General features: G+C 48.7%; 2 protein-coding genes across 4 annotated transcripts; both read left to right on the forward strand.

Annotated features, from left to right (window-relative positions):
- The first annotated feature begins 13,451 nt into the window (after positions 1 to 13,451).
- LOC126510872 (60S ribosomal protein L38-like) lies at positions 13,452 to 13,649 on the forward strand. The gene has a single exon (XM_050157590.1). The coding sequence runs from the start codon at positions 13,452 to 13,454 to the stop codon at positions 13,647 to 13,649; it is 198 nt and encodes a 65-aa protein (XP_050013547.1).
- Positions 13,650 to 28,782: 15,133 nt separating this feature from the next.
- On the forward strand, positions 28,783 to 119,554 carry Igsf3 (immunoglobulin superfamily member 3). Of its 3 annotated transcripts, none has more exons than XM_050157557.1 (12): positions 28,783 to 28,931; positions 29,532 to 30,207; positions 81,281 to 81,658; positions 83,909 to 84,319; positions 88,491 to 88,880; positions 90,228 to 90,287; positions 92,513 to 92,914; positions 97,159 to 97,563; positions 108,584 to 108,994; positions 111,626 to 112,033; positions 114,419 to 114,892; positions 116,557 to 119,554. In XM_050157557.1, exons 2-12 carry the CDS (start codon positions 30,165 to 30,167, stop codon positions 116,805 to 116,807), a joined length of 3,633 nt encoding a protein of 1,210 aa, XP_050013514.1. In that variant the 5' UTR covers positions 28,783 to 28,931; positions 29,532 to 30,164; the 3' UTR covers positions 116,808 to 119,554. The 3 variants fall into 3 exon arrangements, with proteins under 3 accessions (XP_050013514.1, XP_050013515.1, XP_050013516.1); XM_050157558.1 differs by having other exon boundaries at positions 90,231 to 90,287; XM_050157559.1 differs by lacking the exon at positions 90,228 to 90,287.
- Positions 119,555 to 142,658: the final 23,104 nt, after the last annotated feature.

Consider the following 142,658-nt stretch of genomic DNA (forward strand, 5'->3'; position numbering starts at 1 on the left):
CAGGGACTCTCTTTGAGAAAAACACCTTAAATTACAAAGCAGCAAGTGAAACCAGTGCAGTGTTGGTCTGGGGCACCATGTGGCCCCGCAAGTGGGTGCCCCAGATCTTCTGCATGCCCTTGGCTTGCAAGCTCCCCTTCCTCTGAACAGGGGGGGCATGCAAGACACCCCTCATCATAATAAAATAACGGGACCAGCTAATTTCCTGAGGCTTCTATCTCAGCAGGGAAGGATATAATACTGCAAGCCAGCAGAAGCCAGGAGTGGGGATGCTGTAGTTCTGTTTTACATTACATTAAATGTTACTATTTCTGAAGGGAATATCTGTGGAGCACTGGCGTAACCCATGGCAACCAGCTAATAAATTGTAACTTACACTGCCTCAGCTTATTGTAGGGGTGGAGACACAGCACGTGGGAGGAGGACCTCCAAAAAAAAAAAAAGCAAATGCTAGCAATAACAACAACAAAGGCCACAATTTTCCCCTCTCCTACACACACACATGCACGCACACACACACACATGCACGCACGCACACACACATGCACGCACGCACGCACACGAATACAGGTTGTTAGCATTCTGTAGCTAAATTACTTAAGGTGAAGTGGAACAATTAGCAGACATGGTTTTAGAAATCTTGACCTCTGTGTTGCCCATTACAGAGAAGGTCTTTTTTTAAAACCCAGAAGGTATACTTTAAGTGTTTCTGACTTAGGAGCCAGAGTGCCCCCCTTGGCATCACTTCAGGGCCTCTATTGAGGGTGACAGGGCTAGGTAACCAGCTGCACAAGGCGCTGAGCTGCATGGCTCACCTTTTCCCTCGGTCTGCAAATAGCTCATACCTAATTGCCCCTGTATTTCAAATTCACAGCAGGCTCCAAGGCTTGCTCTTGGCTACACCGAGCCTACTCTTTGGCCTCAACCCCAATAGATTCCTCCCAGCCATTAGCTCCGGTGCCCTGAGTTGTCTTTCACACGTTCAGTCAGCCTATCTGAAACCTAGACATTGGATTTGTGCTTATGGGGAATTCTTCCCGGGGCACCCTGTGGCCTCAGACAGGACACTCGCCTGTTAGGACTGATTAACTGGGGACACCTACTCCTTGTCCAGGTGAACCATACTGTACTTAATGAAATGACTTTCCATCTCTTGGCACTCAGGCTGCTGAAGTGGTGTCATCGGGGATCTTCTTTTGTTATCTTTTGTCCTGCCATTTCTGCTCTGTGTGTGTAAGAGGACAGCCAGGAAAGGACCTCGGCTCCCACAGGGGCTCCCTGTATGTCCCGATGAGACAGCGCAATGTGTAAACAACAAAGAGCCATTTGGAACCGACTTCGACCTGACACATAAGAGCTAAGTGTCAAATAGCAAAAGATCACTTCACTTCGGGGCATTAATGCCCTGGCTGCCATTTGAGAATGATCACTGGGTAGGAGGCTCAGCTGCAGGTACCAGACCCCAGCATGCAAGCTTTAGAAAGGGGGAAGTGGGCTTTTCTACTCCTCAGTGACTCTTCTCTCTCTCTCTCTCTCTCTCTCTGTATGTGTGTGGTATGTATGTGTATGGTATGTATGTGTGTGGTGTGTGTGTGTGTGTGTGTGTGTGCGTATCTGTGTGTGTGGTGTGTGATTCTCTTCTTTATTTACTTCTGGGTTTTTTTTTTGTTTTTTTTTTTTTTTTTTTTTTTTTTTTTTTTTTTTTTTTTTTTTTTTTTTTTTTTTTTTTTTTTTTTGAGACTGTCTCTCTACAGAGCCCTGGCTGTCACAGAACTTGTTTTGTGGACCAGGCTGACCTCAAACTCACGGAGATTTGCTGCTTCTGCTTCTCCGGTGCTGGGATTAAAGGCCTGTGCCACCACGTCTGGCTTTTGAGTCCCTTCTTGATTAGTTCTCTCCCCCCAGATATCCACACCAGGACCTTTTTCACTCAGGTACCTGCAGAAGTCTGGGAAGAGACTTGGGCTACTGTCTTCACCTGTATCCGATCCTCAGGGCCCTGCTGCCAGCTCACCAACCCATAGGTGGTCAGGGTGGGACGGGCAAGTGAGCAAATGAACCACTCTAAAGACAAAGAAGAGAAAATTAGGGGGAAGTCAAAAGCTGCAGTATGTGCGAAAAAGCTCTATAAACTGTAAAATGGTATGAAAACATTGGGAAGTGTTATGATTCTTAATTATTACCTTCACGGTTCTTCATGCTGGGAGGAGCAGCCCCCTGGATGCTGGCGAGCTCTCCACACGTCTTTCCCTTGGGAGTGCTGAAGGGGTAAGGGAAGGGGTTTTCCCTGGAAAGGCGGCTGATGTTTTCCCTGGAAGGGGGCAGACTTTAACGCCCACAGTGTGAGCTATTCTTTACAGAGGCATAAAGGTATAACCGCAGAGGAGAACGCTGAGATCCCTGCCTCAGCCAAGTAATTAAACTTCCCAGGTGTGGTGGGCACGCTACCCTAGGAGGCTGAGGCAGGAGGATTGCGAATTTAAGGCCAGCCTGGGCCACACAGCAAGGTTCTTCTCAAACAAACAGCAGAGAGAAAAACACCACACACCCAGGCGTGGCCGTCACAAGCGTGAGGAGAAATGGCCCCAATAGGTCTCCAGACAGAGGCCATAGAAGAGGCTTGGCCTCTGGATAAACAGGGTGGGTATTTGGGTTTGTTTTCAGGTGTTTTCATTGGTTTGCTGTTGTGTGTGTGTTTGTTTTGGCTGTTGTTTTTCCTGCCTTGTTGCAACTTTTGTTCTGGGTTTTGTGGTGCAGGGAACAGAGCCCAGGCACTGCCCACGCTGAGCGAGCACACGCCTACTATCACTGAGTACACCCCACCTGTGTCATACTCTTGCCTCAAACATTCAATTTAGGTGTAATCCTAAGAAAACAGTGAATGAAACCAAACTGTAGGACTTTCAAGACAGCTGCTGGACTCTTTAAATAATGACTGTTGTTAATGCAGGGAGCGAAAGAGAGACAGTGGCTCTTTTAGATTGGGGGGAAAAAACCAACAACTCTAAACTACAACAGCCAAATTGTCATGAGTGATAAAAATGCTATAAAATACATTTTTAGATAGTTGGACTCTACATCAAAGAATACTACTACATTATTGTTAAATTTATTTTTTTAGAAGTTTTTGTTGTTTATTTTTTGTTGTTGTTGTTTATTTTTTGAGACAGGGTTTCTCTGTGTAGTTGTCCTAGAACTAGCTCTGTAGACCAGGCTGGCCTTGAACTCAGAGATCAACCTATCTCTGCCTCCGAGTGTTTGGCTTACAGGGATGAGCCACCATCTGACTTAGATGTATTTTTATTTTATTTATTTATTTATTTATTTATTTGAGACAGGGTTTCTCAGTGAAATAGCCCTGGTATAGTCTTGGAAATCACTTTGTAGACTAGGCTAGCCTTCAACTCACAAGAGATCTGCTCGCCTCTGCCTCCCAAGTGCTGGGATTAAAGGCGTGCACCACCACCACCCGGTTTGAACCACTGTTCAAATCAGATACATTTTTGCCCACTCTGATTTGCTTGTAAGTCTGTGGCCAAACCACTCCAAAAAGCCACAGATCCTGTCTGATTCTATCAAACTTATTTTTTTATTGCCATATACAGTGATGGGCTTCATAAAGATATCTTCCTATATGTATATTAATTCTCACTTTTACTACCATATGACAATCTTTAGGCTTTGGTGTCAGGTCAGGTGGGAAACCCAGGGCTTATCGTCACATGATTTTTTGAGGCTGCGTTCTTTGGAAAAGATTAAACAGGCTCCTATCCCATATTCCTGGGTGTCTCCTTCCTCTCCCTTCTGATTCCTCCTCCCCTCCCCCCTCATCTTCCATTCTTCTTTCTTCTTTTCTGTCCTCTATGTCTTTCCACCACTGATCTCCAACACTTTGATGACCTTGGTTTCTGCCCTTCAGCTCGGCACATCCTAGAAAAGGATGTTTTGAGTAGAAGCTGGGAGAAGCTGGTCTCATAGGCAAACTATTCACCCACCACAGACAGACCCCTGGAACATGAAAGCAAAGGTCAGAAAGACTAACCTAAATCCTTAGTTTCTCCAGTCCCAGGCCACAGAGGGAACTGGGTTTCAAGGGAGGAGCGGCTCTGGGTTATGAAATGCTTGGTCTGACTGGTAAAATGTAGATCAGGCCTAGTCCAGAATGCTGAGCCATCTGGCAGTTTCTAGACAGCAGGTCCTTGCTGCTTTCAGTCTCCAGGGCCAGAAGTGGACAGCCTATCCCACCAGCCCTTGGCAAGGGGCCCTGTGCCCTGTGGAGAACGAGTCCTGGCCGAGCTTGTGTCTCAGTTGTGTGTGTCTGTGGATACTGCAGGGGCATCTAGTGGATTTGATCCTCTGCTTTCTCTAGTGTTCCCTGTTTCCCCCAAGTCTGGCCTTCTTTATGGGCTGCACAGGCCTTGTGGGAAATTCTACTATGCAAAGCCTTTTGGGGTCCTGGCCACACCACTGGCCATTGCCTAAAATGTAGACCTATGCAGTAGGCAGGGGCACAGACTCACACACCAAGAACTCAGTGGCTGAAGGTATCATCTTCCTTAACACCAAGGCAGTCTTAACATTTTCATTAATTTTACCCACAAAGCCGTGCTCACTTTCTAGCACACACACACACACACACACACACACACACACACACACACACACTTCAAAACAAACTATATAACATGGGAATAGACTTTTGGTTCTGTTTCCCTTATTTTCCCTCCCAAATTTGGAAGAAGCAACAACAACAACAATAGATTTGAGCATGATGGCAAATACCTTTCATCTCAGCTCTCTGGAGGCAAAGGTGTCCAGAACTCAGTGAATTCGAGGCCCGCCTGATCTGCAGTCCAGGACAGCCAGAGCTACAAAGTAAGACCTTGTCACAAAACAAACAAACAACAAAACAACAACAACAACAAAACCCACAAAACAAAAACCCACACACAATAAAATCACAAAAATATGGAGGGTAGGAGCCAGGGGCTCTCTGCCCTGACTTTCTTGTGTTTGAGACGAGGCCTCTCCCTAGCCACTGCGCTCTGGGTTGCTGTGGTGTAGCGCGGGTGGGTTCTTTACGGGGCTGTATTTAAAGGACAATTAAAGGGCAGCTCTTTTTCCTGAAGTTATGTCCTTTAATATTTTGTTTCTCTTTTTGGCACTGCTGAGGTATCAGCGATAGGAGGAGGCTGTTTTGGTGTAACCTCCTGCAGCAGGTCCCGACAGACCAGGCTAAAAATAAAAACGAGTCATTTAAAATGAAGTTCCATGTCACCAACGTGAGACTAAGCTGTTTATCTGACCTTGTCAGGAATCAGGAGACAGAGACGATAGCCAAACTCCCAACCCAGCCAGGTTCAGTCGGCAGGATAATGAAGGCTACTGTGCCCTAATCCCTTCTGGACGATTCCCCCACAAAAGTACCTGAAGTTACAATTCGTTGTTCTTCTATTGTTCTCTCTCTCTCCTTTGCCTCACAAGGCTGAGGCTCTGGAATAGGCAATCTGCTTTTTGTTCTTTGTTTGTGCTTTCTACTGCCTTTTCTGTCTAGGAAACCAAGCTCATCTGCTCAGTTCCCTGGAACACTTACTCTGGGCAGCAGAAGCGCCTGCATCTAAACTCACAAAGTGAAGACTGTAGACTCGTTCCAGTTATGTCTTCTGACAATGTTAAAATGCCCTTTCTTCTCGAAAATCATGACCCTAGCAGATAGTCATTTGAGTTAACGTCCCATTAAATAGCAAAATTGATAACCCTGAGGTGGCCCTGGCCATCCCTCCCCCCAGCTCCGTGGATAACGGCATGGGGTGTGACATCCTGTTCTGAGAAACACTGGCTGACAGAGACTTAGGTCTTCTGACTCATGTTTTTTTTTTTTTTCAAAGATTTATTTATTATGTATACAACATTCTCCCTCGATGTATGCCTGCACGCCAGAGGAGGGCACGAGATTTCTGTACAGATGGTTGTGAGCCACCATGTGGTTGCTGGGAATTGAACTCAGGACCTCTGGAAGAGCAGCCAGTGCTCTTAACCTCTGAGCCATCTCTCCAGCCCCCTGACTCATGCTTTCCTAAGCCTCACGAGCCTCACCACACTCTAGTCCTAGCCCCTTGATTCGTCAGGCTCCAGTGTTTCTTCTTTCAGAGTACACCACTCCTTCCTGGGGCTTCTGTAGTTATTGCTGGGGATGAAACCCAGGGCCTGAACCACATGAGCAAGTGTTGGACTACTAAGCCACATCGTCAGCTCCTGTAGGCATAGTTAAGAAAGTCTGTGAGAGCCCAGAATAAGGACAGCAAATGCTTATTTGGGGGAACCCTCACAATACAAGTAGAGAGTCACAGTTCTCTGTGGGCACTGGCAGAACTCCGACCACAACCCAAGAGAGCGAGCACACTTTCCGTCTGTGCTTATCAGTCAACATGCAGTCCCTCAGACCACGATCTAATGGACTGGTGTTCAAAAGGCTATTGGCTGAATGAGTTCTCACACCTCCCCCTTTTGTCTAAATAAGAGAGTTCTAAGCCTAATACAAAACTATATACAATAAGAACAAATATCAAGTGTTGTCCAGGAAGAAGTAAAGGCAAAAACATACACAAAAGTAGAATTACAACCAACAAGAACAACATCAAACAAGAAACACGTGCTAAATGTCCAGTCTAAGGTAATTATCAAATAACAGAGAATATTTCAATAGTTGTCCTGTACTGAGGAGTCTAAGTCTTATACTAAAATGTCTTGACTAAGTTATGAGAGGAAAGTACCTATGACAATCTAGTCTTCAACCCCATCAAAGACCTGAGAAGGGAAATAATATTAGCTGAGTTAGCAGTAAGTGCAAGAAAGTGACTCCTAAAAGGTACAAGAAATGACAGAGATAATTGGCTACCTAAGCAATCACTAAAAGTCTCATTTGCAAAGTTGGGACAACCAACCTTGACTAAGGCCTAAAGAATCTAGCAGACCATTGTCTGAGGTAGGAAAATTCGAAAGACTGTCCTACCCTGTCTTGGCAACATTCTCAGTCATTTTGCTAATACCTTGCTTGTACAGTTTGGACAATGTGCATACTGTCAGTAGTTGAAGCAAGGACAGTTCTTTGCCAAAAGGCCAGTTTTGCCAAGAAGAAAACAAGCTCCAAGAGGAGTGTCTTTGATACCTAACATTCTCTCAGGAATAGAGCAATCATGTCTCACATCAACAGAACCTGAATTATTTAAATGTTATGTTCTATGGTTCATTGAAATGTTTGAAGATTACCTGTCTAGGCAGAGTACAAGCTCTGTGCATCTGGAGAACCTGACTAGCCTAACTATAAGCATGACAAAAATGGGTGGCTATTGTAATTTGTAATACCTAGATAGCTTAAAGACTAAGGCTTCACATTATAAAAATAAACATTCTTTAAACAGATGTGCAGCAAATGAGGACAATGAGTTTGAAATATAAACAATATATATATATCTTGATTATAGGTAGAAATGTAAATGCAATATGATAAATATATCCTAAAACTGCATCAATATACAAAATATCTTAAGCTGAGGTAGAAACATGCATGCATACAATGGGACAAAATAACTTTGTATATGTGCACAAATATTGTAAACATAAATAGGAGCATACTTAACATAACAAATATAATTAGAATTTGTATCAACATATAAATTATCATAGACAGGAATACAAAGATAATTTTACGTATGTATCAGAAATTCTTTTCAGAAATTCTTCATTATGAGACAAAGTCTCTCTAAGTTACCCAGGCTGGCTTTGAACTCAGTTTAGCCCAGGCAGTCCTTGACCTTCCATTCCTCCTTCCCTGGGGATCTATGATCTTCTGGAAGCTGGAACCATGTCTCACTTCCTCCTGCCTTCTCTGTTTGGCACAGTGCCTGACACACGGTCACTGCTCAATCCATCTCCAACCGAATAAAGAAACATATTAATTCCCAGAAAAATTAAGGTAATGGGTAGAATTTCTTCAGCTTTTAGTGCTTTTTTTCTCACTACAATTTTATTAAATCGTTGGCACCTGTTATTGCTTGTCCACTGGGCAGATGACAAGGAGAATTAGCAAGCAGCAAATGAATATTAATGGAACCAGACACAGCCCACGGTGCTCAGTTTGACAGATTGGGTTTTTTTCTTTTTTTAGATGGACAGGTGTTTGGGCTTATGGTTATAGTTTTATATTGTCTGCTAGTGTCTGTAAATTTAATTAAATTTAACATTTTTAATCAATTTAAGCATAAAGGCGCTCACTATATAATGTTCTGCTAATTCATAGGCTGCAGCTTGACTTGAATCTATCAGTATTTCACAGGGCTCTGCACAGACAGTGTGACTGATCAGCCAGGCTTGTGGCAGAACTTGGGCAAGTTGGGTGGGGAGGCAGGTTTTGCTTGGAATGGGTAACCACAGGGCTAGTTGGAGCCAGTAAGATACAGAGAAAAGGACGAGAGGGGTTTGTCTGAGTGGAGGGTGAGTTCTCCACCCATGTTGCTTCCTCCCGTTGCTTGGGTCTAAAATGTGATTCTGTCGTGTTTCTGCTCATTGAGGTTTTAGGCATGTCTATCTCCCACATCTGTGTACTCTGAGGATGTGGTTAATGTCTGAAACAGTTATTATCAGATAAGAAAGAAGTGCCTTCTCTTCCCCTGCTTGGTGTGAGTCTCCCATGCCCAGCTCAGGTTATAAATCTTCTCTATTAAAAAGAGAGAAAGAAAGAAAGAAAGAAAGAAAGAAAGAAAGAAAGAAAGAAAGAAAGAAAGAAAGAGAAAGAGGGAAGGAAGGAAAGAAGGAAAGAAAGAGAGAGAGAGAAAGTCAAGCGTGATGGCATACACCTTTAACCCCAGCACTCAGGAGGCAAAGTCAAGCAGATCTCTGTGAGTTTGAGGCCAGCCTGGTCTACAGAGTGAGATCCAGAACAGCCGGGACTGTTACACAGAGAAATCCTGTCACCAAAAACCAAAACCAAAATAAAAAAACAAAATCAAAAAACATCAACTCAGTAGGTCAAAGGCAGGAGGATCTTTGTGAGTTCAAGACCAGCCTGGTCTTCATAGTGATTTCCAGTCCAGCCAAAGCTACATAGTGAGATCTTGCCTCAAAAACAAAACAACAAAAATCTCTCACAGCCGCTGTTTCTAACCTAAACCAAGCTTTGATTTCTCGGTGTAATTTAAGGCTTCTCCGATCCTGAGCCACAACACCTCTGTGCCATCATCTCCACGGCTCCTTTGTAGCTAGGTTGTCAAACAGGGCTGACCACTTGATTTTAAAGAGCACCCAGAAATGTGCCTTATATTTGTTATTGCCCCATCCTGGTTTTTCGGGGTACCCTGCTCCTTTGATGAACACTAACCCACAGCTTCACCATCTCATATCTCTTTCAAGGTACCTAACATTCTCTGCTTTCTAGAATGGCCATGTCTGCACTTTGTCACCCCAACTCATTGCCAAAGACTTTGTTATGAAACAACCAGGGTAGGGGAGGTTTGCTCATCTGTGTCTAGACTGAGTGGGGCATGTTGCTCTTATTTTGTCTACACAAAACTCAATTTGTATCCTCAATGATGCAAGCCGGATTCTGTATTTGTTTGGCCGATGTTCTGTATCACTATTCTTTCAATTAGAATCACACATGAGTCAATACAAAAGGTCACAGTTGGTGAGAAAAAGATGTAGCTTTTTCTCGCATACTAAGAGATCTGGAGGGAGGCTCCAGGGTTGCATCTGATGTTCAGGGGCATCACTAAAGACTGCCAGGCTGAAGCCCAGCGGTGGTGGTGCACACCTGTAATCCCAGCACTCAGAAGGCAGAGGCAGGTGTATCTATGTGAGTTCGAGGCCAGCCTGGTCTACAGAGCAAGTTGCAGAACAGGTTCTAAAGCTACACAGAGAAACCCTGTCTCGAAAACAAGCAAACAAACCAACAAGACTGCCAGGCTGTTGATCATCCTTGGTCACCGTAGTTGCTTCAAGTCCTGTTTCTGTTTGTACACAACAGCAAGAAACAAAAACAAACAAACAAACAAACAAAACAAAGCAAAAAACCAGCATTTCTAGAACTATCTTTTTATCTTTACCAAGAGACAATCAGAAGACTCGTATATTGTTGGTCAGAATTGCAATGCATTCATACCTAAAACAGTTGCTGGCCTAGGAACTGGAATTCTTTTGCTTGACTCATATTACTCAAATTAACAGCTTTGGCTAGGGAAAAAAAATCAGCCTAAACACATGACTGTTACACATCTAAGCATGTTTAGGCCTGTGGTGGTTTGAATGGGAATGGTCCTGTAGGTCCATGTCTTTGAACGCTTGGTCCCCATTTGGTGGAACTGTTTGAGAAGGATTAGGAGGCGTGGCTTTGTTGAAGTGGGTGTGTCCCTGGGGGGTAGCTTTGAGGTTTCAGAAAGCCCATGCTGATCCCAGTTAGCTCCATCTGCCTCATGCTTGTGAATAAGAGGCAACCACTCTGCTACTGCTCCGGTACCAGGCCTGCTGCCATGCTCCCTGCCACGGTGGTCATGGACTCTCACCCTCTGGGACTGGGAGCCCCAAATTAAATGCTTACTTTTATAAGTTTCCTTGGCCTTGATGTATTTCTCCCAACAATCGAAAAGTAACAAAGACAGTATTGATTGAACTTAAGTCAGTTACCAGCCTTCTGCTTTCTCTAGTTCCCCAAATTGTGTTGCTATTGTGTTTTCCCTGTTCTCTTTCCTGTGGGTTATGTCTTTTGTGCTTATTGAGTTTAATGTCATTTTGTAGCGCTTCTGGGGAGAGTAAAAACTGGTGCATGGGGGAAGTTACTTGCCTTTGCTGGCAACCTTTGCCCTCTACGGGGAGGAATGTAATAGCAACAAATAAATAAATAAAGGTGGTGGTCAACGCCTTTAACCCCAGGACTTGGGAAGCAGAGCCAGATGGATCTCTGTGAATTCGAGGCCAGCCTGGTCTACAAAGCCACTTTCAGGACAGTCAGGGATACACAGAGAAACAATGTCTCGGAAAGAAAGAAAGAAAGAAAGAAAGAAAGAAAGAAAGAAAGAAAGAAAGAAAGAAAGAAAGAAAGAGAGAGAAAGAAAGAAAGAGAGGGAAAGAAAAATTACACATTTCCATATAAGAAGTTCCTCTCTCCATTCCCCTCAACCCTCTAAAATATCATCCTCCAGCCTCAGCTCTACCAAGATATCCACATTCTTGTACCTCCAGCTACATAGGAATTAAATATACTATTGACTATGTTGCCTTTCCTCCAGAAATCTATGAGATACTCTCTTGCTTCCAGCTCACGCCAGCGTTTGCTCTCAAACACCAGGGGGCCCCCAGGCCAATCATCTGCTCAAGGACCTCATCCATTTGATCTCCTTCCTGTCACCTGAGTTACTGATATTCTCCTCCCTGTTAGGTCCTTCTGTTAGCATAGTTTTTAGGGTAAAGGCCAGGGCTCCTGCAGCTCTGATGAGTTAAGCCTGTCTGCCTGTCCCGTCAAGCCAATTAGATAAGTAACACTGAAAAGCAGAGAGATTTAGTCAATGTGGCTACGTTGGGGAAAAGATCAAATAAAGGAATCCTGTCTCCCCAAATCTGTCTTTGGGGAGTGTTGCCGTGAGATTTCGGCTGCAACAGAGGAAGAGTTGGGAAAGCGGCAAGAAGTCCCATAATTAAGCAGTCCTGGCAAAGGTGTGGTCCTGTCCATCGATGTCTCAGTTTTGGTTTGGCAAAGTGATCCAAGGAAGTTCTTATCCTCACCGTGAGTCACGTGAGGAGTTCCTACACTATGGTCACCCCCAGTTCCAGAATACAGCCTCCCCTCCATGGATAACTGACCTCAACTGGGAATGGTCCCTCCTGCCAAGTTCTGTTCCTCCTGGAACTGAAGATAATTTTAGGTTTAAGAAGGTGGATTTCTTCAAGTCTGTGCAGCCTTGAAAGGGGTGGGACGGGCTTAGATACACATTCCTTGAGTGATTGATACACTGACCAATGGAAGTGGGCAAGCCAAAGCAAGGGAGCCAGACGTGGAACAGGTGCCAAGCCTTTGTCTGTGCTTAGTCCCAAGTGAGGGACTCAATGTTTTGTTTGGTTGGTTGGTTTAGTTTAGCAAAAGCAGCTTCCAAATGCCTGCTAGACTTCTGTCCATACACAGCACGCTCTCACCCTTAAACACTCCCCTAACCAAGTTGGGTGGTGGGTGGTGGTGGTGCATGCCTTTAATCCCAGCACTAGGGAGGCGAGGCAGGGGGAGCTCTGTGAGTTCAAGGCTAGCCTGGTCTAAAGAATGAGTTCCAGGACTACCAAGGCTACACAGAGAAACCTTGTCTCCAAAACAAAACAAAACAAAAACCTGCTCTCTTAAACCCACGTCCTTCTATTGCTATGAACTGTTTCTCTTTTCCATTTGTAAGACAGATATTTCTAGAATTCTTCAAAGGGGTTATCAGTCATCCTAATTCCCAACTCCTTCCCTCCGTTCTTTCTGTAACTTCTCCACAGCGGCTTCTTCATTTGCGGCTTCCTCATTTACAGCTTCACGGAAACTTTCAATGCACCTAAGCATTCGTGGGCCACGCCCAGTGATCAGTGCTCGGTTCCCACCTATACCTATTTCAAGTACTCTTACAAAATATCTGTCAAAGCCGCCTGCGGGTGTGTCTGGGCTCAGGGTTTGAAGGTGTACAGTCCACGACGGTGGGGAAGATGACGGAATCTCAGTTCACACTGTGTCTGCACTCAAGCACACTGAAAGGTCTTACTGGCTACCTCCTTTGTATTCAGTCGGGGCAGCAGTCTATGTGGGGTGAAGCCACCCACAGTCAGGGTGACTCTTCCCTCCTCGCTAAAGCCTTTCTGGAAACGCCCTCTGGAAATACGCCTCAGATGCGAGTTTCCACAGGGGCTCTAAACCTAAGGGTGAAGCTTAGTCATCGCGCCATCTTATGTAAACCCTTGCAGGTTCCCAACGCAATGAGCTCCCCTTTCTTGCAGAAACACATTCTGTCCTGAGAGCTCATGCAAGCCAGGCGTTTTACCTATTGGCTGGCCTTTTTATCACACGGGTTCCTTTCTTTTCAGGTTCTACCATGTCCCAGGTCTCTGCCCTTGGGTTTCGTGAAATGTCCTCTCTTATTTCCTTGGTGTTTTCGTCCCCCTTGTGATTAAACTATTGGCCATATGCTCATGACTCTCAATATGTCTTCACAGCTTGGATATCTTCCCCAGATTCTAAACTCAGTCACCCAACTGCCTACATGGCACCTTAATTTAAACGTCCACCTAACACCTCAGATGTCACATCATTGCGCCAGCGACAGCAAAACAATGTGAGTCTTAGTGGCAAATTGGGCTTGGCTCAGCTACATGGTTCTGTATCTCCTAAGTTCTCACCACTGAGTTTTTGGGTGTAGTCTCCAGCGCTGACCACAGTCACCATGCCTTGGAAAACTGAGGAAATCAAGGATTTTCTGTTCACAGCCCCGCGGAAGGATGCTAAATCTGTCAAGATCAAGAAGAACAAGGATAATGTGAAGTTCAAGGTTCACTGCAGCAGCCACCTTTACACCCTGGTCATCACAGACAAGGAAAAGGCTGCGAAGTTGAAACACCCCCCCCCCCTGGCAGTGAGATGAACCAGACCTCTGTGTTTGACTGTTAAAAACCCTGAAAAGTCAAAGGAAGGAAGGAAGGAAGGAAAGAAGGAAGGAAGGAAGGAAAGAAGGAAGGAAGGAGAAGGGAAGGAAGAAAGGCATGTGTCAGTGTGCCTGGGTTACAAATGAATATTTTCTCTCTCTTTTTATTTTTATAAATTTATTTTTATTTCATGTGTGTTGGTGTTTTGCCCATGTGTGTGCCTGTGTGCGGATGTTAGGTCTCCTGGAACTGGAGTTACAGACAGTTGTGAGCTGCCATGTGTGTGCTAGGAATTGAACTTCTAGAAGTGTAGCCTGTGCTCTTACCCACTGAGCCATCTTCCTAGCCCCACAAATAATATTTTTAAGTAAAAAATAAAAGCTAAAAAATCTGAATGCAATTGCTTGTCACTACTACCTGGTCCATGCTGTACTGTCTTTCACCTGGGTTATTGGTTGATCTTAAACTGTTTTCACTTTTCCTTCACCTGCATAGTCTCTAGTCCACACAGCAGCCTGAGCAGCCCTGTTCAAACATTAACCAGATTCTGGCACGCTTCCTGCTCCCACCAAAGGTTTCTGATGGCGGGCAAGGTCCTTCACATTACCACTCGGCTCCCTTCCCCTCCACACACACACACACACACACACACACACACACACACAACACACACTTGCTCTCTCACAGGCCTCCTGCCCCACCCTAGTTGAGCTCCTGAATGACCCTGTCAGGTCCTGCACAGTCCTCTGTACTCAAGATGCTCCTTCCTCACATGTGGGCATTCTTGGCTTCCTCATCTCTTCTGTCTGTTGCAAAGATCACATCTCCAGGATCTCTGACTGTCCCTGTAGCGTGGCTGCCCCTCTTCTCTCTGTAATTCTTTTTGGAACTTATGCTTTTTATTTGGGAGGCAGTACTTTTGGTTTGGGGTTTTTGGGTGGTTGTCTTAGTTAGGGTTTCTATTGCTGTAAACAGACATCATGACCACAGCAACTTTTATAAAGGAAAAACATTATTGTCATGGCCAGAAGCATGGCGGAACGCAGGCAGACATAGTGTTGGAGAGGAAGCTGAGAGTTCTGCGTGTTGATCAGCAGGCAATAAGAAGTGAACTGTCACACTGGGCGTGGCTTGAGAATATATGGGACCTCAAAGCCTGCCTCCACAGTGACACACTTCCTCCCACAAGGCCAAACCTACTCCCACAAAGCCACACCTCCTAATAGTGCCACTCCCTATGGGCCATGCATTCAAAGACATAAGTCTATGGGGGCCATTCCTATTCAAACCTCCACAGTGGTAGTTTTGGTTTGGGTTTTTTGTTGTTGTTCATTTGGTATTTGTTTTTAAACAGGGTCTTTTTCGATAGTCCATGCTGGCTTCAGATTTATGCTAATCCCCCTGTCTCAGCCTTCTGAAGGCTGGAATTGCGGCTGTGCAGCCTGCACCCAGTACTAGGCTGCTCCTTTTTTACCCCTCTCGGCTTTTTCAAAGCATTTCCCATCATCCGATGCGCTTACTGTTGCCTCCCTTTAAGATGTCATATGTTTCACGTATTTGTTGGCTTGTCGGTTCTTCTTGTGGAGGGCTAATTCCACGAGTGCAGTTCTGTCTCTCTCCCTCTCCCAGCGCCTGGAGTACACTACTGCATTTAGTAGGTAGCTAACCTGATATTCTTATTTGTTAATGTCAATGTTATATGATTAGAGGATAATCTAATATGATCAATAGTATTTGTTAAATGGCTGGATTTCCTTCACACTTACTGTGTGCTGCTATTTCCCTTGCTAACTATATCCAGGACTCTGTTCAATACAAAACATCTAACAGGGGCTAGAGAGATGGCTCAGTGGTTAAGAGCACCGCCTGCTCTTCCAAAGGTCCTGAGTTCAATTCCCAGCAACCACATGGTGGCTCACAACCATCTGTAATGAGATCTGTGCCCTCTTCTGGCCTGCAGGCAGAGTACTGAGAATACTGTATACATAATAAATAAATAAATTTATTTTTTTAAAAATTTTTAAAAAAAAAAATCTAACAAAGGCAATTTAAGACACACAGGGGACGGGTGGTGTTGATGCACACCTTTAATTCAAGGCCATCCTGGTCTACAGAGCAAGTTCCGGGACAGGCTCCAAAGCTACAGAGAAACCCTACCTCGGAAAACAAAGAAGGATTGCGGGGTTATGGTCTGTTTAGCAGGAAGTTGTGGCGGCAGGTGTGAGGTACAGCTGGTTACGGTATCCGGAAGCGAGCTGAGATTAATCTGATGCTCAGATCACTTCAGTACAGGACCCGAGCCTAGGGGTGGGTGTCACTCGTGTTCAGGGCTCACTCATCTTACCTCACTTCTCAGAGAAAGCCCCTCAGAGACACATCTGGATTTCGCCTAGGTGGTTCCAAGTCAAGTCGACAGTGAAGACAAATCACACCACTAACCCCCTGAGGAAAGTTCCCTGTAAAGCAGCTGCTCCGGTGGCCACTCTGCAGATGAAGCAACAGGCTAGCTGACTAAGATACTTTCCCAGGCCTGGAGAGATGTGCTGTGGCTAAGCCTTTGCTGACCCTGGAGATGACAGACGCTCCGTCCCCAGTGTCCACACTGAATGACTCATAACCTCTTCTCGCTGCTTCAGTCACGCACACAGATATGTTCGCATGCATAAAACTAAAATAAACCTTTTTTTAAGTGGGGGGGGGGCTGAAGAAATGCCTCTTTAATTAAGAACATGTATTTTTCTTTTATAGGACCCAGGTTTGGCTCCCAGCACCCACATCATGGTTCATACGTTTTTTGGGTTTTTTTTTTTTTTTAATTTTTGAGATAGGATTTCTCTGTGTAACAGGCCTGGCTGTGCTGGCTCTGGCTCTGCAGACCAGGTTGGCCTCAACTCCCGAGTGCTGGAATTAAAGGCTTGCCTCGCTACCGCCCCACTTAGTTCCTACATCTTTAAAAAAAAATAGTTCGAGGCCTGTTGGTGGTGGTGCACACATTTAATCCCAGACTCAGGAGGCAAAAGCAGGCGATCTCTGTGGGTTTGAGACCAGCCTGGTCTACAGAGTGAGTTCCAAGATAGCCGGGGCTACACACAGAGAAATTCTGTCTCGAAAAACCAAATGATGTTTCAGAGTGACACTCTGATGGGCCGGAAGGGTTAGAATTTGCCTCAGAGTCCAAACTTCTGTGACCGGTCCCTCCTCAGTTTTACTCCATGCAGGGAGGGGCTTTCTTAGGAAAGCCTTTGTGTGACTGAGGGAAGCTTTTTATGGTGATGGGGGAGATAGTTGTCTTCAGTCTGCTCCCAAGGAATCTCCCTGAATAACTAGAAGGAGGAAGAAGTGTCTAAGCTCTGGAACTCTTACCTAGATCCAAATCTGTCAGTTCTCCCCCAAGAAGACCCAGAGGTTACCCCAGAGACTTCATCTGCAAAATGGGATGACTTTTCTGGAATCCGGCTTTCCAGCTCCCAGAAGTTACGTAAGCCTCCACCATCTGGCCCTTGGGAAGACTCGGAGCTGACATGCTCTGTGGTTTCTTTCCCTGTCCTGTTCATGAATTTATACCCCTCTTCTTTCTAATAATCTGTCTGTTGTCGATTCACGTCAATAGAACCTTTGAGAGGCAGGAGAAATCTTTTTTACCCCTCGGCCAGCGAAAGAGAACATCTTAGTTGTTTTTTTTTTTTTCCTGTTTCTGTAATACAATGTCCCAACCAAAGCTGCTTAAGGAAGAAGAGGCTTGTTCTGGGTCACAGGTCAAGGCGGTGAGGAAGTCGAGGCTCCAGGAGCTTGAAGCAGTCAAGTGACAGATGACCACCAATGAGGGCTTGTGCTCAGCCCGCTTTCCCCATTTTCTACAGTAGGATCACCTTCACAGTTATGACGGGTTTTGCACACCAATTATCGTCATCAGGAGAATCCCAGTCAGGTATGGTGGAGGCGGTAAATGTCTTTAATTCCAGCACTCAGAGGGAGGCGGAAGCAGCCGGTCTTCGTGTGTTCAAAGCCATCTTGTTCCACTTTTTCAGTGTGTGGGAAGGGAAGAAGGAAGGAAAAAAGGAAGGTCCCTCACAGGCATAGCTAGAGGCTTGCCTTCAGTTCAAGAACCTGCCAAGATGACGATCAATGCTATCGGTGACAGGAAGTGTGTAATTTGAGTTAACTGATGAGTTTAATGTAGCCTGCCTTCATCTGTCTCCTCGCATCCCTGAAGGACCACTAGCTCCAAGGCCTCTGACAGAAGTGTCTTTGTGTGGTGGGACATCTATCTGACCACCTTGATCTGATCCTGTTGTTGTAAATCTGTAGTTATGAGAGAAACGGAGGAAGAAAAAGGGAAAGAGGGGAGGGGTAAAAACATGCATTAAAAAAAAAAAAGAAATGGGAAGAGGGAAAAGATGGAGGAGCTGATAGAAGGGATGATGCCTAGGACCACACAGATCCCCGTGTCCAGCTGAGAAAAAGCCACACAGCAAACACCCCTAGGGAAGTCTCTGTTCCCCTCCTCGTCCTCCGCTTACAGCGGTCCACAAGCGTCCTGGTATTGTGTCCATTCTTATTCTCTCCAGGTGGCCGAGGCCAGACTCCCAGACAGAGCAAGCTCTCCTTACTCAGCCGCTGCTGAATGTTTGGCACAAATCTCCCCAAATCCAGTCCTATTTCCAGGGGACTTGGCTCTCTCTCTCCACCCCCACAGCCAGCCTCGGGCAAGATCAGCCCTCATTCAGATCCCGGGTGGAGCCCACAAATGTCTGTGACTCCCTCCACCACAAGGCTGAAATGGCCCTGCTGTGGGTGAGGATGAAAGGTGGGCCAACTAGACTGCCTGACATCTGGGGGCCAGGAGTGGCGGGGGGAGGGTGGGAGTTACTGCGGAATTCCACCAGACAGCCATTTGTAGTAAAGGCTACTTCGGCCCTAGTGTTGATAACTGATACACACAGACACACCCGCATACACACTCACTCACATGTGAAGGAAAAAAACGTGGTTTTGAACAGCTCGGGACCAAGACAGATGGCTGTGGTGGATAGAATCTGGAGGGAAAAAAGCATCCCCTGTATTTCGGTTATGAAACGAGAGATTGCTAGGAAAAAGGCTTTGTTCTGTGCCGGAGTCTCTGGGCAATTAATTGTGGAAGATCTGCTGGGAGGTCCCTGCTGGGTTTGAAACACTTCAGACATCTTTCACAGATATCTGTGGTTACTTCAAGCTTTTCTCTCTCCCTTTCTCCTTCCCTCCTCCCCCCTCTCTTTTTCTTTTCTGTCCCTTCTGTTCCTCTGTATTCCCTCCATCCGATTCTCCTTTGGTTCACTCTTTCTTCCCCCAGCCAGATCTTTTCCTCTTTTTCTGTGGCTCCCAGCTCTTGTCCATAAATAGCAAATTATAACTGCAGAGAAGGGGACAATGAGGGGCCATTGAGTGTGGCAAAAATTACAGGCGACTTGGAGGAAAGCTTGCTGGCATCCATATGGGGTAATTTGCATGGTGAACTTAAGGTCCATGTGGGGGCTCCTAAACCCCAGGCAGCACTGAGGCTTGGAGGAGGGTGCTACTGCTGATTGCTCCCCCAAGGGTCCCTGGGATGAGCCTGGGTATGGGATTTGGAGATCCCCGGCAGATGGTCCTTCCAAGCTCTTGTGGATGAACTAAAAGGAGTGATCGGTAATTAAAGTTCTTTGTACAAGTCAAGAAAAAAAAACTGTTCTCAGTGTCTCTGTGAATCACCTCCCACATGAGCTAAGAAGTCAGGTGCTGTGACCAAGTCACCCTACTTGAAAACATACATGATGCCCCCATCCCAGCTACCGCAGTGTCATAGAGCCCAGGGGCTAGAGGCCCACTCAGTGGTGAAAGTAAGTTCAAGGGCATTCATTCATGGAATCACTTCATTATCCTGAATCCATTCTGCGATGCTTCCATTGACTGCCTGCCGAGTGCCAGCGTGGTTACTCAGTTAACAGCAGCCAGTCTCTAACCTCAAGAAACTTACTAAGAAAAACACGCTTTAAACGAAGAGCCCCAGTCGGTGGGAAAGCATTGCCCTGGCCATCAACCCCTCTAGCTCTACCTGGTTCTTGGAGACATGAACTCACTCCGGAAGAGGGGGGAGGAAAGATGTTTTTTACTCATGAAAAGGGTGGGAGTTTGCCAAGCTAGAGGCAGCGGTAGAAGGAAGCACTCGCCTCACGGAGTCCCTGGCACACACAGACACGAAAGGGAAACCACAGCTTACTGGTAGAACATAGGGAAGGTGGAGATGATTAAGGGGTTGCTTAGAACCCATTTGAGGACATCTGGGTCCTATGTAAGTATGTAGCAGCCTCAGAAGGGTTCCATCTGTGCTTTAGAAACATGTACACGTACACCTTTTAAAGGATATTGTTTTGTTTTGAGTCAGGATCTTAACTATGTAGACCAGGCTAGCCTAAACTGGAACATAAGATACTGCTGCCTCAGCTTCCTGGAGTACTGGGATAAGATGCGTACTTTGTAGGGTGGATAGAAGAGAGTGAGGTCGTTAAAACATAAACTAAGCCACTATGCAGCCCTGGATGGCCTGGAACGTGCTATAGACCAGGCTGATCTTGAACTCAGAGATCCTCTTGCCCCCACACAAGCGACACCACATCTGGCTTTGATAGCATTTCTCTTTGCTAACTTTTTTTTTTCTTATTTGTTCATCCAACTAGCATTTGCTGAGCACATGCTGTGTATTAGCCTTGATTCGCAGTGTTGAGCACACCCCGGAGAGCCAGGCAGAGCGACTCCAGCAACTCTGAGCTTCCATCCTCCTGGGAAGACATACAAGGAACAGCGAAGCACATATACCAGAATCTCAGGGGGACAGAACACGGGACTGCCTTCTTTCAGTGCTCATGATGATTTACTTCTATTTATCTATCTACGGGTTTCTGTGTCTTTGTATGCCGCATGTGCGCGGGTACTGGTGGAAGCCCGAAGAAGGCAATGGATCCCTTTGAGCTGGAATCACAGGTAGCTGTGAAATGACTGATGGAGATGCTGAGAACTGAACTTGGGTCCTCTGTAAGAACAGAAAGAGTTCTTAACTACTGAGCAATCGCTCCAGTCCTGAGGACTACCTTCTCTAACACCTCAAGGCACTGTTTTCAGCTAACCGAATTATTTTTTAATCTCTTTTCCAAAAGACCGAAGTCTTGCGTCTGTGCCCTTTTTCAGTATAACTGAATGCCTGACGCTTCAGCTACAGTGTTGGCTCACTGTGTTTCCCTGCTTCAGTGGGTAGCATTCGGGCATGTGAAGGGTTAAGCACACTTGCATGTCATTCTAGAAATATAATCGGCATCTATCATATTACTGTTATGGGAAAATATGCTCCGAGTTCCAAATAATTAACTTGCAAGTGAACTTTGAAACTGTCAGCCAGGCTCATGTATATTTGGGGGGAGGTTTGCCAATGTCTTTGCACTCTTTTACGGGGAGAGGCAGCATGCCAGCCCAATCAGCCCAGACAGCCCTGGCGATCATGGGGTAACAGATGTCTCAGAAAAAGCACCCCTTCCAGAAGGTTCTGTTAGGCTTTGCACTCAGCGTTGGGATTCTTAAAAATCTCAGACCTGTACCGAAACACCTCCTCGTGTACAAGGAAGGATAGGCATTTATTTTTCTTCACCAGAGGGACCAAGACAAATTCTTCAGAGTTTTTCACCTGGAACACAGTGTGACTGGAAGTGGCAGCCAGCCTGGGCACCCAGCCCAGCAGCCCTATGACATGGAGCAGGAGAAAGCTTGGGGGTCAGCCAATTTAACCCAGAGAAGTCACTCCAACAAGACAAGCAGCATGGCACCTAGCCTACCCACAGCGTCTGGGGCTTCTCAGTATTTTAGCAAAAGGAGGGCGCTCACAGAGGGAAGGGCAAGAAGGGGGCAATCCAAGGCTGCTAAGTTACAAACAAACGAAGCAGGATTTGCTGAGATTGTGAGCCAGGGAGTCTTCAGATGTTCAGTGTTTGGGGCTGGGAACAAGGGTGTCCCAAGGACCACAGTTGGGGTTAACTCTTGATTCTTTGACTCCAAGTGATGCAGTGTAGCCAAGAGGCTCCATAGTCAAACCAGAAACACTGATCAGAGAGGATGTGGTTGTGAATCCAGGCAGCTCTAGGCTTACTCATTCCATTGCTGTAACATTAATACCTAAGACCACGTGATGAAGCAGGCTAAGTGGCACATGCCTTTAATCCCTTCACTTTCGAGGCAGAGTCAGGTGGATCTCTGTGAGTTCAAGGCCAGCCTGGTCTATATAGTAAGGCACACCCCCCCCCTCCATCAAAAAAAGGCTAGTTGATTTATAAACCAAAGGGGTTTGTTTAGCTAGTGGCTTTGGAGACCTAAGACTGGCACTGGCGTGGACTTTTGATGAGAGCCCTGTGGCAAGTCGGTACATGTTGGTAAAGTGGAGGGGGAAGCAGGTATGGGCTGAAGAGGCTGGGAGAGAGGCAGTAAGAGAGAAAGGAGCAAGCTCTAGATAGCCTGCTTTCTTTCCTATGGTGTGACGCCCTCACAGAGGTGGACCCCATGATCTCATGATCTAAACACCTCTTCACGGTCCCTCCACCTCTTAACACTATGACATTGGCAGTCAAACGCCAAGGAACCACATTAAAACTACAGCTGACCCATCCTGACATGTTGGCTCTAAAAGCCATTTGAAGTCAAGTCTGAAGCAGGGGTAGAGAAATAGAATCTTCTAGATGGGCTCAGGAACCTATACTTTTAAGTGTGTCTGCAAAAGCCAGTGCATAGCCAGTTTAAGGCTTTTTAGTTAGTTTAACCAACCTTATTTTACAGAAGGTTCTTAGAACATAGCAACAGAGTCTGCATGGGAAACTGGAATTTCTAGCCCTGGCATTAGTATAGAAATGCATACTTCATGAGTACCGAGAACCGGGCATTTGGCTAGGTTCTTTCCACTCCTCAAACCACTAACACAAGCAACCTCACTTTGAGGGTATGTGGTACTGTAACTCACATTTATAAATAGAAACCTTAGACCAGAAAGGATAGGTAGCTGGGAAAGGAGGCTCAAACTTGCAATCCTTGCACTTGGGGCATAAGAACTGCTTCAAATCCGAGGCTAACGTGGACCACATAGTGAGTTCCAGGCCAGTTTGGGATACACAGTGAGGACCTATCTCAAAAAACAAAACAAACCCCAGCACTCGGAAGGCAGAGGCAGGCGGATCTCTGTGAGTTTGAGACCAGCCTGGTCTACAGAGCTAGTTCCAGGACAGGCTCCAAAGCCACAGAGAAACCCTGTCTCGAAGAAAAAAAAGAAAAAAAGAAAAAAGAAAAAAAAAAGCCTGACACATAGTTATGTGTCACTAAACACAGACTCGGACCCCAAACTCATGCCTTAGCTTTTAGAGCCACTGTTCTCTCTCAGGAATGAAAGAAGCAAGCACAGTTTTGTGGAGAATGGAGAATATTCCCTAAAAAGGATTAGACTTTCCCCTTGGAGGTAATCCAGGCGTCAGTGGCACTGGGGCAAACCTACTCACTCCTCTAACGCTAGGTGGCGCCTCGAAGGTTCTGAGCACCCACCTGTGGGTGAAGCCTTCGGGGACTACCCACTCTCTACCCTGGTCTCCAGATATAATAGTCTCTGTGTTTGAAGACAGATGGCAGCCTGCGTAAGCTATTCCTAGTCTCAGCTCCGGGGATCCTTGTCTGTGTAGGTGGTAATCGCTGAGGAAAGCTGGCTTTCAGGAGAACTGTTGAGCGCACGCTTCGAGCCTCGCTCAGGCTGAGCCGTGAGGTAGGAGGCTCTGCTCTTTTCACAGGACACTTCCTGGTACACGGAAGAGCAGTCAGCACCACGGGAGAGTCGGGGGTTGGGGCTGCTTGTGAGAGTGTTGTCTATGCCTACTATCTTTAGACAAAACGCTTTGGTCCCAACTCTCTTTCTGATGACAAAGGAGAACGTTGGTAGACACCCTTTTTCGTTTTGCCTTAAAATTTGAACTTCTTGCTGGTTTGGGGTTTATAATTGATCCTTTTGATTATAACCATCTGTGGGTCTGCGAATCTTAAACTCATGGAATCTCTTGACCATACCCTATTTAAAAACAAAATTTGTTCCCCACAGCATTGAATTTAAACGCCGGGTCTGGTGATGCAGGAGGCTCAGGCAACTCTAGATCAGCTTGGGTAACTTAGTGGCCCCGTCTCAAAATGAAAAGGGGGCTGTGGACATATCTCAGTGGTAGAGCACTTGTTGAGCGTGTAGGCAGCCCCAAGTTCAGTCCCCAAGATTGCCAAAGCAACAACATAGAGCACGGGGTGCAGCCAAGCCTGGGTTTGGTCTTCAGAGCACACATGCTAGAAGGAGAGCAATAACTCCTGCAAGCTGTCCTTTGATCTCCCCAAAAGTACAGACACATGTACACACAAAATAATGAACATTTAACAAATTAGACATTAGGAAGAATTCTAGAAAATCTAGTCTAGATACCTTTGTTCTCTCGAAGTAGGAAACTCAGATACCAGGGTCCTCCGTGCCTAACAGTGGAACTTGCCTGGGATTCCTAGGGACTGTGTCTTCAGCCCACCCAAGCCCAGCTCCTCTTCTTGTTGTTTCTCCATCTGGCTGCAAGGGCAGCCTGGGCTGAGCTCCTGATGGAGAAGGGATCTTCCAAGACTCACGAAATACCTACCATGTTCCAGGCCAATCTAGAAGGGGATTGGGAAGTTGGGGTGTAGAGGTGAAGCAAGCGGCCAGTGCGTAGGCAGGACACAGGGTGGATTTGCTCACAGGGGTCTTCTGCACTGTCCTCCCAGCCGATGTCTTTGTCCCCTTCGAGTCCCTTTTCAGCTCACTTCTGTGACTGCCTCTCATCTCTTGAAGGGGCCACCGTCAACCCTGGTTCCGGTTCACGGTTACATTTACTTCATCCCGTCATTTCTTTTGTGTCTGGAAGACACAGGCATTTTAACCGTGGCCTTCTCTCCCTATCTGGCAGCTGGCATAATTCTTTGCTTATTGTGTGTTTCCTGAGTGTGGAACGTAGGAAGAACCCGATGCTGGGAATCCGCTATGGTGATGTAGGCCAAAAGTTGAAAGAGGAGGTTGCTAGGCATCCGGATGGTGGAGGAGAGGCAGGGTGAAAGGAAAAATCTGGGAAACCGACAAGGGATTACTGACTGCAGAGGTTCAAGGCTGGAGGTCCAGGTAGAGGACCCAGGAAACTGAGTTTTGGGGAGGGTGCTGGCAGCTTGATAGGGCCAAGAGTTCTCAACAGGCTGAGATGGACCTTCAAGAAGAGTCCTTGATCCCTCTTTCTCACTTTTTCCATATTCGGTTCTTCAGAGAGTGCAGTTGAAAGGTTCCCAGACTCCATCCGTTCACCACGACCTTCATGCTTACTGCCCTCAGCGGAGCTATGAACCCCTCTCACCACGCGATGTCAGAGGGCCCGTCCATCATCTGCCTTCTGCTTCCTTTCCTGTTGTAGCCCAGGATCCAAAGTGCTTCCCAGCCGATGAGGTCCTCTGGTCTGACCTCTGTGTCTGACCTCTGTGGCTTCTCGGATCACACTCCTCCCGTTTCTCCTTTATGCCATGTTAGAAGTACTGGGCGGTAGTAGCATACACCTTTAATCTCAGCAACCGTGGCTGAGGCAGGTGAATCTCTGAGTTCTGCGTTCAAGGTCAGCCTGGTCTACAGATCAAGTTCCAGGACAGCTGGGGCTACAGAGAAACCCTGTCTTGAAAAAGAAAACAAACAAAACAAAAAATTTTTTTAGGGGGCTGGAGAGATGGCTCAGCAGTTAAAAGTACTGACTGCTTTTCAGGACCTAAGTTCAATTCCCAGCAACCACAAGGTGGCTCACAATTATCTATTACGGGATCTGATGCTCTCTTCTGGCTTACAGTTGTACATGCACATAGAATAATCATAAACAAATTTTTTTTAAAAAAAAACTTTAATTTCAGAGCATTTTAGCTGGCCTAGCACTTGCTTTCTCCTGCAGACATCACCGTTTTCTCTCCTCCTTCCTGCGTCTAAATCAAGTTTCTGTTTCAATACCTCTTTGAGAGATCCTCTTTGAACAGCACACTTAGAACAGAGTTTTGCTCCTCACCTCACCCACCACACATACACACCACACACACTACACACCACACACACACATACTATACTTACACCACACACACATACATACCACACCATACACACACCACACACACACAGCACACACATATACACACCACACACCCACCATACACAGCACACACACACACACCATACACACCACACACACACACTATTCCATCACCTCACTTTCTTTAGAACACAGGCCATTGTGCTATATAGTCATTTTTTTCATTGTCTGTGTTTCTCAGGAGACTGTACTAAGAGAACAGAGACATTTCTTCAGCACATAGATGTTTAGGAAATAAACAAAGGCATCTAGTAAGCAAGAGCTGAGAGATACCAGGGCCACTGTTGTCTTGGGGGAAAGAGGGAATATGTAATCTATGAGAGGAGACTTTTAATACAATGCTTCAAATCTGCAAGAAATGTTCAATTTGATATGATAGAAGTATTTGTAGTTCAATTACATATACAGATCAAATGCCAAGAGTTGTTTGGGGATAAATGATAGTTACAGGGCAGATTGCTTTCAAGGAGTTAAGACCAAGGGAGAGGGGAAAGGACAAATACACACTTTCCAATTATCTGGGTACCCCATGACAAGATCTTCACTGTCTTGTACATCAGAGGTATTGAATGGGGGGGGTGAGTGAGTTATGAGTATATTCTAATACATTCATTTTTGTTGCATATGTATGCATATATATGTCCTTGTGTGTAGAACCCAGAGGACAACAACTCAGGCATGATCCCTTGGGTGTTATCCACATGTTTTTTTTCCTTCTGGTCTTTCTTTCTTTCTTTCTTTCTTTCTTTCTTTCTTTCTTTCCTTTGGTTTTTCAAGACAGGGTTTCTCTGTAACTTTTGGAGCCTGTCCTGGAACTAGCTCTTGTAGACCAGGCTGGCCTCAAACTCACAGAGATTCACCTGCTTCTGCCTCCCGTGTGCTGGGATTAAAGGCGTGTGCCACCACCGCCCGGCTTTTTTTCTGTTTTTTTGAGACAGGGTTTTTCTGTGTAGCTTTGGAGCCTGTTCTGGAACTCACTCTGTAGACCAGGCAGGCTGTCTTGGAACTCATAGAGATCAGCCTGCCTCTGCCTCCTGGGATTAAAGTGCTGGGATTAAAGGCATGTGCTACTACTGCCCAGGTCACATTTTTGTTTTTTAATGTGAGTTCTTGTTGACAGAGGTTTCTGTCCCACCATCTCCCACATTCGTTTAGTCCCAAATAATCACACAGATGTCTGCATTAATTACAAACTGATTGGCTAGTAAGAAGCCTGAGCTCCTTATAACTTATATTAGCCCGTATTACTTGTCTGTGTTAGCCCCGGGACTTGGTACCTTTTCCAGAAAGGCAGTCACATCTTGCTTGCTCTGTGTCTGGGTAATGACTGCAGACTGAAACTTTCCTCTTCCCATAATTCTCCATAATTCTCATGGTCACACCTCTACTTCCTGCCTGGTTGCCGTTGGCCCGCCTCTACTTCCTGCCTGGCTACTGGTCAATCAGCATTTTATTAAAAATAATACAAGTGACAGGATAAAAGACAATTGTCCCCAAGCAGGTTCTGGGGATTTACACAGGGAACACTTTACCAAACAAGCCATCCCCGCAATGTCTTCTTTTAGTATAGTATTTTGCTCCCATATAATTCAGCATGTCCTTTGGAGTTCTGGAATCGGCTGGTTGTTTCTTTGGACGTGGCTATCCAATCAAGATGCTGCTTGCACATCTCAAGCTCTAACCTTCATCATGATCCAGTAAGTACTAATCTCAGTCACCAAGCCTTTCTTACACTCACTTGGAGTGACCCCAAGGTCTGCTCCACCCACTTTATCCCTGTAGCTGCTTGGGTGGTCTTGCTTACTTCCATTTCCTGGATTTTTCAGCCATCCTGAGCCATGACTTCTTCAGTCTTCCAGAAAATCCCTTCATGCCTTAGCTGAGTGGTTTTTTAAAATACACAACCGTCAGCCACAGTTCCCTACTCCAACCCTTTAGGGGAGTCCCCTGGACCCAAGCCCAAGGCCCAGTCTTTCACCCTTCTAACTTCTGATTCTTTATTACAGATTCCCTTCTCGACAGTCTTCCCTCCAGGCCACCTAGAGCTGTCTGCCTTACGTACTGAGTCTTTCCCCCTCTGGGCCTCCGAAGGTGTGTTCCCAGGGCCTGTGATGGCCTCTGTATCTCCTCTGCCCCTATATTCTGTTCCATGGAATTCTGGGAGATGCTGGGCCCCATCCTGCCCAGCATCCCACCTCGTAACACAAGGGTTGGGGGCCTTCCTTGACCCCGTTTTCCAGTTATGCAGGGCTCATGCTAGTGTCCCCAAATAGACAACGAGCTCCTCAAACGGCCGTATCATCTGACTTTCTCTGTCTGTAATGAGTCACTTTAGCACTTTGCGTTTGGTAATATCGAATAAATATGGAGGCACTTGCATGGCGAATACTGTTTTAAAATAATAACAGTTCATTTTTACTGAGTGCTTTTGACATATGAGGCCTTCCGCTAAGTGCTTTACAAGAGCGACGTGGACATCTCACACTATCCTATTAAGCAGGGGTTATTTCCTTTTCGTATTAGATGAGCAAACTGAGGCACAGGGAGGTTAAGCAACCGGGGTTAAGGCCCCCAGCTAAGAAGTGGAGGCATCTGGGCAAGAGCCAAGGTTGTTTTCGGGGTCCAGATTCTGTACTAGAATGAAACACAATGTGGGGGTTCACTACAAAACCAAATGTAAGTCTCCAGCAAAGCGCTTTGCTATTGTTTATCGGGCAAAAAACGCGACCCTAGAGCCTGGGGTTTGGTAAGGGGCCACGGTGTGCGAACCCGGGGTTAACTTTCCATCAGCTCAGACCAGGTGGTCTGCAGCTGCGCACCGGCTCAGCCTTGGAGCTCCGGGGCGGTGGGCGGGGCGAACTGGGGGCGTGTCCCTATGAGGCCACCGCCCTCGGCCCTGCTAGCCACGCCGGGAGCTGCGGGCCAGGCCGGAGCTGGAGGGCGGGGCCTGGGGCGGGGCGGGAGCTGGGCAGCCCGAGCCGCTGCGGGAGGCGAGGAGGAAGCTGCGCGTCTTGGGAGGCGTGCGGGACACGTACTGGCAGACTATCGGCCGCTGGGAGCTGCGGGTCCCCGGGCGAGGTGAGCGCAGGCGGGCGCTGATCGGGTTTCGGGGGCGCGGGGAGCATGGCGTGGGGATCGGCGTCCCGCTCCGGGCCCAAGCCCCTTCCTCCGTTCAACCCGGCGTGCGCGGAGCGGGCTCGGCGGTCGGCGAGGGGAGTCCCGGGCCCCCTTCTTCTCGGTGCCTTTTCTTTGCCAGCGTCTCAGAATCAACCGCCGGGGAGGTAAAACAATAGCGGGCCACCTGGGACGCGGCGCGCCCCGGCTCCCACGGCCGGCGCCCCGAGTCGCGGCCCCATGCCAGCCCCGTGGCGACCCGCGCTGCCGAGGGTGGGGCTGCCCGCCGCGCCCCGCTCCGTGGACCGCGACGGGAAAAGCCCGCGAGTGAGAGGCATTTGGTGAAAGTGTTTTTGAGAACAATCATAATTGCCCTGCTCTGGGCGGGGAAACTGAGGCGTAGGGCACGGAAGGTAAGACTTGTACAAGGTCAGGATGCACACACGGGCTGCCCCTAGCCCTGGGAGGGGACCCGGGTGGCTCGGCCAACCCGGCGCTTCGGCCTCTCTTGGTTTTGCGGCGCTTGTGTTGGCCTTGGATAAACGTTTGCTGTGTTTGTTTTAGAAATCTGCCGGCTTTTGTGGGACCGCTCCCGGTCTACTGAATGCCAGCTTACTTCGTGTGCATCTGGAAGGTTTGGGGGCAGGTGACAGCACCGTGACCTATCACCATGGATGGAGATGGACTTTTCGATGAAGAAACCCGAAGTGTCTTTACCAGTCAGGGTGCTTTGACTGGCCAAGGTTTTGACAAAACCTACCTAGTTTCCTCCGGGGGATCCGAATGAGAGATCTCAGACACCTTCACTGAGAAAGCCAAGGACATTTCTGTATAATCAACGGATGAAAGCGTTTTCGCAGACTCTCTTTCCAACCGTTTTCCTTGAGGATTAATCCACCAGAATCCACAGTTCCGGTGGAGACTGCAAGGCACACAATGTGGCAGAAGCCTAGAGCGCCTTTGGAATCACTCTGGACCCTGCCTTTTTAGCCTGGAGGACTCTTCTTGCCTACGCCACTCCCCTCCCCTGCCCCCAACTCTCTCCTGCTGTCGTTGACTGGATCTCGTTTTCCCCGGTGAAGTTCTGTTTCCAAACTGTTCCCTGGAGCTATAAGTGGATTGGCAGTAATGAGAGATTAGGCGGTGGGAGAAGCACGGTGCCCTGTGCCGTGTCCTCTTCCTGCTGCGGCTGCCGAAATGAAGTGCTTTTTCCCAGTGCTGGGCTGTCTGGCTGTGCTGGGTAAGTGACTGCTGATCAGTTTTATGGCTGCTGTGAAAGTTTAGCCTGCTCCCATTGCTAATTCCTTGTGGTTCTCTCCCATCAACACTGGGCTCTGGGGGACAACAAGGGGTAGCCAGAGTGTGACAGAATGGATTCAAGTACCAAGAGGGTCCATTTCTGTCCCAGGAAGAATGGTGGAATACGGATTGTCCTTAAGCAGGAGTATTTACTGCCCTGGGCTTTTGGGTGAAGCCCCTGTGGCTTAGGGATTGGTGTGTGGGCTGAGGCTTCCAGGGTTTTCACTTTTGTGTTGGTCTACGTTGGTTCCAGGGAAGTTACAACATAATTCTCACCCTGTTGGGAGAGGTGGTTTGCTGAATGACGGTGCCTTTTCTTTTTGTTGTTTTTGGAGGGGGAAGTGGGAGTGGGTGGGCTGGGGGTTGAAGGGAGGCTTTGTCTTGCCAAAGAAGTCTGTAGGCTAAATGTGTTTGAAGACACTAGCCTTGTGTCTCAGTAGCAACGAAGCCCAGCTCATGGTCCTTGTAGGAGGTGAAGCTGGGGACCTTGGAACTGCCCCCCCAAAGGGTGTGTGAGGATTGGTTTTCATACCCTCAGAGGAAAGTCTGAAGGCTCAGAGTAGGAGGAAGAAACTGTGGTCTCAGAAGTGAGCCCTTGCCGCCTCTCTTAAGGCTCTCATCTCCACTGGAGATTTAACCACCCCCTTGTCCATTCTTGTGTTGCCTAGAGCACATCCCCACTGTGTATCTGTCAATGCGTCAGTTTATAATAAACTTGATAGCCGGCACCCAGCGCATTCCTTTACCACATCTTAGACCTGGAGGATGGACACACCCCCTACCTTCTGTTTGACTGTACCCTATGCATTCAGAGAAGTTGTCGGTGTTGGCCCTTTGCTTCTCTGTTCTAGGTGTCTTGAACTTTTAAGATTTATGCCTGGAGATTGTCTCTGAATTATCTGTGCCCTTACAAAAGTTGACAGGTGTGTGGAATGAGGGTGGACTTTGGAGTTAGAGACTCGAATTCCCATCTCAGCCTCATCTTGATTGACGTCTAAATCTCAATAAAACATCCTAAGTCTGCAATTAAGAGATGTAAGATGTCCTTAAAAAAATCTTGACTGCCTTGCACCGTGTTTGAAACTCATAATCAGTGTGTTCATTCGGTGGTGAATGAACTTGGGTACTTAAAGGCTGATGTCTTTAAGGCATCTTCTTAAAAATCTTGAGATTCGGGCAGCCACCTCAGAGCAGCGACAGCAGATTCTCCTCCGGTGTGGGAGTGGAGTCTTCGGCTGAACTGAGGAACGAGTGTGTGAGTCTGTAAGTGCCAGCCCTTGCCTGCCTAGTGCACTTATGCACAAGCGTGCACACCTCTGGCTGGCCGAGAGTTTAGTCCCTTTGTGCTGTTGCTGGGATGCAGGATCCCCAGGTCTCCTGTGTGCTCAGGTACAGGAAAGGAAGCAGGTCGGTTTCCCTTGGCTGGTTTCTTTGACTGTGTTTGTAGGTGTTGTGCGGGATCTGTCATTGTGTCTCAGCTTGAATCAGCAGTTAGTAATTCATGGAGACTGGAGGCTACAAACAGCCCCACCCCCACTCCTGCCCCACTTCCCAGGCATGGGTGTATGGTTGTGGGGATGGATGGGTGGGACTCAGGACAGAAGGAGCCACCAATGGGAAAATGGAACTATGACATTAGTACCCTCCCTCCCTCCCTCCCTCCCTCCCTCCCTCCCTCCCTCCCTCCCTCCCTCCCTCCCTCCCTCCCTCCCTCCCTCTGTTTGAGCTGTTGAAGAGATGTGAGGCTCCCTGCTGGTCCCTCCTGCTGCTCGCTCTCCCTTTTTGGCAGGGAGCTGGGACCCTGGCACCCAGTGAGTGCTGCCATCTTCCCTGCACCCTGGCCCTAGTGTACAAAGAGGAACTCTGGAGGAAGCTGAGTCTCCTGGTGGCTGTAAAAGGCACCTGGGGTGGAAGGCCGCATGTGTGTGAAAGTGGAGACATTTGGAACTGTGGAGCTCTGTCTTAACCTGGGAGAAGCACACGTCAGTCTTCTTTCCCGCTGGCCACCTGGTGTGGTCCTCTTAGTGTGTCAGCATTCTTGCTGTGTAATGTGGATCAATGTGAATTTAAAACAGCAAAGAATCCAGCGGTTTGGAGCCCGTGTTGGAGACATGCCTAGAATAAAACTGTATAAAAGTTGAGTCCGGTTTAGTGCTTGTGAGACTGACAGAGGACCAGCTTCCAGAACCGGCGATTTGAGCTAGAAAATCCTGTGACCGTCTGTGCTGGGGACCACAGGGCGAACTGTGAGGTGTGTGACCTTCCGGCCTGCACATTTCTGCTCCAGTCCTTTGCCAGGGTGTGGAGTTTGGTTCAGGGTCCTCTTATTTATTTATTTTGGTTTTTTGAGACAGGGTTTCTCTGTAGCTTTAGAGCCTGTCCTGGATCTTGCTCTGTAGACCAGACTGGCCTCAAACTCACAGAGATCCGCCTGCCTCTGCCTCCTGAGTGCTGGGATTAAAGGTGTGCGCCACCACCGCCTGGCAGGTTTCTCTTTTATTGCCTGCTCAGGACACCGATAATGCAAGTGTCTGTCCCTATTCTTCTGACTGCCCAGTGTTCTGTTCTTTTGCTGTCCCCCGTGGCTCTTCCAGTGTGCAGCCATTGGCTGCTACCACTGTTTCGTGTCGCTTCCAAAGGCATCTTAGGCCTGGTCTGGTGAACAGCAGCATCTCCGCTGACAGGAATGGATGGTGCCAGAGGGTCAGAAGATGCGGGGGGGCTCATCTGAGTGTGAAGAAGAGGGGATGGGGTGGGAGAGATGGGGTGATTGACAGTGGCAGTGGCATAAGAGAAGAAAGTAGGGGTTATGTCTTCTTAAAGGGGAAGAGGCCACTCCGGAAATATGCATGTCAGCTGTAAACACAGAAAGCACGGTTCAGTTTTGTGTACCATGAAGACTTACACCTCCCAGACCAGTGTGGATGTTGCAGGTACGATGAAGTAGCTTTGGAAGGGTTAGTGAGAAACGCGGGAGATGAGCCACCGGCATGCACACAAAGCATCAGGAGGGTTAGCAGAGGGTTAGCGGGCATTGTGTTCTCCAGTGCACACACACACACACACGATTCGTAGGGTTTGGAAAGCTTTGTGCTAGAGCAGGGTGGGATGAACTTCCACTCACTTCCAGTTATTAGGGAGAGGCCAGAGGGTGCTTCCAAAAGAGATGGCAGGAAACTTTGATGTACTGATAGGCATGAACTCAGAGGCAGGAGCGTGGTGATCAAAGACAGAGGAGAAGGAGGGAGCAGATGACAGAGGAGGGGTTGACATCATTCAGGGCAGGGTTCTAAAGCAGGGAAGGGCATCGTGATTGATGGATGATGAGCCAGCACTACTGTTCTTAGACTGTTGGAAGGGTGGTACCATCAGAGAAGGTGCTGGAGAAAGGGGTTCTTGTCGGGCGGACTGGCCTGGCCAGGACGCCTCTTTGGTAGTCTGCCTTGCATCAGAACAAAATGCCTGGCATAACTAACCTAGGAAAAGTTCCTTTGGGCCTTACAGCTTTAGGGGTTGGCTCTATTGCTTTGGGGCAGAGAGCGCATCATGGTGCCGAAGCAGTGGGCCAGGCAGAACCACTCACCTCGTTGCCAGGGATGTAAAAGGAGGGGCAGGAACTGGGTCCTACTGTGCTTTTTAAGGGCAAACTCTCAGTGACCCAAAGACTTCCCATCAGGCCCCAGCTCTGAACGGTGCCTTCTTCTCTCAATACCGCCTCCCTGTGGCCCAAACCTTTGGATGTATAGGGGTCATCCATCCCAACAATAGCATCTTTAGACTGTAAAAGCGGTTTGAGTCACCTGTCTGTACCCAGGGCTGTGCTCTGCCCCTTTTGCTATACTGTCCATTGCAGCAGGGCTCCAGTTATTGCTATAGCAACAGTAATCCCAGCTCTGTAAACTCCAGTCCTGAGGTGAACCAAGCCTAACCCTCGGTCCTCAAGGCCACCTCAGGCAATAGGTACCATACATTCCCATCCTTTCATCGATGGGGGTGTTGAAGTCCAAGGAGATGAAGTAACTTGCCTAAAATGGATTTCTGGCGAGGTTAATGTGTTGCCCAGTATTTGGGCCCCAGGCTCCTTCAGGCTTGTTTCCTGTGCATGGCATTTACTCTGAGTATTACCTCAGGGTCCAGTATGGCCATTCTGGCTCCGGCCGACAGGAGGGAGGAAAGGATTAACGAAGGATTCGAGATGAATCTTGGACGTTAACGATACTTATCGGAAGGTATGAATATTTCTTCTCATTGGCTTGAACTTGGGCACAGTGGCCATACTTAACTGCAAGAACAGCTGGGAAATGTGTGCATTCTAAGTGCAGGGGTCGTGCTTAAAACCTAGGCTTATATTGCCTTAAGGGGACGGCAGGCTTTGATGGACAAATATCGGCCTCTGCCATAGCCACAAACTTTTAAGTGGCAGAGTATGGCGCTGAAACCAGGACTGTCAGTTCCAAATCCAGGGTTCTGCTAGCAGACAAGCAGGCCCTTCTGAGAGCGAGGCCCAGACTCTGGCCAATAAGGAGCCTTATTGGGAAGACATGAGCTAGACGAACCAACAGTTGTTGCAGAGGAAGCAGCAGAAGCCAGCATATAATTACAGAGAGCATGTGTGGCGTTCGCAGTGAGTACTGTGTTTATAGGGTGTGCGCCAACACTTCCCGCAGTGCGGCCTTCAGTATGAAGGCTTAAGGATGGTCTCTACACGAGCCCCCAGGACTATTCTGGGCTTCCCAGAACCAAGGAAGAAGCAGTTCAGTTAATTTTTGGTGAGTGGCTTCAAAGATGGGTATACATGTTTTAGTTGGGTTTGCTTTGCAATGCTGGCAGTGGACCCCGGGATCCATGGTACCCTAGGTACCTTAATTACCATTGAGCTATGTTCCCAGCCCTCATAAAGTAAATACTGGTTTCCTATTGGCTACCACGGCACAGTTGAAAGTGCGGAAGGAATTTTACTCTAGAACAGCAGTTGTTCTCAGCCTGGGGGTCGTATATCAGATGTTTACACTATGACTCATAAGACTAACAAAATGGCAGTTATGACGTAATAATGAAATAATTGTATGGTTGGGCATCACCGCCACACAAAGAATTGTATTACAGGGTTGCAGCATTAGGAAAGTTGAGAACCACCGTCTAGGAAGAGCTGGAAGTAGTCAGGGTCTGGTTTTGAACCAAGTGTTGCTGTTTGTGGCGTTCAAGCCTTCAGTCTACCAGGCGGGGGTTCTGGATCTTCTCTGTTCCCTTGGTGAGTCCTTTTGGCAGTCTGGTAATCCTAAGCATAGCGTTTAAAAATGCATAAATGAAAGGAAATCAATTCTATTGAAATAGAACTATCAAAATATTTAAAAAGAACTATGTGATCTAGTAGCATGCCTCTTTAATAACACATTAGCCCAGCAGCTCCTAATGTTGAATCCAGTAAGCATCAGTGTTGTGATAGAGATGGGTGTGGGGTATTTTGAGACTGCATCGACTTCATTGATAGAGTGTGGTGATTTCTACTTGGAGAATCAGTGACACTAGAAACATTACTGGGGAATCAAAGGTTCACTTAGAGGCTAATGAGAATAAAGACGTGATTCCCCCGTCTTCAGGTTTCCATACCTCCTGGATTCCTCCACAGAAGGTTAGGGTTCAATAGCAAGCCCAAAAAGTTGTGGCGGTTGGGGGGAGAAACCTCAAATATTCCCTTTTTTATTTTCGTGACAGGGTCTCCCTGTATAACAGTCCTGGCTCTCCTGGAACTAGGTCTTGTAGACCAGGCTGGCCTTGAACTCACAGAGATCTGCCTGCCTCTGCCTCCCGAGTGCTGGGATTAAAGGACTGCGCCACTACCACTCTGCTCTGCCAGAAACTCGAATATTCTAATTCTTAAATGTTGGCTTTTCCAGTTAAGTAAGTTTAGATCACTTGCGTATGGAAGCGTCCTTGAGGTTAAAGGCTCTAATGCGGCATCTTTCCCAGTGTTTAGAGTGGACGGTGTGGAGGGGTGGGCAGCAGGCAGCAGTTACAGTGATGGGGCATGGGGGTGACATTTTAGGGACTCAGGAAATGACTCCGTGACCTGAAGTTGAAGTAGAAGCTTCCAGTTTAGGTGGATGGTGCTAGAAAGAGGATTGTTGTAGACTGTTGTGAATTTGGGATTTGGACTTAGAATCCAGAGCTCAGTCTGCTCTCATTCACCGGGGAATCTGACACTGGAGGAAGGGCTCCCGGAGAGAACTGTGGCCTGTGGTGCTTCCTGGCCGCGGGTGTGCCCCCCCCCATGTTCAGCTTCCTTTGGGAGTCCCTCACTTCCACAAGCAGGCACCTGCTTCTTTTCCACTTCCCAGTGAAGTGAAGCATGGCTCTTGCTTGTAAAACGTTGATTTTTCAATTTAAGAAAATTTAGGGCACCTGTGTGTGAATGCCCCCTGATTATCAAAGAAATGAGCAGTTACATAAAAATCCAGCTTGTAGTTGTCAAAATCACATGTTGCCAAATTCCCTCACCAAAAACCCTTTATTAAGTGACTAATTGTGAACCACAGAGGCAGGTACTCAACAAAGACCTGAGCAGCGGACCTCCCTTAACCCCAAAGTGGAGTTTGTTTTCATTGTTCAGCTCCGCCTTCAGAAGGGCAGCACTCACAAGCTGGCGGTGTTTTCTCCGGTTTAGTTTTCAAGCAGTTGTCCACCCAGTCTCTCTGTTTTTATTTTTTAATTTTTGGGATCTATAATTATAGTAGCAAGGAGAGAATGATGAGCCTGGGGCCCTGCATGATCCTAGATTGAATTATGTTAGCTCTCCCCGGCTGGAAGGTGGTCAGATGCATTTTAAAAAGGTTTATAATCCGGCTTTATACTAACGAGCGTTCAGGCGGAGTCTCTGCCCAGCCCTTTAATTAAGTTCACCAGATAGTGTCTTCTCCGCCAGCCGGGTGACCGCATACACCCAGCCCTCTAGGACAGCGGTTCTCATCCTGTGGGTCGTGACACTTGGGGTGGGGGACGAACAACCCTTTCATGGGGCCATATACCTGATATTTACATTACGATTCATAACAGTAAAGTCGCAATGAAATAGTTTATGGCTGGGGGTCATCGCAGCGTGAGGAACTGTATTAAAGGGTCACAGTGTTAGGAGGATTGAGAACCACTGCTCTTGGATGTGATAATCAAAGGCCACCAGAGAAACAAAAGGTAAATTGATAGACAAATAGACTGGCCAATACTGATATCACACACTCTTCGAGGAGGGGTGTCTGTTGGGGGGGCATGGAGCGAGAACAGCAAAGAGACTGCAGGCGAGGAAGATGTTGGAGAAGCTGGTCACTGGTCCATCTGCAAGTGCCTTCTGCTTTCTGGAGCAGCTTAAATTTTAGACATTTTTCTAAATGACATTTCTGGCAGGATTTGGGGACTTCTAGGAGGGCGGGGAAGATTGTCAGTGAGCCAGGTCCTCCTGGTTGGTAAGAATTGGAGCAGACAGTTGGTCTGAAAACTGGGTTTTGGGGTCAGAGACAGGTGGCAGAGAAAGTTGTCAGTGGGAATTCTGGAGGATCCCTGGGAGAAATGGTGGCTGAGCTCCCAGGCTCCCGAGGTGGAGGGATCCAGAGATAAAGATGGGAAGCTGCACGCCTGCTCTCAAAGTTCTCAGTTCTCTGTATTCATCTCCTGATAATCAGAGAAGCAGCAGCCCACAGAGCTGGGGATCCAAAGAAGTCAGTGTCCCCCTCCTCCCCAGCCCCCAGTTTGCTGGCGCTCATTGTTCTCGTTATTACAACAGGGGGAAATATCACCCACCTGACCCTGGTCATGCGCTCCTTCTGCGGTGCTTCTCCGCTGTTTGCCCAGGCTTGCCTTGAGTTGGTGTTACTTTTGCTTGCAGATCAGTTTTTGCCTATGACACCATTGTCTGATACTCCATAGTGTTGTCTGCTGACATCCCTTGCGCTGGTGACCTCTGCTCCCCGCAGGGCCTGGGTCTCGAGGCAGGCTTCCAACCTCCACTTCTCAAGGGCCTGGTCTGGCATTCCCTGGTCCCCGAGAGCTATCCATTTTGAAAGCTTTTTCTCAGAGACACTGCCCATTAAGTCATAATTAGTGTGCCTTTCCTATGTGATAATCAGCACGATAGCTGACTTTCATATGCTCCTGCTGCCAGGCTTGTGCTGTGGGTTGCAAAAGTGGGTGAAGTTCACACACACCTGTGTGCTGGAGTGTTGGCACCTTGGTCCTGGTCTGGGGGTGGCAGCATTCTCAAGTGTTTTGACTTATCCAAGGTGGCCAGCTTCCTGACCACAAGTGGCAGCTTGAGGCCACTGGGACCTCGGGTAACTCAACGGTGTGCGTTCCTTATTTACATTACTAACCTTGGCTGATTTAGTCAGGAAGCACTTTCAGTGGAGAGCTGGGAGGAGCCTGGAGCTGAGCTTAGCACTCAGTGCTGCAGGTCAAGCTGCTCCTGCCCAGCCCCGCCCTGCCCCGCCCCGAGGACTCTCACACTGTTTGCTAAAAGACTTCTAGAGAATGTACACATTGTGTAATCAAAACACAGAGTCAGACTCCTTAAATGTGTGTATTGTATCAGTCCAAAGAGAAAGCCAAGAGAGAAAGGGAAAAAAGACTTCCAGAGAATGAAATGTCACAATCTCTTAGGTAAGCCCTGCCTACAGGAAATGTAGAGGTTTTTTTTTTTTTTTTAAATTTTTCTTTTAAGACAGCATTTGGTTTGAATGAAGTCATAATTTAAAGCAGTTAATAAAGTGCTGTAGGCTAGAGTATTCTATAACAGTAAGATGATGAGAAACTGGTTTTAATTTAGATGATAGCGTATATTTACTTTATTATTTTTTAATTTTGAGGCTTTTGTTTTTTGGCAGAGGTAGCAAGAGAACTGTCATAAGATCTATAGGAAGTAGGGATGGGGACTGGCTCAGTGGAAGAGCTCGGCTTTGCCAGCAGGGTGACTGGATGTCATTCCTAACATTGAAAAAAAGAGGAAAGGGGAAAATAGAGATTCCAATGTGCAGACTCCTGTCTGTGCCTCACACCCCTTACTGATATATCTTCCTCATGATTAGTATATAGTCTCGCAGACACTTGTGCGTGGATACTCGGATGCACATCTTTCTGACGGAAATGGAGGCACACAGAACATTCTGTTCCGCGACGTGGTTTTTAAGGGGTGATTTACCTCACTTCTTTTTTTCAGGCTTAATTTTATAGTCATATCAGAACTGATTTGCTTATTTTATAGCTAGCTGAAGCTGTAATTTGTAAAGTCACCGGGGAATCGTGAACTCATTCAGTAGCTATACAACAGAATAATTTCGTCTCCCCATCATCAGGCAACCAAGAGTCATAATAAAACCCTGGCCTTGAATGTTAGTGTATTTAATGAGGATAATTGACTTGTTTATTCTGAATATTTTCTCTGAGAAACACATAAATTGACAAATTAAGCACATTCATGTTTTACTGACCAGCTTGTCACAATGTTGAAATTCTGTTAGATTATAAACAAAACCCATGGAGAATTTAAGGAGACAGCCATAAACGGTGGGGTTTGTGTCTGACTCAACCCGACATTCTTGTTTGTTCGTGGACTGGAAAAGAACTGAGTTTTCCATTTCCACGCAATTCCCCCAACTCACAGTGAAGGTAACTAGCCTGCAGGCTGGGGGTGGGAGTGGAGCCACTCCAGGAAGATAACCTTCCCCTGCTGCCTGCAGTGCCGGTTACCCCTCAGAGGATGGGTTTCTTCTCAGCCTCTTTGCTATGGCTTCCCAGAGCCTGGCCCACCTTTCTCTCCACTGCCTTTCCAAAGTAGCTGCTATTTGGGGAGATGGTTGTTGAATTCCCATCTCAGAGTGGAGACTCTTAGGCTGCAGAGTCTGACCTCCTGCCGCCCTTCCGGAGACCACCAGAGGAGCTCTTCTCTTAGAATCTACTTTAAGACTTCCCAAAACCTTTTATCCATTCACCCAGGAAATATTTGAGTGTCTACTCCAAGTGCTCATTGTTCTGTTATCTCAAATGCCTCGGAATTAAAAGTTAACGCCATGACGAACAGTCTAAGCATTCACCTGATAAGTATTTTTAATCTTTAATAAATAGGGGGATTAATTAAAAACCCTGATACAAAGGGTCTTTCTCCACCTGTCTCCCTTCCCCTCCCTCTCCTGTCCCTTAAGGTAAGTCTGTTTTCTGGCTGTCACTTTGACATCCTTTCTTTCTTTCTTTTTTTTTTTTTAAATCCTCAGTTCTTTGATGGCCGTGGATTACTGATACCCAGGGCAGCCCATGACAAAGGACCTTTAGGGAAAGGATTTAGAATATTGCCCATGTGGGGAGATGAAAGTAATAGATGGTACAGAGAAAATTCTTTCCGTTGGAAATATGCAAGTATCCTGAGCACTGGATTTGTGGGCTATTCCCGTTGACTGCTGGGATGCTGTCTGGATACGAGGATTGACTGTTGTCATTGACTGTTGGAGATGCTGTCTGGATACGGGAATTGACTGTTGTCATTGCCTGCTGGGATGCTGTTATGAGGACTGACTGTTGTTACTGACTGTTGGGGATGCTGTCTGGATATAGGGATTGGCTGTTGGGGATGCTGTCTGGATTACGGGGATTGACTGTTGTCATTGCCTGCTTGGGTGCTGTTTGATTATGAGGACTGACTGTTGTCATCGACTGTTAGAGATGCTGTCTGGATATAGGGATTGACTGTTGTTATTGACTGTTGGGGATGCTGTCTGGATATGGGGATTGACTGTTGTCTTTGACTGTTGGGGTTGCTGTCTGGATACAGGGACCAGCTGTTATTGCCTTTTGGGATTGCTGTCTGGATACAGGGACCGACTGTTGGTATTGATTATTGGGGATGCTATCTGAATACGGGAATTGACTGTTGTCATTGCCTGCTAGGATATTGTTCGGTTATGAGGACTGACTGTTCTTATTGACTGTTGGGGATGCTATCTGGATGTGAGGACTGACAGTTGTCATTGACTGTTGGAGATGCTGTCTGGATACGGGAATTGACTCTTGTCATTGCCTGCTGGGATGCTGTTATGAGGACTGACTGTTGTCATCGACTGTTGGGGATGCTGTCTGGATGTGAGGACTGACTGTTGTCATCGACTATTGGGGTTGCTGTCTGGATACAGGAATTGACTGTTGTCATTGCCTGCTGGGATGCTGTCTGGATATAGGGATTGACTGTTGTCATTGACTATAGGGGATGCTATCTGGATATAGGGATTGACTGTTGGGGATGCTGTCTGGATATAGGGATTGACTGTTGGGGATGCTGTCTGGATATAGGGATTGACTGTTGTCATTGACTATTGGGGATGCTGTCTGGATATGGGGATTGACTGTTGTCATTGACTATTGGGGATGCTGTCTGGATATGGGGATTGACTGTTGTCATTGACTATTGGGGATGCTGTCTGGATACAGGGACCGGCTGTTGCTATTGATTATTGGGGATGCTATCTGGATATGGGGACTAACGGTTGTTATTGACTCTTGGGGATACTGTCTTTCTTGGGGAACTGGGAGTTTAGCCTTTGACTCTGAATTTCTAGGAAACGAGAATAAGAGAAATAGAAAAAGGGCACACTTCCCATTGGATAGGAGATGGTGTCCACACCAGGCTTTCTCCTTGTATTGGAGTTTTGGTGATAAAGCTGATTGGGCTTCTTTGCCTTCCATTTGTCCCCTGTCACCATGCGGGGTGACTTCTGTCAAGGAGTCCATAGCCCAGGCCACACCACTGCTGGGCCCCACCCTTACTAGGCATCCTACAGCCTTGGTGGTGACTCTGAGAAGGCATACCTCTACACTCTTCTTCTGAGATCTTGTTGGCCTCCAGGGGAGCCAGGGACTTCTCCCTCCTCCAGTAATCTTTAAGTCTGCAGGTTCAAGCTGGTTATAATCTGTGCCTGGTGGACATGGCTGTGGTCCAGCGCAGGCAGCTGCTGCCCCTGAGAGCTCTGCACTAGCCCCGCTTTCTCGCTATGAGCAGTGCTTCCCTGAGGCTGTTCTGGTTTTCCTCGTTGGTTTTGTTTGGCAGTGGTTCTGCCTTGGTCTGAGAATTCTGATGCGCAGATGCACGTACGCACTTGTTATTTGGGGAGGGGGGTGGTATTCCGCATCTGTTCCAGGCTTAGCCCCAAACTAGACAGCCCTTTCTGACTCTGCTTAGAGATGATTTGCTGAGCAGTTTTATATTGTCTTCTGGTATTTGGGAATGAAACACTGCAGACCGAACAGTCCTGTGGGCCTGTGGTATCGCACTGTTAAGACAAAGCAAGATCCTATTCGAGCACCCTGCTTGGCTCTTTTCCTGTCCCTCCCTGGGAATAGTGATGGTCTCTGGCTAGGAGACTAGAACAGTAGGCTTCTGGGAAGGAGAAGGCAAAACCAGAACTAATGTGTCCCTAGACTTGAATTTATTTTGAAAGAATCCCGGCAGATTTCCCGCGCAGTCTTCTTAATTATAGAGGTAAATTATTCTAGAGGTGAGGAAAAGGCTGGTGGTGGCCTTGTGGGAGGAGAGTGAAGGTGTGGCAGAAGGGCTGGAAAATTCCCCTAACATCGGCTCTGTTGTGCTTAGAACATCTCAGGAGATAAACTCTTTCCTCTCTTACCCCACCGCAGAGGATCTGCAGTTTCCCATATTTGGCTTTTGGGGAGAACAGGGCCTCATTTGGGGGTAGATCTCGCTTCCATCTCTGCTATCTGTGTTTGGCGGGGAAGGAGTGAACCCAGGAGCCTGGCAGTGCTGCTGAACACATGGTTCCTGTGCATCCTCCCTGTCACTGTCATTCAGCTCCCGTCCTGGAGCTGCTGCTGTGCCCATCAGGAATCCGACTCCTGTTTCCTTCTGCATATTTCCCCCTCTGCCAGTGTGTAAGCATTCAGCTTTAATCAAGGAGCCTTTTACTCTGTGATCTGTGGCAGGGATGACTGAAGTCACGGAGAGGATTTTAAGTAACTAATCTCTTAAGACATTCAAAACATAATCTCCCCAGCCCATGAGCATCCTGCCTGCATCTGGGAGATTTGAAGGGTTCTGCAGAGGAGGACGGATGGGCCCTGGTATTCTTTGGAAAGGCCTGGTGTCTTTCTAGCCGGCAGCAGGTTTTTGTGTGTCCCTGGCACAGGGACAAGGCCCTATGTTCATTTGCCATGTCAAGAGAGTTCAGGATGCCCCGTGAATGTGACCAGTGTGTTACTAAGTCTCCACGCTGATACTCAGAACAATAAGAAGCCAAACTGGAGTGAAGATCTCTTCCTGGCTCACTCATGATTCTGCACTGTGTGTCTGGAGCTGGCTCAGGGAGCTGCTGCAAAAGCCATCTGAGACCCGCTGCCCACAAATGAGATTGGGTTCGTTGAGACATCAGAGGTGCGGGATCTGACATTTCCATGTGCTTCGCTTCTGGTTTGGCTGTGACTTCACACGGATCTGTGTGCTGGACTAAATTGGATTACAGTGGCTCTTCAAGTTGTCGTGTATTGACTTCCTGCTTCCACCCACTTTGAATGTGAGCTCACGTGCCCACTACCAAAGGTACCCTTTGGAAGTTTGGTAGGCACGATACCAAGTGCAGCCTCAGTCATTTCTCTTGGTAGAATGATCAAATCCCTAACAGTGTAGACTAATGAGGGAGATTAGTTAAATTAGTGAAATGCCTGAATTACCAAATATTTTTCAAGAAATTCACTGTTATTACTTGTAAGTAAATATTGTAACTCAGACTGGGCTAATGGAGAGCCCAATAAAGATCCTTGGGGGACCCGCTACAGGAGAGAAGGAAGAATGATTCGCAATTAGCAGACCCATTGTTGATGCAAATGGAGTTTCCGAAATACTAGATTGTGCCTGAGAACCGTTTGTTCTCCTAAGTATTTTAAATAGTCCCCGTGAAACTCCCGGATGCGGATAGTTTACACGCTGTGTTAAGATCTGTGTTGTTAAGACCCTAGCTCAACCATATCGGCAGTATCAGAGATTGCGTAGTTTTCTCCTCCAAATGCTCCCACACACCTGTATTTGTCTGTCACGATAGAAACCACCACGTTTAACGCATGTGTAATGCGCTCTGTGCGCTTGGCAGTGTGTGTATGGAGGGACTCAGCTGCCTGTGCTAGCCTATACAGCCCTAGCAGGCAATCAGCAAGGATGCCATTTTTAGACAAACAGTGAAGTCATGCCTAAGAGGATTGGTACCCTTGTCATTGCTGACGACCCTGAGGCTAAACTGCGGGTTACTTTTGTAGTGAATGGTTTAACACTGGACTGTACACCCCCATCCTTACAGAGAGTGTATCTGTTACCTGTTGTAGTGTCTCCAGACTCTCGCTCTTGCCTGGCACAGGGTTGATACTAAGATGAACTCTATGATGTTACCAGTTTCAAAGGTCAGAAAAAGAGCCAAGTGTCAGCAGGGCCATAGGGCTCAACCTAGTATTTGTTCAGTTGTATTGAAGGTTGAACGCATGATCTAGGTGTGTCCAGCCTTTAGATATTGCAACGTGACCTTGTCATTTATAAAGGTGATGCCAAAAAATGGTGCAGTCAAATTTAAAATTGTATAATGGTTTAAATAATTTTATGATGTTGTGTTGGGCCATACTCAGCTTTCCCCAGCTGCATGCAGGCTGTGGGCTGTGGGTTGGGCAGGCCTGCTGGTTTACATCTGAGTATTTCATGTGGTTCTCTTTAGCCAAGGAAATGTCAGCTACAGTATTTAGAAGGGAATTCCTAAACCTCAAGTTGTGTAGTCTGATACAGCCTGGGGGCACTGGAAGGGCAGAGGGGTGGAGAACCTTCTTCTTGTGTACTTCCCATGATATTTTTTGGCCCCTTTACAGCCCCACTTGGGGCCTGCAGCGCTGTCGATAGCCGGAGAAGCTGGGGAAGTATGCCATAAGTCTGAACTGGAAGGTGGGGTAGGGTTGGCTGGCCTGAGCAGGAAAGAGTGGGAGAGAAGGCATCCCCCTCCAGGCCAGCACCTCTGAACCTGTGCATTCATTGATGGATTCGTGTGGCCACAGAGCTATGGTTTGGATCTTGAATGTTCCTCAAAGGCCCATGTGCTAAAGATTGGGTCATCAGCCTGCGATGCTATTGGGAAGCCATGGAACCTTTTAGGGGGTGTGGCTTAATGGGAGGAAGTTGGGTCTTTGGGGTTATGTTCTTCAAAAGGCCACTTCCCCTTCATGTCTTTATTTCCTTGCCTCCATAAGGTTGTTAGCCCCTTGGGTCCACTCTTGTTCCCTGCCATGGTGCTATGCCTTGCCACAAGCTTCAAAGCAAAAGCACCCACAACTGCGGGGTGAACCCTCTGAAACCCTGAGCCCAAACAGCTGTCCTTGTTTGGATTGTCCCAACTATGTTGTCACAGGGAAGGAAGACTGACAGGTGCACACACAGGACAGTCTGTTACTGATGGACACACATCCTCCTCTTCAGGAGCCTCCTTTGAGCCTGGAGCGTATGTGTGGTGAGCTGTGGGCTGGCCTGGAGCCCGCCAGTCCATTAGAGGCAAGAGTTGAACTGAGGAGAAGGCCCAGCTGGGCCTGTTGGAAGCCCAGCTTCTGGCTGGGGTCCCACTCCCTATCTGTGGCACTGGGAGTTGGGCCCAGGCTAGAGTTGGATCTGAGCTACCCCAACCTTCTCTTATGAGAACATCTCTGCATCTGTTGGGATTTCATGGCTGTCTTTCTAGTTTCTGTACACAAATGTCCAATTGTACCCCCACGCTATGAGGCTCAGCATTTTCGCACGCACGCAGGGTAATTTCTAGTTCTACTCAAGCCCAGTTATTTGCCGAGCGTCCTCCTGCGCCAGCACAGGATGAGGCTGACGTGTGAGGGGAACACAGATGTATGACCTGGCCTCTGCTGGTGCAGGGATAATTGACTGCTCATGTAACCGCTATTCTTTTCTCTTCCTGCTGTGTGTGTGTGTGAGGGGGGGTGGTTTGGTTTGGGTGTCACACTGCTCCCTGCACACCACTCCAGGAAAAATGACCCTCCTTCCAGCTCTGGAGTAAGTGCTGATCAATCTAAGCTAGTCCCAGCAGTCTATCACTGAGGTGTGGGCCAATGAGATTGGTCAACGAAACTTGAGAAGTCTGCCGGGGAATTCTGGGAAAAACATTTTCTCCTAATCATTGGAAAGGGGAAAGTCCACCCATTAGATTCTTGGAGGCAAAGCCACTGTTTTGTCACCAAGAGGAAGGCAAGTTTGTCAAGAGAGAAGAAACTGGGAGGGATTAAGGTTCTTGACTGAGGTCCTGGAGAGCAAGCAGTCCAGCCTCCATACTTTCTGTTCTCCGCGTTTATCGGACGAGTTGATATTTTTGGCTGCTCGTAGTTGGAGGCAACCTGTATCAGATACTCCCCGAGTGAGCATGAAATGGGATTTCTTTTCGTGAAAGAGTGCCATTCAGATTGTCCTCAAAAAGCATATTGTTAGCAGCCAGTGCTCGGCCCTGCGGTAAGCCGGAAAGAAGAGCGGAAAATACACTGTGAGGGAACACACGAGTGAGGAGATTGCATCTGGAGTGGATGGGTTCTGAAGGAGCAGGGTCTGTGTGGAAGAGCAGGGGGCGCCTGAGGAGGGGCCAGCGTGGAGCAGACCTGTGGAGGTGGCATTGTTGGAACGGGGATATTATGTCCCAGTTTCATTGGGATCCCACAGTACCTCAGATTGTGTGTGTAGACTTTGACCCTTGGTTTATACCTGGGAGTACTGGGTGGGGGCCCTTGGGCAGAGGAGAGGCTGATGAGCGTGGACCCTGGGGTGCGAGTAGGAGTAAGGAGCTGTGACCCAGGCTGACTGGAGGGCAGGGGTCAAAGCTAAGTGGACAGGTTAAGCTACCGAAGCAGTCATTCGTAGGGATGAGTTCTGAGTTGGGAGGTGTAGGGAATGGGGGTGGTGGGGAAGCCATCTCAGGAAGATTGTAAAGGAGGAGAACAGCCAGCGAAAGGCGGCGTGGCTGTTGAGGGGCAGAGAAACCTGCACGCCGACTCTGGGGGCCATGTGTGATGTGGAAAATGACATGCAGTGAGAATTTGGGAGAGTGGGATTTTAGGGAGGGTTATTTGTTTTTTGCCATGGGGCTTTGAGGTAATGATGGGAAAGCCATGTCAGGAGGCCTTGAATTCAGTGAGACAATGGGCTCGACTCTGAGAATGAGAAATCAGGAATGACTGTGACATGCCAGACCACGGGTCAGCGGACACACACAGGAGTGTGGTGGGCACCACTGGCTGTTGTGGGTGCAGGCTCCGCGTGGCATGTGGTCTTCAGGCTGTAGCTGCTTTCCTTTCCCCAGTTTGTTCAGGGCTCTGCAGTGAACTAGATCTTACAGGTCGGCTTCTTTTGATCCCCGGCTTTCTCATTGTTTTGGACAGCAGATTTTCATCCTGGCTTCAGGACCCTTCAGCTATCCAGGGGAGGGAATTCTTGTTCATGAGTGACAGGGCTGTTCTCCCTCAATCCATGGACCCCTAAAAAGTCAAGTGTCTTGCAGAGGGCACTGTTTGGTGACTGGAGCTTCAAGCAAAAGCTCTAGTCCCTGAGTAGCACGAATTGTCCCTCACACCTTATCATTCCCTGCTCTGAGGACATTCAAAAGGCACCCTTCTTAAAGGTTCTGGAGTCCAGAGCTAGGCGCTGCCAGCCTGCACTGCGCACTTAGTTGGGGTGTCGTCTGTCTGCTGTCTGGCTCCCATTACTCTCCTAAGAGCACAGGGCCCCACAAGTGCCGGGGGCACTTAGCATCTGGTTTTCGTCAGGCAGCAGTGAGAGTGCGGGTGGGGGAGTCGGCTCTCCCTCTAAACAAAGCTGAGGCAGAGGCGAGACCCTCTCCTTCTCCCTTGTGCGACTGTGGGAGCTCCCGAAGCACCCGGAAGAAAACCCCTCAGGCTCGGGAGACAGATGGCTTTACCCGCTTGGAACTTTTCTCTCTGAGCTGAAAAATTTAAAGACTGGGACAGCACCGTCTGTCTTCCAAATGGAGCGGGCGAGTCCTTTTCCCTCGGCTCTCCCATAACCCAGGGTGTCGTCATGAGTGTTTGTCAAGGCCATTTCGCTCGTTTTTCACGCCCTGAGCTTTTTTCTTTCTTCTGACAGGCCCTTGTCACATTGAATCCCTGGAAGAGGGTGATACTTTTGGCCAGCCTTTCATTTGTCTGTCTGTCTTTCTAATCATCCCTCCCTCTTTTCCCCAACAAGCATGCAGCAGACATTTGCTTCGGAGACAGCAGCATTAGTTTGGGCAAATTATTGAACTCTTTTAAGGTCTCATTTCCTGGGCCTTAAATGAGGAGGGGAGAGCATGGTGAGAGTTAGCTGGAGCCCAAAGGGAAAGCACTTGGCATGGGGCCTGGTGCACACGCAGTTCCTGCCCTAGTCAGTGGTAGGCACCATTAGTGTTGGCCAGGCCAGGGTTGCCACCCTCCTCAGCTGACCAGCCCCAGGTTGATTTCATCATGGTGTGGCCATTTGGATTTTTGATTTTTGCCATGGTACGTAGTTTCAGATCATAAAGTTGTGACCTTTGACCACATTTTCATCTCCCTTGAGATGTCTTTCTTGTTTCAGTTTTGATAAGGCCATTGCGACTGCCCTCCAGAAGGCTAAACTTGTACTTGGTTGTCACTGAGTGCTTGCTTACCTGTCCTGAATGTGATGGGCGAGTGCTGGCTACTGCGCCTCGTCCTCCGGGCGTCACCGCGTAGGTCTCCCTTGCCCTTCGCTGTCACCTTTTCGACCACTTGTTACACTGTGACTTGTCGGTGCCCCCTCAACATTTAGACATTTGCATTTCTACCCTTCTTTGTCTTCTCAGACGCCTGCCAGTCCTGTCCTTCTCTGGCCTGGTGGTGAGGGTTTCTTTTGTTTGCTGTTCTCCCTGTATGCAAAGAACAGGGCTGAGTCATCACATCCCAGGCTGTAGGTGGGGTTGGAACCAGCACTGGTCAGGGTCAGAGAGCTTGCTTAGAGGTGGCTGGGGAAGGTGCCTGACTGATCACTGAGTGGTGGGCAGGGAGGGTCAGAGTCTGTTACCCGAGTGAGAGTTGCTCGAAACATAGGCAGGTAATGGGCAGGAGCGCTGGTCAGCCATCAGGTTGCCCTGGCTGGTGACAGTGGCCTCAGGCACGGTCTCTCAGCTGCCTTTTATGTCTCAGCTGAGCTCCGTCTTCCTCCAGCGTCACAGCTGACAGCTCACTTGCTTCTGCCCCTGGCCATCCGGGTTACCTGGACTATGTCTCAGTGCCACTTTTGCCTGGTCCCAGCTCTCTTTGAGTTAATCGAAGAAAGTTGTTTCGCTGTTGGCAAGCCAAGCACTGACCTTGCCTTGATGGATAAGTCATGCTAAGAGAAGTGTTCTGTGTGTGAACTCTTGTGTCCTTAATAGTTTCACGTTCCTAGAAGTGTTGGGAGCTGTTCTGCTCTTGGCCCATCTCCTAAAGTCTCTGTCTTCCAGGATAAAGCAGCATGTTATTAGAGGCTAGAGCAGGGAGTACTCTGTTCGCATGCAGCGAGGCCTGTGGGAAATGACGGGGAGCCGCAGAAGCCTGTGGTCCATGTTTCAGCCGCAGGCTTTCAGATGGAGACAGTGGCAACAAGCTGCAAGTCACAGCGAGTTATAAAGGGAACGTTGTGTGGCGTTTGAGGGAGGGCATGTGCACAACCCCTCCTCAGGAAATGAGATGCTGAGGCCAGTGCTTGACCCTGAGATGAATGGTCAAGCTGTTGCCACTAAACCCCTGCTTTGTGCTATTTCTGCACCCCACATTCCAGCAAGCAGCGTGACTTTCTGACTTCCATGTGCCCTCGGTTTCCCCTCATCTGTGGCTTCCCTAAGTCCAGTGTTTCCTCAAGCCTCTGGCCTCCGTGAGCCCGAGGATGGCTCAGCCACACCACTCTTTAGGTCTGGCTGTGTTCAGTGTCTGTTGCTTGTTTTCCTGTGCATCTCTGACTTAGCTGCCTAGAGGCTTTGTGGCTCTCTGCGGTATTCTGCATGAGGAAGGCGGGCGGGAGTGTGTGTCTCCTGTCCTCCCACGCCAGTCCAGGCTTTGTGTGTTCACATGTGTTCTTCCGTTTAGCCGTACAGATACTTGAGGCCCAGAGGTCATGTCATTTCTTCAGGTCACTGTCAACTCATGACCATGTGTTTGCGCTCAAGCTAAGGTTAAGGAGATTGGTGTTTTAATTCATTTTATTGTGTGGTTTGCATTAAACAGAATTCACTGATTTAAAAGTATGTGGTGGTCTGAATATCGTAAAGTGTGAACAGTTGCACGTACCAGCGGTATGGGTGGCTAGATTGGGCAGCTGGACACACGGAAGCCATTAGGTCTATTATATTAGATCCTACTCAATGGTAGTGCCTTGCAGTTGGCTTCCTCCCCAACTTTCAGGTACTTGGGAGCAGGGGATACGAACCCTGCGATTGCAGACTTCCCTGTCTGATACGCACAGAGTCGTGCAGTGTTGTCTTTTGGGTCTGCCTTCTAGCACAATGCTTCATGTTGGTGTGTATCTCGTTTCTTCCTTTGTATTGCATAGTAAAATCCTGTGCTGTGCCTGTACCACATTGAGAAGCCACTGGACATTGATATTGTTTCTAGTTTGTGACTGTTAAGAATGAAGCTGTGGTGACACTTACGTGTTTGAGTGGACATAGGCTTTTGTTTTTCTGTTATAGCCTTGAACGTCATTAAGACTTACTGGTGGAATTCCCTCTGCTCTGTTGGGGACCCAGTTGCAGCCTGTGGACACTGGAACAGTCCATGCTGTGCGACTCATGTCCCATGTTTTTGTTCACACCTGAGATGCTGGCTCCTGGCCAGAGCTGGGGTTAGAGACACCTGAGTATGGGACGCTGGGGACACTGCCTTAGCATCTCTGTAGGAGAGAGAGAGAGAGAGAGAGAGAGAGAGAGAGAGAGAGAGAGAGAGAGACAGAGAGAGAGACACTGTTTGTTGGTGTTCAGGCTCCTAGGGGGCTGTCCTGTTTTATAGCCCGTTTTAGGCCTGGCTCTCCCTGCTAAGGGCTCCTCTTGACTGGCAGCCAGACTGCAGTTTCCTGCATTGCTTTCCTGTTAGGTCCCCTGTGTTTTGAAAGAGCCAAAACCAGACAGGGGCGCTATCAGGTTACAGCTCTGCTCCATGTGGAGTCTGAAATGGAGAGGGAAGCAGGAACATGTGGTTGGATTTACTTTTTTTTTTTTCCTTTGAGGCAGAATTTCCAGAGTGGGGACCACTGATAGCTAGGCATTCTGTGATTGGAGGCTCCAGTGAAGGACAGCTCAAGTCACGTTTTCTGCAGGACCGCCCTTGCAGTGTGTGGAGCCTGGAGGCTCATCCTGCAGGGTGTGTGTCTGGAAGCAGCCTCACCAGCCCAGTGCATGATTGGGAAAGGCAGAGAAGGCGGGAGAGCTCGCCTGCCAGCCAGACCCGGCCTTGGGAGTGAGAGTTCTTCCAGGCCCCTCCCTGCTCCTGCCAGGAACAGAGACTGTGCAGGATCACCTGGCCTTTCTGGACTTTGCCTTCCTCACTCTGGAGTTCCATTTGGTCTCACAGGGGATAAAGGATGTGTCACCTCAGAAGCCTTTTAACCCATGTGACAGTGTGACACCTAGAGGTGGCTCTGTCTCTGAGCATGTGCTTAGCTGTGGAGGCAAGGCTGGCACTCAGCCACCTGCTGTCTCTCCCTTTATCCTGTTGGTCCCTTGCCTGTCCACCCAGGAGGACCGTGTGCCCAGGAGTGGCTCTGGCAACGAAAGGCTCCCTTCTTGCCTTTGAGTACAGGCAGGTGTGGAAGTGTCTTGATGGGCCTCAAGTAATACAGCGTCAGTAATACATGTCAGAGGAGGACCGAGCCTTTGAGGAGTGGTGAGATGCGAAGGTGAAGGTCACTCCAGTGACCCGGAAGAATAGGGAGACGTGGTTGTGATGCGTTATGGGGGGGGGAGTGGCTTCTGTTTGGATCTCTAGAGCAGGAACAAGAGCATGGGTTTGGGAAATAGGGAATCTAGGTTCCTCGGGCTTCTCAGGAAATCAGGACCAGGGGAACCTTCCACAGGCTGGGATCACAGTTTCCTTTCTGTAAGATGAGAGGGCAGGGTCGATGACCTCATTGCACTGGGGAGTGAAGCTACACAGAGGAGCCGCTTCCCATGGCAGCCTCTTGGGTGGAAGTCCCTGGGGTTAGTAGATAATTGCTTCAGAGGCCGAGGTGAGGATGGAGGACTGCCGCTTCGGGACAGATAGGGTCCCGGAAGGGAGATGTTCTCAGCCGCACTAGGCAGAGGCACCCAAGAGTGATGGGGCTAAGCAGTTTTGCCCATGGCTTGTTGGCAGGTGGCCCTGATGGCCTCTGCTGACATCTGCTGCTGGAGCTCCCAGGGATTAGCACAGAGACGTGATGGATGGCGCTGCCACAGAAGTGCTTCTGCCAAGCAGCCCGCGTCTGCGGCATGCCAGGTCCTGGCTTCAGGACGCCCGCGATGGTTTCTGCGGTCCCCGTTCCAAACCATGGGTTTAAGTTCTTGTTAGGTCTTGTTAGAGCTTTTCCTTGGTGTACCTCCTAGCCCTGTTGAGCCAGGATACTATCATGAGAAGATATTTTGTTTCCTTCAGGGAAAAGGAGAAAATGTTTCGAATCCCACTTGGTTGGTTTTTGTTTTTATTTTTGTTTTAAGAGAGCATCTCAACTCTGTGGCCCAGGCTGGCCTGGAATTCATGGCAATCCTCCTCCCCAGTGCTAGGTCATGGACGCAATTCTCCATGCCCTACTGTTTTGTTTTTCCCAACTCATCTTTTACTTCTGGGAGCCCTGACCAATTCCAGCACCTGGACCGCTTTCATTAGGCAAAGGTTCCCTCCTTACAACCTATTCCAGCTTCCAAGAGGACCCAGAATTCCAGTGTTCTTAAGTATTCTCGCATTTCCATTTGGAAGAAGACAGTTTGACTTCTTATCCTTGCCAAATGATCCCAGATTTACCCTCCTCTCCTAGAACCCAGCAACTCAGATGCCCCCCCAACTGAAGAGTTTTGTATCTATAACTATGAGTGTGTTGTTTGTGTGTGTGTGCACATGTTGTGCGTGTGAGTACATCCTCGTGCTCCTACAGCCTGTGTGCAAATGTGTATTCAGAGGGCAGGCTTTTGCGAGTGGCTTCTCTGTCCTCCTGTGTCTGCCGCTGTGCCATATGCTCTAGTCTAGCTGCCTGTGAACATCCAGGAGACTCCTGCCTCTGCCTCTGACCTCACTGCCTGAGTGCTGGGATTGCAGATGTGCCCAGCACATCTGTGGGTTCTGGGGATTGTACTCAGGTTGTTAGGCTTGTGGGGCAGGCATTTTTACATGTGGAGACACGTCTCCGGCGTCTGTCATTTTACATATGAGCCACAATTTCACCTTCTCCCTCCCTCCCCAACCCACCCTCATCCAACAAGGTAAGGCCTCCTTCCTATGGGGAGTCTACAAAGCCTGGTACATTCAGCTGAGGCAGAACCAAGCCGTTCCCCGCTGTATCGAGGCTGAGCAAGGCATCCCACCAGAGGGAATCTGCTCCAAAAAGCTAGTGATCCTGACTCCACTACCAAAGACCCCTCAAACAGACCAAGCTACACAACTATCTCCCACATGTAGAGGGCCTAGTTCAGTCCCATGCAGACTCCATGGCTGTCCATCTAGAGTTCCTGAGTTCCCACAAGCTTGGTTCGGTCCTCTAGATTTCCTCATCTTGATCTTGGCCCCCTGGCCTTTGTGCTTTAAATAATAATTCAGACATTTTTTTTAAATGCAGAATATGAAAATAAGTGAAATGTTCTGTATTTCAAATAAAAAATTTAGTAGTAAAACCTTGAGTCCTTCCTTTCTTCCTTCCTTCCTGCTTCCATTCCTCCTTCCCTCCTTCCCTCCTTCCCTCCTTCCCTCCCTCCCTCCCTCCCTCCCTCCCTCCCTCCCTCCCTCCCTCCCTCCCTCCCTCCCTCCCTCCCTCCCTCCCTCCCTTTCTTCCATCCTTCCTCCTTTTTTCTTCCAAACAGGGTCTCACAATGTAGACCAGGCTAGTCTTGAACTTAGTGAGACTGACCTGTGTCTGCCTCTCAAAATATGCGTCACAATGTCTGGCTTCAGTGATTTTTTTTTTAAAAAGATTTATGTAATTTTCAAAATCCATTTGATTTTTTAAGTATGTGTGTGCGCACGCGCATGCTCGTGCCCATAGAGGCTAGAGGTGCCAGAGTCCCTGGAGCTGGGGTAATATGGAACTGTAAGTTGCCTAATAAGGGTCCTAGGAACTAAACTCACGAACAGTGCATGTTCTTAACTACTGAACTGTCTCTCTAGCTTTCGTTTTTTTTTTTTTTTTTCTTTTTGTTAAACATCTCAAAACATTTTGCTAGGTGCTGCCAGGTGGTACAGGGTCACTAGAAATGTAAATTTACTAGTGTTGGTAACTTCTGGATGAAGACATAAGACAGCTCACAAACTGCTCCTGGCCCCCTATTCTTGTCCTTTAGCCTTACCAGCAGGCTCTGCTTCTCCTTGTAGGATCAGCTGCCTCCTGCAGTCATGGGAGATCTTCTCCGGAGTCTGGCAGCAGCGACCCCCTGCTGTCATCGCTGCTCCCCTCCCCCTGGCAGAAGCCCCACACCTTTCCTTCTCTTATCTTACTACTGCAGAAAATGTCAGCCGGGTACCAAAGGAGAGGGAGTGAGACAACGAAGTTCCCTGCGCTTGCTTCTAACAGTTGCCGGCATGCGGCTCATCTTGTTTTATGTGCATCACCACCCAACATGACTTCCAAGAAAATACAAGGTCTGCTAGTGTTTTCCCGTGTGCTGCTCAAGACTCTTGTCTATGAAACTGAATTTCTTAGGCGTTTATTTTTCCATTTAAAAATTCATTTTCAGAGTAACAAGAAGGTAGCCTTTCATCCGCAGTGGGTCAGTGGAAATGTCAAACAATACTAGGGGTTGAGGGGACACAAGTCGGGGACACTGGAATGCTGTCTGGGACTATAAATCAGGGCAGCATTGCTGCAGAGCTTTGAACAATGCCTGGTGTGGGTGAAGGGACCCTTGGGGACAGTGAGAAGACTCTAGGTTGCAGTAGAAAGCTGCAGGCCGGTTGAAAGTTCATCAGCTGGAAGATGAGTTCACCGGGCGACTCCTGCTGGCTGTCCAGTGCGCTGACACCCAGCCGTTGAAACAAGCTCTCCAAAACTGGCGCCCACGAGGGCTACCCTAGAAAACGTTTCCTCAAGTCAAAAAAGAGAAATGCAGAATGGTACCTGCAGAGCAATGCCATTTCTGACAGTTTTAAGCCATGCAAGGTTCTGTGTTGTTTATGACTGTGTAGTCAAAGTCTAAGTGTGTAAGAGTGATAAACATGGCTACTTTGGGGCAAGCGGGAGTGACAGGGTTGAGAAGGTGGCAAAATAGGGACCCGAGCAGAATCTATGATGGATTCTTCTTTGGGAAAAAGCCTAGAACAAAGGGGCAGAATGTCAGGGTTTGGCACACCATGGGTGTGCACGGGTGTTTGTTATCTGCACTTTCTGGATGTTGAAAATCTTCTCTATTGAAAAAGTAAGCCAGTCATGGTGCACACCTTTAACCCCAGCACTCAGGAGGCAGAGGCAGGTGGATTTCTTGAGTTCGAAGCCAGCCTGGTTTACAGAGTGAGTTCCAGTACAACCTGGGCTACACAGAGAACCCTGTCTTGAAAAACAAAACAGATAGATGAATAAAATAAGTGAATAAAAATAGTGTATAAATCAACGCCTTGATGGCCACTGGGGGAGTAGTGCACATGTGCAGATAAGAGGGAGGTGGACGGGGACACCGTGTCTTCTGTTGTTAGTCTCTTGACTAACATTTTTTTGTTTTCCTGATCCTGAGGAAATGTGTTTCTTCATCACCTAATAATAGCTCATGGCTTTACCTACATCTAATGAGTTCTGAGAGGCCAGTGGCTCCAGGTATTTCATGGATGTCTGTGTTGAGAGGTAGAGAGAGCAGAGCTAGGCATCTTCAGTGATCTGGGGAAGAGGCCGCTCTGATGCCTCCCACTGTTCCTCCGAGAGAAGGTGGAACCAGAAGTGCTCCTGGCCTCTGAGTCGGATCCATCCAAAACACAGCTTCCTTCTGTCGCCTGCAGGTGGCTCGCACCTGTCTCCACACCTGTGGTTTGCATTAAAGTAGGGAAGATGGGTATGGAGGAGATGAGACCCTTGTTGAGGCTTGCTAAGGAATAGCAGGGGCTGTTGGGCAAGAAGGAATGGTTGAGTAGATGTTACAGGATACAGGATCTGTCTTTAGTGTGTCTCAAACGACCCATTGACCTCTGCCTGCCTGTCCATTCTCCCCCGCTGCTCCCTGTATCCCTCCCCTTCCAGCAGACCCCACACACCAACTCAGTGACTGCAGTTTTGCCCCTGACTACACAAGTGCCCTGCAAGCCCTAGCGGAATGGAATGGGGCTCCCCGCTACCTGCCCCTGGGCTGTCTGCCAGACTCATCTGCTCCCTCCATGCTCTGGCTGCGATGTCACCTGAGTGACCCGCCCTCCCACAGTACCTCAAACACTGGCACCAAATCTGCTTTTATCCTTCATCCCATGCTTGTCTCCTTTTCCTGGGACTTCCCTAGGAAGCCATTTAGGTGGAGTGACCCAGGCTGCAAATGCTGCCTGAGCCTGGGCAGATTGGCTGGCCCAGCTGGACCCTCCTGCCGTGCTGTCTGCATCCCATGGCTGTGATGGAGCTGTATGTTGTCACACAGGTACAGCCCCTGTAGAGGGCCTGGGCTGTCAGAGCGCCTTGCTGTCTTCCCCATTGTTTCTTCTTCTGCCCCTCTTCATTTCTGTTTTGTTTTCCTCCTTGGTTTTTGTTTACTGTTGAAATTGGCTGGGGTGCTGCGTCCCCAGCACCCCAGCCGCCTGCTAGCTTATGCCCGGAATAACAACACACAAACTGTATTCATTTAAAGACTGCTTGGCCCATTTCTGTCTAGCCTCTTCTAGGCTAATTCTCACATATTAATTTAGCCCATTTCTAATAATGTGTGTAAGCACCCCAAGGTGCGCTTACCGGGAAGATTCTAGCCTACGTCCATCCTGGGTCGGAGCTGCCTGGGAGAGCGGAGCCTGGCGTCTCTGCTCCAGAGAGCAGAGCTGTCAAGTCTCTCCAGGTGCAGAGCAGAGTCTGAGCTCACTTCCTCTTCCTCCTGTTTACTCCTCCCACCTATGTTTTAACCTATCAGGGCAAGCAGTTTCTTTATTTAATTAACCAATGAAATCAACAGATTGATATATGACACTCCCACATCAGTTTACCAAAAAACAGTAATAAGGAAAAACCTAGAGGTGTGGGCTGGGGGTGTGTGATGGCCCGGGGGAGGGTGATGGCACCCCTCACCAGGTCACAGAGGAGTGTTGGGAGAGGCAGTGTGGGTCAGGCTGCAGAGATGCAGTAGGGTCAGAACACCCAAGCCTTGAGCAGGCATGTTCGTGTGTACTCATGATCTGATCCTACTTTCCTAGAGACTCAGGCTCCAAGATTGTCAGATCTGTACAGTGAGTCTCTGGCCAGCCTGGGCTTCATGAGATCATGTTTTTAAAAATGTCAAGGCCTTGAGTGTCCAGAGAACTTTGTACTTGATGTGGCCAGCCGTGGGCAGACCTGTCTGGCAGTGGTTGATGGGGTGGATTAATGAAGCCAATGCAGAGAGTAGCAGTGATAGCACCTCCAAAATACAGTAAGACCTTGGAGACTTCAGAGAAGGAACGTGTTTTCAGGATTTTCTCTGGGTGTGTTCAGGGATTCTACCCTTAACTGCATTTTCCTAGTGAGTTCAATGAAAGTAGGGATTTCACTAATCTGAGGATGTGTGTGTGTATATGTGTGTGTGTGTCTGTCTGTCTTCGTAGCATTGGGAATTAAACCCATAGTCTCACTGTGCTAGTTGAGAGCTCTACCTCCAGGCCACGTCCCTGGCCTGTGCATGTATGATGGTGAAGCAAGAAGGGCAGCAGGTGCACAGATTGGCGAGTAAGGAGGAAGGCTGATGGTTTGGGTCTGCTGGACTCTGACTCCAGATGCACTGTGTGGGGTAGAGACTGGTGGGCTAGATAAGGGCTGTTACTTGGCAGGCATCGGCCATGCAATGAGACCCCCAAACAAAGCTGTCTTGTATCCCTGGATCTGCTTGCTCCATCCTGGTCAGACCTAAAGGGAAACAGCATGCAGCTCCGACTAACACTGAGGGCCGTCGACAGACTGGAGCCTGTTTGCAAGAAGTGGGGAGCGGAACTGGTCCATAAGCCAGCAGACTGTGCCCATGAATGTCCTGGAGTCTCAGTGCCAGTGCCAGCATCCTGTTGATGGTGTGCACTCAGCTGCTACCCACTGAATAGATACATGAGATTGAGCTTGTCCCATATCCAAGATCTCAGAGCCCTGTTGGTGTTGGTTAAAAAAGAGAACTTTGTTTTTTCTTTTCTTTTCTTCTCTTTTCTTCCCTTTCCTTCCCTTCCTTATCTTTCCCTTTTCTCTTCCCCTCTCCCCCTTGCATTCCTTCTCTCCCCTCCCCTCCCCCTCTTCCTTCCCACGTTCTCCCCCCACCCCCCACTGGAATCAGGATCTTACATATGCTAGCCAATCTCCCTACCACTGAACAATATCCCCAGCCCCAGAGAAGAACTTCCCACCAGGGCTGGTGTCAGTAGAGACTCTACCTTCACAGAGGTTATTATAGAGTCAGGGCCGTCAGGCTTGGGTAGTGGTTACGACTCTGCACCCCGGAAACCCGTTTCTTCTCCACTTGGGGCTTTTTGGTTAGCGAACATGGAGAATGAGATAACTGATCAGCGAGGGCAGCTGGCAGATTTACAGGTGTGACCGTACCCCCAAACAATGCTTCTTATGAAGTCAGAGGTGAAATGCCCTCATTTGAAACAGCACTAGAGAGAATTTAAGCTAGTGGTGTGAATTGCAGTCCCATCTGCTCTGTTCCATGGCCCAGTAGATCTGCAGAGCCATTTGTCACAGTTTGTGTTAAAGCCTGGAAGATAAATAGTCCTGGATGCTGTCCAGGCCCTCCCATGGAACCCTGCATTTGGAACTGAAAGGGGCGGGTGGTGAGAAACCCGGGGTTGGACAGAGGAGGGTGCTGTGTTGCCAGGAAGAGGTACCTGGTATCCCCTTCTGGGCTTTCTGGTGATTGCCATGGTGCCTGGTGCAGACGGGGCTAGGCAGACCTCATCCTCTGTAAAACAGGATGACGATTTGTTTGCTCGTTCATTTGTTCGTTCATTCATTCAGCTGATGTTGTTGTTTGTTTACTTGTTTGAGCTCTTATTTTGTGGGACGTTACATTCTAGGGACTGGGGATCTCGTACCGGTATTTCTTTCTAGCCTTAATTAAGACCTAAGATGACACATATCGTCGTTATTTTACTAGTGTTACTTAAGTGCAGCATTTCTTCAGACGTAAAGACCTGAGCTCAGAAATCTTTAGCCTCTGCTCTTGATGCATTTGAAGCCTAAATGGGAAAGTGAGAAGCGTTCATGAGGGCACGGATTGCAGAGTGGGTATATGTGACAGTCAGAGACAGTAGAGCTAGCTGCTGAAGGCCTCCTTCCCAGGGAATGTGGTTCTGGGGACAGGGGTTTTGTTTGATGGGATGCCTTCTGGGAGGACCTGTGACGGGTACTGTTGTTTGCGCTGCTCGTAAACTGGACTGGGGGCGGTAAGAAAGACTGGTGATTCGTCTCAGAAGTATTTATATTGGGCACCTATCTCCTGGGGCACAAGGGACTGACCGTAGGATGAGGCAGGATTGGCTCTGGATGGTGGTGGTCCTCAGCCGAGGGGGTAAGGTGTGTATGGGGGAATGTTTATGTGGTGTGAACTTACAGCACAGGAGGACTTCTGATGAAGGCGGTGAGGGCAGTTCCCTAGTGGAGCAGACAGAAGGGCTTTATGTTGTTAACTAGTCAGGAGCTGGGGCCCAGAAGAGCACAGGCCTTCTCCCCGGTGAAGGACTTCAGGGGCTTTGAGTCCTCCTGTGGATGCAGGCCAGAGACCCATGGGCCAGTGTTCATTTAACTCTTGGGATGATGGGTCTGTATTTCAGGCCACCAGAAGATGGTCATTATAGTATTTGAAGCGGAGAACTCTTGGTGCTTGAGCTGTAGCCTTAAGTCTTTTCTGGAACATTGTGGGTGGGAAATAAAAAATAGCCCTTTTTTCTCTGTGTGTGGGGAGTTGGAAAGGGTGATGTTCTGGGAGGCGGCTGATGCAGCCCCAGGTGCAGGCGCCTGGGAAGTGGCCAAGCTGTGAGGGGGAAGGGAGGAGAGGGCTAGGGCCAACAGGTGTTAGGACAGAACAGACCCAGGGAGGACTGTTGATGAGGGTCAACTTAGGAAAGAACAGACTTCTAGAGGCCAGAAAGAGGGAGGAAGTCACAATAATGGGGCTGTCTGGAGGGGCGAGAAGGGCAGACTGCAGTGGTGAATTTATCTAAATAAGTGTCTGGAATTGGTGGCTCAAGGCCTTAAAACCAGTAAGAAATAGTCAGTTAAGGGAATGGGGAAGAGGCTAGGTTTTTGGGTCCACTACTTAGAGGCAAAGGCCACAGTTACCTAGTGCTACCTTAGGTCTCAGTGGCTTTCAAGAATTCAGAATAAGACTTGAGGGAAGTGCTGGGTCTGGTTCAGGTTGCAGACAGGGACACTGGGAACTGGAGTTCGGTGCTGGCTCCAGTTTCTTCAGTGTATGGTGGGCTTAAAGCAGTCAGAATGCACACAGCAGCTCCTGGCTCCAGATGCGCATCCCAGGTTGCCTGTGGAAGTTGTATAGCGGGTTTCTTTTTTAAATCTAGGATTGAAGTGGGACTCGTGCTACAGTCATGAGGATAAAGGGAGGGAAGCACAGAGCCACCCCTCCAGCAGGGACCAATGTCGCTAGTCAGGTGGGTGAGGAAGAGGGCATCGCCACTGGCTCTGTAGGCACACTCTGGCCTAGGGGGGAAATGACAGGTGAGCTGTCTCATTGCATGGTTAGGGGTGGAGGAGAGCACCGGGCATCGCCCAGGGTTTGGTGACAGCCAAGAGACAGGAAAGGAGGTAGCAGATGACTGAGGGCTCTGCAGGGTTGGAGGAGGAAAACTAGGAGGTGTTCTGGGCACAAGTCAGGATAGATATGGGTGCTCACAGGCAATTGTGGGCAGGTGAGGATGGAAAGAAGGAGAGCGTGGTTGGACCACGTGCTCTTGTTTTCTCTGCTCCAGCCACCCCCTCACCTCATTTATTTTTATTATCCAAAGATTTTTTAAGCAATATTTTATTAGGAAAGAGTTTAAAATTATCTTTGTCTGTTTTTACCATCTCCCTATATTACTTTAGTCTAAATTTTTATTCATTTATTTTTGAGTAGGCAATGCATACATATGTGCTTACCTAAAAGGAGTACAAGAAAAAAAGCGGGGTGGCCATGCCTTTAATTCCTGTATGTGGGAGGTAGAGGCAGGTGGCTCTCTATGACTTTGAAGCCAGCCTGGTCTACTTAGTGAGCCAGGGGCTACCTAGTGAGACCCTACCTAAAAAAAAAAAAAAAGTACAAAATAGGGAGTCAGCACAGATTAAATCAGCTTCTCATGCACCCCCTCCCCTCCCCTCCCTAACCCTCTCCACTTTATGGTTTCTGTGTGTATCCTCCTTTATTTTCAACTCTTCGATGTGAACTGCCCACGTTTGCAGAACTGAACTCATCTCGAGCATTTAGGTTCAGCCTCCGTCGCATGGAGGCCTTGCGGGGCCATCGCCTCCAGACTGGGCTACCCACCTCCAGAGGAGGCAGGGCCGCAGGCTCAGAGATAACCTCAGCCCTGGAGTCTGTCCAGCCTTTCCTAAACCTGCAGTTTTAAGCGCTGCTCCTAATTCCAGTCAGATCCCTGCACCCTGGCTTTCTATGGTTTCTCGGTGTTGTTTTGATCCTGAGATCAGGATTCTGCAGTTTTCCCCTCCAATCACTTAAGGGAGCGCCTTTTCCTGGCACAGAGGCACGCGTGTAAGTCAGGGAACCGCAGGTGCTTTGAATCTCACAGTTCAGTTCCTGGAATTACACAACTCTGGAGCTGAGAAGAGATTTTAAGGATTATCTGTTTTCCTTTTTTTTTTTTAAAATTGGTATATCGAGAATTCATCCCTAGAAAGGAAACTATAATATCAAACCCCTGTATCCGCAACACATAATGCCCCCAACCCAAAGGAACCCCGCTGAACTTTATTGGGTAGATGGTGACATTCTGTGACCTCCCCTCCCCCAACCAATACCCTGGAGCCGGAAGAGAGAAACATTTGATTCAGCTATGACAGGAATGCGTGAGATAGGGCATCTTCAGTGGTTGAATTGTGGGCTCATGTGCCCTGCCTAGGCCTAGGGCTGACTTCTTAGCTGGCCTCCATAGGGACAGACAGATTGCCACTGAACTCTGGGTAATGCCCAGACGTGGCTTGAGGAAGCCGTGAGCTGTGTCTCTGCAGTGCGCATCATCGATCTGTAGCATTTGAAGCTATTTTTCTCTGCAAGCGTCCACAAAATTCATTACTTTACAATGAGCCTGGCAGGCATCACAGTGGTGGGAAACTCTACACGGGTCCCAGGCTCTCTTTCTTCTGGAATTTTGCCTTGGAGAGTAAATCAAATGCCCAGTAAACACGCTTGTGTCACTGTCCCTTGAGAGGGAGATGTAGAACTTCTCCAGAGCGGCTTCTGTTGGTGGCCTTGTCTATTCCTCTGCTGTGGCCTTTCATTGTCCTGAGTTGGGCCTGCTTCCCCCCCTCCCGCGCTGGAGTTGGGCCCTGTGGCTGGACAGGTATGGCCGGCTAATCCTGCCAGACAAGGTCAGCAGCAATGAATGGGCATACTCTCTCTTTTTTTACCCCCTAGAGCCAGAACTTCCTTTGACAACTCTCCCAAATCTGGAAGGAAGATTGAGGGGGACATTGAAAGCTTAGCCTTCAGACCCACATACCCATTCGTTGCCCTGTGAGTTTGCCCTGTCTCCTCCTGCCTCCCAGGGCTGTTTATCTGGAAAGCTGAAGCCTTGGGTTGCACTTATCTTGAAGCTGGTGCCTGAGATGCTGCTTAAACCCTAGTGCTCATGTCACCGCCCGCCCGCCTGCCCGATAGCAGCCTTCTTGCTGCTGTGTAGGGACGCTGGCCCCTCCTCAGATCCCTATCTTACCTTGCTGCACACAGAAGAGCTCTGAAACCTTTTTCCCCAGGAATAGATAGAATGGGAGTCCTCTGGGGGTGCTGACTGGTTCTGAGTGTTGGTTCTCAGGAAGGCATTTCAAATGTTCAACCCCATCAGGATATCGGCCTCTACAGCTGACAGTCATTCATGGATTGTTTTCTCTTCTGGTCCTGCTTTTTTTTGGGAGGGGAGGGTGTATATGTATGTTGCTGGAGGTGGAACCTGGTCTCCTCCCCTAGTCTAAGCTCATGGCCTACCACTGAGGCCAACCCCCACTCCTCCCTGCCAGGGTTATCTTCCAGTATGAATGTCTCCTTTGTCCTTCCCCTTTCCTCTCTGGCAGCTTTCTGAGCCCTTCCTTGATTGAATGTGTAAATTTGGAGTCCACTGCTTTCCAGGAATGGGCTCTGCCTTGGTGACTTTGGCAATGTCTTGCCCTTTGTGGCCAGCACAGCCTATTTGGGAGCTTCAGGGTATACAAGTGATCGGGACTGTGAGGGGATCGAATGGCAGGTGTTTTAAAGCGGCCTTGAATTAACTGTCTTCTGGCATCCTTCTGCAATCGATGGGCAGGTTATTGTGGCCTGTAAAGGCACCGGCTGTTGGAATGCTTGCTGTCCGGTCAGCTCCCTCTGACACTGAGCACTGAGCACTGAGCACTGAGCACTGAGCACTGGCTGCAGGCAAAGCTGTAGACAACAGGGCAGGGTGGGTTTCTTCCCTGCAGCAGTTACTCAAGGCCTGGAAGGAGTTTCGGAGGGCTCTCAGATCACCCTCTGTACCTGGAAGGAGTTACGGAGGGCTCTCAGCTCACCCTCTGTACCTGGAAGGAGTTCTGGACGGCTCTCAGTACACCTGTCTCTTGTCCACATTTCCACCGTGTCTCTCCTGCCAGACTGCCTACTCCCTTCTCCCATTCCAGCAATGGCTGCTCTGGCTGAGGTCTCAGCAGCTCTACACTTCATCATTCCTTCTAGACCCGTCTGCTAAGACATAGTTTGAAGTGCACACCCTTTACCTTTCCTCCTCATTGGCCCTCCACTATACGTACACAGGCAAAAGGAACATCAAATTGTCAGCCAGTCTTCTGGCTCCACCTGGGTCTGGCTACGCTGCTGCTGCCTCATGGTTTTCCGCTATTGTCCGTGTGTACTTACCACCCAACAATGCAAGACACTGTCTCCTGGGCCTCCAGTTCCCCACTATGGCTCTTTAGACTTTAGGCTGCCTTCTGGTGAGATCCTGTGTCCCTGTGTGGAAATACCAATTTTTTGAATTTAAGCCCGGCACCCCCCCACTTCTGTGAAACCCTTCCTGACTCCACCCCTTCCCCACCCCTTGTTCTGCAAAGACTTCTTACTTAGTCTTCCCTGTATCCTTCAAAGCACCATTACACACCTTTTCTCCTTCCCATACTGGGGATATGACCTTGTAGCCTGGCCTCTTGGCATCTTGTTCAGCAAAGAAGAAGCACCATGAGTGTTTGAGGAAGGAGTGAACTGAGCCTGGAGTCTCAAAGCCTCTTTTCTGTCCCTGTAAAATGGGAACAGTCCACTTTTCTGTAGATGCTAATGCAGCGGCCTGCGGAGGCCCTGGCGGAAGGTGCTAGTGTAGCACAGGTTTGGATGGGGTCTGGAATGACAGGCACTCAGCCCCCATTTCGCCTCCTGTTGAAAACCTAGGAGAAAAGCTGGGAGAAGTGGGCATGCCTCTGTGGAGTGGGTAAAGTGTTGAATGAGTGTGTTTGTTGATGTCAATGCAACTGTGTCAAGGACACAGACCCCTTTAGCCTCAGACCCCTGGGTATGGCAAAGCCTTCCTCTGTTCCCTGTACACATAGATGCCAGAAATGCCACTGCAGCTTCCTCCTGCAAGATGTTTACAGCCCAAGACCACTCCTTTACAGAGACTCCTACTGAGATGAGCTAAACCTGCTTCCTCACTCCCTGCATAAAGTAAATCCAAATCCATCTCCTTAATTCCGCATAAACTTGGAGTTTCTGAGCTGCAGCTGGTGTCTCCATCAGAGCTCGAGGCCCATCCTACCCCAGCTTGTCCATGTCTGTATTTTTCCTCTATTTGTCCTGTCTTCATCCCTGTGTCCCCCAGTCCGGTGTCCAGGATCCAGCTCCACGGGCCACTCTTTTAACTTCAACGCTCAGGGGGCCGAGGCAGGCTGATTTCTGTGAGTAGGGCAGCCTGGTTTACATATGGAGTTCCAGGCCAGCCAGGGCTAGTAACACCCTGTCTCAATTCTCTTCCTCCCTTCCCCACAAAAACAAACAAACCCACGAGGAACAAAGTCTTGGGAGGAAGGTTTGTTTCAAGATAATTCCTCTCCTATTTTTGTTGTCTTCCAGAGAAGGCTTAGTCAACCTGAAGTAGTAGAGTGCACCTTAGGGAGCCCCATATGGAAGGAATCAGAGCTGAGGCTGCATCACGGTGGGTGGAGGCTGGGCCAGCCCCTGCTGCAGGTATTCACACCCCAAGTCCTGCATTTGCAGTTGCTGCAGGGCCCCCACCAGGGCTTTAGAAATAGCCCTGCACTGAGTGTCATCCTTGGCCTGCCGCAGTCAGTCAGAAGAAGCCTGTCTCTTCGTGCTCTGGCTTTTGCTTTCTCAGGACTCCTTGGGCCTTCTACCATTCAGGTGCCCTCTGTATGTCCTGGAAGGCTGATCTGAATCCGGGCTCCTGGTGTCTATTAATGCTGCTTGGATTGGGAGACGCCAGCAGCAGGGTTGTGTTAGAAGGCTCAGAAAGGATCAGCGTGGAATTGAAAGTTTAATAACTCAAAAATAAGGTGTTTTCAGGAAAGTGACTAAGCTTAAAAAAATATAAGCAAATGAGGCCCCTGAACAGCTAGGATCTGGGCAGAGGGCAGCTGACACCCACACACCTGCCCAGCTTACCTGACCAGGCTGGCTCCAGCCGTCCTTTTCTTCCCAGCTCTGCTCTCCTGTCCCACCTCAAGCCTTTGATCACAATCCTGTCACATTTACACAACCTCAGGGTAGTCTGCATCAAAATACGGTCTTGTGACTCTTTCTGTGGGTTCTGCAAAGCAAGCGATTTGAGAAATTGGCCAGGATTCATTGCTGTGAATTAGAAAACAGAGCGGGGAAGCAGCCCATCCTTTGTTACTCACCAGGCCTTTCTCTATGGGGGGCTAAAAGCCCAATCCTTCCCCAATGCACTCGGAGGTGGGGGAGCGGTTTTATTTGGAAAAATACTTTCAATCCTTTTTATAATTTTTCTTTCCCTTCTACTTGGTAACATCCTTAAACGTTTTCAGATGTTTTTTTTTTTGGGGGGGGGCAAAAGTGGGGGATTGCTGGGGACTGAACCCAGGGCATGCTGGGCAAACACTTTACTGCAGAGCTACTAAACTCCTAGTATACTTTCTGTGATTTTTAGTGGCCAGATCACTAGTGCCAGATGCTGTGATTTACTTGATACATTCTTTGGTTTGCTTTTTTTGTTTCAAGGAGTTGAGACAAGGTCTCACTGTGCAGCCCAGGCTGGCCTCAAACTCTTGATCCCTTTTTTTGCCTCGGTCTTCCAAGCACTGGGCTTCCAGGTGTGCGCCACCCAGCCTGTCTGAGCTGTTGTTTCTTGGCGGGCCTCTGCTTTCTCTTGTGAGCTCCTTCCATGGTGCAGTCTGACACCTTCCTGGCCCCATGTGACCACAGCTCTCTTGTCTGAGTTGCTGCAGAATTCGTCTCTGCCCCTGGGTTCCTTTGTGTGACTGTGATGCTGACTGCTTCGTGTCCCTCAGAAGAACAAACCAGATGGGTGGGTCCACAGCTCACACCTGTGTGTAGTCATGATCAGTGCATCTTCCTTGGATTGTGCAACGCTAGGGCTTCCCACAGAGGGCAGTGTGCAATAGCCTGGACACCAACAGTGAACACCAGGGATGCGGGAAAGGGCAGAGTGATGAATGTCACTGTTACCATCCATGACGAGGGTCGGGAGGGAGGCCACGAGGGGAGGCAGGGGCTGGGTGGGGGGATGACCTGAGGTGGGAGACATACAGATACCCCACACAGAGTGAGCTTGGGTATAGAGTTTATTTAGTGGGTATTGGGAATGGTATAAGATTAAGGGATTATGGAAGGGGGGAAGAAGGGGAGAAGAAGTGGGCGCATAGAAGAGAAGAAAGGAAGAAAGGGAAGGGAGAGAGGCAGAAGCTGCCTCTTCAGAAGAGGGTAAGAGAGGGAGGGGGAGAGAGATGGAGTCCAGGTGGGGGAGATCTGCTTGCCTCAGTGCCTCAGTGGGAAGGGGGAGGGGAGAAGGAGGAGGAGAGATTGGGAGTGGGCGGGGCTTGTCTCTTAAAGGGACAGGGTACACAGGTGACAGGTCAGACCAGCAGATTACAACAGTCACCATAAGCAACAGGTACATGGGACCCCCCACCCCCAGATCTGTATCAGTGCTCGCTCTCTGGATAATGCTAAATGTGTTTCAGGGGCCTAAGCACCCGTGCTTCAACCCCTGCCCTAAGCATTAAATCTGGCTGACAAGACTCTAGGCCCACCTGACCACACACTGCTTGACCTGGGCAGAGTAAATGTCATAATGGATTGTTTTAAAAGAAAAGGCTTGGAGGAGGGAACCCCCAAACTGAGCCATTGGTGGCTCAGTAGGCTAAAGTTCCTGCTGCAAGGCTTAGAGACCTGGAAGCCACGGTGGAGGAGAGAACAGACTCCCCAGAGTTGTCCCATGCCTTCCACACACAGGCTGGAATACACCTGCCCACACAGTCATGCACACATCCATACACTCGCTGATAACAGCTAGTGGCCGTGCTGTAAGCTGCCTGGATGCCTGAGCTTGGCCTAGAGAATGCGTAGATGCAATGGTCACAGGAGAGAGCATGTGTAAGCGGCGCCCTTGGAGCTCACACTGACTGGCGGAAGGACATGCCCTAGAGGGCAGAGTGTCAGGGAGGCTCTGCAAGCATCACCACTGTGCTGGAAACAGTCCTTGTGAGGTGAAGGATGAAACTTGGGTCAATGTACTTTAGCAGGACCAGGGTTAAACCTTCCAGAGTCTGACCTTGCAGTTTATTTTTCTTACACATTTAAGCACAGTAAAACTTTTTGGAAAGATGTTTCCACGTGACAGTTATCAGAACAAAGCGTTAGGCATCGCTCCATAGACTCTTCCTAGCAAAGTAACAAAGCACCTCCAATCTTAAAATAAGAATAGTTTCCGTTGGCTGATAACTAGAGCTGAGGGCAAGCCCTAAGGAGGAAGCATTTGTAATAAGCAGAAGGATGGATTCTATTTATGAAGGATACAAAGTGCTTGGGACCCGAACTTAAGGGTGGGTTCTACTCACTGAGAGACAAAGCTCAGGATCGGGGGCCTGGACAATGCTCAGGATTTTGGGGGATTCAGGAAGGTAGTCACCAGATTAGACAACACCCACTCCAGCCTCCCCAGTGGCCAGGCCTCAGTCACTTTCTTCCTCTGGAGGTCCGCGTGTTTAGCAAGCCTGGTTCCCCCAATGCTTTTTCTAAGCTGGGCCTCCAACAGCACAGGAACAAGGGGACAGATGCTTGGATGAGCAGGGATCCAAGCTACAGAGCTTTCCTCTTGTGATCCTTGGGGCTGTTCTGAAATCCCGCTATGCATCTTTTCATGTCTGCTGTGCCTCTCCCCTCACCTCAGATACTCGGTGGTTATCAGTGCGGGCTCATCCCTGGTCATTCCACCTGCCTACTGAGAGGCCCACTGCAGCTCTGCCAGGCGTCCAGAGGGACCTTGTCAGGAAGGCACTGGAGTGTGAAGAGCCCTGGAGATTTGCACAGGGCACTTTTTGAGAGTCTTTAACTTCCAGGACTAGGGAATGCTCTGCTCCTTTGACCATCCCTACTGAGAGCCTATGCATTTCTTGAGGGCTGTATACCCGTTAGTTCTTAACTCCACTGCCTGGGTACTGGGGGGAGGATGAAGACAGTGTGCTGATGGATGTGGCCGACTGAATTCCCCCTAAGTTGTCCTGGAGCAGTGGCCATCTCTTCATAGCTGGCCTTGTTCCTGAGGCCGCTGGTGAAGCTCTTCCCAGCCTGCTGTCTCGCTCTGCTGCCTGAGTGAGTGACATTTTGACACGCCTGTTTTCAGCAGCTTCTTCTAGTAGCCATAAAGGCGTCATGCATGGAGGGCATGCTGATGACATCCCACATCTTTTGGGAGGACACACAAGAGGGACTAAGTTCTGGAAGCCGAGGAAGAGTTGGTTCTTCTGGACCTCTGTTTGGGTGGGCTGGTGGGGCTGGTAAAGAGGCAGAAACACAGCAGCCACCTTGCCAGTCAGAGAATCTGGGGAGACTGGTATCCAAAGCACGAAATAGTGACAGCAGAAGTTGTGGATGCCCTGTGACAGTTCTCTGTGGCAGTCCTTTACAGGAAGTCACACGAAGTTTGTGGTCCATGACTCCCAGAGAACAGCGCCATGAGGCCGCTCTTTGCAGCAAGCAGCTCAAACCCAACCCATTTCCGTCATTTCTGAGACCAGAGGAAGAGTGGGCAGGGTGATTATAAGAGGCTCGTATTTACAGGCAAGTAATCTGATGCCATCTTTTAATTTCCCCACCTAGGAAATAGAAAGTATTCAGACAGAAACACTGTGATTGAGTACTGCGCTGCCTCCAAGTGGGGGGGAGAAAAGTGTCTACTCTGTGGCTGTGGGCACTGGGTTGGCGACAGGCTGCAGATTGTCCCCTGCTGCCCATCCTTCTGGAAGCTTCTTTCCTGTTATGTTTAGCATGGGTGTAGAGAGGGAAGTAGAACTCTGGGCTGCTTCCCTTATCTCTTCAGGAGGGGTAGAATTGAGAGCACAGGAGATGTGGTCTTTGGGCTGTGTGGTGCTGAGCCTGTCGCTGGAGGAATGAGCAAGGTCCTCTGGAAGGGAGCCTGAGCAGTGGAAAGGCGGGTGCAGCTTTGGGGATGGTCCTTACTGGAGTTTCCACTAAGTGATCACTGAGACGAAAGATGGGGAATTGTATCAGTTCAGATGAGGAAAGGATAAACATGTGAAAAAGGGTTGTCTGTAATAAGAAAAAAAATGTATAGCTATCTCTCTATATCTATCTGTCTGTCTGTCTATAATCCAAATACCCATCGATATGAAATGACCATGTGCTAGAAGATTGTAGCTTTATCAAGGAGTGCACATCATTATAAATTATATTTAATCTTTTAAAGATTTCTTTTCCTGCACGTATGTATGTGCATCACACGCATGCCTGGTGCCTTCAGAGGCAGAAGAGTATGCTGAATCCACCGGAACTGGAGTCATGGCCAGTTGTGAGCCACCATGTGGGTGCTGGTAATTGAACTGGGATCTTCTGCAAGAACAGCCAGTGCTCTTAACTGCTGAGCCGACTCTCTAGCCCCTAAAGTATGATAGTTAGATAAGAATTCTGAGCAACACTGCATGTTTTCAGTGGCTGGTACACACAGCCCTGTATCAGAGGTCTGAGAAAGTCATCCCTGAAGTACATTTTGAGACAGTCTGAGACGATGAAGGGGAACAAGATCAGTGCAACGATCAAAAGACTCTGTGATGGTCTGATTAAAAAATAAAAACAAAACAAAAAAGCAAAAAAACCCGAAGCCAGTCTTCTGGCCTAAGTAAAGAGCACAGTGTCTCCAGTGTGTCCAGGCTGAGATTTGGCAGCCATGTGGCTTCAGCGTTCGCTCATGAAGGACTACATGGAAGCGGAGACCCTGCCTAAGACCCCAGCTGAGTGTCTGTGTGTGGAACTGGTCATGTGCTGGCTACCGAGCCGTGCAGGTCTCAGGGACATAAAGTCATCAGAGGCAAAATGAATCATTGGTAGTTACACCTTCTTAGAAGTGGCATTAATAATTTAGCCTTTATTAATCTTCTTCAGGCCATTTCTATTTTAGGTACCACTGGAGGAGATTCACATTCTTTTTCCCCAAATACTGAAAAGATGAATGGATGAAGCTGTGCCCTTGAGTCTCTCAGCAGGCCAGCTCTCCTGCTGGTTCCCTTGACTGTTAATTTGGTATCCCCGCTTCTAGCCCTGCCCTCTGCTCTGTCTTCCAGCTGCTCCTAGAGCGAGGATTCAGAAATATGAATCTGATCTGTCTCCCTGTTTACCTCTGTACCCTCCTCCGCTCTCCAGTCCTGGAGGAAAATTGCCTTTATTAATGTCTCTCTGTGCCTTCTGCTAACTGAAATTGAAGGGTCCTGTAGTCACAGGACAGGCCCAGGCCACCTTCATGCTCAGCCAGGGATGCAGCAAGGCTTCCATGTGGCACGCCCTGCTCCGCAGCCTCTGAAACAGTTCAGATGCCGCTATGCCTGTGAGGCCCCTGTGGATTGGACCGAGAGGCTCCTGTGGATTGGACCGAGAGGCTCCTGTGGATCGGACGGACCAGAGGGTCTCACCCGGCACCCCGCTGCTGCCATCCTTCCTGTTGGGTTAGAGTAGTCGGTGTCTTTCTATCGGGAGCATCAGCTAAGATGAAGCAGTTGGGTTTACCCTTCCCTCACACTGCTATCCGGCAGGTTCTGAGAACACAGCAGTGGAAGAGTAGCTCGGGCACTGGTTCTCTTTGCTGTGTAACGAATCATCCCAATGCTAAGCAGCTTAAAACGGTCGCTGTGTTGTGCTAACAGAATCTGTGGATTGGAAAATTTGGGCCAGGCACAGTGGGCTTGGCTGAGGCCTTAGCCGGGGAGGTTCCTACGGCTGAGAGATTATGGCATACTTTGATGGTGTTTGTCATGTTTGTCGCCCCAATCACGTTACCCCTTTTGGTCTCACCTCCCCCACCTCTGTTCTCTTCTGAAGGGACCATTTTGATGAAAGTGAGGACTCTGATCCAGTTCCGTGCACCTGTGGCTTTCTGTACACAGTGAGGCTTGGCAGTCTTTGCACCCCACATGTCACTAGCCTGTCTCTGCACGGGCATGGCACTGACCTAGTCATAACCTCCATCTTGAATGTACTTTATTTAGTGCAGGTACATTTAGCCCCACTGTGCTCTCTCCCCAGTCTTTGCCTCAGGCCTCGGCCTCTGGGCTGCAAGGTCACTAAGCGGGTGTAGCTCCTGACTTGGTGAGGATTAGATCAGGTCATCTGTGCAGACTGTTTGGGGCTCAGTGAGCCCATCTGACAATGACAAGCTTTGTGTCTGCCTGTCCCCTGACCTGGAAGGGGGTCTGACAAAGGATCGCTTTAGCTTATTCCACTTCCAGTCCTCCCCTGACTGAAACCTACAGTGGGGACTTCCCAGATGCAGTCCCTGATGTGTTGGTTGAAATGCACTTTGGTCTTTTCTGTCTGGAGACTGCCTTGACTTGCTCAGCTGACCTGGTTTAGGTTCGCCTAGACATTTGGGGCTTTCTAGGTTCCCCATCATTTCTCTCAGTGCCAACTAAGCTAGGAGGCAGATAGGCACCTTCTCACTTATCTCTGATACTCACCAGCCTCGGCGCCAGGGAGGGGAAGCCATTAGTCATGTTCTGTGTCATAGAGAAAGTTACTTAACCTTGAAGACCATTTCCTCCTCTGGTGAGTGTAGCTATAATGAAATCGACCTCATTCAGTCCAGGATGAGTCCAGGTGAGGTGACGTGCGCAAAACTGAGGGCAGGGCCCTTCACTAGCCTCGTTTATCTTCATCTTCGGATGCCATATACTTGCTAATTTAAAAACTGGAGAAAAGTGAGAAAATGGGAAAGAGGAGATGTTGCTGTTCTTGTAACAAGTGAGAGGCAACCCTGCCCTCACTATCCAGCAACTCGATATATTATTGAAAATGCCTTGTTACTTTCTAGGGACAGGGTTACCAGCGTATTTCCCTGTGCACATATGCTGCTTTGCATCTTTAACCCAAAGTTAAACATTAATGTTCCTTTAAATACTTCTATACTTAGAGCTTTCATGAGACCCATTTTTAGATCGATATCTCATATTGGTAGAAGTGAGATGAAATTTTAAAATACTCATTTGTTGGCTTTCAAGTATTATTTGCTCTTCAGGGTTCCCCAGGAGACTGGTACAGAGTGCGTTACATCATTCCTATGCTTAATTCCATGCAGCATGTATGTATGTGTGTATGTATGTATGCATTCGTGTGTGTATGTGTGTGCGTGTGCATATACACACATGTGTACACCTGGAAGTCAGAAGTCAACCTTAGGTGTTGTCCCATAAGCACCACCAACCTTTTAGTTTTTTATCCTAAATTTCATTTTATGTGCATGGGCGTTGTGCCTGCATGTATGTCTGTGCACTTTGTACATGCCTGGTGTCCGCAGAGGTCAGAAGAGGTTGTTGAATCCCCTGGAACTAGAGTTAACAGATGGTTTTCAACTATCGTGTGGGTGCTGGGAATTGAACCCAAACCCTCGGAGAACAGCCAATGTTATTAAAACTGCTGAGCTAGCTCTCCAACTCCATCAACCTTGCTTCTTGATATAGAATCTCTCACTGGCCTGTAGCTCAAGTAGGCTTGACTGACTGGCTAGCAAGGCCCAGGGACCTGCCCATCTCCCCCTCCCAAAGCTGGGATTACAAGTGGGCTTTGCCACACCCAGCTTTTTTTTTTTTTTTAAATGTGTGTTCTGGGCATTATTACAATTGAATCCCAATGCTTATGTGTCAACCTTTGCTGACTGAACTGTCAAGCCCTATTTCCATATTCTGGGTATTCTGGTAAATCAGTGTGTCTGAGTCATGTGCAGAATCCTGAGTGTTCAGTGAGCACTGAGGGGTGGGGCTTCAGCTCAGGCCCTCAAGCTTGTGCGCCAGCGCTTTGGGCAGAGCTGTCCTCAAGAGCCATATTCATTCCCAGAGTCTGGATGTTTGCCCACCTGCTCAGTCATACATCTTGAACATAAAATATTGGATCCTGTAGTGAGAGATGTCTGTGCCTGAATCCCAAGGCATGTTTTAAGAAATGGATGTGAAGTGTGTTGGCCGCTCCCTGGTCCTGAACTGCTGGGTCTTGTCATCCAGAGCCGGGCTCACTAAGTTGAGCATAGTGAATATGGATGCACCCTTGAACAATGTCTCGACATTTTGGTCATGAGCCTAGCTTTTAATGGCTGAACCGTCTCTCCAGCTCCGGACAAGCAATGTCTTGAAAGCTAGTGAGGTGACAGTGTGTGTTTCTGTGACTGGAGACAGATGACTCCCCTACCCACAGACCATGGCTCTTTCGGGCCTTGAATAATTCTTTTGAGGGTCTCCCTAGAATATATAAATAATACAGGTGATGCAGTTTTATGTTTAATCTTAGGCTTGAAAGGAGTCTTTGTTCTGTATTGGCTTAGGATAAATTAGCCCTAATAACAGCAACAAACATTTACATTTAAAGGGCATGGGGTGTCTCTTGACTCAGGTATTCAGTAGTATTCTAGGCTTGGGATCTCCGAGGAAGCAACTGTCTTCTCTGGGCCAGCTGGCTGGTGTGTGAAGCATTGATTATGGCTGGAAGACCCACTCTTGGTGGCTCTGTCAGCCGCTAGCAGGTTAGTGTTGGCTGGTGGCACCAAGCCTCAGGTGGGCCCCCATCTGGCCTCTTTGATGTCCTCACACAGAATATGTGATCTGAGAGGAGACAGATCCACCCTCAGAAGTCGGGTCCTGTGTCCCACGTGTCAACCCTACTCATCTTATCAGGCAAATATGGAGCCCCCAGGGCAGGGCATTTGTGCCTGTCTTGGACACCATCCTTCTGGTGCAGTGTGTTCATGAACCTAGAAGGCATCTTAACCTATCACTGAGGTCGTCGTCGTCTTCGTCTTCGTCGTCGTCTTCTTCTTCTTCTTCTTCTTCTTCTTCTTCTTCTTCTTCTTCTTCTTCTTCTTCTTCTTCTTCTTCTTCTCCTCCTCCTCCTCCTCCTCCTCCTCCTCCTCCTCCTCCTCCTCCTCCTCCTCCTCCTCCTCCTCCTCTTCTCTCTCGCTCTCGCTCACGCTCTCTCTCTCTCTCAGACAGAGTCTCACTGTGTAGCTCTGATTGGCCTGGAACTAGCTATGTAGGCCAGGCTGGCCTTGAACCCACGGATATTTGCCTGGTTTTGTCTCTGTCCCCTGAGACTGTTGGGATTAAAGGTGTGTACCACTGTGCCTGGCTGTCACTGAGGGTTTATATGTAGGGTTTAGTTACATGGGCATGCCTCTTTAAATCAGTGGTTATTGGTGATTGAACTTAGTCTCTAGCCCCATCCTGTTCCTGTAGGTCTCACATGGAGCTGAAATTTCCAACCTGCTACTCATGGCCAACTTTGGAAACTCTAAGGGCCTAACTTGAGTCATCTCATTAGCGCATGATATGGTTGGAGGAGGCTCATTGGGTATCAGAAGCCTCCTCTCATTAATATTGCAAGGGAGTTAGGGCTTAGACCAAGGGTATGAAGTGTGTGCATGTAAATTAACATATATATGCATATATATCTCACATAAATATATATACTGCAATTAGATGTTGCATGCAAATGTTTATTATACTATACTAGTAACTAAAGAAGAAATTTTATACTGTACTTAAGTATCACTTTTTTGGGGGGGCAAAGCTTTGGTTCATACTCCTTGTAGAGGAGTGCAATATAAAAAAGGAAATAGAGGGCTGGAGAGATGGCTCAGAGGTTAAGAGCACTGACTGCTCTTCCAGAGGTCCTGAGTTCAATTCCCAGCAACCGCATGGTGACTCACAACCATCTGTAATGAGATTTGGTGCCCTCTTCTGGCCTGCAGGCTTACATGGAGGCTGAACACTGTGTACATAATAAGTAAATAAAACTTAAAAATAAATATAAAGGAAAATAAAATCACTTGTCCTATGGCCCAGTATTTATTTTCTGGTCCTTTTTATGTTGTTATATATGACCCTTGATGTTTCTTTTCTCGTTGGAAAAGTGGGATTTGCCTATTACATAGCAATCTGAAGTGTATAGAAGGCCTTAAGTTGTAATTATTATTTTTTAAAGAAATGGTCCTCATGGGGAGGAACCTGCTGTTGTAGGCTCAGAAAGGAGATGGCCAGGCGGATGCTGTGGACGGAGTTGGGTACTGCTCTGTTGGAAGGCAGCAGAGAGTAGTGTTTAGTGTTGCAGAGACTTTCCAGGGCATTGCGAGTTTGGAGTGAGGAAGCGGGATTCGTCTATGAGAAGAAAGTTCACTTTATTTCTGTGGTAAGGTGTATTCCCTGCAGGGTATGGTGATACATGCCTGTAAGCCCAACATTTGAGAGGCTGAGGCTGGAGGATTGCCAAAAGTTCCAAACTAGCTTTGTTAACTAGTGAACAAGATCCTGTCTGAAAAACTAACATAAACAAGCAAACAAAATCCCACTTTGTAAGAACAGCCCATTTCCAGGGCTGGAGAGCTGTTTGTAAGGTGGCTGCAGGGTGGCGGAGATGGTTAATACAGGAATGACTGGCTGCGGGGTGGCAGAGACGGTTAATGCAGGCATGGCTGGCTGCGGGGTGGCAGAGACGGTTAATGCAGGCATGGCTGGCTGTGGGGTGGCAGAGATGGTTCATAAACAGGAATGACTGGCTGCGGCTACCGTGTTTGTCAGGACAGATGATAATCTGCTTCCGGTCTGCACGACTTGTTCTGACCCTTTTGCCCTGCTCATTCAGGCACTTGACACTGTTTACCCTTGGGTGCTGGGGGTATAGGATCTGTGCTTGTGCAAGGTCTGCGAGCTGAATGCTCTCTAGTTAAACTCATTATCATCTATTGCACCAGACGAAATGAAGCTCAGCTGTTTTCTTTGGACAAGAAAAGACAAGAGGAGAATGGCACTTTGTGGAATCTACAGTTACGATGCATCCATTCATGGAGGCACCTGACTGGCTCTATTCAGAAAAGAGACGTCTTAAGGCTGTCAGTTCTTTGTGTATGTGTGTGTGCACGCACATGTGAGTTTGCACTTGAGGCCAGCATTCAACTTCGGATGTCTTCCTTGATTGCTCTCAGCTTTATTTCCTTTGAGACAGGATCTCTTACTGAGCCTGGCGCTCTCGAGTCTGTTAGACTGTGTACCTGTCTGCGCCTTCCCGGTACTGGAATCACAGGCCTGCGCCTCTGTGTCAGCTCATACACGGGCGATGGGGATCTGAACTCATGTCCTTGTGCTTGTGTGGCCAATAAAGCCATCTCCCCAGCCCCAAGGCAGACAGTTCTTACATCTGAGACACATATTTGGGATTACATGAGGGCATTTAAAACTTCATTCCTATGCGCACTTCATGGGGCTGGTGAGATAGTAAGGGCACTTGCCGTCGAGCGTTGTGACCCGAGTTCAGTCCCTGGAAAGCATATGGTACAAGGAGAGAACCAACTCCGCCAGGATGCAGCCCAGAGTGATGGCATCATAGGGGGTATTAGGTCACTGTTGTTTTGTGAGGCTTCCCCCACCGCCGTTTTTCCATGTGGGTCCAAAGAGGAGAAGCAGTCCAGGAAGGAAGGTGCTAGAGTTTTCTGACCTGCCCCCATCCTCCTTTGCAATGGGCGAGGCATTTACGTAGCTGCTCAGTGTTGGATCACTGAAGTACAAAGCCCTAATGTCAAGGAGACCTAATGTTAGGATTGCAGCCAACTTGTTTTCATAGTGTTGTGCATTCCAGGAGAAGTCAAGTGTTTGCTTGAATTGTCACAATGCATGAGTGTATTTCAATTTCATAAAAGCGCCTAACTCATGTTAGGTGCCGAATACTAACTTTGGAAATTACTGTCAGTTGCCTCCTCTGTGACTTTAAATATAGCAATGGCTGTCATCAAGCAGAACAAGCAGGTTCTCATGTCGCTTTTGTCCTGCTTAGGTGTCCTCTCCCCATGTATGTGCATGTGCAGGGGCGTTTGGAGGGGTGGGAGGGTTTTGGGTTGGAGTGTGTGTGTGCATGCATAGACATACATGTACATGTGTATGAAAGAGGGAAGTCACCTTTTGAGACAAGATCTCTCTTCGAACCTGGAGCTCCCCTTGCTCTGCCCACACTACCTAGAAGTTGGCTGACTCTGCTGGCCAGCAAGCCCCAGTTCTCCCTTCACTGTCTGCCTGGTGCTGGGATTACAGATGTGGGTTTACTGTGCCTAGCCAGTGGGTTCTAGGGCTCAATTGTGCTCCTTATTCTTGTGTGGCAAGCATATTAACCAACTAAGCTCTCTCCTCAACCCTTCCCTGCCCTTTGTAAAACGACAACAAAAAATTTTATTGTTTTCTTTTTAAAATATTTTCTGCTTGCAAGGAAATCTTTTATTTATTTATTATGTATACAGTGTTCTGTCTGCCTGAATGTCTGCAGGTCAGAAGAGGGTGTCAGATCTCATTATAGATGGCTGTGAGCCACCATGTGGTTGCTGGGAATTGAACTCAGGACCTCTGGAAGAACAGCCAGTGCTTCAACCACTGAGCCACCTCTCCAACCCCCAAAACCTAATTATTTTCTTGTTATTGTTAGCATAGCTGGCCTTTGGGAGTCTGTTGTCCTGCAGATTAGGCTAGCTTGCTTTGAGGCCCAAAGGCCCTGTGGGCTAGACTGAGCTGGGCCCACTAGCATTGGTTTTGTCCCACCTCTGTAGCAGCTGAGTCTGCTTAAGCTGAGTTTCTACTGGGAAAAGGAAAGGTTTCGTGGGAGTGGACTGCAGTGTTGAGTAGGTGTGAGCAGCCGGGATGTGGTCATTCACAGGAGGCTACAGAAATGTCCTTGAGCAGTTATTGACCAAGGTCAGTCTCCAGATCCAGGTCCATGCTAGTTTGAGACTTAGCATCTTTTTACTGAGTGCTTTGTAGACATCTAATCTTTTTCATCTTGTGCATGAGGAAACTGAGGCTTGTAGGCCTTAAGTGCCTTACCCAAGGTCCCAGCAGCTGATAAGTGACAGAGCCAGCATTGCAACATTGTCCTCTCTGAAGTTCTTTTGTAAGATGAGACCAGGGTCTGGAGATGAAAATGGGTACCAAGGTGACTCAACTGTATCTGGGCTGAGCTGTGCTGACTTCTAAGGTGGCTCTCCTTGTTCGAGTGGGTAGATACAGCAATCCATTTCCTCCTCCTCCTCCTCCTCCTTGTTCTCCTTCCTCCCCTTCTTTTTTAACTTTTCAAGACAGGGTTTCTCTATGTGTGGCCCTAGCTGTCCTAGAACTTGCTCTGTCTCTGGTCTCAGGCTGGTCTCTTAACTCACAGAGATCAACCTCTGCCTCCCAAGTGCTGGGATTAATGACATGTGCCACCACCACCCAGTTAGTAATCCATTTTCTATTGCTGTACCAAAATCCTAAGGCAGAGTGTTCCGATTTATTTGTTTGTTTGTTTATTTATTTATTTATTTTCTTTAGATTTTATGAGACAGGGTTTCTCTGTAGCTTTGGAGCCTGTCCTGGAACTAGCTCTTGTAGACCAGGCTGGCCTCAAACTCACAGAGATCCACCTGCCTATGCCTCCCAAGTGTTGGGATTAAAGGCGTGCGCCACCACCATCCAGCTGGAGTGTTTTGTGTTAAAAATTGGTTTCTTTAGCCCATGGTTGGTTGGTTCTGTGTGTTCTGTTTCTGGTGAAGGCCCTCTTGAGTGTGTCACATCATGGTGGATGGTGTCCTGGCTGGAAAGTGTAATGTGCAAGAGTGAGGAACCATCATATAGTGGGGCCGGAGGTCAGACTTGGAGGATTTTAAACACACACACACACACACACACACACACACACACACACCACCCTTGTGGAAGTTAATTCATCCCAGCTGTTGACATTGATCCCTTCCAGTGTTCCCATGTCCTCTTGACCTTGTCCTAGGCCCCTGTCTCTTACAGGTTCCACCCATCGCTTCTCCTCACCAGCATATGAACCCTTATGGAACACACTCAGACCCTGTCGAAAACATAGCAGATGCCATGGGATGAGAACCTTGAGTCTCCAGATTTAACTTTTGCCCCTCCCTGCAAGAGGATGCAATGTGAAGGACATAGGGTAGGCAGAGGCGGAAGTGACCCTGGAGAGCTGTGCCTGAACCAAGAGGCAGGGACTTGATGGGCCAGTCAGAACCAAGAGCCCAAGAGCAGCTAACCCTGGTTCAGTACTGCTATGCGCCGCCCCTCTGTGCCAGCTGGTGGGAATCTGCCCTGCTTCACACCCCCGCTCACTCCCATTGCCAGATCTGCTGGCGTCTGTTTGTGCAGGGAAGAGGAGCTGCTCCTTGGGATGAGATGGAAGAAAGAATGCAGCACTGCCCCACCACTCCCCAAATAAAAAAGACTCAGTGGCTTTCTTGGGCCCGCCCCGCTAATCATGGGAGAAACATTTAATTTCAACCAGATTACAAGGAGGTTGCTTTTATTTGTTTTTGGCTGGATTTGTGCCAAGGATTCAACTTTTCCTGTTCATTTTATTAAAAACTTTATAAACAGTATTAATAAATAGATATAAAACTGCTGTATAAATGACAGAGAGACCAAATGAAATTCACAAGGGTCAGCGTTGAATAAGTAACAGAGCCGCGTCCTTGTGCGATCAAATGCTCATGTATGCAGATTAGATCCAGAGCTTTACTACAGTGTTTTAATTAATATTTATAAATCACAGAGTGCCTTGGAAAGGGCCAGTAACCTATTTATATTGCCATCATGTCACACAATAACAGATCCTCTGGGGAGTGCTGTCTGTTTTGCATTTGGTAAGAAAAGTAAGCACGTTGTGTCTGTCTCCCCTTAGGTGTGGTGTCTGCACAGCGACAGGTCACCGTCCAGGAAGGACCCTTGTACCGCACAGAGGGTTCCCACATCACCATTTGGTGCAATGTGAGTGGCTACCAGGGTCCCTCTGAGCAGAACTTCCAGTGGTCCATTTACCTACCCTCTGCTCCGGAACGTGAAGTCCAGATCGTTAGCACAGTGGACTCGTCCTTCCCTTACGCCATCTACACCCAGCGAGTCCGAGGCGGGAAGATCTACGTGGAAAGAATCCAGGGGAACTCGGCCTTGCTGCACATCACAGAGCTGCAAGCCCGGGATGCTGGGGAGTATGAATGTCACACCCCCAACACGGATGAGCGCTACTTTGGGAGCTACAGCGCCAAGATGAACCTAGTGGGTAAGGAGACATTGCTTTCGTGTGGCCGGTGTCAGCCTGAGCCCCTTCTGTTGCCATGCACCTTTGCTGAAAGACAGACTCCCCAAATATCTTAGGATGCATAGGGGAGCATAAGTGAACACCATTTCCATGTACACTTGTGAACACTATTTGAGGCTGACACTTGGGAGTTCTTGTGCAAACGTTAAGAACCTCATTGATTAACCAGGCCTTTCCTGGCCAAGGGCAATATGAGTATGTAAGGGCAAGATCCGGGAGTGGTGCCTCATGCCTCTCATCACAGCATCCAGGAGGCCAAGGCAAGGCACCACCCTGTGGCAACGACATTTGGGGGTGACAATTTGGAGGGATGGCTCAGAAGGTAAAGGGGTAAGGTCAGCGGGAAGAGAGCAAAGCCCCTAAAAGAGCAAGAGCAAAAGTCCCACCCTCCAGAGGCGGGGACAGTGGCAGTAGATAGATGCTGACAGGAGGATCCCTGCCGGAGGGCGGTAATGTGTGTGAGGGCAATCTCCGGAGAGTCCCTGCTCAGATAACCCAGTGAATTCCAGATGCTCAGAGGGGACAGAGAGCGAGAAGGGAATGAGACCATTCGAGATATAGTAAGTGATTTTAGTGATTCTCAGACAGTAATGGTTCTTCTGGGAACTGAGTGGATCTCAGAGACAGACGGGAGCTTGTGACTGAAGCTGCCCATGAACAGTTGTGTTCTTTAGTCTCCTTCCCTGTTGATCTGAGTTCAATTAATAGAAAATCCAGCGAAGAAGCAGAAGGTGAGAGCTTCTTCAGCAGGCCTGCTCTTTGGGCAGACACGCACTGGAATAGCGCTGCTTGAAGCATCCACTACTGTCCAAAGGGTCTGTCTTTAATATGAAGTAATCGACAGAAAGTGTCCCTATTTTGGGGTGCAATTCCCTGGACTTCATCTCTCAGAAATGATGAGGGAAAAGGACAGGTTTTGAGGTCTGGGGAGAGAGTAGGGCTCTGGGTACCGAGACCTCCCTGGCTGCGTGCTAAGAAGCTACAGACTGCCTATCTCTCTCAATGCTCTCTGTGCTGGAGAGGATTTGTAAGCAGGAAGAGTCGGGAGCATTTAGTGTGGGCCCCTCTGGTTACCACTGCCAGTGAGAGAGGGCAGATAGCAGCAGGACTGTTCTGATTTGTACCCAAGTCCTGAGCTCGGCAGGACCTGTTGGTGGGGCTTTTGTCAATAAGGACACTGCCTTTGCTTCTTCTTCATTTCTGTAATGAGCCTCTAAAGTAAGAGGACTTTAAACATCAACCTTGGGACAGGAACAGGGAGGAAAACATGCCCCTGTCATGACTGGAGTGCCTTTATCAGGCAGCAGAGGCAGCGGAGTAGGGTGACGTATAGTCTTCAGGAAGATAAAGGTCGGGGAAAAAAAACCCAGTGACTGGACACAGCAGTGTCTTCATTTGCCCGAGTCCTCTGTGTACAGCTGTGGTCACTTGGATGAATCCTGTGAAGGCACAGGGGTGCAGCCAGACTTAGTGGTGCCCATTTGTAATCTAGCCACTTGGAAGGCTGAGCTGGAAGATCACAAGTTCGAGGCCACCTTGGACAACATTGTGAGACTCGGTCTCCAAAATAAGAGATAGACTGTGGGGATTGGAGCCCAGTGGTAGAGTACTTGCCTATTCAAGTCCTAGGCTCTTTCCCCAGGACAAGGGGAAAATAGGGAATGATGATGGTTTTCTCTAGTCCCACTCCCCAGTCCCACATCTCAGGACAGTGAGCGGATGAGGTGAACTGGGAGATGGGATGGAGAGGAGGGTCCAGAAGGGAAGAGGAAAAGGGCTGTTTAGGAATGGAAAGCCAGAAGGTCCAGGAGCCGTTCCCAGTCAGAAGTGAGGTGAAGGTATCTCAAAGCAATACCAAAACCAACATCAAATCTTATTAGACCGCAGCAATTATTCTTACACAGTTTTCTCAGGGAATTTTTTTGTTGTATACATTTTTTTAAAATAAAGTCCATCTTTGCTCTGAGTGTTATTAAAATACCAAGCAGGTGTCCGTGCCAAAAATATTATCTTGGCTACCATAAAAGAAAAGTGTATTTAGGTTTATATGCCTTTCGGGGTTGTCTGTGGCCTCAAATCGATTGTTAGGGCTGCTTTTGTTGAGGCAGTAATAGTGGTTTCTGTGTAGAGTAGGGCCCTTGCCTCTCGGAAAGTGAGTCTCAGATTCTGTAGCCTTGTAACCTTTTTCTGTTGGAACTTTCTATGTTACAGTGATCCCAGATTCCCTGCAGACCACAGCTGTCCCCCAGACTCTGCACAAAGTGGAACAGGACCCACTGGAGCTCAGTTGTGAAGTGTCCACTGAGAGTGACCAGCACAGCCACCTCTCAGTATCCTGGCTTCGGCGGAAGGGTGGCGAGAAGCCCGTGGAGGTCATTTCCCTGAGCCGAGACTTCATCCTGCACTCCAGCAGTGAATACACCCAGCGGCAGAGCCTGGGGGAGGTGCGGCTGGACAAGCTGGGGAGAACCACCTTCCGCCTCACCATCTTCCACCTGCAGCCCTCTGACCAGGGCGAGTTCTACTGCGAGGCTGCCGAGTGGATCCAAGATCCAGATGGCTCTTGGTACGCCATGACTAGGAAGCGCTCCGAGGGTGCTGTGGTCAACGTCCAGCCCACTGGTCAGTCTCTCTCAGCTTCTTGTCCTTTACCTGGTGGGGAGTCAGACACTAGGAGGGTGTGGGGACACCTTGTTTGGTGACCATGACAACACAGTAGGGTTTTGGGTGAGGTTAGAGAGAACGGGCACACAGACCCAACTTGCAGTGCGTCACAGACAGCTGCCCGTACGGCCCCTGCGCTTCATCGTGTTGTCTTTGCTATATGCTATCATCCTTTATTTTGAATAAGAAATTTGCTTTTTGAAAATGAGAGATTTTGCAGAAAAGTGTGGCTGGAGAGAAGGCTGGAGCGTGGCCAAGAGCACGTATTGCCCTTGCAGGGGACCCAGGTTCAATTCCTAGCTCCCACACAGTGGCTCACAACTCTTTCTAACTTCAGTCCCAGGGGATCCTTTGCCCTCTCTTGATCGCACTTATACATGCAGGAACATAAAATAAAATGAGTAAATATTTTTTTAAAAACAAATTTAAAATGAGAGATACCATAGAAAATCTTTGTGTCTTATGACTCTGGGTTCCCATTCTTGATAGCCATGGATGCCACCCATTTTGATGATGTTTCAATTGCAGAGGACAGTTGAGATGATTAGCCTTTTGTTGGACGTGTGAACCAGCAAGCGAAGGCGATGTTAGTGTACCATTATTTTTATATTAATATTCCTGCCATTTTTTTTACAACTTATAAAATGCTTTAATACATGTTGTTATGTCTGTGGGGCAAGGTAGAATGGCTTCCTCACCTTGCGGTTGAGCGTAGCAGTGATGTGGTGTGGTCCCAGCATGAACCAGATGTCTGCCGTGCCATGAGACCCATGTAGACTGTTAGCTCCTGCTGTGGACGCTTTGTCAAGGGAAGGCCTGGCAGGATCCCGAGGGAGAAGAATGATGTGCTTCGGGCTGAGGTAGTGGTGGTGGCCTGGCAAGCCGCAGCCCTCCACAGCTTCTCTTGATATTTCCTGAGACTCCGGGTTCTCCTCTAGGTTCTTGCACCTGCAGAGCTCCATTGAGAACTGATGCTGTTGTGCCGGCGTTGGCTGAGCTGGGGCGGGTTTCTTATGTGGGCCTGCACCGGAGGGCCTTGTCTCCTCTCCCTGCTGAGGGCTGTTGGTCCTGCTGACGACAGGATGTTTCTGTGTTACAGGTGGCAGTGTTCTTATCAGCACTGTCTCTTGTCCTCCTTGCAAAGGTGCTGGGACATTTGAGAGCAATGCTTCTGAGTCACCTGATACTGAACTTTCTGACTCATCCCGGAAGTCCCTCCTCAGAGACTCCTGGGGCAGGGCTGGGGAAGCTGTGTCTCTGATGGACTCCCCAGGTCCTTCTTCACTGGTCTGCATTCTGTCTAGTGCAGCTACAGGGGGAGCAGGCGAGGAGGATCTCTGGACACCCAATGGGCGTGAAAGCAAATGGAGGTGGAGTTCTTGGTGAGAGGGGCACGCTCAATCCACACTTAGGACCAGAGCTCTTAGTGCCTCCTGGATCTTCTAATATTAACTTTACCCAAGAGGCTTTAGTTCCTGTTTATCATTTGCCTTCCTGCTTGGTCTTAAGATCAGTGTCAAAGAAGTCTGGGCCTAATTTTGAGTCTTAATGCTTTTAAATTAGGTTGCATCAGCTAATCTTCTTTATTTTAATCTTACCAATTTAGAATTAGGACATTTTGAACTTGCCCTGCAAATGTATCCAGACTAAGCCAGCAAAGGAAAATTTTAATGGAAAAAATAAACGTTGATATCTTCACGATGTGTACCTATTCAGGCTCAGGAGCTGCAACTCCACCTTCCGGCCTTTTTCTTCATGTTTATTTTAATAGACATTAGTCTTTCCAGCCCTGAAGGTGTGGTGAGAGGCTCCAGGGCTGCCAAGATGAGTGACATCTCCCTGTGCAGTGATGTAGGGTCTTGGGGACGTGCAGAGCCCCTCTGGGAGGTCTGTTCACCTGTTGGTGGCAGCACTGGTTGTCTCTGTAACTTAGTCGAGGGGTCCATTGTCAGCAGACTCTCAAAGACTCATAGCATGACACACCCATCGTGTCGTTGGACATGGACATCTAAAGACTGAACACAAGTGAGGAGGACTTGGGAGAGCCCTTAGGGCAAGAATAGGACCAAGTTCAAGAGACCCATGGCAGTAGGAAGTGGTCCGAGAACAAGCCCCATTGTGAAAGGAGCAGAATGGTCAGGTGAGGCAGGGAGAGGCAGAAGGGATGCTGTCCTGGAACCAAGGGAGGAGAGCAGTCCCAGAGGCTAGAGCTTGCTCAGGAGGATGAGGGTCGGGTCAGCCATTGGTGTTGCTCACTAGGTCAGTGGACAAGGGATCAGGAAGCCAGATGTCAGTGGGCTAGGAAAAGGGGATATAGAAGAGCTTACGTCAAATGCCATAGTCGATTGTTTGGGTATAAGCAAGAACAGATTGCTCTGCAGAAAGGGGGGTTTGCATCTCCAGGAAATGTGAAGGCTCCATGGAACTTGAGGCATCCTCATGGGATAAGCAGCAACCGGGGCTGCCAAAAGAGGAAAGCCCTGGCGGTGGCCCACTTAGCCTAGGACAGATGAGAAGGTCTGAGACCCTGGGATCCCCTGTATGCCAAACCGGCAGTCTCCTGGAAGGAGTACCTTTTAGGGTTGATGATGGATTATGAATCACTGTGTTTTATTGATCAGAGGGCTAATAACAGTGGATAACGTGGGCACGGTCTCATCTGGGTACATTGCCCTATCAGACGGTAGCAGAATAAAATCCTTTTGCTTTCTGCTGTTGTCTCCCAAAACTGTTTCATATGAGATGGGGCGGAGGCCACAGCTGACATGTCACAGGTATTCTTGAGAGGGCTTTGGGTAATACAGGGAGGAGCTAGTCACGGGCAAGAAATGGTGTCTGACTCAGGAGACTGACCTGTGTGGAAGGAGGGGATAAAGAGAATACATGCTGAGTGGACTGGAGAAGAGCAACGCTTCCTTGGCTCACACGGTCCATTTCCACGGGGAAATAGGACGCTCGTGTGCTTGAAGAGCATGGGGGATGGGCTCGGGACATCTCGAAGATGGTAGTGATGGCCCGGAAATGCCGCAGAGGGAAGGCCATTACGGCATTGAGGTTGTTGAGTGCTTAGACACTCACACTCCACCATGATGGGATTTCCCTCTGTGGTCTCTTCAAGGAGCATAGCTGGAACTGAAAGGAGTTAGGAGCTGTGGGCTCCCACAGCAAGGGAAGATGGTGCCGCTTCCCCGAGTCCTAAGTCCTCTTCCTGTCCCCTCACCTCCACTGTGAGTGCCTCCCTCTACAGGGTGAAGTCTCTTAAGGGGACCATCAACTACTACTGTTTCTTGGAGATCATGGCATTGTTTGCAGTGGTGATACCGCTGGGCCTAGATAGATAACAGCTCTTGGGAGAGCTCCTGCCTTGATCCTTGGCCATTTCCAGAGGAGGTTGACTGTTAGTGGAAGTAGATTCTGTGCTGCTCTGTCTGAGTAAAGTCATGACCAGCGGGTTGTAGGCTGGTGCAAAGACATTTTGTGGGATGCAGCTAGTTTGTCTTACCCACATCTAATTTTCAGTGTTCTTATAGTGGTAGAGAAGAATCTCAGTAAATTCACCCGAGTTTTTTTATTTATTTATTTATTTATTTATTTATTTATTTATTTATTTATTATGTATACAATATTCTGTCTGTGTGTATGCCTGAAGGCCAGCAGAGGGCACTGGACCATGTGGTCGCTAGGAATTGAACTCAGGACCTTTGGAAGAGCAGGCAATGCTCTTAACCTCTGAGCCATCTCTCCAGCCCCTTCACCTGAGTTTTGATTAGAACTGGGGTCAGCGCCTGATTTTGTCTCACAGACCTCTGTGAGGTGAGTCCTACAGGATCTGCTGAGCAGACAAACGTCCTTGTAATCATATTGCCCTAACAGAACTCAGGCCTGGACCTTTGCCAGCTGCCACTGAGTGAGACTAGGCTTGTCTGCAGGCGCCGGAGGTTTAATCTGGAGCAGTGTGCTCCTTGACAGAGCTCCTAATGGCTGGAGTTGGGTTTTTCTCTCAAGATGAACACTGAGTCGTCTCTGTGGTTAGTGTCATGAAGAAGGTTGGGGAACAGGGATTTCCTGAAGCAGTTTGGGTTGCAGCCCTCATTTGCCCAGAATGCATCCAGTCTGTTTGTGTTCACAGACAAAGAGTTCACCGTGCGCTTGGAGACAGATAAGCGGCTACACACAGTGGGCGAGGCAGTGGAGTTCAGGTGTATCCTAGAGGCTCAGAACATTCCTGACCGGTACTTTGCCGTCTCCTGGGCCTTCAACAGCTCACTCATCGCCACCATGGGGCCTAACGCTGTGCCGGTCCTCAACAGTGAATTTGCCCACCGTGAAGCCAAGGGACAGCTTAAAGTGGCCAAAGAGGGTGACGGTGTCTTTGTACTTAAGATATACCACCTCCGCCAGGAAGACAGCGGTAAATACAACTGCCGGGTGACAGAGCGAGAGAAGACTGTCACGGGCGAGTTCATCGACAAGGAAAGCAAGCGTCCCAAGAACATCCCCATCGTCGTCCTTCCTCTCAGTAAGTAGAAGTGCGTCGCTTACTCGTTCCTGGTGCAGTGACTAGTGCCATGTTGGAGAAGTAGTGGAGAGAGAATAGCTCCAGGCAGAAGGGGCAGACTGGGATAAGATGACCAGAGAGAGGGCCTCTCTGCCTTCTCCAGCCCCCAGTCTGCAAAGCAGCAGGGGCATGTCTTGGCTGGAGATGGTACCTGCAGGCTTGAACTCACGCAGCTTGGTGTAAAGCACCAGCTTTGCCAGCTCAGCTTGGGGGAAGACCAGGAGTCATTTGCTCTTCTGGAGGAGTTAAATCCCAGAAGAAGTGGGCAGAGGCCTGCCTTGAAATCTCACTGAAGGAGAGCTCATCCCTTATGGGAGGATTTGGGTATCATCACCTGCATTGCTAGGAAGGATTTGCTGTCTGGGTTTTTCCAGGTATCAAGGCGGGTAGTTCCCTAATTGTCTCTTCTGTACTGAAATCGCATTGTTAGAAGGCAGTGGCTAGTGTGCACGAAGTGATAGATTCATCCCAATGTGCACATAGATGGTCAGGGGATGGGGTGTCTGCCTTACTGGAGTGTGCTTCGAGAGCTAGGCCTCTCAAGGCTGCTCCAGGGGCTCTGCCTCCGTGCACACTGACCGTGTCAGGATGGGTGGTGCCCTTCTGGGAACCTGAGCGATGAACAGAGTGCATGCATGCTGTGTTTAAAATATCCATGGTGTCGAGACGTTCTTATTAATCTCTTCTCTCACAGTTCTGTTTTTAGCAAAACGTTAATCAAAACTCACAACGCTCTGATTTTTAAACAAGATGGTCCAGTTTAAGAACTAACCTTTAACCTTTTCTTAGCTCCTAGGACTGTTCCTCCTCTTAGCCTTGTAATGATTTCCTTTACATTTTTATTTACACGTTTATGTGTTTGAAATGTTTCTCTGTTGAGTGTGAAGTCCAAAATAGATTGAGGAGGCCTGTCACCCTTCTCTGTCTTTTCATCAACGGGATTGTTTCCTGTCATGCTTATTGTACTTACCACACACACACACACACACACACACACACACACACACACGTAACCTTGAACTCTGGTGCTTTTCTTGCAATTGCATGGTGCTTTGCATAGAGTAGGTGCTTGCTGAATATATGTACAGTTGAAACGATCAGATTGAATGCCCACACTCTTTATCCTGTTTTCCTGTGCCTGCCCTAACCACAGACTCCGTGCTTTTAAACTAATCTCTCCTTGTTTCGTGAGGGTGGCATGAAGGGCGGCCACCCTGTTTGCTTCCTCTATCTTTGTACTAAAAGATTTCCCCCAGCCCTTCCAAGAACTTGTTTGATGATCTGTGGCCTGCTATATTGCTTTTCCAGCAGATAACTGGGTAGTTAAAGTCCCCCAGCAGCACCAGATCCTGCCCCAAGGCCACTTGGGTAAGTCTACTGAAGAACAACAATCAATCGGTAATGGTGATAATGCCCTGGATTTTAATGGCACCTTTCCTCCTAAGAACCCAAAGTGCTTCTGCATAAACGATCTCTCTGCTCTCAATCCTCCAATCTCCGTCCAAGCTAGCGTTACATCCATCTTGTGAATGGAGACGTCAGAGCACACCCAGGGAAGTGTCTGATCCGGTTGTGCAGTTAGCGGTTGAGATTGCGATTGCATTAGGAACATTTGCTCTAACTCCGAACCCGCTGCTCTGCGCTTAGCCTGTGCTCCGCCGGCAGCCTCCTGATTGGGAATTTCATTTATGAACACACACTCAGATTTTGAATGATTCTGTCCTAGTTTTCATTCAGTCCGGAGGATTTTACCTTGTTCTAAGCCTGGGAACCCGGATAAATAGTTACAGCGTGCAGTGCAGCAGCAGATCCGTGTTTGTTCAGGCCTCGGCTGCCAGAGGCTTTCCTTCTATCTAGGTTTTCAGGGCTTCCTCCAAATAGCCATCCCAAATGTCCTTAGGAGTCCACTGGGGTGGCAGTAGTGCATACGACTGATGTCCGACAGGTCGCTCTTCTGCATGAGACAGACCAGAGGGTTTTCTTCCTTGATCCTGAAGCTGTCTTCTGCATCTCACCTCCAGCTGAAAACAGTGGGGAAGGATATTGGTGATGACGAATAACACCTGGGGCTGTAACTCAGCAGTGGAATGCCTGTGGAGCATCCATGAGCCTTAGGTTCAGCCTCATTTCTGCCCACTTCCCCATTTCCTTTCTCAGTGTCATGATCCTAAGTAGACACTAGGTAGAGTCCCAACTGTGCACTTGATAACTGAGGCTTGGTGAGAACACCAGGATTCCAGTCAGGAGGCAGGCAGGGCAGCCAAGCTCCGAAGCCCTGCCGACAAGAGCCTTGCCCTGGGCAGGCTGTCCTCTGAGGCCTGCTCTTCCCACATTGTCCAGACCCACTTCCTGTGGAGCAAGCACAGCCTACTCACTATGACAAACGCTAGGCGCTGAGGCCCGGTGCTCTTCTTTGCAGTTTCTGTCTGTGGGGAAATGAAGGGGAGAACAAAGTGGATCCAAATGCTGCAGTAATCGGGTGTGCTTCTTGATCTGGGGTTTGACTTAATCGATTGTCAATGGTGCCAAGAAAATTGAATTCAAATTGATTATGACACTGTGTTGTGTTGTTTAATTTATATGAGCTTATTGAACTCAATATAGGTAATTCTACAAAATAATATATGCATAATTAGGAAAGTGTTAGCCATGCTGTTTATGAAGGCAGAAATATCCGAGTATAGTAAGATCAGTCATGATTGTGGACACCGCCTTTAAAAAGCGCACTGTGTGTTACACAGTCTGTGTGATTGTCTTACTTGCTTTTTAATCTTTTGTAAGTTAGAAATGGTATCTTACAGAAGAAGCAGCTGAGGCTTGTTGAGCTTGAATCATCCCCTTGACTGAAACCAGCTATCCAAAGGAGTGGCAAAGGCTAGACCAAGCTAGGCTGGGAGTGAAGTTCTTATCCCCACCTTAGCTTGGCAGACTGTCAGGGTGGCGAGCAGAGGTGCCCCAGGGCTGAATGAGTGGGTAGAACAGGGGAGGGGCGGATGGTGAGCTTCTGTGTTAATGAAAACATGAAACTTCGCTCCCCACACACTCCTGGTGAGGCTAGATCATCTGTGTCCCATTTTCCACACACAAGCACGTGCCATCTTCCAAGTACTTCCTGACATCTTTTCTACTTCCTAATATTTCCCCGAAGGATTCAAATGGCACACTAAGGATTTTATAGCTTTTGTTTGACTGCTGTAGCTCCGGTGTGGTCGGATTAGGAAGTTTTTCCTCATGCCGAAACTCCGAGCCAAAAGCCTTGAACTGCATCTGAACAGGTCACCCAGAAATAATTTTATGCTATCAACACCTGTCATTGTATTGAATTTCTCAGGTTCTGATTTACTCTTAGGTCTTAGGAGCTCATTATCCCAATCCACTCCACAAACAAAGAGCATTCTAGACTACCAGATCTAGGAGGCAATGCCTGGTCTGCACCAGCCAGATCTTAAAGCAGTAAGTTGTCAGAGCAAATCAGAGCTTTGGCTCCTTTGACCAAGTCATGGGATTCGGTTTGCACCCTTCTTCCTGTGTCATCTGTGAGGGGGGCCCTGGAGATCGTAAACCCCCAGTGTGGCACTCTCTCTCCTCCCCAGAAAGCAGCATTTCCGTGGAGGTGGCCAGCAATGCCAGCGTCATCCTCGAGGGCGAGGATCTGCACTTCTCCTGTAGCGTCCGCACAGTGGGCAGACTGCAGGGCCGCTTCTCTGTCATCTGGCAGCTTGTGGACAGGCAGAACCGCCGCAGCAACGTCATGTGGCTGGACCGGGACGGCACCGTGCAACCGGGCTCGTCCTACTGGGAGCGCAGCAGCTTCGGAGGCATCCAGATGGAGCAGGTGCAGCCCAACTCCTTCAGCCTGGGCATCTTCAACAGCAGGAAGGAGGACGAGGGCCAGTACGAATGCCATGTGACCGAGTGGGTACGGGCTGTGGATGGAGAGTGGCAGATCGTGGGAGAGCGCCGTGCCAGTACCCTTGTCTCCATCACGGCTCTCGGTGAGTGAGCAGTGGGACCATGGCAGATGCTTTTTGCCAGGCTCCTTCCCTTTTTAGCGGTGTTCTGGTTGGAGGGCCTGAGGAGATGCTGTGAGTGTGAAGATCTGGAGTTCAGGTTCACAGGACCCTAGTAAAATGTTGAGTGGGCCCAGCATCATGCCTGTTGTAGGAGGCCATGTGTTCGTTTCTTGGCTGCCCAGACTCCCAAAATAACCGCACAGAAACTGTATTAATTAGATCATGGCTTGGCCCAATAGCTCTAGCTTCTTATTGGCTAACTCTTAAATATTAATTTAACCCATTTCAAGTAATCTGTGTATTGCCACATGGTTGTGGCTTACCGGGTAAAGTTCCAGCAAAAGTCTCTGGTGGGGCTACATGGCTTCTCTCTGACTCCACCTTCTTTCTCTCAGCATGTCTCCCAGCAATCAGTTTAGTTTTTCCTGCCTACCTAAGTTCTGTCTTGTGCAGGCCTAAGACAGATTTGTTTATTAACCAACGGTATTCACAACATACAAAGGGGAATCCCATATCACATGCCTGTAATTCTAGCCCCAGAAGCTGACAGACATGGGCTCCTTAGAGCAAGCTAGCGATCAAGACCAGCCATATCAGTTAGCCCTGGGTTTGATTGAGAGACCCTGACTCATCGAATAAGGTGGAAGAACAATTGAGAATGCCTGACGTCAGTCTTTGACCTGTATGAGAATAAAAATGCACACACAACCACAGACAAACATGCATATACTCATATGCATCACATCACACACATGCACACACACATACACACACGCGCACAAACAACAAAAAGGCAAACAAGTTTTGATTAGAGATAATGGTATCTTCTAGAATGTTTTATTGAAGGGCTTGAGGAAACTAAGGGTAGATGGTGGGTGGGGCACCTGGGGCTAGGGACTCCTGTTGCCATCCCTGGCGCTGAGTGAGCTGGGTGGTATGAGGACTCTAGTGGATAAGTGACATCAACTAGCAGGACATGGCTGTGGTAAAACTGGCCTGGAAAAGAGAAATGACCAGGTATAGTGATAAGTTTCTCCCGCCCACAGGGTGTCTTACTCAGCTGCTCACAGCCCAGACCCCCAAAGTGTCTGAACAGGATGGAAATCTCATTTCCCACGACACAGCATTTGCCCCACGTCTGGCCGAGTCTCAGTACTCAGCTCAGTTGTCCCATTTAGGCCTGTGTTTTTATCTCTTCCTCTGTGACGATCCCACTTAAGAAAAAAACATCTCCTCATTTGCACGGAGTGAAAGGATACCTTGAGATCTGCAGAAACCATGTACGATTAGATTTGCGCCTCACGGGATATCCAAAGAGGCTTCTTGCCGTGTTATCTGCCAGATGCAGTCCATCTATCACGGTTTCAAAAGACCAACCTGCTGCTTTGCTGAGCAGATAACTTATTTTGTCAGGCCTTCTGTTGTCAGGAAGCTTTGTCAGTCCCCATTCCCAGGGACTGTGTCACCACCTCAGGTAAGGCTGGTGGTGCTGTCGAGCACTCAATAAAGACAGCAGCGCAAGGCGGATCTGCCCACAGCCAAGTCCTTATTCTCCCTTCTGGGATTAGGGCAGCACTGGCTTTATTCTTAAATGTCTGTTTTCAATTTTCTAGTGATAAAGCGTTTTCCATTTGATGTTTAACTCCCCCGTGCCAGGGCTTCCCTCCAGCTGCCTTGCAAAGGGGGAGCCACCTGTCACTGTTGTAGGAATCCTTGGGCTTTTCAGGGTAACAAGGTGTCTCCCCAAGCAGGGCATGCAGTAAAAAGAGACATGCATGCAGCAGGAAACAGGAAGCTGCTCTAGACCCCTGGAGTTCTGTGGTACTGTTTGGTTAGACTGGCTGCAAGCTGCTTTAGACCCATGGAGTTCTGTGGTACTTGTTTGGTTAGACTGGCTGCTTTCTAGGCCCTGAAATGGACACAGCATCATGTAACCCAGATGCAGCCTGTGTCCCCCTGCACCTCACTGCGATTGCATCAGCTTTCTGAATGCTTCATACCAAAGATGGGCTTGCCTTCTGCAGTCACCAGGCAGCTCTGATGCCTGTGTCTAGAAACTTCCTCCAGTGATGATCGCAGTCCTTGCTGCCTATGCTTGGCACCGCTGTAGACTTGGACATGAGAACCTGGGAGATGGTTCTGAGACTTCCTATGTGTAGATTGTTCCCCACTGAAGACGTTAGGGTATCCAGGGAGGGTGAGTCAGGGTGCTTTCCCTGGAAGGAATTTTACAGTTTCAGGTAATCTGCTCTGGGAGTGTTCTTAAGCTCACCATGTATCTGGCCGCCCTCACAGCCAGGACAGATGGAGTAGCACTCCCTTGGATTCCTGAGGCCAGCTCTGCTCACTTGACCCTCTCTCTAGATTCCCTCTAGAACTAGGACCGTAGTTGTCCAGCCATAATCATTATCTAAAGTAAACAGCGACACATAAAAATGTTTGTATTGCTATAATTAATAATGGACCTTCTTCAACCGTGACAGATGTGTGGATGAACTAATAGGCTGCCCACAGACCATTGTGACTATGTGACCGTGGCTATGTGCATTCTGGTCTGTGTCCACCGTGTAGGCCTGTGTTGGCCTTGGGCACCATGGCTTCATATGTGAAGCCAGAAACACCCAATACAGGATCTGTTCCCTGGTATCCCTAATCTTTACCTCTCTTTCTCTCTCTCTCTCTCTCTCTCTCTCTCTCTCTCTCTCTCTCTCTCTCTCTCTCTCTCTTTTTTTGATTTTTCGAGACAGGGTTTCTCCGTAACTTTTTGGTTCCTGTCCTGGAACTAGCTCTTGTAGACCAGGCTGGCCTCGAACTCACAGAGATCCACCTGCCTCTGCCTCCCGAATGCTGGGATTAAAGGCGTGCGCCACCACCGCCCGGCGATCTTTACCTCTCTTATGGCATATATACTACACACCACTGCCTAAGTGGCCATCACGGCCACACAGGGTTGGTCTCTGTGTCTTCATTTTTTTAAATTGAAGATCCAGAGAGTTCAGCAATTTTTGCCAGCCCGTTCTCTAACAACTCCCCAGGGAAATCACCAAGACTCTTTCCGTGCTTTGAGTTTCATCTGCAGCCTTTAAAGTATTTCAGCCCTTTGGTTTCTTAGACAACCCGCATATTTTCTAGAGTGTATGTGATGTCCTACATACTCATGTAAACTTCACAAGGACCCTTTACAGAAAGGAAAACAGAAGCAGAGGGGACGTAGACTCATGTCACAAGGCTAGGAAGTGTCCCGAAGGTGACTGCCTGCAGAGTTGGTGCCTTTGATCAGTCTGATGATTCCCCTGGGCACAGCAACCCCAGGCTGGCCCTGGAGTGAGGTGCACACAGGGCTGTACCCTGACTCTACCATTTACTACTCACAATAGCAAGCAGTTTACTTGACTTCTCTGCACCCTGGAAAAGGGGCAGCAAGCCCGCCTGAGCTCCCAGTGCTGATCTAAGGAGGGGGTGAAAGCAGAGCCTCCCACACCGGGCTTGGCACGCAGCACTCAGCACACACCGACCACCATTACTTTCCTATGATCCTCGTAATGTGCCATCCACACTGAAGGAACTGTGACTCCCTTGTACTGAGAATGAGCGTTAGAGGCCAGGGATGCCTTCCAGTCAGTAAGAAATATTGAGAGGCCACAGCCCACTGGGACTGCAGGAACCTCAATTTCGGAATGATGCCCCACCCACCTCAGGTGTCCATCTACTGAAGACCAGACCCTCCTGCCATATGTCCCTTAATACCTGTCTGAACCTAGGTCTTGTGGGGACTTAGAGGAGAGGCTGTCAGCCTTTTGCACGTGCCTGCTTCAGGACGTCATGCACTAGAAGACCAGGGACAGGTATCTAAAAGTGTTGGGTACATGCAGTGAAGGAAACTGGCTTTGCACAGAATTCTGGGATTGCTAGGAGTGGCCATGGCTTTGGTGTCTTAGCCTAGAGGAGGAAGTGCTGTAAACCCACTTGAGGCTCTCAGGTCTCACTGGGAGGAGACAGGGCTGGGTTGCTCAGAATAGCCTGGGGGCCCTCTTTGTGTGAAGTCTTAGGAACCTTTGAGTTGGACCTCAGCACAGCACCTAAAGAAATAGCTCGCTCGCGACCAGAAAGCTTAGGAACATGCAGCCTCCACTCTGACTGCCAGCTTGGCCAGGTGACCCACATTCGATGACACACTACCCCAGAAAAGCCAATGTGTCTGCCTCACCTCTCTGCTCTCCCTGCAGAAACGGGCTTTGCAGTCACAGCCATCTCCCGGACGCCAGGGGTGACCTACAGTGACTCCTTTGAATTGCAGTGCATCATCAAACCCCACTACCCATCCCGAGTCCCCGTGTCGGTGACATGGCGGTTCCAGCCAGTGGGCACAGTCGAGTTCCACGATCTGGTGACCTTCACGCGGGATGGAGGGGTTCAGTGGGGAGACAGGTCATCTACCTTCCGAACTCGGACTGCCATCGAGAAGGCCGAGTCCAGCAACAATGTCCGCCTGAGCATCAGCCGGGCCAGTGACACGGAGGCAGGCAAGTACCAGTGTGTGGCAGAGCTGTGGCGGAGGAACTACAACAACACCTGGACGAGGCTGGCGGAGAGGACCTCCAACCTGCTGGAGATCCGGGTACTGCAGCCAGGTGGGTGCTCAGGCTCCGAGGCCTCCCTCCTGTAGGGCCCACATGTGTCTGCATGACATGGTGAGAGACATGGGTGTGTGCTTATGTGGTGAGACATGAGAATGTGCCCTTAAATGACACAGTAAGGAGGATATGTGCTTATGTAACACAGTGGGGTACACAGGGATGTGTGCATATGTGATATGAAGATATGTGCTCATATGATGTGAGATACGAATGCTTGTTCTTCCCTGACATAGTGTAATATATGAGGGTGTGCTCGTCCATGATACACGAGCCGTGAGGATGTCTGCTCCTGCTTATGTGACACGGGAAGACACTGAAGGGCATCTGCTTGCATGACTGGGAGAAGTGAGGAAATAAAGAGTATTCTGAGCCCTGGCACAGCATCTGTTTCCCACCTCTGAGAAATTCCAATCACGTGCACCCCCTTTCCTCGGTGGCTAGTTCATGTCTTGCATGCGTTTTCTCCCTGTGTGTTTATAGGTGGCGGGCACTAGGACACTTCTAGATCCTCCAGCATGTGACCCCCTAAGAACAGGACGTTGTCCTACCTAACCACAGCCCCATTGTCATACTGAGGAATTCATCATTGGTGCAGTCTCATTACCCACAACTCCCCAGTTGTCTCAGCAGGGTTTTTCAGTGTAACCCCCCCCCACACACACACACCTCCAAGGAGACTTCAGTTAGGGAGCACACAGCACTTCGAGTTGTCCTGTCTCTTTGCACTCTCTTAACCAAGAACAATCCCCAGCCTGTGTGTGTGTGTGTGTGTGTGTGTGTGTGTGTGTGTGTGTGTGTAGACACTGACATTAAAACATGGGCAGGCCGTTCCAATCTTTAAACCCATCTCTTAAAGTCCTGGCAGTAACTTTGTGTGTGGGGTTTCCCTTGTCCATGTTTAGATAGAGAACTTAGAGGAGAGAGGAAAGACAGTGGTATTTATGGAGCTTCTCTGCCCCCACCCCCGTTAGGAAGAACAGCCCTTTGATTACAATTTTACATTTCCTGGAATAATTAAGGGACTAGCCTAAGGCCATAGGAGGAACCATGTGGTCGTTTTCTATAGTCTTTTCTTAACTCATTTCCTGTCTTATGGGCTGAATTCCTTTCTCTTGTGGAAGTCCATTCATCCAGAAGCCACTAACTCGGCGGGCATTCTACATGGAGGTGCCTTCAGACACCTTCACCAGGCTCTCCCCCAACCTGAGAAGTAACTTGGGTTTTTCTGTCTGTCTTGTGACTGACTAGGTTGGAAGGTGATGGAGCAGAGTGCCCAGTCTAGGACGCTGTACCCCCAGAATAGAAAAGGCACCCACACAGACAATGGTGGTGGTTAGAACTTACAAATAGTTGAGTTGTTTTTTGTTTTTGTTTTTCCTGTCTTTCTGACCCACTCAGTTTGAAAACATGGTTTGGACCTGTTCTCCCATTATGATTAGTGTACCCAGACTGGTCACATCAGAGGCCACAAACAGGGAAGTTTTTAGCATGTGAGGTTAAAAGGGGTAAGGTCTGAGTTTATCCTTCCCCTTGCCTGACCCCATCACAGAGGCCTCTTCTGTACCACAGTTGAACAAATGGGTTTTGTAGATGGTGAGACTGTGTCTGGCCAATTAGAGCTGAACTGGGCCAACAGGATGCTGAAGAAGAGGCTTTCTTCAGTGGGCGTCCAGGTTAATGGAGGGCTAAGTGGAGACCCCATTTGATGTAAACACTGTGGAAGATGGGAGATAACCCCTGGCTGCCTTACGGCGAAGAGTGTGTTCGGGTGGTAACTGTGTGTTTTTGTTGTCTTGTCTGCCACTCAAGGTCAGTGTTCTGAGCGGCAGTACTGTCACATGGTTTTGCAGCTTGCGGCAGTAGCAGAGGCAGTGACCCCCAGACCTTGCTTGTCTTTGCCCCTCTGAATAAGCCCCTACTGTTTGCTTTTTTGTTACTACTTGGAATCAACCAGAGCCCTGAAGCCCTTGTGTGCACTTAGTCCTTTAAGGTTCTCATTGCTTGGATTCTGATTCAAATTTATGGTGACTCTATTGACCACCATGAGCCGTGACCAAAGCTAGTTAAGTGGTAGAGCTGAAACTCAGCCTGAGGTGAGAGGCCAGATCCCTTTGACTCCACAAATCTGCCCATCCTGCCATTTCATCGGTCTCCTCACTGTGGGCTTAGAACTGCATGATATACACGGGACCGAAGGGTCCTGCTCTCCACACCTGGAGTGCCATTGAGAAGGCTGAATCCAGCAACAGCATCTGCTTGAGCATCAACATGCCACTGAGACTGTTTGTGGTTTCCCTGGGAAGTGTCTCCAAGTAGTGCTTGGCACTGGAGACTTTTGAGCATTCCCAACTGCCACCGTCTTCAGGAGGCTACTGGGCCTTCTTGCAAAAGATCATTCCACCTGGGCTTGTTGGCTCTTGACTCTCCCTCATTGAAGGAGGGGTCAGAAAGAGTCATGGGACCCTCACCTGAGTATTTGGCACCCCTCCCAACTAGTTGTATTGCAGTTCTGTATTAATTGCGGGTGGTCCATGGGGAGGCTAGAGTGCATAAGTGCATAGTTGGGCGAAAGACTTAAGAAAGTGGGCTCCATCTACACAGCTGTGGTAACCACCATCCCTGCTGGGCGCATACCTTCCAGTGTGGCTGTCTTAAAGTTGGCCCCGCGCCTGCCTGTAGCCCATGACCTACTGCTCTGTAAGTAAGCAGAATAAAATCATTGGTTCTCCCAGGTGAGCTTTGGTAGCATTGAATTCTGGTTTGCTATTGGGACCTTAAGAGGGTGAGGTATTGCTTTGTCCTCCCTAGAGCAAAGGTCCTGGCAATAGCTGTCACAATGCTCCTATGGCTGGCCCTCTGGAGAGTGGGAAGAGCAGCAGTGTGTGGCTCCCAGCATGACTAAGGCGCTGGAGCGCATCCCCTAAGTGTTACTGTTTCTCCTGTGGTAATCATCTATGCACTTAGCACTGAATCCTTTCCAAAGAGCTTCTCCCTGAACGCCCAGCTAGTGCAGGTGCTTTACTTTGGGTGCAGGGAGACAGTGCTAGAGACACACTAGTGCCACCACCACCAGCAATGAGTGGGAGATTGGGATTCAAAGCTAGGTAAGCCTTAGTGAATTGCTGGGAGTGGAGAGACTTTGCCCCTTTTGGAAACCATGTAATCACATCTTATTCCTTCTGCATTCAACCCCATAACATTCTCTATGGGGGATATTTTTCCTTGCAGGTCCCTGGTGTGTGGAAGTCACAGCAGTGGTAGGGTAGCAGTGTGTGGCTGTCACCATTGAAGATGCCTTACTTCTGATGACTTGTTTCATTCTTCCTTAATCCATACAGGGTCAATGGGTGTGGGGGTGCCTGACACAGCTTACAGATGAGGACTCTGCCACCCAGGGTGAATAAGTTGCCCAGTGACTCATGATGAGTGGAAGAGCCAGGATTCAAGCCTAAACAGGCAGTCTGGCCCCAGAGCTAAATTTTTAATTTTATTATATTATCTACTTTGTAGACGATGAGCCAAAATTATACTTACTTGTGTTTTCTTCTCTCCATGACATCGTTTGGTACAGTGTGGGGTGTGTGTGTGTGTGTGTGTGTGTGTGTGTGTGTAATGCGGGGCTTTTCTACTCCCATGGTTGCACCCTAGCACCAGGCACTTCTGTGAATGCCCTGTCTGGTTTTGCCGTCCGGATTCCCTAGACCTTTGTTTTGTAGCATTAAGGCTACAAAGCATTTGGAGCTTCCTTGAGATAGAAGTTATTAAAGACAAAATCAAATATATACCTATTTCGGGTTCCTTTATTTAACTTCTGCCACAAGGTGGCTCTAGGTCCAGGGGAAACCAGTGCCAGCCTCCCTCCTCCCACCCTCCCCATAGAACCTTCCCCACAGAACCTTCCCCGCCAAGCCTGGGTTAGCATCTTCCAAAGGGTCGCCATCCACCCCTAAAGAATATTTTAGGGAATGTTCTTATTTGAGGAGAATCAGCAAGAAACCCAGGCACTGGTGACAGACTTAGTTCATTTATCATCAGCCTCTACAGGCGCGATGTCCTTTGTCCCAGTCAAGTTCTTTGTGGTCTGTACCCAGACTCCTCCTGCCAGAGCCACTGATGGTGACCACACCACTGCTATTTACTTCATCAAGCTCTCTGGTTAGCTGGCATGAGCAACCTGCTGTCAGCAGTGACTTGCCATGGATTTATCATTGGCTACCTCCAGCCCATAGGCATGCTTCAGAGCCTGTGATTCCCCAAGGCAATCTTAACTTCCCTTTCTGCCTTGATTTAGTCTAGTCTTCTCTGAATGATCTTGTAGTCGAGACTTAGCCAGCCCAGTGTGTTCCATTCTTGTTCAGTTCTTTTTTTTTCTTTTAACTGTGAGGCATCATCTTACTTCCTTCTGATTTTCTTCAGTTCCAAAAACACCCTCCAATTTCACATGGCTAAATACAGAAGCAATAAGGGAAATGTCAGCATTCACTTAGCCAATGTTTATGACTATCCCTTGCTCTGGCTATTAAATATTGTGCATTAAAATTGACAAAGCAATAAACAAGCCTCCAGGCGGACAGCGTCCGGTGGTAGAAGGCTGCTTGTCAGTGGGTGCATGCTGCTGGGATCGGACTGATGGGCAGGTGGATGAATATTTAATGCCCTCTGCCTGCTGCCAAATCCGTTTTCTCTGCGTTCTCATTGCTGACCTGGCAGATTGGGCTAGCTGGGGGCCCTTTCTGTGACTGTATGAGTCCAGGGTCTGTGAACATGGCTGTCCTTGTCAGGACATTCTCCCAGGACAGCCTCGGTTCTCCTCCTTCCTACCCACGCAGCTTCTGCCTGCCTGTTGTCTCTGCAGGGCACGTGAGTGAGAGCCCCAAGAGGAGTTCTCAACCTCCATTCATGCATCAGCCTCGTTGCCATTGTGGCGGCTGGTATCCACCTGACGCTTGTTACTGGTGTCAGCTAATTAGGGTCACCACTCTGTCTGCAGACAGGTCTGGCAGGGTAGGTGTGCCAGGCTCTCTGCTAATTTGCTGCCTCACCTCCCAACTCTTGCTGCTTTCCCTTCGCCCCGCCCCTCCATGCCCCTGTGGGCACGTTTGAGCACCTGCTGGGACCGCAGAGGTGGCTGTCACACAGGACTCCAGTGCAGACTGTCTGGGAGAGAAGGCAGGGCATTCAGACTTTCCAGATGTGGGCTTAGCCAGCACAGAGAAAGGACACACGGGGGTGGGGCGGTTCATACTCTTTAAAAGCGAGAGTGAGCCACACGACCTGGGTGGGATTCAGTTTCTACCAGATCATTGGCTCTGTGACTGAGAAAGCATCTTTGTAAAATTGGGACTAATACTTACTTGATAGGACTAGCGAGGAACACAGTTAATATTGGTAAAGAGCTTAGGGTAGGAGGTAGCAAGAGATGAGCCTGGTAAGGAAGAGCGCCCTAACTTGGGGAATTAGGAATTTGGTCACGTGTAGACCATATACCTCTTTCATTTAAGATTTTCTTGTTAATTGTGTGCGTGTATGTATATGTCTCTCTGTGTGTGCACATAAGGATACAGGTATTCGGATAACCCAGAAGATGGCGTCAGATCCCTTGGAGCTGGAGTTACAGGTGGTCACCAGCCACCTGACCAGTGCTGAGAACTGAGCTAAGGTTCTCTGCAAGAGCCACCTCGCCAGCCCTCATGCACCGTTAGGTGACAGTTGGTCTTTACTGGCCTGTAATGAAGTTATATAAAATTCAGTGTAATGTTTCTAGTCACACAACCTTTAAACAGGGTGGTACTCTTTGTTTGGTTTGGTTGGCTTCAAACTCATGATCCTCCTGCCTCAACTTCCCAAGTGCTAAAATTATAGGTATGTGCCACCACATCTGGCTAGGAAGAATATATATATTTTCAAGTTTTTGTAGCAAAATTCATCTCACCATAAATAAGTACTCAGAGACAGTGACAAGGGGACCCAGTCCTGGCCAGAGGGGCTCTGAATGCTGCCCTTAACTGCAGAGTGACAGCCACTACAAAAGGGCCGACTGAAGACGATAAAGATCCCTCCTGGTTGACCTACATATTAAAAATGTGGGGGAAAGAGTGCTGTGTTAACTATAAAAGCCAAGAAGGATTCGGCCCAAAGGCCGAATTCACTCCTGTGAATGCCATTTGAAAGTCACAGAGGACACGGGACAGAGCTTTACTGGAGAGAATTTGAGCCATTAAATTTCTCCCACTCCCTAAACCAGTGTAAAAATGAAAAGACTTTTTGCCTCCAGATCTCTGTGGAGATGAGTTGTCTGTGGCAGGGGAGCGAGGGAATTATCTACCCTGTGGAGAACTGCTGTCCCAGGGACAGGTTGTCGGCTTGGGAGTGACCACTCCCCGGCTTGCTCCCTGGTCTGAGGGAGAGCTTATTAGGGCTTGGGAGGTCATGGCCATGCAGAGGGGGAAGAGGAACTGAGGCACGGCAGGGGCTGGGGAACTTTAAGTGCAGTAACTTCATGAGTGGCAGCTGCTTTTGCTGCTTGCTTCCCAGAGTGTGCTCGCATGTGTTTGTGCGTGCTGAGGGAGGGGTACCCCCAGAACTCTCCCTTCTCCCCTAGTCTCCTGGGTGACCTGCTTCCTTGCACTTGAAGCATCTCCTACCCCAGCCACTGGCCTCCTCTGTCCCTGGCATTCCTGTCAGATGTTGTGGAGAGAACAGAGTCTCCCCTCCTCCTCTTTGTTCTCTACCCATCTCTCCTCACCTTTCCTCTGCTCTCTCCTTGCCCCCCCCCCATCCCGCACAGAATCTGCCGCACCTCTATATGTGCGGCTTCTTACACTTGAATACACCGGAAGAGCCTGCGGGCTCACAAACCCACAGGTCCCTGGGTGTCCCTCTTCCCCCTGTTTCTGACCCAGTATGGGTCTAACAAGTTCCCAGGTAGCTTTGCTACTTATCCTCCGAGTCCTCTCTGAGAGCTACAGGTGGGCAGGATCAAGAACCAGCCTTGGGACCCCACAGTCTTGGCACTGACCTCGCGAACTGCGTCCACCATGCCCGGCCACTGACTCTTCCCTGATCAGTACACAGAGAACTTGGCCTGTTTCCTGCCCTGGGTGCCTGGTCCCTTTCGATTTTCACCTGTTGACCACCTGCTCATTTGTTTCTTGGAGCCCAACTCAGGGATCACAGCTGTTTTGCAAGGTTATCTCTTTCATCACAGTCAGAATTAATGGCTCCTCTTTCAAAAGATTAATTGGGTTTTTATTTAATCACCCATTTATTAATGTGATTAGCAATGATTGGGTCATAGTTCTTTGCCCAGACGTGCAAAAAGAGAAGACCTTTGCAAAATGGCCCTTGGTGTGAGGCAGCTGTGGTTGTGTTTAAGGAAAGTCGTTTGCTGATAGAATCAGTGTGTCTGCCTGAGCAACACACGCATGAAACCCATTCGGAGGATGGGTGGGTTGGCCGGGAGCAGCTGCCGTTCTCTGCCGCTGCCTCCACCTTTTCACTCTCCCTCCTACATGTAGCCCTGCTCCTCTTAGCTCAGCAGCCTTTCCTCCACCGACAGACTTTGATCCCAAGCCTGGGGTGGAAACTGTCCAGCTGCCGCACGAAAGGGCATTCCTGTGAATGATGGGAGCTGCAGGGAAGGCGGGTGCCGCTGTGTGAGTGTGCTGCACAGCCGGCCACCGCCATCCTGGCCAGCCACCGCACCATCCACCCAGCCTCTCTGACTCTGCTCCTGCCTCCTGCGGCATTCTCTGTTCTCTATCTTCTCCTGGTGATTGTCTGGGGGGTTAACTAAGCCTCACTTCTGAGAGTCTTTACATTTGCCTAGGCATTCATTGGTTCTCCCCAAGTCCGTTTGCTGAGGAGCCAAGCCCAGCGTTTGTTTCTCTGGTCGAAGGCAAGTTTGTTAAGGGTCTTCTTCAAATGGAGATTCTGACTTAGTGGGCCTCAGAGTCTGTTTCTAAGAAACTCACCCCCCCCCCCAATTGATCTCATGCTGTTGGTCCATAGCATTTAGAATGTTTTGTTTATTATTATTTTATGTAGATAGTTGTTTTGTCTACATGTATGTCTGTGTGCCATGCGTGTGCCTGGTGCCAGAAGAGGGTGTTAGAGTCCCTGGACCTGGAGTTATAGATAGTTGTGAGCCTCATTGTGGGTTCTGGGAATTGAACCCCGGCCTCCTGGAAGAACAGTCAGTGCTCTTCTCTCCAGACTTAGGATTTATTTTTTTGTGGAGGGGGTGGGGGCGTGGAGTGAGGGAAGGAAGTAGGTATGTGGCATAGCACACACCCTTGGAGGTTAGAGGGCAACTGATGGGAGCCAGTTCTCCCCGTCCTTGGGTTTAAACTCAGGTTGCCACACTTGGCAGCAGGTGCCCTTATCCTCTGAGCTAACTTGACGGCCATATCTACAGCACTTTTAAAAGTCCGGTTGCCAATTATATCAGTGTCCCATTTAATTATGAGCTTTGATCTTGGGACCAGAAATAGAAACCAAAAGGGAGTGAGAAGAGCTAAAACTTACGTAGTGTTCGGAGTACACCCAGCCTGGTACTGGACTCTGTAGCTACTGCATTTAATCTGCCGGGCGCTCTGGGAGAATTAGATACACACTTCCGGTGCTCTCGCTGGCAGATGAAAACACCTGCTCTTAAAAAGTCCAGGCTGTCCTAACTGGGGGGGATGTGTGTGTGAGGGGGGAGGCAGCAGCCGCACCTTGCCCCAGGCAATGCTGAGACAGGCCCGTGAATGCTTCCTAATTAGCTGTGGAGCCTCCTGACTCCTCAGGGCCTCAGGACGTGTCCTCCCTACCCCTGAGACGTGGGAGGAAAGGCAGAGCTTAGAGTAAGAGCTGACCCCTGCCCATCTGTCAGACATGCACCAGATTTCAAAAGTACCCCTCTTTTAAGCTCTCCAACACTTCATAATATTTTGACACGAGATGGCAAAAAAAGAAAAATTGGAAATGCTTTGAAATATTTCTCTTCCTTGGCTTCTGGTTTTCTGACCATGTGACTGACTTCAAGTTGAGTCATAGGATTCCAGTTTAACATATGCGGTTACTATAGCAATTGAGGTTTCCTTAGTAACAGTTGCAAAAATAATCTGGCCCCAATTAATAATACATTTTAAAGCTCTTTCTACTCCACACAGAACAACCCAGTTCATCTGGCCGTACACCAGATAATTCAGGTGGTGTCGTCTGCACTGATTGAGATACCATTTGCATGTGGTGAATTGGGTCGGAAGGGATGAAAGGGAACAGGTTGTTTCAGGCCTCACTGGCGTCCGCTCGGAAAAGTTGTCCAGCAGGCTGGTGCCAGCCCAGTCTCCGGGATTCCCAGGGTGTCCCGAAGGACTTTGTGTTTGATGAATGGAGAAAATAGAGGGCACTGGAGTGTGGGGCCGTAGCCCATCTTGGTGTTGCTCCATGGCTCGAGGTCTGTGTGTGAATTCAAAGGTCCTTCATGAGGAGAAAGTCCGCCTCGGCAACACAGGACAGATCTTCAGAGGTGCTTCTGTAGGAATGGTGTTGGGTGTGGACCTGCTGCCTTCTTGCCACAGCCTCAAATCCGTCCTGAACCCATCTGTGTGTTACCCGACACACAGAGGAGCAGTCTATGGCTGTCAAAGCTCTCCTTCCTTACACACGAGACTCAGGAGTCCCAGGGTCACAACCAGGGGCCCAGCCCACACCGGGACAGTTTCTGTGCCTTCCAGCTGCAGGACTCCGGCCTTAAGGAAGCGGGCTGCGCAGCCTGGCCTGGAGATGGGCCTGGCTAGTCGGCAGGGGCCCCGGCTGTCCCCTCGCTGTGGGACCTGTACCATACCCTGTTTCCCTCAACTGGCAGAGTGGTCCAGAACCAGGGGTGAAGACAGGAGTGGGGTGACTCCTACTTCCATGATCAGCCTACTAAGAGAATTGCCTTCTCCTTTCTTGTTTTTGTTGTATTTTTTCTGTTTTAATAGGAAGGTTTTTTAGGTTGTTAGGGAAAAGCAGAGGCAAGTGTAATGATGCCCAGGGGAAGAATCTCCAGTTATCATCCTAAGATACATTTGACTAGAGTTTGGCTTCTTGGCCCTTAAAGGTGAACTTTGTCTCCATTATTGAGCATGGATATCTGAAGTTGGCCACCCCTATTGCTTCTGGACGGCAATGGTGAGGGTAGTGAGGCTGATGCCAGCTCTGCTCTGACCATTGCTCTTCTTATCAACCCATAACTGTTGGTTGCCACGTCTCCAGCATCCCAGGAAACATTGAGCGAGGGCTCTCTGCTTTTCTAATCCCACACTGCTAGGCTCTGGGGTGCAGAAATGAGGAATTCCACCAGCAGTTAGCACTGTGAGTCTGAGACTGTCCCACTCTCAGGGGTCCTAGTGGGACAGTGGGGGAAAGAGAATACCAGCTGTCTGGATGGAAAAGCTTGATCTCTGTTCCTGGGAACTTGGGGTCTAGGGGAGAGGCGAGATGGGGGTGCAGGGACAACCTGGGTATCAGAAGGCAGCAAAGGAGGAAACACTGTGCCTGTTGGGATGAGAGGCAGAAAGGTCAAGAGATTGAATGGAAAGAAGAGCCTGGCAGGTGGTGGCAGAAAAGACAACAACAGGGAGTGGCCAGAGCTCAGGGTAAAGGGTGGGTTGCGGCAGCTGGGGGGTGAGTCCTAGGTGATGAGTCAAGACCGTTAGGCAAGGGCCAAGTTCTGAGAGGGCTTCGTGCTGGCCAAGTGACTTTCTTCTATGAATTCTCTCGCAGTTGGGAGCCAATAAACTTTTAAAGCAAGGTCAAGTTATTGTCAGATTGGCATCTTGGCTGGGGGCGAGCAGTGGTGCAAGGACAATGGACAGGGCACAGGAGGTGACAAGAGATGGGTGACTGACACTGGGTGAAGGATGTTACTTCATGGAATATTTCCTGGTGGGCAGACCCAGCCTCCCAGCCTGGAAGTGAGCTTGGGACAGGCCTCGTTTCCATGGCTGGGTCGGTTCTAAGTTTTGCCCTCTTCCCTTCACAGTGACAAAGCTGCAGGTGAGCAAGTCCAAGAGAACCCTCACCCTGGTGGAAAACCGGCCCATTCAGCTGAACTGCTCAGTCAAATCCCAGACCAGCCAGAACTCCCACTTCGCCGTGCTGTGGTATGTCCACAAGCCCTCGGACGCAGACGGCAAGCTTATCCTCAAGACCACGCACAGCTCGGCCTTCGAGTACGGAACCTATGCCGAGGAGGAGGGCCTGCGAGGCCGGCTGCAGTTCGAGCGGCATGCGTCAGGTGGTCTGTTCAGCCTAACCGTGCAGAGAGCCGAGGTCAGTGACAGCGGGAGCTACTACTGCCACGTGGAGGAATGGCTGCTGAGCCCCAACTATGCCTGGTACAAGCTGGCTGAGGAGGTTTCAGGACGCACAGAGGTCACCGTGAAGCAGCCAGGTAAGAATGGAGGGCGTGGCCCTCATAGGCCTGTGGCTTTCCTGCAGAGACTAGGGCCTGGGGAGCTCTGTGCCCCTCCACACACACACACACACACACACACACACACACACACACACACACCACACACACACACATGCACACACGCACGCACGCACACACGCGCATGCGCATAGGCATGCTTGTTGCCTGTGTCTCCCAGTAGATGAAGCCTCCTGAATGAGTGCCAGGATTTATTTCTTCATCGGACTCCCAGCAAGGAAGTGGGACCAGGGGCACTTCCAGCTGTGGCCTGATCCATGCTGGATGCAAGGGCACCATTCCCTTCCTATCCCTGAGGGTGCTGTGTTCTGGGATCCCTCTGGCCACACAGTGACAGTTCCTCTGGTGCATAAAGCAGGAAGTCCGTCTGTGAGGTGCTTTCTGTGGCCGTCACATCACCATGTCCTGGGTCCTGTCTGCCTGCCGGACCATGTTATGAACTCAAGCTGCACTCCTGCCTGAGCCTCACAAGTAGCCGTGGTTACAGCTGTGCTGCAGTGTGTCACTAGGGCAGCCTTCTGAGAGCCGGTTGACAGCTGCTCTCAGGCCCGCCAGAGTTCTTGCTCTGCCTCTGTCTTCCAGCCTAGCTTGTCTTCGTTCGCCCCTCTGACCCCCACCTCCCAAGGTCTCTTTTCTAGTCACCAGTCTTCTTCCCTTTCTTCCTTTCATTTGATGCCAAGAAGGTCTTCTTGGGTCCTAAACATATTGGAGGGGTTTCCCCACCTAAAGCTGCTGTCGAGCTAAGTGACAATGCCAAGGGTCAGAAGGGTCCCGTCAGCAAGCGCAGTGACGTCTCTCTATAGAGAACTCAGTACAGAAAACTCACAGGGTGCTGACTATGACTGTTTTTGCTTTTTCAGTTGATTTTATGGTTTGCGTCCTCATCTCTTTCTTTTTCTATTTCTTGTCCCCTTCTCTTTTCTCCTGATAAGCAAGCATACATTACTGAGCCTTTGCAAGGACTCACTATGGAAAGCATCATAGTCTTGCAACTCAGATGTAGTGCCAGCGTTAACATCTCATACATATATTTTAGCCAAGCTGTTTAAAAATAGAACCATTTTGTTTTTTAGCCTTTTATTTGCAACAGCAATCTTCTATGTGGCACAAAACATTTAGACAACACTGAAGCATAGAGAGTGAGCGAGTCGGTCTCCTCTTTATAAATCACTCCAGGGAGCTGGTCCCAAGGCTCTTTTGTTTAGCATCTTCTGGTACAGAGGGGTTCGTAAGGGTCTTTGTGAAGTTTCAGGGATGCTATCAGCAAGAGCCATGGTTCGTACACTTCTTCCACATAAGGAAGCCTTTTCTGCAGCTGTTTACAGCTCCCAGTCCCATCCGTGCCATCTTTTCTGTGTTGATGTCATGTTGTTCTCTCTCCACCCTGAAAAAGAAGCCATTTGGAGGCCCATTGTCTGTGCATATTAAACTGGGTGTTCCTTGCCAGTTCCTTTATGGTTCTGGCTCTCTGCATAGTCCATCTATCATGTGGTCAGACTTAAAAGTTTTTCGCTAACACAGGCCTGGTGGTAAGGGCCTATAATCCTGGGTTCTTAGACAGCTGAGGCAGGAGGATCCCAAGTTCAAGGCCTGCTAGTCTATAGAAGCTCAAGGCCAGCATGGGCAACTTAGTGAAACAGTTTTCCATGGGTTGGTGATTGTCTACTGCTGTTCTACTGCTGAGAGGAGACACCATGACCAAGGCAACATATAAAAGAAAGCATTTGATTGGGGGGCTGGCTTACAGTTTCAGAGCGTGAATCTATGTTCATCATGGTGAGGAACATGGCTGCGGGCATGGGGCTGGAGCAGTGGCTCCCAACTACTGCTGATCTGATCTGAGCCACAAACCCCAGGCATAAACAGAGAGAGAGAGACAGAGAGAGACAGAGAGACAGAGAGAGAGAGAGACAGAGAGAGAGAGACAGAGAGAGAGAGACAGAGACAGAGACAGAGAGACAGAGAGAGAATGAGAATGGTGTAGCCTTTTAAAACCTCAGAGCCCACACCCAGTGACAGCCCTGCTCCAGTAAGAACACACCTCCTAATCCTTCTCAAATAGTTCTACCAACTGGGAACCAAGCATTCAAATAAGTCAGACTATGGGGCCATTCTCATTCATAGAGCCGCAGTGATATTTCAGTAGTACAGTACATGCATAGCATGTGCAGGACCCTGGGTTCAACTTCACGTTTATTGCTGCTGGGAGGGGGCTGTCACTCTGCCCATGCCTGCCCCTTCTCTTGCTAACTGCCTCTTCTGTCAACCGCACACTTGGGAGTCTCTGCACTTTGGAGTCTCTGCACTTTGGAGTCTCTGCACTTTGGAGTCTCTGCCGTTAGTCCTTTCTTGCTCATTTCTCCTCCTCCAAACATCGAAACCTCTTAGGGAAGGGTTCTGAACCAGAGACAGCTGTTGCTGAGCAGTGGATTCCCACACAGCCAAGGATCCAACACACTTAGAGTGCCATGTTTGAAAAGCATACATGGGATGCCCTCCTGTGCTCCAGGGACACCTGTTCAGCCGCCCTCTCGAGGGTGCTGTGCACTGCCTGCTGTCACGTCACTGTGTCCCTTTCTCCCTGTTCAGACAGCCGCCTGAAGCTCAGCCAAGCCCAGGGGAACCTGTCCATCCTGGAGACCCGGCAGATCCAGCTGGAGTGCGTGGTCCTGAACCGTACCAGCGTGACCTCCCAGCTCATGGTGGAATGGTTTGTGTGGAAGCCCAACCACCCAGAGCGAGAAGTAGTGGCCCACCTGAGCCGGGATGCCACCTTCCACTATGGTGAACAGGCCGCCAAAAATAACCTGAAGGGGCGGCTGCACCTGGAGAGCCCTTCTTCCGGCGTGTATAGGCTCTTCATCCAGAATGTGGCGGTCCAGGACAGTGGGACCTACAGCTGCCGAGTGGAGGAGTGGCTGCCCAGCCCCAGTGGTGTGTGGTATAAACGGGCTGAGGATACAGCTGGGCAGACAGTTGTCACCGTCATGCGACCTGGTAAGGACCCTACCCTTCCGTGTTTCCGTGTTAAGAATATTTTGGATGCTTGTATAGGAACTTATCTCGTCTCTGTGACCAAATGCCCAACAAGAGGCAACTTAAGGGAGGAAGGGTTGGTTTGACAGATGGGCCCATCATGGGGGGACATCGAGTATGAGACAGCTGGTCACGTGACATAAAGTTAGGAAGCAGAGAGATGTGGGTGCCGCTGCTTAGCCGGCTTGCTCCCTTCCCTCCTTTTCCTCACCAGGACCCAGCCTGTAGGGTGGTGCTGCCCACATTCGGAATGGAAAAGCCCTCCTAGACATGCTCAAAGGTGGTGTCTCCTACGTGATTCCAAATACAGTCGAGTAAAGGGTAGCTGTTACAGTCCTTAAGAAATGATCCGCAGGGCCTGGAGAGATGGCTCAGCAGTTAGCAGCACTGGCTGCTCTCCCAGAGGACCCGGGTTCCATTCTCAGCAGCTCACAGCTGTCTGTAACTCCAGTTCCAGGGGACCCAACAGCCTTACACAAGCAATGCACATAAAATAAAAATAAATAAATCCTTTTATTAAAAAAGGAAGAAATTGTTTGCATATGAACATTTGTATTGTACACTTGTATTCTAAATTCTCTCAACTTGTTTTTCCTGTGAACGGGAACTTGCACGGCAGGCTTTCTCCTCAGGTGATTAGATTTCTTAATTAGAATCAAAGCCAGCAGTTAATTATTCTAGATCATAAGACTATGTTCCTTTTAAAGCATACATTCAGATCGGAACAGGTGGTTAGTATGACAGAGACCTTGAAACACTGGCCCTGCGTTTAGAAGTTGTGCCGGTGGGTTTTCAGTAGGAAAGACTGGCTTCTTTAAGCAGAAAGCAGCAAGGACCTCCAGCCGCCACTCTTGCTTCCAATCATCTCACTGGCACTAATGACTTTTCCATGTGGCCTTTTGTTCCTCTTGTCTCTATTGCCATTTCTAAAGTGTGTAAACGCATATAATTACTGGGTGTAATTATTGTTACATTTAACACATAATTAAGACTGAGATGTGCAGCGTCCCCGTGCCTCCCGTAACACAGCAACACCACTGAGCCTTATCAGCAAAAAGTCAACCATCCCTTGAGGACATGGCATGGAACTGAACATGCGACCTGTCAGTGTAAACACCTAGCCTTATATCTTCCTGGCATCTTGATGTGCACTCCCGCAGTTCTTGTAGCATTGCAGGCTCCTCTTCTTGTGTCACATCTGATTTGAGCTGGAGTTGGAGTAGTCAGCAGCTGTGCTGTGTGCCATGCTGTCTCAGGGGAGGGCAGTGGTTGACTTCATCTGCGCTTGTCCCTGTTGGAGGAGAAATCCCCTTCGAGTTTTCTTTTTATGTGTACATAGTTGGCTGTTTTGCGGCTGCTGCTGCTGCTGCTGCTACCTTGCCTGGAGGCTGGTGCTTCTCTTTCCCTGGAAGTAAAGTGTAGGGAACAGGGAATGGCAGCTGGACACACTTCCCCAGCTCCTACCCATTTGGCAGATCACTGGGGAAGCCCCCCATGGAGTGGGCAGAGACAAACATTCGTGGAGAACCAGCTAGGTCCCTGCCAGTTAGAATGATGTCTAGTCTTCCTGGTAGACTTCTCTAACAAGGAAAATGAGCCTGAAGGAATTTTCTGCACAGCTGAGAGCAGACAGAGTGGATGCAGGTTTATGTCCTGCTGCAGACGCGATCCCAGTGTGGCCCCTAAGCCTGAGACCCTATACACAGTCTAGAGTCCCCCTCCATCTTCCCTCCTTCCTGCCCTCCCTTTCCCTTGTTCATTTATGCATTTATTTAATTAATTTTCTCATGGGGGTGGTGAGACAAGGTCTCACTATGTAACCCTGGGGAATTCTTAGACCAGGCTGGCCTTGAACTTACAGAGATCTGCCTGCTGTTGCTTCCCAAGGGCTGGGATTAAAGATGTGTGCCACCATACCATAAAAGAAAAGTTTTTAGATTTAAAAATTTTATTCTATGTATATGAGTAGTGTGTGTGTGTGTGTGTGTGTGTGTGTGTGTGTGTGTGAGTGCACATGTGTGCCTGGTTCCTGCAGAGGGCAGCAGAAGGGTCTCCTGGAACTGGAATTAAAGATGGTTGTAGGCCACTATGTAGCTGCTAGAAATTGGGCCCCAGTCCTCCACAAGAGCATCAAGTGTTCTTAACCACAGAGCTATCTCCCCAGCATCAGCACCACCATCCCTTCCCCCCTCCCCCCCACCTGCTTCTCCTACAAACTCTTGGCATCTGGCTTATTGACTTGGGTTTTGGGGCAGCTTGAACTCAGGTCTGTGTAGCAAGCCCTTTCAGCTCTGAGCCACCTTCTAAATCGGCCTTTTTCCCTTCTCTGTTCTTGTCCCTCCCCAGATGCCGCCCTGCAGGTGGACACAGTGGTCCCCAATGCTACGGTGTCTGAGAAGGCAGCTTTCCAGCTGGACTGCAGCATCCTGTCTCGATCAAGCCAGGACTCCCGCTTTGCCGTGGCCTGGTATTCCCTAAGGACTAAAGGTGGAGGAAGAAGGGGCAGCCTTGGCATTGAGGACCAAGAGGAGGAGGCGGTCTCAGAAGAAGAGGACGGTGAAGACCCGACAGAGAGGATGGTCCTGCTAAGAGTGGGACCTGATGCTGTCTTTGGTCCTGAAGGCAGCCCCTGGGAGGGCAGGCTGCGCTTCCAGAGACTCTCACCCCTGCTGTACCGGCTCACGGTGCTTGAGGCGAGCCCCCACGACACAGGCAACTACTCCTGCCGTGTGGAAGAGTGGCTGCCCAGCCCTCAGAAGGAATGGTACCGGCTAACCGAGGAGGAGTCAGCTCCCATTGGCATCCGGGTTTTGGACACAAGTGAGTTTCCCCAGTTACACAAGAGGGTGTCCCTGTTGTCCTTGCAAGGTTTGGAAAGTGAAAGAGCTTGGTTGTGGGTTAATAAGCACTTTTCCTCACTGCTATGGGCATTTACTAGTAGGGTTTGAGATGTGGAAGAATTTGACACACTAGCCCACATTGCTGACTGACCCTTAGTTACCCATGCAAAAAAAAAAAAAAAAAAAAAAAACCAGGGCTAGGAATTAAAATGATGACTTACCATGTGGCTTGTGTGATCAACCTGACCTCTACCTGAGTCAGTACAATCTCACTGCACGCACGTCTTGCTTGGTGTTTCTGTTACACATTGAATGCCAAGTCAGCCTGCAGTGACTTAGCGAGTGTTTCCAGACTACAGGAGGAAGGGAGGGAAGAGGGGAAGCCGTCAATCACGCCTTCCCTCACGTCCCTGGATCACTTTTATTCTGGAATCTGACTTAGGGGTGGGTGTCACAGATTTTGCCTGGTCACTGAGACCAGCCTAGAAGGACAGAGCCGGGGAGTTTGGAGACACAACAGCAGCCTATCACCTCAAATGGGTCCTGAACACGGTCTCCTTCCCATGAGGGCCTTTCACTCCGAACAGAGACTAGAGGAAATGCTCTTTTGATTGCCCGTTTGTCAAAATGTAGAGTAGATCAGGCCGAGCATGGTGTTTGCTCCAGTAGAATCAGCTTAGAGTTCAGAAACCGAAGGAATCTCAAGTTTTCAACCTCTTTTCAAATCAGTTTGCTCATCCTGTCTTCTGTCGTCTTGATTTGAGGTTCAGGCTGCTCGGAAATCTCTGCCCATATCACTTCCTGTTGACCTCATGTTACGTGAAACTGAAGCTTTTATGGGTTGAGATGGTATTTGCAAACTATTAAGTGTAAGCGCGTGCTGACTTAGTTCTGATGGTGTGCAGCTGTCTGACACAAGGGAAATGGAGAGAGCCTGAACCGATGTGCACCAGTGTCAGAAACGAGAGTGTCGAGGCCACGCTTGACCTGCTCTCTGGATCCCTGTAATAAGCTTCGTGAACACAGAGCTCACTGGGAGACCGGCTGCCTGCCAAGGGCTAATAGTTACCGTGCAGCCTGACCTGGTATCAGGGCTTTCGCTTCATTCTCTACCATGTCTGCTGTAAGCCCACCTTGTGCAGGCAGACACTGGACACCGTCCATGGCCCACACTGACATGCGAGTAGAGAGTGTTAAGCAAGTGTCTTTCTGGTACAGTTGCTCCTTGAAGCAAGCAGACAGGCAGGGAGTGTGCTAGATTCCCGAGAGAGGCGTCTACAGCAGAACTGGGCACAGAAGGATCTGGTAGATACCCGCTTACCACAAAGGGGGGGTGTGTGAGGATGAATGGGGGTCAGCTTCTCTGACACCGCAGACATCCAGTTCACAGTCCATAAGATCAACTTTAGTGTAAGACTTTCCCAGTAGAAATGGAAACACTGTATCATTTGAACTGAAGGGGAACAAATGGCTGGGGTGTTGTGAGAGACTTAACAGGGAAAAGTCTCCCGGCCACTAGAGGCAGGGGGAGGGCTAGGAGAGCGTGAGGAAGAGCTCCATAGGGCAGGTGACCTCTCCTCTCAGGAGCGGGAAGCAGTTCCATCCAGCCCTAGCTCCCCCCTGACAGTTCTTGCTGCCTTCCAGGTTCCACCCTGCAGTCGCTCATCTGCTCCAACGATGCGCTCTTCTACTTTGTCTTCTTCTACCCCTTCCCCATCTTTGGCATCCTCATCATCACCATTCTGCTGGTGCGCTTCAAAAGCCGGAACTCCAGCAAGAACTCAGAGGGCAAGAACGGGGTGCCCCTGCTGTGGATCAAGGAGCCGCACCTCAACTACTCCCCGACTTGCCTGGAGCCCCCTGTGCTCAGCATCCATCCTGGAGCCATAGACTAAGGGAGGTGACCCCCAGCAGACGTTGCCCATGGCAGGGTCGGGTCAGAGGAGCCCTGTGGGCTTTTCCTCATTGCTTCATGCTCTGTGATTGGACAGGCGACGGCACCCGAACTCTGCGGTTTCCCTGCAGGAACCAGTCAGACCTGGAGTGTGTTGGAAGATCCTGGTCACAGAGATGACTGCCTCCAGGTGGCAGTTCTGGTTAGCTCTTTGCACCCAACATCCTGGGTTTCTAGTTTTTGGTTTTGGTACCGTAGTGAGTAGCTCCAGGTGCCGCATCTACTCGCCAGTCTGTCTCGTGTTTTCAGATCGGTGCTACGGGGTTTCCTGTTCTGTGTAATGTACTCTTTTAAGCCCCTTTGGTCCTCTCCATGTGGATCTCACAGTGTTGTGGAAGGGTTTCTCTCACAACTGAAAAGCAAGAGGAAGACGACTTTATAGTAACAAGAAATCTCTTCCAAGACATTTTTGTTTTTGCACATTTGAAAATGCCACCCGTGGATCAAAATACACCCAAACATTTTTTTTTTTACTTTCTTAGCAAGACTTGAAAAATATGTGTAGCGTGGGCCCAATTTGTATCTTATCTTTTCCCTCAGCTGGAGTTGTTGGAACCACTTTATAGTCAAGATGAAAGCATTGAATTTTGCTTCAAAGAACTGCGCATGTGCAGAAGAAACCCTGCGGAACCCCGTTAGGATTAGATGGTGTCCAGCGAGCCAATCTGCCAGCGAGGGCGAAAGGGGATCTGGTCCTTGCCAAAAAAAAAAAAAAAAAAAGGCAAACCAGCCTGAAGGATGGGTCCAGCGTTCCAGATAGTGGCGCCTGGTTTCCAAGGGTTGCCCTGAGCATACATACCTACTATTGTAGTGACCAAAGCCAGTGATTAGGGAGGGAGGAAAGAAGGCTTGTCGTTGGCAAGCTCAGTCTCCTGACTGAGCAGGTAGCTTTCATCTGCAGGTGCTTTGCCAAATCTTTAAGGGGACAGGTCCAGTGAACCCGGAAGGGACTGCCTGAATGGCGGCTGTGCATGGCCCCATGGAGGGTGCTGAGCTGTATCACATTGAACTTGGGAGAATGGAGGGGTACAGGGATGTCTCTAGAGCCCATTGGAGAGGCTGGAGGAATTCTCACCTCTCTCTGTCTTCCTTCCAGATGATGAGGTCTTCCTTAACCATCACTGGTCTCCCCAAATCTCACTGCTTGTGGGGATTATGTCCATTTTGTCCTAGGAGAGGAACAGGAGCAACTTCTTGTGATCTTGTTGTCTCCTAGTCTCAACAGACAAGGGAACACACTGTTGAGTCAGGGGTTATCCCTTTGCTTTGTTGAAATGTGTGTGTGGTTTTAGGGTGTGTGTGTGTGTGTGTATGTGTGTGTGGTTTAGGTTGAATGGGTGTGTGTGTGTGTGTGTGTGTGCATGCACGCGTGCTCAGGTTGTCTGGTTGTGCTGGTGGCTTTTAATTTTCAGCCCACAAATCCGAAATCCACTCCCCCCCCATTTAGGCCAGATGCTTAGCTGCCCTAAAGCCTCAGCATCAATCTCGAATCCTGCCTTTTGCTCACTCTGAAGACCTTGTGAAGTCCCCACCCTTGCTCTCCCCCATCTTCACCAGCCATACCTTCCCATGGGAATTTGCATCCTGAGTCCCAAGATAGAGAGCCCGGTGGAAAAAGCTACCCAAGACTGTGGAAGTAAATCTAAACGAGAATAAGCAAACATGGAAGCTCCAGGAGTTCCAGGCCTCTGGGCCCTGTGGTTACAGGTCCTTCAAGGGATCTACTGGGTGTGGGCTGCTTGCAGGGTGGCAGAGGAGAAGAGGGGAAGCAAGACAAGCCTTCCTCTCCCCTCCTGCTCTAGTTCTCTGAGCGGTGTCCAGGCACCTTAATTCCTCGGGTGTCTACCCTGCTGGTTCTCATTTATGCGGCATCAACAAACAGAGGGACCAAACTGGCTCAGTCAGGAAGAAAGAATGTCTTTTGTTCTGTTCCTTCATCTCATGGGTGTGGGCTCTTGGTGGGTAGTTGCTGACTCCCAGATTTTAGGCTGAGTCAACGAGGGAAGATTGACTCCGCCACTGGATGGGGAGACGCCAGAGTGCTGGCCTGGATTAAAGTTTGGATGGGCTCTTTCGCCACGGAAAACTGATGCTTCACGTAAATATGCAAAACGGTTGCAGGATGTTAGAGGGAACAAAGAAACCAATGTCAGTATTTTAACAACTGCTTTTTGTGTGTGTATGTTCTGGGGGCTGGGGATGCAATCAAAATTGAACTCTGAGCTTTCTGTGAAAAACAAACAAGCAAAAACCACAGGGCTTCTCTGTGGCTGGTTCCATGGACATGTGTTGTCAGCTGAATGGTGATGGTGCCCTCCAGTGGCTGGATGACCTCGCTGCACATTGTGTGCTGGGCTCTGGTCTTCAGAGTTCAGAGAGAAAAGGACTCCACAGCGACTCCTGATACCTGTCCTGTCCACTGTGCTAGGCCTGTCCCAGGACACTATGACCACACCCTCTCTCACCAGGGTGTTCATGTAGCAAGTTTTCGTATTTGTTTCAAACAATGGTTTCTCTGCGTTCATTGTTGGAGAGGGATGGGTTGAAAAGACTATCCGTGCATGAAGTAGAGAGCTGTTGGTTTGTTTCAGTTTTTTTTTTTTTTTTAAAGGAAAAACTATTTGTAAGCCGCTGCACTAAGACATTTTATATATACTGCAGAGACTGTAGTAAATTATGTTGACAATACGCTGTTTACATTTTCTGGAGTCCGATGCCCTCCTGCCCCTCACTGAACCTCCGGCTGTGGGACTGTGCTCGGTGGGTGGCCTGGAGTTCCGCCCTTGGCACTGATGTACCAGATTCGAGTTTTACAAGCTGTAGCTTTTCTATGCATGCCCTCGCCCAGCCTAAATTATGTTTTTGTACAAATGATAAAAAAAAATCTTTCTCAAGATCCTTTTGCCACATGCTGAAGTGTATTACAACTCTACGCCTACCCCATTAAGACTGCTGCCCCAGGAGCCAGAAGCTGACATTGGGAGGGGTTATGTGACTCGTTTTCCTTTGGTGGGAAATTTAGGGTAAGAGGACACAGGTGCAGAGAACCTGGCGGCTCACTAGGGCCTCTGCAGCAGACCCCACCGTCCCGTCTCCAGCCCCGTTAGTGTTCGTGAATGGAAGTAGGCATTTTCCCGGGTAGACATAAGGCCGGGAGCTGGACAGTCTCAGGTAGTGAGACTGAGCACCAGTCACTGTGAGTGGCCGACAGGCAGCTAGAAGCCCTGGGATAGTGTAGGCCTAGCAGTGGTCACACCTTGTTGGGTCTTTACAGTTCACCGAAAATGCAAAGGAGGAGGGCGCAGAAGGCTGAGAGCAGAGGAGGTGCTCCTTTTCCCACTCCCTCCCCTCCCTCCCCTCCCTTCCATCTCCCGTTTTCAGTTCACCTTACCAAGGCTGGGCCACACGCTTTCCTCTGCTCCCAGCCCCATTTGCTGTGTTCTTATCACCTTCCTGCAGCTGCTAGCTTGGCCCCAGTTAAAACTACGGCTGCTGATCCCTCGGTGCCCACAGTGATTCCATGTTAAGTCTTCTGTATTAGTTTTGCTTATGAGGTGAAAATTTGACTGTTGATTTCTTAGGTACCCACAAAAGGTCCCCAGCTAAGTCATACGCATTATTTTTGCTTGACTCCCCCCTCCCCCCCTCTTTTCACCAGGAACTAAATTTTAAAGGGGGGGGGTAGAGTATAATGGAGTAAGACCGCCCCATTAAACCCTGGGGTTAAGTGAACGTGTACCTCCTGTGAGGCGTATGATGAAAATGACCATCTGTGTGTTTGGGCACGGGGACTATGTCTTGTCACTGTGTCCCAGATTCCTACACTGTAATTCCCAACGTTTGGTGAAACCAAAGCCCAGAGCAACAGAGAACAGCCTGCCACAAAATGTGGTCCAAGCCCCTTGGGCCATCTTTGCTTACCTTCTCATCCATAATTCCCCATGGTAATGAAGGGAACACTGGACCACACCACGCCAGTCACAGGATGAAGACACATCAAACAATCCTTTAAGAAAGAGAAGTAGAAACAGTTCAGTCTGGGAGGGAGTTTGTTGGCTCTCTGCCAAATGCATTATGGGGCATCATAAGCCACTTTTGATTCCTGAAGTCTGCTATGCAGGGCCCATCAGCATATTTAGAGATTCTCAATGGGAACACAGCCTTTCTCTTAACGAAAGGCCTGGAACTGGTCACTGGGCTCTGTCTGACAAGTCTGTCAATTCACCCAGTACAGGGAGACCACGACCTGAGGCGCTTGCCCGGCCCCAGGCGGTAGGGCGGACCATTCTGCAGCTCGCCTCTGCCCAAGCTGACAGCCCTTGCAGTTCAGTCCCAAGCCCCATTCCTCTCAGTCCCCTCCTCTGTGGGCAGGGCAAAGGGGAGGCTTTGGACTCGGCCCCTCGCTGTGTCTTGGGCAAGCCATTTACCTTCTCCAAGTCAGTTTCCTTGCAATAAAGATAGAAGCAGCAACCCTGTGAAAAGCAGCCAGGTGATACCCTTACCCCTGCTCACATATGACACTTGCTGTTCCTTCCCAGCTCCAAGACAGGCTTCTGAAAGCTGTGGTACACCTCTTCTGCCTTTCCAAGGTGGGGGACATTCTGACTGTCAAAGGGCAGGGAGAATTTATTTTCTCACTTTCTGGGCCACGCCTTGCACCTGTCTAGTTCCCAGGATCTACAGGTGATAAAATGAAGGTTTCCATGGGGTGGAACTTCAGTACCAGGAATTTAGTGACAGCCATTTGAGACATCTATGAGTTCCTGTTCATATGTCTGTGTGCCTGGGTCACCCACCTGAGGACAAAGGAGAGGCTAGCAAGAAGCTCGCTTCAAGTTTACAACTGGCAACATGCCTTGGTTGGGCAGCAGAGAGTCCTGTTCCCAAGACAAGCATGCCTTCTTCACTCCTTCAGCTGCTCGGGGCCAAGCTTGATGCTTCTCTTTGCATGAAAGGGGACAGCCAGGAAGGATCTGGAGGGACAGGTCTGAGACTAGTCATTTGGCCTGGGATCTGGTGGGTTGGAAGAGTATAAGCCTGTGAAAGCTAAATCAACAGGCTCAGGCTGGGGTGCTTGGGGGCCAGGAGAGTCACTCCCAAGGGACAGAATGGATCTGACAGCCCGAGCTCAGTTGGCAGTGCCTTCCTGCCCTGGATTCCCTGGGGGCATTGAGAAATCACTAGCCCAACACTTGGGAGACAGACACAGCAGGATCAGGAATTTAAGGATAGCTTTCACAAGTTATAGGCTAGCCTGGGCTAAGAAACACCCTGTCTGTAAACAAAGAACAAGGAGCTATGAAAATAGCCCTGAGGTTAAGAGTACTTAATCTCTCTGTTCTTACAGAGAGAGATTCAATTCCTTACACCAACAGCCAGGTAGGTCACAAGGGCTTATGATTCCATTCCAGGGGATCTGGTGCCCTCTTATGGTCTCCTAGGACTACTGCATACATATGGTGCTCATGTCCTCTCTCACACACACACATAAATAGATATGAAAGTAAATAACAATAATAATAAAAGTCCACACCCAACAACAGAGCAATGGAAGAGAGAAACCAAGGCTACTGGTAGTCCTTGGGAGATTAAGTAAAGGACATGCTTGTGTGAGGCACTCCAGGGGACCCCACTTTCTAGCAGTTATCTGAAAGGGCCCCTTTTACTATTTGAGGAAAAAGTAGGAAGGAGATTATCTTATGTGGGCTGAGTCGTGGAGGAAGAGGAAACACACCTCTTGATGGGATGAAACATTCTGGCCTGTCATGGTGTCACTTCAGGGCCAACCCCGTAGGACACAGCCTTCTGGGATGGCAGCCCCAGCCTGACCCTCCACTCCTCATTACCTTCATTGGGTTGGCATGGCTGTGGGGTGGTCGCACAAGGCAGCAGGAGAAGTGATGGGCTATGTGCATATGCTTCGTCTGCTGTTTAAACCTTACAAACTCCCAAAGATGGACTTGGGGGGGGGGGTCACTGGACCCCTGTGTTTGTTCCTCTTCCCAGTATGACCACATTGAATCAGTCTCCCTCTGTTTTCCATCAAACTTCCTTCTTCCTTTCCTTTCCTTCCTCCTTTCTGCCGCCTTCATTGGCATATTGGGATGAGTGTCTGAACTCCTTTTTCTTTTTCTTTTTTTGAAACTTCTAGAACCCAGGATTGTACCCTAAAAGCTCCTGAAATGGTGTCCCTTTGAATCCATGAATTCCTTCAGAGGTCACGTCAGCCAGCAGACCTGTGTGTAGGATCTGCTTTACAGAGCTGTAATGAGTTTTTGCAACTGAGTGTTGTACCCCATTAGAGGTGAGCCCTCTGGGAGACTTGCCTGCATCCTGATGATGACGTAAGTCACAAAACAATCCCACACCAGATCAGAATTATGAATAATAAAAGGGGAAAACTTAAAGATCACTGACCTAGATGACAGTCCTCTGCGCAAACAGGAACAGAGTCTAGCAGCTGGAAGCGGGAGCTAGAAGCAAGCAAGAGAGCCAGCACAGACTTAACAGCTGCATTTACAGTATAAGAGACCACGTCCAAGTTGAAGGCTATTGGCAGAAGGAACAGAATGTGCTCCCACAGCACATCCCCAGAAACCTGAGAAACATAGGGAGCAGTCCTAAAACTGTAGTTAGACCAAACATATAACGCTTACGTGAAAGAGAGGGAGAAGGAGGGAGTGAAGGAAAAGAATAGAAATACTTCAAAAACAAATGGCAATCGCCAAGTTAGTAATTTTCCTTCTCAACTCAGATGGACTCGGAATGCCTCTGGGTAAGTCTATCAGTGAATTTCCTAAGAGGTTTAACAGGGAAGATCCATCCTGAGGTCTGTAGCACTGTCCCATGGGGTGTGGTTTCAAACTGAAAAAAAAAAGGAAGCCAATATTTCACCCTACCTCTTCCTGTGGACTCTAGGACACCAGCACTTCCTGCAGCCACAGCTAGAGCACATCTTACTGGGCACCAGGTTGTATCTCACAAAGGATATACTCATTGTCCTGCAAGTTGCATACCTGACTTTTTTTCCCCATGAATTTTGGGAACTCTTAAAGATGAACAGTCAGGCTGGTAGTGGCACATGCCTTTAATCCCAGTACTCAGGAGGTAAAGACAGGAGGATCTCTGTGAGTTCAAGGCCAGCCTGGTCTACAGAGCAAGTTCCAGGACAGGCTCCAAAACTACATAGAAACTCTGTTTTGGAAAACAAGAAACCAAAACAGTAACAACAACAAAAAGAAGGTCAGTCAGTGACATGGAAAGTTCTAGAGGGTTTGAATGGAATAAATTTAAAGTATGGAAACGGCCTCTGATAGCTGTGCTTTTGGTTTTGAACAGGTCAATCTCTTAAGTGCTTAGAAGCAGAAGTAAATGAACAGATTTTCAGTAGCAGACAAAGCAGCAGAGAGGTAGCAAGACATCCTCGAAACTGTTTACGGCACTCAGTATCGCAACCGGACTAGCCTGAGGTAACATCAGTCAGGGTTGGTTACCAACCTCAGCAGAAATCCACTGGGGCAGCTGAGGTGGTCATTTGGAGTTGCAGCTTCCGGTTCCCACAGGCATTGCTATATCATGGAATAAGCAATGGTAACCTCTGCTGGCAAAGGGTTCCTTTGTAGCTGTGTTCAAGGACACAACGTTTTTAATACCCTTAGCTGTGTACTGTTTTCCCCTCTCCCCATTAGACAGTCAAGGGCCTACCTGATTTGGAACAGGGTGGGGTTTGTTTTTTATTTTTTGAAGAGACAAAGGATCCCCCTCCCACCCCACCCCCCATTCCCAGAGTCTCTTTATCAACAGATTTAAAGAGCACATGTTGATTTATCAATATAATAGGTATTATGAAGTGTGCGTGTGTTTTTTAATAATTCCGCCGCTGAGTGGAGAATAGCCCATAGAGAGGAGCAGGGATCCCAGAAGCAACACAGGTACAAAAGGGGTGGAAGTTTGGGCTGGCATTGGAGGAAATGAGAAATGCCTGGCTTTGTTATGAAGGCAGAGCTGGCATGGGTTGGCACTGGCTGACATCAGCGACACATGAACAGGACCAAGCAAGAGTTTAAAAGCTGGAGGGTTTGGTTCGTGAGCCATCTTCCTGGTAAACGTAGCTCTTGCTCCTCACTGAAGAAGCTTCTTTGCAACAGATGGATACCATAACAGAAAACTACAACTGTAAATACAGAGAACAGCTGGTCATGGGGTGCCCAGCCCCAACAGGGACATCTACAGCACTGCTCCTGCACCCCAGACTCAGGGAGGACAGGCGGGAAGTCGTCCTTGCAATCATGTCTCCTGGAAACAACAGGGAAGCTGTTCTCAGGATGCTGTAACCATATGGCTGCTAAAAGTAGACCCAAGAAATGCCAACATCAGTAAACACGCTAACCTAATGTGGAGGGGGGAAGTCTTGTGGGACCCCACCTCAGACAAAGAACTGCCAGCGACTAACTGCTGAGGGGGACAATCGGTCTTCCCCACAGATGATCCAACACCACGTGGTCAGCCCTGAAATCAGGCACATACAAGCAACAGTAAATAGGTAGTCAGAGGTTGGATTTATATATTTATGTGTGTGTATATATATATATACATACATACACACACGCATATGTGTGAATATATAATATACATAAATAATAAAAAAGGGGCCGCAGATTTGAAAGAACCTGAAGAAAGAGGCATGGGAAGGGCCAGAGAGAGGAAAATAAAAGGGGTGATGATGTGAATATTTTAATTTTTTACAAATCAAAGAGGCGGCTCAGTGTTTAAGAACACTGGCTGCTCTTCCAGAGGACCCAGGCTCAATTCCCAGCACCCACATGGCAACTCACAACTGTCTGTACCTCCAGGTTCAGAATATCTGACACCCTCATATGCAGGCTAGACACCAATGCACGCTTTTTAAAAAAAAAATTAAAAAATAAAAGACAGTAGGGGGTCCAGATGTTACCTTATACAACATACAAATCTGTTGCCCAGGTGTTCTATGTTTTTACCTTTAAAATATGCTAAAGCTAATTCTTTGAAAAGTCTTATAAATATAAGCAAAAACAAAAAATCCGAAACAAAAACAGTTAACCTGCCCTTGACAAAACGTGTTAGCAGCTTTATTATTTATTATCTATCAGTTTGTGCAGACCTGCATCTTCTGCTGTGCAGGGCTGTGGCTATGGCTGAGTTTGCCCTTGTCTCCCCATCTCGAAAGTGAGCTCCTTGTACTCAGGCACCGATTCCTCTTTCAGACACTCCCTTTATTGGTTCACTTTAGTCTCCTGCTCCCCCACTACAGTGTTCAATGGGAGCCTCGGAGGATCCAGCTTGTCAGCTGTTGTCTCTCCATCTGTGGTAGTTCACGTTTTCGCGCGGCATATGTCCGCACGATTTGCTGCAGTCACGCTCAGAGAGTCTTGTGTTTTTCCTGAGAAATAGTAAAGTCAAACCCAAACTGTTGTAGCGGAGCGGGGTAAGTAGTGCTTTGCAGCAACGTAATATTATTGTACGCTTTGTGTAGCCATCATTTTCTTTCTTAAATTTATTTTGTGGGTACAGGTGTTTTACCCTTTTACTTTTAAAATGTGCTAAATCCTTTTCTTTGAAATGTCTATTAAATGTGTATTATCTATTATTCAAGTGAATATAAGCAATGCCTGGTGTCCGTGGAGGTCAGAAGAGGACATCAGATCCCTTGTAACTGGAGTTTGAGAGGGTGGTGAGCTGCCATGTGGGTGCTGGGATCCGAACCTGGGTCCTCTGGAAGAACAGCAATGCTCCTAAGCACTGAGCCATCTCTCCAGTCCCCCTTTTCCTATCTTTTCCTTCCTTCCCTCCCCAACGCTTTCCCCCAAAGTCAGACCACGTTGTCCAGACTGGCCTTGAACTTCTGATTTTTTTTTTAATGTATAAAATATTCTGTCTGTGTGTATGCGTGAAGGCCAGAAGAGGCCAGAAGACCTCATTATAGATGGTTGTGGGCCACCATGTTGTTGCTGGGAATTGAACTCAGGACCTTTGGAAGAGTAGGCAATGCTCTTAACTGCTGAGCCATCTCTCCAGCCCTGGACTTCTGATCTTAAGCAGTTGTTCTGTCTCAGCCTCCCGAGTAGCTGAGGCCGTAAGTCCTTGCCATTGCACCAGGGTATCGGGTAAAGAGAACAAGCTAGGGCAGGTTCAGTACCTCATCCAAGTTCACACAGCACAAGATGGCATAGTAGCTTGAACCTATGTGTGTGTAGCTTTTTCCTTTGCGTTCCTGGATGGGGGGCAGCCATAAGACTCAATGGACTACCACAACTTACAAGGCTTATGAAATGCAGGAAGTTGCAAGGTGTGTAAGGCCCTTCCCTGAGAGTATAAAATCAGAAAGGGATTGCTGGAAGAGAGGGTCTACTCTTATGGACCTCTGCAGCATGCCTGAGGAGTAGACAGCCTCTGGTAGTGTGAGGTAGATGCTTCTTCCCCAAAACCTAAGTATACAGGGGGGTGAGAGTAGAGATTGTTCAGCTAGATCAGGGCTCTTTCGCCAGCCAGGTGTGGCCAGAGGAAAGGCAAGAGCCGCAATATTGGCCAGGAGTCTGTCAGGTCCAGGACTAGCACCAGTAGCAGGCACAACGGGCTAGGCTAAGCAACATAAGCCAGTCCTACCAAGACAGATATTGCTGAAGAGAAACCTAGTAGCCCTGCAGGAGCAATGGCAGAGTAGCCCTGCAAGAGCAGTGGCCGAGTAGCCCTGCAAGAGCAGTGGCCGAGTAGCCCTGCAAGAGCAGTGGCCGAGTAGCCCTGCAAGAGCAATGGTACTGGGCATAGGAAGCAGGATACATCATGGAGAAAGACTGGATTTGGATGACTAGATGGCAGTAGTGCCTTTTACTCCTCGTTCTTGTGCTGAAACGGTTGGCAGGAGTGATGGGCCCTTGGCGTGCTGTCCTGGACCTTGCTAACACTTCCTTTCTAGTATTTCTTTAGCCATGCCAGATCAACAGGAGCCTGCTTGGCAGACCGGTGCCCGTGCTCCATTCAAGAGTTTGATTATATAGCACTAACATTTGAGTGAGCAGCGGATTTGGTCTTTTTTTTTTTTTTTTTTTTTTTGGTATTTTCGAGACAGGGTTTCTCTGTGGTTTTGGAGCCTGTCCTGGAACTAGCTCTGTAGACCAGGCTAGTCTTGAACTCACAGAGATCCACCTGCCTCTGCCTCCCGAGTGCTGGGATTAAAGGCGTGCGCCACCACCGCCCGGCTGAGCAGCGGATTTGGAAAGCATCTGAAAGAACAGCAGAAACAGAAGCTGAAGAGTTTGGACCAAGGCATCCTACATGGGTGAGAAGAGGCAGTCTCAAAACCCATACATTTAGGCAGAAATCCCAATGTCAAGGGTGAGTTAACCTTCCTGCAGGTTTCAGCCATGGAGGCCCCCTGAAGTTCCATAAACCATGAAAGTTATTGCTGCAGTTATTGCTTTTATGCTAGAATGACTTGAAGACTAGATGGCAGTAGTGCCTTTTACTCCTTACTTTGGTTGCGGTAAGTCAAGCCGGGACTCAGCTGGTGACTCCCTCCCTGATGGACGATGGCATCTGTGGGAAGGGACGGTGTCCAGTGTGCTGCTGGGGGAGGGATGGGTGGTCATCAGCCATCCTGCTTGCTTATGGACTCTGGCTGCCGCACTACCAAAACGCACGCCAGGAAAGATGTGGCCGCATGGTGCAATCTGACATGATCATCAGGAATGCAGACAGTGGCTTTCTGGTTGGATGTAAGGCCCACTTCACAGGAGGGAATTCACGTCTGGTAAGATAAAAACAAGGCAAAAGCTGTGGCTAGGGAGGTCATGGGCCTCATCAGGGAGGCCATTAATGCTGTTTTGTTAAATGGATGTGAAGTGCCTTCCGTTTGTCTTCTGCTAGTTTGTTTATTATACCCATAGATCACTGATGCTGCTGCCTTCCTTTGCTCAGGCAGGGAAACCGCTTCTGTGCAGTAGGTGGTGCCTACCACAGAGACTCATAGCTAAAAGGAAGAAGATAATCAGACGTCTATATTACCCACTCCAAGCCTTAAGGAACACTGTGGAAGAGGGGCGGGGAGAATGTGTGAGCCAGAGGAAGGGCTGGGGTGCTAGGTAGCTACGTCCTCTGAGCTGAAACATTCCTTCCTGAGAAGAGGAAGGAAGATGGGCCATTTGGAAAGTTACAGGATTCCCCCTCCTCTGCCCAGGGTTAGAAAAACAGTGAGCAATTGCTGGGGGCTGGAGGGCAGGGTGCCGGGCTCGCTCTTCTGAAACTGAGCAAACCCTCAGGGATGCAGCTCTCTTGGGCTGTCACCCGTGGTGATGTAAGCAACCCTTGTCAATTGGTTGGTTCACTTGGGTACACGTGATCCTCAAAGGCAGAAACTGTGCCAAGCAGGGCTGGTTTATGCAGACTCCCTGTTCTGATGCAGAGAAATCAACATTACCTGGATTTACTAGACACACACACACTGGGGAAGAGGAAGGCAATCACACAAATTCCCAGACCCATTTTCTTCCTTCTTTTTTTCTTATTAGAAAAGAAACCGTGGGGATAAATAAAAGCATCACACGACTAAATTAAACAGACTCAAAGACTATACAACTTAATGAATCTGAGCACAGTTAGAGTTAGCATTCAGAACGGAAGCTGTGGCTTCCCCACTACAGCTTCCACTGGTTTGTTTGTTTTTGAGACCTGGAGCTCGGTCTGTACCAGGCTGGACTTGAACTCACTGAGATCCACCTGTCTCTGCCTCCAGAGTGCTGGGATTAAAGGCATGTGCCTTGGGAATGATTGCACATATGGGCTTTAGATGGTGGGAGGCAGAGGCCCGATGTGGCCCTTTCCCTGGCCTCATTGGGGTTAAAGTCAGGTCATCGTGGTCAGGGATCCCCTCCGCACAGCAGGGTAGGGAGTGTGCTCTGTCCTGCACCTCCCTGCGGTCTCCATCCTTGGACACAGCCCACCTCCTGCGGCAGAGAAACCGTGCATTGCTTCTCTTTAATGGCCGTGTTATCTCACCAGGCCTGACTTGGGGGTGAAGGACGGCAGTCAACCATGAAGATGTCGCAGAGATGGATTCTGAGGTCAGACAGGCTGGTGCCCTCCCTATGTTATTGATGGAGGAGAGAGAAGAACTTAAGGTCAAAGGTCATCTTCATCACTCTAACTTGGCTTATGCTGACAGATCCTGCCCTGGCTCAAGTTCTACAGCCATCCTTTGCCCTAGGCCTCAGAGCCTTGGTTCTACCTTTCCTAGCTCCTGGTTCCTCAGTACACAGTCATAACCACAGTGGCTACTGTCAAAAGCACGTACCTCCAGCCTGGCTAGGAGGGCCGAGTACCCATTGTCAGAGGATGGCTGCCAGATGGGGCCAAGGACACAGAGCCTGCAGGGTACCAGCTCTGTCACTGCTGGGCAGGCAGGAGACTCCGTCCTTGTGTCTTAGAAGAGTAAGATGAGGTTTAGTGAGCTTAACATCTCACTTATGGCCAGGACAGGAGCATGGGCCCTTGTGCCTACCCAGACCCCAAACTGTCCCTGTCAACCGTATGGTCTCAGGTTTCCCTGGACCACTTGGGTCCATGTTGGGGATTTGGAGCCTGTGGGAGAATGTTGGTTTGTAGAGGGTTTGAAGCCACTGGTCTTCCACTATAGGAGGAAAACTGAGGTTGGAGGGGGCCTGTGGGAGCTGATGGCCTCCCTGGGCAGCAGCTTCTGGACTGGACCCCAATAGCCATGTTGTTGGTGTGGGGTAACTGGGGGCACCCTGCCTGAAATGACCACTCACATACTGCTGTTCCAGGGGACAGGGATGGGGGACAGAGGGGTAGGAGAGCCCCAGGTCCGGATACTGCTGATCTCCTGAGGACGCCCATTAGACATGGCACAAGGTCCGGATACTGCTGATCTCCTGAGGACGCCCATTAGACATGGCACAGATGCAGTACCTTGGGCTGCTCTGAGCAGGAAGCAACTCCATGTTCCCCGCCAACAGATCAAGTGTTCCTGTGCTGGTGGACATGGGGATTAGCCCTCTCTTGTCCTCGAACCCTGCCACCGGCTGTCATCATGCAGATGTGCCCTGTGGCACCCAGCTCCATCTTTCACTTTCAATATCAAATAAATTTTATGAACCTATCTACTATCAAAACAAAAAATCCATGACTGAGTTAGAACTAGATAAACAATTTTGCACTCTCTATCTCTCTGGCTTCGTCTAAGGTAGTTTCTGCTAGGCTACAGAAGACTGTTTATAGCCTTTTCTGTGGGGTAACCAGAAACTTGTACTTGAGGGACCCCTTCACATTCTCTAGACAGAAACGTTCCGTCTCAGGCCTGGGAGTGAAACCCTGACACAGCCATTTGCATATGACATGTTGTTATCCCAAATCCGCGAAGTCCCCGCACAAGGAAACAGAGTCCCTTATGTAAAAGCAAAGAGCCTTTATTTTTTAACCAAGTTTGCAAACTCGGTCTCTCCACACGTCCAACATATTGGAATAACTGGAGAGCCCGGAGCTCAATTAGAATTGGCTTTTTATAGTAGTAAAAGTGGGGGTGAGGGATCTCTGAGGCTCAGGACCCCTGATTGGCTGACCTTTGTCTAGGGGTGTCTTGGTGAAGTGCTGGCAGGTGATCCTATCTCCCACGGTTGGAATGTTAGGCATTTCCTTTGAAATGTCTCCTCCTGGGCCCGGGTCCAGGTAATCTCAGTTCCTGCTACCAGGTATTGCTTCAGGGTAAACTACTGAGACTCTTATTAAATTTATCGAGGGCCAAATTCTACTCCGGCAGGTGCTAATGGTTGGAAATAAAGAGCTTCCTTTGGGTGACCTGTCCATACGTAGCTTAACATGGCTGGCTCCCACACTGTGACCAGGAAACCCTCAGGAAAGAGCTGTGGAGCTCTTGTGTGAGGTCCCCCAACATCTGCTGCTCCTTGGGAGGAACATGGCTTTACATCCTCTTCTAGACCCAACCGTGGGAGATAGGGTCACCTGCCAGCACTTCACCATCTTTGACCTCACCTTTCTTTCATTTTCTGCCCCTGGCTGCTTTGGCCTCTTGCCTTTCTCACCTCTTGCTTGTGCCTGGGCTGGTGATTCCTTAGTCCGTGGCTCCACAGATCAAATGAAGACCAGGGCGAGTAAGAGAACCTCTTGCCTCGGGGCACCGAAATGACTGTGTGCCTGCTCCCTGCCTCGAAGTGGGACCACCGTATATTAAATTATATTCTTCATCCATGTTCATCAGAGGGGTCCACATAGGCGTCTTCTCAGGAACTAAACTTATCTTGATCCTCCTGATTTTCGCTTTACTTTCATAAAAGGGATAGGGGTGTAGCTCAGTGAAGAACACTTGACTGCCATGCTAAAAGCTCTGGATTCAATCCCCAGCATTATGGAAACAAACAAACACAAATACATAGTGTTCTTTAGTGCGGCTGTGGGTTCTCCAGTGTGTGCCGGAGTTTTCACTGCGCTGCTGGCCAGTTGCTTTGTGTGCATTTTACCTGTGCAACAAGTAAAAATGAGAAGAAGGCATGAAGTTCCATAAATAAAGTCAGAGACTGATAAAACATTCAGATGAATAAGAAGGTAATGATCCCGTGCATCATAAACGAGTTGCCGTGGAGTTTCCCAGCGAGGGACCGAGTGTCTGGAAAGTAGCAGGGATTATAGGAATTTTAATAAAATGATCAATAATGTATTGAAATGCTGTGAATCAGACTTTGGAGAACAGGCTTTAAAAGCCTCGTGGAGTTTTAAATAGCCCTATAAGAATCGGATCCCCCAAGGCATGCTGTAGCTGTCTGCTCTGTTGTACCCCACACAGGAACAGTCGGAAGTAGACATGACCTTCAAGCATGCTGGGATTGAGTATCTTGAAAGAACAAGACTGGAAGAGAGCCATCAAATACAGATAGAATATGGAGCAGGTAAAATTTGTCATAAGCCTCCACGTTGGGGGTTATCTGTCAGGGTCCAGTCTCGACAGAGTTCGCACGTTCCTGGGTAGGAGCACGAGGATCAGAATTATTAAGCAAAAGAAACAGAGAGACGAGAGAAATAAAAGACAGAAACAGAAACACAGGACATCACGGAGAGGGAAATTCAGTGAATACTGAACTACCCGCTGGTTATTTTCCACATGTTTATATATTTCACTCCAAAAGGGGGTGGGGAGAGGTAACAGACTTCATTAACATGATGTAAGGAATGGACCAAATATCCTGCAGGCAGCCACTCCCTAGAACCTCCTGCCAATCGCCTTTGAAGGAGCAGGAATAGCAAGGTGGAGCCGATCTACATCTCTACTCAAAATACTAATTAACCACACCCTAGGTCAGGATCTTTGGTTTGGAGCCACACCTGTTGTCCACAACTCTGAAAGAGTAAAAATAAACTCAGACTCTCTGACCTTTAGTCAAGGTAGAACAGGCTCCCCCACCTGTGGGCCCCCACTAAAATTAATTTTAATGATGTATTTTATTTAACCTCAATCCACAGCATTTCCTTTCAACATTGTTAGAAGCAAACGTTAACGAGAGATTGTCTGTTCTGCTCTTTCCTATTAAACCTTCCGAGCCTGGTGTGGGCTATACTCTCACGCCACATTCCTGTTTGCCCTAGCAGTGAGTGGTGAGTGGCAAGTGGCCGCTGCATTGGAGCTGTAGATTTAAAGGAAAACATCATGAAGAAGAAGGACTTTAAATACCAAGGATAAGAAATAAAAGGAGCAGGGCAATGGTGGGGCATGCCTTTTATCAGCTGTATAGGAGACAGGAAAGCGTGGGAATGGGCAAGAACAATGAGTGGGTGGGGCTTGAGTGTATGCCCTGCTCTTGCAAAGGACAGGAGTTTAGTTCCCAACAGCCACATCAGGTAGCTCACAAACACCTGTAACTCCAGCTCCAAGGGATATGATGCCTTCCTGCCTCTTCAGGCACATACACTCGTGTCCTGTGAGCTCATGTGCGCGCACACACAATTATAAAAGGAGTCTTTAGAAAACGTTTTGAAAAAGAGAGCACAAGAGGATGTTGATTTGGCAGCTCAATTCTGCACGAACCATTCAAGAAACAAATTGACTGCCAAGGGTATATGTAGGGCGAGTTTCCAGAAAGTCGTAATCTTGGGGTACAAGGGTTTGTCGCCAACTGAGAGGACAGATGACTGCAGTCCCCAGTGGAGGTGGGGGAGCTGTGACAATATGGCTGGTGCAGGCATATCTCTGTGTCTTTGGCCATCAGAGAGAAGTCATGAACTTGGACTGAGGATAAAAGGACTAGGTAAGACAGGGATGACCCCATCCAAGGTGACACTTAGCTTAAAGCTATTGTCAGTGCCTGGACATCAGCTGTGCCCCTGATTTGCTGAGTGCTCACTGTTAACTTCCCAGTCCCTCTGAGCACAGTCTTTGTGGTGGTTTGAATAGGAACGGCCTCGTAGGCTCATAGATTTGAATGCTTGGTTGTTAAGGAGTGGTGCTATTTGACAAGGATTAGGAGGTGTGGCTTTGTTGGAGGAAGTGTGTCACTGGGAGTGGGCTTTAAGGCTTCAGAAGCTCAAGCCAGGCCCAGAGGCACTACCCTCTCTCTTCCTGCTGCCTGCAGAACCAGAGGGAGAAATCTCAGCTGCTCTTCCAGCACCATGTCTGCCTGCATGCCACCATGCTTCTCACCATAGCAATAATGGCCTAAACCTCTGAACCTGTGAGCCAGCAGCAATGAAATGTTTTTCTTTATAAGAGTTGCCATGGTCATGGTCTCTTCACAGCAACAGAAGTGAAGACAGTCTTTACCTGTAGCCTGATAATCCTCCCCCTCTGGGTGTTCTACCCTCTACCCCCCTCGGTTCTGCTCAACCACAGCTCACCCCTCCCCCCGTTATTTGTACTCTCCAGTCCCACCATTCTGCTTGGTTTTTCTCACCAGCCCCTAATATCACCCAGCACTGGAGACTCTGCTGTTGTGTGCTCTGTGTAGCATAGACTCCAAGAGGGCAGGGGCTTTGTCTTCTCTGCTCTCCAGTGTGCCTTGAGCACTTAACCACAGTGCCCGGCACCTCTCAGGGACTCCGTAAACATTTGCCGAATGAATAAAGGAATAAGACCAACTCTCCGAGTTCTGAGGATTAAATTAGCTGATAAGTAAACCTCTGAGGAGAAGAGCTTGGCCCATGGTGAGCCCTCTGTCAATGTTTGTGCAGCTTCCGTGGTTCAACATTGCTTCTGAGGGGACATCGCCTCTGTCTCAAAGCAACGGATTTCTGGAGAGCTTGGTGGAAGAAGCAGGCTGCTCACACCTGCCTGGGTACAAAGACGATGTAACCTTCTTTTCTGTCTGCACACCCACGGAGCATGCTCACTCCTAAACCGGGAACAACTCGCCTGAGAATTCCTGGAAGTATTTGATATCCAAGCTGGCCTGGACTTTTAAAGAGTGCCTGTGGCTGTTCTGCGGACATACAGATGCATGGAGGGAGGCTTTCCTTCCCAGGAGGCCGCTATTCTGATCATCCAGGAGAGCTTCTCGTGGGAGTGTGTGGTGCTACCTGCAGAGCAGAGAGGAGCCACTCTGTGATCCCAAAGACACAGCAAGAAGTCGCTCACTGGGAATCAATGCCTAAGGCTGCCCTTGCTGTCTCAGCACTGGGACAAGATTCTGTGATGTCAGTATCCAGAAGGAAATACCAGGGTCTACAGAGTTGAGTGTTGAAACTCTAGAGAGACTTCTTGTCGAATGATTTTTTAAGAACGGTAACTGCTGCCTTGGTTTTATTTCTCGCGCTGTGTTAAAATAGCCCAGCAAAAACCACCTTAGGGGAGAAAGGCTTTATTTTCACTCATGGTTCCAGGTCACCTCTGTCACAGCAGGAAAGCAAAGGCAGCCAGAACACAAAATCACGGCCCACATCGTCTCAGCGCTCAAGAGCAGAGAGATAGCGCTTGCGTGCATGGGCTGACTCCTTTTCGCTCACTCCAGGGTCCATTCTGGATCATGTGGTTCCCATTCAAGAGTGGGTCTTTCAACCTCGAAAACGCCGTTAAGAAAATCCCGCACGGGCGCTCCCACAGGCCAACACCATCTAGATGATTCCTCACTGTGGCCCCCTTCCCCAGGTGATTCTTGACTGGGTCCCATGGACAGTTAAAATTAAGCATCAAAGCCACTTAAATCTACAGGCCACAAAGAGCAGGAGAATAAGATGTTTCTGCTTGCCTGTAGGTCCATATTTCTATATGACATGGCAGCCAGGCTCTCAAGCCAAAGTTTGCACCTGAGGTAGTCACTTAGCCTTCCAGACAGTCTGTTCCTACTCTAACAAAGGGTCGGGATGTTGTTCTGCTCCTCCTTTGTAATTTGGAGGACGCCTGGGATAGAGATGCTAATTCAGGCCTATGTACAGAGCTGGCATACAGAGCAGAAAGATAGGGAGACGTGACAAAATGGGCATAGAAAGGTGAGTGTGTGGTCAAAGGTGTGAACGTGACTAAAGCCATTCACCTGGTTACCTAGGAAACAGAATGCTAATCAATTTCTCCCACAGTTTACGTTTTGGTATAAAGGCTGTTTGGAGACTAAAAGAGAGGAATTTTTCAGGATGTGAACTCAGGATTTCATGAGGGACCACTGAGAATCTCTCACTCCTGATAAAGCCCTGTGAGTTGTGTCTTTGTTCCTGCTCCTCCACGCTGGTCCAGAGAGATAGTTTATGTTGGGGGCTGGTCCAGAGAAATAATTTAGGGCCCAGGCTGGCACCAGACCCCGACACTTGCCTCATTCATTTTTAGGAACAAACTCAAAGAAATCCTGCCCTCCAAATTCTGTACGATACGTTAGTCTGCCCCTAAGCAAGTACCACCCAAGTCTTATTGGAAGCGGTCCTCAGCGTCAGCTGCAACCTCAGAACCCAGTGAAGAACTCACAGAGTGATTAGTGCCCAGCACTGCAGGATTCCGATTCATTAACGGCAGAGTTAAAAATACGTGGTGAGGGGGCTGGAGAGATGGCTCAGAGGTTAAGAGCACGGACTGCTCTTCCTGAGGTCCCGAGTTCAATTCCCAGCAACCACATGGTGGCTCACAACCTTCTGTACTGAGATCTGGTGCCCTCTTCTGGCTTGCAGGCATACATGGAGGCTGAACACTGTGTACATAATAAATAAATCTTTTAAAAAGAATATGGTGGTGATTGACTTTTCAAAATGAAAAAGTTGAAAACTGAATTGCACTTGTGTCATGAATAAGATGATGGATAAAAGTGGGGCTGTTGTAGAGACACTTTGTTGTTGACACAAGGTTTTACTATGTATCCCAACTGACTGGACCTGAAACTCACTACATAGACCAGGCTGTCCTTAGCGTACAGAGATCTGCCTGTCTCTTATTTTATGTGGACGGGGGTTTTGCTTGCATGTGTATCTGTGTGGCTAAGAGAGAGCCTTGTGACCAGAGGTACAGACAGCTGTGAGCTGCCATGTGGGTGAAATTTTTTTTTTAAATTAAAAATAAATACCTAATGTGTGTGTGTGTTCAGTCCTGCTTGCATCTGAATTTTCTTGCACTTTTTTTTCTGTTTCCCAGGTCCTATTGCTAGTGCCCTTTGCTCATCTACATCTCCATTGTTCTCACTGACTCCCTCAGATGTATTTACTCGTGTGCATAGTGTCTGTGTGTACATTAGGTGAGCATGCCTGTGAGGGCGGAAAGTATCCAGAAGAGGGCGCTAGGTACCCCCTCTACCACTCTTCTGTTCCTTTCTTACTAAACTTGGAACTCACTCTTGACTAGGCTGGAAATCAGCAAGCCATACTACCATCCAGTGTCCCCCCCATCCCCAGAAGCTGGGGTTACAGGCCTTTGTGGGATCTGAACTCTGGTCCTCGCGACTACAGAGCTAGAACTCCGAATCTGTTACCCATCTCCCCAGCCCCGTGTAATGTGTCACTTAGGACGGTTGTTACTGAATCATCCCCTCCTGATCTCCGTCTCAGATCACTTTTGGTCTTCTTTGCTCCTTTCCAGCCAACTTCTAGAAGGTACCCGGGGGCCTCCCTGTCTCCCTTTAGCTGCTCTCCCTAGGTTTGTGGGCCTCACATGCTTTCCTTAAGTCACCTAAAGGTCTCTCCTTCTCCTGAGCCCACACCTGCTACCAAGTAGTCACTAGACAGCTACTCTGTGTTACAGGGCCCCTTACACTTGCACTGACCCCAGCTTAGAGCACCAGCGTCCAGCCCAGCCGCAGCGCTATTCCTTCCGCCCCATAGGAAATGACGTCACCATCCACCTGGGAAAAGGGACCCTAGACCCCTGCCCTCCTTACTCACATGTAGTCATTCTTCTGGTCCTGTCAGTTCTACCTCCCAGATGTCTCTTGAGTCCACCCATCCGGACTGACCAGGAGACCATTGCTCAAGGCAGACACGGAATCTGCCTGCTGCTGACTGGCCTCTTGCTCTCTCCCCCTGCTCCTCCACTGTCTCCCGCACCGAGCCAGAACACATAGACATTTTGATTATGTGAAGATTTAGAAGCCTTGTACAGACGACATCCATTTACTGAAGCCATCAGGCAAAGCTGGATTTAAAAACAGTGTAAGACTTATAACAAGAAATATACATCTATTTTTTTCTATATAGTCTACCAGGAGCTCTTCAAATTTAATGAGAAAAAGACTAGCAATCTGACAGGGGAAAAAAAAAAAGATGGCAAAGGATGTGAAAAGATTGATCTCAGAAAAAAGCAACATAAGCCATCAACAGGAAAGATGCTTCTAGCCTGAAGGTCAGAACAGCACATCTTCAAATAGCAACCAAAGGTTGCTGGTGGGCAGTAGCAAAGTGTGAGAATCTAAACCAAAGGGCACAGAGAAAATATGTCTCAGACATCACTAATGGAAATGGGAATTGCAACATCTTTTTTGTACTACAGCTTCTATTAAAACACAAAATTGATTTGCTCTTTGATTCAGCAACCCCAACCCCACTCCTGCATCATCATTTTATAAATACAAAGCCCACACACACATGAATAAAGTTATGTCAGTGTTACTGCAGTGAACGAATCCAGGGACAGAAGGGCCCTTCACAGGCTAGAGCGATGGCTCAGTGGTTGACAGCGCCGGCGCTGCTGGTTTCCAGCACTCACAGGGTGATTCACAACTGTCTGTAACTCTGGGTCCAAGGGAGCCAATGCCTCTTCTGTCCTCCTCAGACACCAGGTATATAAGCGGTGCACAGACACACATACAGGCAAACACTGTGCACATCAGTGGGACAGGGTGCAGGGGAATCTCACTATTGTGGCATGCCAACCAGTTTCTGTAGGCAGAGGCTGCTTGTTTGTTTCCCAGCCACCCAGACCCAGAATAATCACACAGAAACTGTATTCATTAAAATACTGCTCAGCCTATTAGCTCAGACTTCTAATTAACTAACTCTTACATCTTAACCCATTCCTGTTATTTTGTATTTTATTATGAGGCTTGTGGTTTACTGGTAAGGTTCCAAAGGGCAGGCATCTATCTCCTTTAGCAGCTACACAGCATCTCTCTGACTCCACCTTCTTTTCTCCTCTATCTCTGCTTGGAATTCCCACCTTGCTCTATTCTGCCTACCATAGGCCCAAAGCAGATTCTTCATTAACCAATGATAACAAACCACATTCACAGCATACAGAGAGGGATCCCACATAAAGTTATGATCTATGAACACCTTAGACTATTGTATAACTAGATCAATTGGCTTGGTGGGGTCAAAAGATTATTGATGAGAGTAGGGCGTGGTGGCCCATACCTTTAATCTCAGTACTCAGGAGGCAGAGGCAGGCAGATCACTTTGAGTTCAAGGCCAGCCTGAGTAAGTAGAGAGCTCCAGGACAATCAGGGCTGCCTAGTGAGACCCTTTCTTTGAAGACACACACACACACACACACACACACACACACACACACGAGACAGGAGAAAGGTAAAGGAACATATACATAAGACCACTTTGATGAAACAATGCACACACATGTATTATATGTGATACACATCTGTCTGTACATTATCAAAATAATGAAAGTTATACCCTAAGGTTTAAGATAAACTGTTTTATTTAATGTGTAATATGTGCAAGTGCAAATGAGCCACAGCACGTGTGTAGAGGTTAGAGGACAACTTGGAGGAGTTGGCTCTTTCCTTTCCTGATGTAGGTCCTGGGGATCAAACTCAAGCCACAAGGCTTGGCAGCAGGTGCCTTTACCCACTAAGGCTTTAAAATACAGTTTATTGAACTAGAGGCTGTTATGGGCGCTTTGGGGGAGGGTAAGGCATCTAAACAAAAAACAAACAACAAAACTCTGATATCAGACTGGGTGAAAACACACATAAGATTATCCTGCATTCTGACACAATTACCTGCATATACCTATGTGTGATTCATGTTTTAAATACATTAGCATCCTCAATTAAAAACTATTTTTATGTTTTTGATCTATTTATTTTGTGCATGCCTGTGTAAACGTGCATGTGCCCCGATGACAAGAACTAACTTTTTCTGTGGGCTGGAAGGAAGACTTAGCAGTTAAGAGTATTTGCTGGTCTTACAGAGGACCCAGATTCAGTTTCCAGCACCCACATGGCAGTTCCAGGGGATCTGAAAGTCTCTTCTGGCCTGCAAAGGTACTGTTTACACTTACAGACATACATGTAGGCAAAACAGGCAAATACATACTTTAAAAAATTTTTAAAACGAGAGTACATGCAATGTCCTGTTTTCTGACTACAGACTCTGGGAATGGATATACTGAGCTGTCTAGAGGGGAATGGGGTTTTCTAAGACCACAAAGGAAAGTTAGAGTCTATCCTGGCTGGTCTTACGTCAACTTGGCACGCACTCTAGAGTTATCTGAAAGGAGGGACCTCAACTGAGAAAATTCTTCCATTAGATCTGGCTGTAAGGCATTTTATTGATTAGTGATTGATGGGGAAGGCCCACCTGGTGGGTGGTGCCATCCCTGGACTGGTGGGTCCTGCGTTCTATAAGAAAGCAGGCAGAGCAAGCCAGAAGAAACAAGCCAGTTAACGGCACCCCTCCATGACCTCTGCTTCAGCTCCTGTCTCCAGGTTCCTGCCCTGTTTGACTTCCTGTCCTGACGTTCTTCAATGTTGAACTACGATGTGGAAGTGTAAGCCAAATAAACCCTCTCCTCCCCAAGTGTCTTTGGTCATGGTGTTTCATCACAGCAATAGTAACCTTAACAAAGATGGGTCTGTTCTTCTGTCTCAGTTGTGTTTCATAAAGTCACAATGGACACTGAATCAGTGAGCCCTGAACCTCTTGGTCCTAAGGAGCACAGGGTCAGATTCCCAGGTGCCTCTGAGCAAAGCATATCCATTAGCTAATCCCCACATAGGTCTGTTTGGTGTGTGCTTCTGTTTAAAGATCGGGAATCTTGATTATCAACCTGATGAGATTTCGAATCACCATGGAAACAAACTCGGGGTATGTCTAAGGAGTATATCCATAAACACTTTATAAAGCAGAGGAAACCTACTCTGAAGATGGGTGGCATCAGCCTGAGGGCTGGCGTCCCAGGATGAGTATCTCTCATTGCTTCCTGGCTGTGGTTGCTAAGTGACCAACAGCTTCACGACCCTGCCGCCATCCAGGCCTTCCCCACCATGACGGACTGCATCCTTAAACTGTGAGACAAAGTAAGCCCCTCCTTTTCCTGGAAGTGTTTCGCCATAGAAATGAGAAAAGCAACCAAAACAGACACACGGTTGATTCATTAGTAATGGATCATTAGTAATCCACAGTAAACCATACTCCAGTTAGGGCCGGATAGAGCCTGGAAAACACATATGCTTTTGTGTGATAGCCTTCTCTCACTTAGGAACTAGCCGTGCTTCAACACCACACACGGGAACCCTTTAACACCAAGGAATCAACACAAAAACCAGAAACATGTAAAAAGCATGGTTATACATTGACTATAACCTCAATACTTGTTAAGAACAGCTAAAGTCAAAGGCAGCACTTTGGTGGGCTCCACCTCAGCTGAGAACGGTTCCGGGGGCAACTTAGGGCCCTGCTCATGTCTGAGAATGGCTGCTGTGAATACTGATTCAGAGAATACACATAAATATTATCAAAGAGGCAAATTTTAAGTAGGAATGTGCTGTTTGCTCTCTCTCTCTCTCTCTCTCTCTCTCTCTCTCTCTCTCTCTGTGTACATGTGTGTGTGTGTACATACATACATGTGAATACAGGTACCTCAATAGGCCAGAAGAGGGCATCAGATCCCCTAGAGTTGGAGTTCCAGGCAGTTGTAAGCCATTTGACATGGATGCTGGGAACTGAACTTAGGTTCTACCCTAGAAAAGCAGTGTGTGCCCTTAACCGTTGAGCCACCTCTCTGGCCCCCAGTGTGTGTGGCCTGTTCGTTTTGTTTTCTGACAAGGCCAAGGCCATCTGCATAGCCCAGTCTGATTTCTGTACTAATGCTCCTGCCTCAATCTCTCCATGCTGGGGTAGCAGCATGTCCAGCTTTGACAGTGTCTATTTTGATGAGTCTGGCTAACGCTTTTGTTTGTTTGTTGCAGACAGGGTTTCTCTGTGTAGCCCTGGCTGTCCTAGAACTCACTCCATAAAAAAGGCTGGCCTCGAACTCACAGAGATCCACCTGCCTCTGCCTCCCGGGTGCTGGGATCAAAGGCGTGCACCACCACCGCCTGGCTAATTCTATTTCTTTACTTGTGCAATTTATTTGGGGTGCTGGCTGCTGTTC

Source organism: Alexandromys fortis, unplaced genomic scaffold, assembly GCF_014885135.2.
Source record: "Alexandromys fortis isolate MF-2015 unplaced genomic scaffold, M_Fortis_MF-2015_v1.1 scaffold_78, whole genome shotgun sequence".
Classification (NCBI taxonomy): domain Eukaryota; kingdom Metazoa; phylum Chordata; class Mammalia; order Rodentia; family Cricetidae; genus Alexandromys; species Alexandromys fortis.

Coding starts and splice junctions, on each gene's coding strand:
- LOC126510872 (XM_050157590.1), top strand. CDS start 13,452: ATGCCTTGGAAAACTGAGGAAATCAAGGATTTTCTGTTCACAGCCCCG.
- Igsf3 (XM_050157557.1), top strand. CDS start 30,165: ATGAAGTGCTTTTTCCCAGTGCTGGGCTGTCTGGCTGTGCTGG. Junction 30,208..81,280: donor GGGCTGTCTGGCTGTGCTGG/GTAAGTGACTGC, acceptor GTCTCCCCTTAG/GTGTGGTGTCTGCACAGCGA. Junction 84,320..88,490: donor GGTCAACGTCCAGCCCACTG/GTCAGTCTCTCT, acceptor TTGTGTTCACAG/ACAAAGAGTTCACCGTGCGC.